Source organism: Hippoglossus stenolepis, chromosome 17, assembly GCF_022539355.2.
Source record: "Hippoglossus stenolepis isolate QCI-W04-F060 chromosome 17, HSTE1.2, whole genome shotgun sequence".
NCBI lineage: Eukaryota > Metazoa > Chordata > Actinopteri > Pleuronectiformes > Pleuronectidae > Hippoglossus > Hippoglossus stenolepis.
Genome location: NC_061499.1, coordinates 4,909,636 through 5,053,814, shown reverse-complemented (window position 1 = coordinate 5,053,814; position 144,179 = coordinate 4,909,636). Strand labels below are relative to the sequence as shown.

The following is a 144,179-nucleotide window of genomic DNA, read 5'->3' as shown; positions in this document are numbered from 1 at the left end:
CAAAGCCGACACCTTGTAACCCTGCTTCCTTCACTCCACACATCTTTATCAGAGATTTATTTATTTGTTTGTTTGTTTGTTTGTTTGTTTGTTTGGCTAATGACACGGCATCAAGGTTCATTCATTACATCGGACAAAATTAACCTTCCAACGCTTCATGGTAAATAAAAACAATGGTAGAACCAGAAGATAATTAGTTTAGCTTAGCTGAGGCAAGGACAATTATCATAACAGTATAGATCGGACAAACATAAATACATTAAAAAGGATAAAACAATAAATAAAATTGACAAATACGACCAAGGAACAAATTATAAGACAGATAATGTCTAATTAAAGTCCATAATTAAGTGAATCAGTAAAAGCACTGAAGAAAAGAGCCTTTTTTAAGGTTATGATTTTAAAGTTATGGTCGGGGCAGATTAAATATCCATTGGGAACTGGTTTCAGTGGGCACCATAAAGACAAAATGCCATTTCTCCCCGTTTACTTTTACTCCCGGCAACTCCAACTGATCAATTCACAAAAATAGTTAGTGTGAAAACAGAGAGGGGAAAGATCTGGTTAAATATAATATATCTTTTAAACCACAACAAAACCATGACAAGGATCCATTGAACATGGCCAAGAAATACACCTGCACACACAGTAACTCTCGGTAGAGCCAGGCCAGATGTTTACCTCTGTTTCCAGGCCTGGTGCTGAGCTAATCTCCAAATGTCAAACCCTTCGTTTAATATACCGTCACTGTCTGACAGAGTGACACACAGTGTATATGAAGTGTGAGATAATATGTTTGGAACAAATTTGAATTTTAAAAACGTCAGCAGCGAGATTGAGGGTAAATTTACCTGCACTATACGAGCACAGTAACAAATTCAGGGCGAGCGCTGATAAAAAACAAACTCCTGGAAGTTTGAACAACTTTCTGCACTGTATGCATTTGTAATGATGGAGCTGCCTTTGGGTGCAGCGGGGCAGAGAACATTAACAAACACCCTGATGGCCTAATCATATTTCACTTCCTCACAACAGCTCTAATCACGAGCTGAGTCGCTTTGTTTCTCGGTGACATGGCTGCCGCCTGCAAAAGCTTTGACCTTTCTAAAAGAACCCAGGAAGATTTTGATACGGGGAGACAGAAGGTGCAGGAATTTATCGATCACAGAAACACGGGACAGAGAGAAGGTAGGACGCAGGATAGGTAAGTTTAGGTCAGTCGACCTCACCGATCTGCAGCAGCACAGCATTCTGCAGACTCAGCTTCTCCCTGACCAGGAATGACTCAGCATTTTTAATGAGCTTTTGGCGGTGTCGTTTCTGTGGCAGCTGCCAGTACTTAAATCAAATGAGGGATAAAGACTTTTTCCGCCTCATGAATATTCCCTTTAAAAGACAATAACTCAAGCAATTCTCAATAAATGCATCAGGACATATAGATGGGGAGAAAAACTGTGTCTACGGCAAGACAAATGGTTTGGAATAAGAAAGTAATAATGAGAAGTAATCCGTCTCAAAGTTGTCCGTCAATAAACAAATACTTGATTATATATCGAGTGTTTGTATAATTTAATAATTCATGTATTTCTACCTTTATCGGGACTTTCTATGTACTTAATCCTCGACCTCACTGATGTTAACACGTCCTCTAATCACACACTAACCTTTATTTAACCTGAGCCCTGAAGCGAATCCAAATATCAAAGAGGTGAGGATGAAACACTTTTTTAGAAAATGTTCCTCTTTTTAAAGGATTTAAACGGAAATAATGGTTATCACAAGAATAGAACTAGAGCTGGCACAGACTGAGACACTGAACACTATCATGAGCAGAGGGGAAAGCTCATGCATTAAACTTTATCTCCCTCTTCCATACAAACAAACAAACGTGGTAAGATTTAGGATCCCTGACGTGTGTCACAGCTCAGTTTCTACACTATTTATGATCGTTCTTTCACCGCGGCGCTCCACGCTTCCCTCCCTGACTGGGACTTTTCACATCACGTCCCCCAGGAGCTGTTTAAGTTTGCAGCCGCATGTCCACCGGCTTATACACCAAAATCTATACTTGAGCAAAGGACGTATATATAGGGAAGGATGAGGTGATGCAGGACAATGGAGGAGAGACGTGCAGCTTCGTCGTCCTGTCACAGGCACGATCACGTCCAGATTTAAACCGCCTCAAATTCACAATTTCTTTTCTCTCTTTCATTCAACCTTCCTCCCTTTTACTTCATTATCTGTGATTTGCAAGATCAGGCTATTTTATTTCTATAAATTAGGTAAAGGGAGCCAGTGTTTGGAACAACGGCGACGCATTCATCATCTGTAATGAAGTTTTGAGGATGAAAAATGTTCTGTAAATTGGACCCTGTGTCAATACTACATAAATTTACATACATGAGCTGCGCCGCCTTCTTCGGTAGCTGCGTTTGTAGACGTCTTGGATGTCCTTCAAACGTGGACGACAAAACACGTCCCTGAGCGACGAAGGCTCCAACGAGCTGATCGTTCTCAGACCAGGATTTATTGATGGCAAACTAAAAGTCCCCAAAAATCCAAAGAGTGCACACAGCTTTAGAAGTAGAGGTCTGCATCTGTTGATGTATGTTTAATGCAACTGATCCCTGCAGGAATAGGATATATGGTCAATTCATTGAGTTTATACTTCAGTTTGCCGTCTGTAAGTACATTGTACTTTGGTACAAACCAATAATTACTTCGTTTGGTCGACATAAACAAGAGACATAATACAACTCGTACCACAAAAGAAACATGTGCTGCAGAGAACAGAGCCTGAACAGAACATTTAGGGGCAATGGCAGAATAAGTGTGACTATGGAAGTGTATGAGGGTAAATGACATTAATATGAAGTGTTATATATAGAAGGAGAGTAGGAGGGTGAAGAATGAAGAGCGGACAAAGAGGAGATCAAAGGAGATGGCAGCCAAAAGACACAGGCCTATATAGACAGGAAGATTTGAACCAAAAAGTTATTTGGAGTAGAAGTTAGTAAGTAAAAGTTGTTATTTGCATATGTGGCTGCAACTAAAAGTGTATTTCATTTTCAATCTATTGATTCTTTTTTTGTTTATAATGTTCCTTAAAATTGCATATAGTGCATTCCACAAGGAAAAGCAGCAAATATCAAGCTGACTTCTTTACAGCCTGTCTGACCGTGTGACGTTCTTATAGATCTTACTAATTACTTTGGCAACAACAACGTCATTGTACCCGACGGTAGTAAAAAAAATTAAATAAGCCTGCAGTTGTAATAGGCCGGAGTTTTTCTTTCATCCCTCACCTTGAACTACACTTTGTGCCCTTTTCAGAGCGATGACCTGCGAAATGAGTTTGGAGGACTTCTGGTTTTCATAATGATAAAAGGGCACGAATACTTTTACACATTTACAAGTATACTTACACACACACACACACAAACACACACATTCATCAGCACCCTAGAAAAGTCTTGTTCTAAAACGATGTAGCGGCTCTCACAACCATCTGTCCACTGACAGTATTTAACACACACACGTGCACTTACACGCACACTGGATGAGTTGCACAGAAATAAAAACCCACATTCACGCATACTTTATCTTCCTCCTTTGACACATGCACTCAAATACAAATATGCATACAAATGCTCTCTGCCTCTTTTCTCTCTGTCACATACAAACAACCTGAGCAAGTGCTCTTACTGTCTGTTTATGGGCTGAACGCAGCCATGAACACACACACAGACACATCGCACTATAGACATAATGAGATGTTTGGCCCCTTGTATAAGTGTGTGTGTTTGTGTGTGTGTGTATGTGTGTGTATGTATGGCTGGTAGGACACAGCACTTGGATGGGTGAAAAACTCTATAGTATAAACAGCCTGCAGAGAAACACACACCATTCCTCCACACGTACACACACACACACACACATCATCCGTCTCTCTCTCTGTCCTCACACAGCACACGAGGGAGAATGGGGTGAGAAGGGTGAGGAGAAGGGGAGGAGGCGGGTGAGACGCAGCAGGACAAGGAGGAAGCAGAGGTAAACTCTCATTGCTGTCTCCATATCCATCAGGAAATGTCAGGATCCTGTTATGTGGGGACTGTCAGGCTGCATGTAGTGTGAGGCAGGAGTAACCAGAGAATGCAATATGTATGAAGGAGGGTAAAATGGAGGTGAGGGAATGCAGAGGGGAGGGGGGAGGTAGAGGATGGAGAAAATGAGTCGGTGACTGTGGACAGGTCAAGGTTGCAATAGAAGATTTAAAATATACACAAATATCGCATGAAAACAGGTTTTTGAAGAGACTCAAAGATAATAACCAAGTTTTCCAAATTCTCTAACTATTGTTGCAGCTTTAAAAGTCTAAAAATACCCACTTTAATTGGTAGATTTCAAAAGGTTTCTTTAAAAGGCTTGAAACACGTTGTAAATGACGCCGTTTGGAGTTTAATTTGAATGTCGGCGCTTCTGGACTTGCAAATTTGAATTCCTAGCTACATAGGTGTTGTTCTGCCTGAAGGGGGGACCGCTCTAAACAAAGTCACCGACGTCATCTCTGGCCGACAAACACGATTACGATATAAAACACGTTCACTCTGATGTCAAGTGAACAAGTTCTCCGTCTCCGTCTCTGCTCAGAATTTAGACTTTTTGCGGCGCTTTCCTTCTTCTGTCTGCCCTTTCTATTTTTATTATCCTCAACTACCTTCCAGAGCTTTTTGGCATTTCATCTTTGTGTCTGACTGTCTGTCTTCTCTCCCGTTCCCTCTCAGCTTCTCCCTCTCTCTCTCTCTCATCTACCTGCTTCCCCTCACTTCCCTCTCCCTCGCTGCCTCTTTCCATCTTTTCCTCCATCGCAGTGGGAGCTAATGTGACCTTTACGTGCTGTCAGCTCGCTGCGTGGCCGTCAATCATCATCTGCTCCCATTAGAACGGCTCTATCAGGAGCTGTCAGCACCAAGGGGGCTGCTGCCGACGCACACCACCCACCAGTTGGGAGGTAGAAAGGCAGAAAAAAAAAAAAAAAGAGTAATTGACACGGGAAACGCGAGACAAAAAGGGAAAAGAGGAGAGAAAAGGCAAATGAAGAGAAGAGGAATGTGACACAGACAGTACGTCTCCTCTCTGCCGCACCATCCGACTCCCTCTCCTCCATTATCCCTCGTTAATGTGTGTTTACGCCAGGATAGGCTACCCCGTGTTTTAGTTGGCAGCCCAAACCAGACGGAGATAAAGAAAGAGAGACACTATCTTTCCTTTCCGACTGTCTCTCATAACCTGTGAGTCCCTCTGGAGGAGGTTTACCATCTCTTCTCCTCCCTTCCTCTCCATCACCGTGTTTACCTGCCGTGCGGAGCGCGCTATCTCTCCCTCCTGCCTGTTTCTCCCTCCCTCCATCCTCCTCGTGTGGCCCCTTGCACCCTCACATCCACCTCTGTTTGTTTATTGTGATGCAGCCTTCATCCCTCACTCCCCCCCCCCACGCTCCACTTCTCTTACGCTTGTCATCTTTTCATCCACTTTTTTTTTCTGTCTACTTTTCAATGTAGACAGAAAACTCTTTTTCGCTCCTTTGCTCCTCTTTTATCTTAAACCACCTTTTTTCTCGCCTCCTCGTCTTTTTTTCTCACTTTCTTCCGAGTGCAAACCTCATATTTTTTTTCATAGTTTGGAAATGAGACAATCCAACGCAAATCACACACACACACACACACACACACACACACACAGCAAATGTGAGTCTAAATACTTAGTTTACCCAAAACACATCATCACACAATTAAAGAGCGAGAGCTTGAGTAACAGCTGCTACGTGTGCGTGTGTGTGTGTGTGTGTGTGTGTGTGTCATTCAGTGTATTAATAAAAATCCAGCTACACCTGCTCTAATATTAAACTTCACCTCCGAGGTCTTCCCACAGCTTTCAGGTTCATCACGCTGCCTTTTTCAGTGCATGAAAACGCCTCAGCTCACCATTAAAATTGTGTTTCTACCTTCCAGTCTGTATTTTGTCAGCTGCCTTTATTTATTTACTGTGTTGATCCACACAGAATGCAATTGAATGCACATGTCACAGCCATAGTAGCTTTCCAGCCACTGTGGTGATCAGTAGTGACAGATGTTTGCCACAGGTCGAACAGGGCTGAGTGAAACTCAACAGAAACAGATTGAACGGCCTCCTGCACACAAGCCACTGTCGAAATAGTCACACCTTTAGTTTACAGGTTTGTCTCCTGACAGCTCGCAACCTGATTCAAAAAGATTTTGTAAATAATAGTTACAGCCTCTTGATTTTTTTGGGGAGGACACTGAGTTAAATGTGCCACGGCTGTGGACCGTCCCCCCCCCACAGGCGGCCATCTCTAAGGTGCAGGAAAGGAAACAGAGGCCGGCTACACAAAGAAATTCCTCTCTCCAAGAAACAGGAGCTATCCTTAATTTCAGTAACCACGGTTACCCCCAAATAAAAACTTGCCTCCATGCTCCTTTGGTGGAATTTCTAAATCATCAGAAGTCATATTCTATCATATTTTTAAGTCTGTGAAAAAATTAGAGGGTTGGAAACAGGCAACAGTTGCTTATAATCTATTCGATAACATTTTAGACCACGTCAGATGTTGATCAGGTTGGATGTCTGAATTCTCAGTGCATTGTGGGTACTGCGTGATCTTTGTTCGTGTCTAAATCCAATCTGATCCCCATGTGTGTTGTTGATACCACATTTAAGTGTGGCCTAGTACCTCAACGAAACACAACAGATATTTGGGACTAAACCAGCACATTTAAATTGGGTTTTGTTTGTAATTGAGGATTGTTGATGGCTGGTGGGTGGTTAGACATTTTTCTGGCTCAAAAACCACCACAGGCCTGGTTTCGCTCTTTCACACATGCACATAAACAAAATTTGCACTTTAATGTCTGTGGCATTGTGCAGAGAAATAAAAATGGGGGATGTTTGCCAGAATGGCAGGGAGCAGCTGTGTAATGTTTCTGTTAGCGATGTAAAATGGGCTGATCATTACGGAGAGTTAGACAGGACTGAGCAGACAGAGAGGAGATGAGACAGACACGAGATGAGACAGACAGGAGATGAGACAGACAGGTGATGAGACAGACAGGCTTTTCTTTTCATTGTTCCCAGGCTGTCTTCCTACTTAAATGAATAAAGTTTGTACAAGCGGAGAAAGTGACCCGCAGACAGGTGAGGCAGGTAAACAGGCGGACAGGAAATGAAGGTGTGAGTGACGGGCCGCTGATGGAAATGAAGGAGGGGAAACTATGACCCTGTCAGATAGATGTCCCCATCACCCCACCACCACCACCACCACCACCACCCGTCTCTCAACTCCACTTTCATCTGAGCGAAGATTCTTCATATGAAGGGAATGAAGAGCACTTCAAAGACGAGATGAATCAGCCATTAGCGCTGCTGTATCTCCCGTCTCCGTGTTCTTTGCTCTCCGAGTCCGTCAATAGGATCAACTGAGTGTCCTTGAATCTGGGCTGTAAACCAACACACACTGACTCATATACATCCCAAGGTTGCTTGGACAAACATCCTTGTTGGATGAAAGTGTGGTTAAAACTCTCATTTTCCATTACAATATACAATACATTTAGCTCAAAGAACTCCTGTATTGGCTTTTGGTGCTTGTTCCAAATCCATAATATTGGTTTAAATCAGTGTTAAGCAGGATTTGAGTTGCGCTATACTAGAAAGTGACTAAATAAAGTTTACTAAGTTGATGTTATGCATATTAAATAGTTATTTTTTGAGGATGCTGTTCTATTCTCCAATCATTCTCCCACAATGCAATGCACAATGCAAACGGAGGAGCTGCTCCATTTTCTTTCTGGGGGGAAAAAACTAAATAAATTGGTGACCCAGTTTCCGAGCAATTAATTTGAGATATTCAGCCAACTTGGGAGGTTCTTTAGCCATCGGTTAAAAATGTGATAAATTCCTGATCTAAAGTTAATGAATGGAAACAGAACCCAGCAGCAGTATGAACTGATTTTCCCGGCAGATTGTCGCTGCAATTGATATTTCACAGGGTAACGGACCTTTTCCACCCCGAACAGACACACGCCACCTGTCAACGAGCTGGGTTAGAGTTCAGGCTGAAGAAAGGGTTAGCAGGATATGTGTCCGAGTGTGTGTGTGTGTGTGTACGTGCTCAAAGTGTTGACACCAGGCAGCCGAGCAGATGGCATTTCACGAGCTTGCGTGTGTGTCGTGTCCTCAGGTGGCCGAGGGAAGTGATGTGAGGTGAGCTGATGATGATGTGTTGTTCTCATTACGCAGCCTGATGCTCATCGCTCTTATATCATTTCCCTCTGTCCTCTTTTCTCAGCAAACAAATGAGGACGCGTAAGAGGAAAAACTTGACTAAAGCCCTTTCTCGCTCGCTCGCTCTTTTCCATCTTGTCCAACATTCACCGCACCGGCCACAATCTGTCTTATTTTGATCATTACCGGCCTCTGTTTGCGAGGTGACCTTGTGTGAGGTCAGATGCTCCACGGTGAACCATTCTGTCGGTAATGATGAACATGCACATTCTCATTATATGAGAGAAACAAGGACGACTACAGAGATCGTAGCACAGGAGAACACATTAACACACTTTCTCACTACACATGTACTGTACCGACTCACAACATGTATTTCCACAGGATTAAAAGGTGTTTCAGATTTCGGATTTCGTCCTCATACCCTAATTGCTCTGCTTTGGAGAGGAAGCTTTTGGATGTTGTTCCCTTCCTGCCCACACGATACTTACCTGTGTTTTCTTACCGAGCTACGTCACCCAAAGCACCTGAGCACTCAAGCAGTTCGGCCACCGAGCTCAACGTCAGATACATGGACGGAGCCGTGCGTCCATACTTGATGTTCTTCTTCTCCGTATAAGTGCACGTCTTCTGAAAGCTTACGGATATAGATGGTCTGTGTCTCTCTGACTCTGACCTGACAGCATTTTCTGTTGTGGAAAGCTCAGACAGCTCTCGCTCATTTTGTCAGCAACTTTTTCACCATTGTTAATAAACTCCTTTCTTTAGTTTCCAACAATTCCTATAAACACAACACAAAAAAAAAGCTGTTTTCATACGAGGGACAGAAGAGCTTAATAATTTGTGATGCTTAGATTTTATGTTGACACCGGTTAAGTGCAGGATGAGGTCACCATTAAAGATTCACTGCTTTCCAACAAGTGACAGGAAGGTAAATAATGCACTTCACACAGACACACACACTTTGTCTCACAGCCAACCCACAACATTGCTTCTTTTCCTTTGACCCCTTCTACTCTTTCTTACCATTTCTTCCTCCTTTACTTCTACATCTTTTTTCTCTGCTATCCGTCTTTTTGTCCCCAACCTTCACCACAAGTTTTCTTCTTCATTTGTCAGTTTTCTGCTGATAATAGTGTAATTTGATGTTTCATTAACCAATCATAATTACTATCTACCGGAATTATTGCCAGAGTTTCCAACACTTACTTTTCTACCTTCCTTCTTCTCACACCTTTTTTAACTCGTACTTGGCTTCCCTTCATTCCTTCGCTCATCTCTTCCGTCTCTATCCTTCTCATCTCTTTATTACATTAATATTAAATATCTATATTACATTAAGTCTCTCTCTGTCTCGATTCCCTCGGCTGCCGGTCCCAAAGGGCTGCAGGTGCCTGAAGGGGATGGAGTCGAGCTCAGGTCGGTGCATTGCGTCTTTACAGCCTCTCTCGCTTCTCACACACACACACACACACACACACACACACACACACACACACACACACACACACACACACACACACACACACACACACACACACACACACACACACACACACACACACACACACACACACACACCTTGTTTCCGCATAGGCTGGTCCTATGAGTTAATGGGATGAGTTCGAATTAATTTTGCTGCATCAGGAGACACCAGTGGATAACACTAAAGGGGAGGGGGGAAGCAGGTAGATATAACGATGGAGGGAAATTGAGACATAAAGAGAGAGAGGAGGAAAAACTTCAGTCAAGAGCGAAACAGACAGAGATGTAGAAATAAGCGAGAGAAAGAAAGAGAGGAAGAACAAGCACCATTACTTCCTATTGGTATTTTTCTGACCTTGAATTTGGGTTACGACCACACAAGGTGCAGTAAAAGGTGATGCCTGCAGAAGAGGAAAAGCAAAAGGAAACACTAATGCTTCGTCAGACCTCCGTACTGCTGGAATCTGCAAAAAAAAAAATACTTTTCTTTCCACTTTGTCTGATGTTCATTTCAGATAAACATCAACAAATCCTTGGGCTCAAGTTTTGAAATTCAAATTAATGCTTTTACGCAAATCAATTCAAACAAAACCCACACGGCCTAATCCTGAATCTAGTCCCCAGCTTCCACACTTAATGCAATACTATACATGCACAGGCAAACCTGAAATAAAGTCACATAAATATAATCTCTCATTACAGCTGTGATCTTCTGAAAACAAAAGAAAACTTGTTTGGGATTTCGAATAAATTCCAAATCAGCACCATGAACATTGAGGACACGGCAAAAACTGCACAGCCGAGCTTAGTATTTTAATTTACTGTGAGCGTCTAGTTTTATTTCATAACTTGTAAAGTGGAACAATCACTCTTGTCTTTATAAGATACAAGGAGATAAGCCAGAAATCCATCAGTCAACATGACGGATCTTGTGCGGCAGCAATAATCTGTTAAAAACGTTATTAGAATATTAGAATATCATCGGTTTCTGTCTATATTGAAAGTGGGTTTTTCACAAAAAGTGTCCCCGACAATGTGTAGTTTGCTATTTCTTAATTTTGACTGGAAAAAAAAGACAAAGAGCTCACAGTTTAAATGCTTCAGGGTAATTCTACCAGCATCTCTTTGTTTTTGAGCTGTTGAAGCCTGCACCTTTTCCGCTGATGGCTACAGGACACATATGCGAGGTCCATCTGCAGCCTGTGATTTGAAAAGCAATGCACCATTACGCACAATGATCCATCGTGGTTACCTTGATTAAATCAGGCACAAACCAAACCTCAGCGCCTCTGTGCTCTCTGTCATAGTTCTGTGTTTTCCTGCTTTACGCACGACATCCTAAAACACAGTGGACGCAGTTCAGAGGGTTCATGGTAAAAAAATAAATAAAAGAAGAATAATCACACTGGTTCTGATCCTCGCTGTGAGAGGAGTGTAAAGAATTTCAACTCATTTCAACTCATGTCAAACTTCTTCACAGTTCCTGTTCTTTAGGGGAGAAAAACCAACAAATCCCACCTGAACCCAGAGATTTGCAGTAACTCAATATGCTGCGGGAACCTCAGAGGTAGAAGAAGAGAAACACATTATGAATATGATTTCAGTCTGATGTCTTTATCTAAGGTTTTAGATTCTTTATTATTGTTTAGTTATTTGCGTTGCAGATTTTAGACAAAACCAATTTACTGCCGTCAATATTATGATTCGGCAGAGCAAAAGCAAATATTTAAATGATGGACAAAAATGTATTTGTTCTATATTTATGTTGTTTTTTATTTCATGTTATTTGTGAATGCTGAGATGCATTGTTACTGTTGACATTTTTTTTTCTCCAAAACACTTTACCCGTGTGTTGGTGCAGATAATCGCCACACACACACACACACACACACACACAGGGTAATTAAGATTACTGGGTTGCATCTCCATGAATCATGATTACTTTACTATGCATATTCCCACAATGGAACAAAAACTGATCATACACAGGAGGTGAAGAAGGTGTTGTGTAGTTTTAGTGAATGAATGCACAGTTTTCTCTTTGGACAGTGTTAGCTATGTGTGTGGAAGCTTTTTTCTAATCTGCTCATAATTCACAGAGCGTTCACACACACACACACACACACACACACACACACACACACACACACACACACACACACACACACACACACACACACACACACACACACACACACACACACACACACACACACACACACGAGCACATGCATGTATACAAACACAAAAGGGAGAGACAATAACACTGTAATTACTGGGTTGTCTCCCCATGAATCATGATTACTGTAACTATGCAAACCCAAAATGGGCCAAAGGCTTAATGCCTGATGGTCCCACATGACGGGAGCAGTAATATGCTTTAATGAGCCCGGGTCCCAGGATAAGATTTCACATTTGTCATTCGGGTCCTGCACTCTCGGAAAAGTTTAACAGTCAGTGTCATTAAGTAAAACGGCTTTGAATGCCCCAGCCAATGAGAGGGTTTTCATCAAGAGATGTTCGACACCGTCTCAAATGCCAACAGCCAGGGCTCAGGCAATCTAATCACTTTTTAATATTACTGATGATATTGCCTAAGATGGTTCCAGACGGAGCCAGATTAACCCAAAGGGTCCCAGGATGAGCTGGAAATGTAAATTGCCGACTGCTCTCTGATCTTTGCTTATTTTATTTGAAATGTTGGATAAGTCCTAAGGTTGTTCATAAAGAATCAAGTAGAAATAGCTTTAAATTAAGAAATTACGAGCATAAAAGGGTTGCAAAGCACAATAATATAATCTTAATATCTGCGTTAAGCTAAGATTTAGTTAAAGGAGACGCATGTTTTTCCAGCATCATGCGTCTCCTTTGACAGAATCAGGCCTGACGACTGTTATACTCAATATTTACTAATTTTCTTACAGCTGTTGGCGAATGGCATCTCTCTTTGAGAAAACAGCCAAACTCGTCCCATTTACATCCATTACATCCAAGAGGACAGCGATCCAGCCAGCAACAGACTCCACAATCAAATCACATTAGGCCAGTCCACAAAAACTTGGAGCGCAACATGGAGCATGCTAAAGGCCACTGGGATAGTATACTGTAATGTGCTTAGCAGCCGAGGTGCCTTGGGTGTCAGGGAAGGGAAGCAAATCATCCTCCAAGGTGAACAGAAGTCGATTAATGGCCAACATTAAGGTCCTTCTCATGTAGTAACCACTTAGTAGCAGCCAGGTTTATAAATCTCTTAGTGGTCAGTTTAATGGAAAGCAGAGGAAACGGCTCACATGATGGCCGCCTCTGTGCCTAACATGTTCATTCATCTCTCTTGCTCTCGTGGGCACTACAGTTTCATACAGAATCAGTGGTTGATTCCAAATGGACACACAAGGCACTTCAGGTCGACTGCTCTGCTAAAAATACTCAGACGTTCCTGTCAGCGCAGGGATTGTTACACCGAGGGACTTTAGCAAATACAGAAAAAGTGCAAATCATAGACTGAGTATAAAGATGGACTTTCTCTGCCATTTGGATCCCGAGTCTGCAAAGTAGCAGAAGGGACGTGGAGCCGGTGTCCAGGTTCCTGCTCAACCAATCATGAGTCAGTCTCAGATATCGGTTTTGACGTTGTCCTGCATTTTTATAACATCAAATAACAAATCAAAATCAAGCTTACGGGAAAAAATTAACACTTGAAAAGACAGTTTCATTAGAACTACCTAAAATAACATCTTTAAAATGTATTTGACTTGTACTTCGACTTTTGTCTCATCGACTTATGTCCCATTCACTAACATAGAGGAGCCAGCCACCAGGGGGCACTCAACATAATTTCTCATTCATATCTATATATACCATCTATGGTGTAAATTGTATATAAAGTCCCACGTAATATTTACTCTTTGCAAGTTTAACTAAATCACCAAGAGCTCAGTGGAAAAGCACAATAACTTGTTCCCTGCCACTTGATCCAATGGTAAATGAAGCTCGACATATTTCTACATACAGTTATACAGAAGTCACACAGAGTTATTACAGCATTTATCTGATCCCCTGGGCTCTAAGAAGCTAAAAACTTTATATTCGGAGAAAAAGAAAAAAGAAATTGTGGTATGTTTTGAGCATTTTTCCAATGAGTTTATTATCTAAAACTTTCAGCAGTGAAATGTGAGGTTTCCGCAGGACGGCGATTATGATGTTTACAGCAAACACATTAAAACGCTCATTAGAATAATTTGCAGCAGGACATCAGCGCTGCTCTATATACTTAGGTAGTGCTGTTTACAAAGAGCATGCCTGAAACTACAGGACAAATTGACTTCAGGCCATCGCTCCATTAATAAAACATGGCAGCGTTGTGGCCTTGGCTTTGCAGTTGTATGCTTTTTGTTTATTTGTGTGGAATTTTATTTTAGAATAAGTGCAAGGTTATCTTTTAATTGCTTGATAGCGGTAGTTACATAAGATGAAATGTCGGGCGAGCAGGGGAATAAATTAACTTTTAATTAGGAACATCACATTCCAATTCACCCGCCTTGTTTGCTTGTTGTTGTCTTTTCATACAAGTGAGAGACAGGCAACGAGGGAAAAAAAAGGGATAGAAATTCTCACAATAGGAGGAATCTAAAGCCTTGATAGACTCAATTATACAACAATATCCGTCTGTCTGTCGAACAAGTAAACATGGCAACATGGCTAAATGGAGCAGTCAATGAGTCTGCTGTCATTTTCACTCATGCGAAACAAAAGCTAAGTGGAGTCTGTGCCGTACAATCGTAATATGGTTATAATTACAATCCGCGTCATTCAAGCGCACGGCATCTACGCCAGGTATGTTTTTTCAATATGATACAGCAAAAACAAATATTGTCACACAATTGTATACACCTCTTTTTTTTACTTCTCTATATTTTATTTGTAAATGTTTGTTTACGTCCTGATTAATTCTGTTCATCGCTGGAGCATTAACGCAACTATTAGAAACTGTAGAGGAAGAAAATTAAGCCCCATAGTAAACTCTAAAATGCATGTTATCTTTTTCTGTAATCTTAATTCCCTCTATGCTTCATTTGAGTTTAACACATCAGGTCATGCGACACACAGCTCTTTTCCTTTAAATATATAAAGCGATTAAGAGGGAATCCATCAGTCGACACTTTTTAGGCTGACCTCACGTTGATATCACCATGAATATAAAAATCAATACATCCCTACATGCTTAATCCATCATGTCTAATAGGAGTTTGATCTTAGTAGGTCAAGCACATAGTGTATGTATTGATCAGCAGCTCCCTATCCTTGGCAATATGGTTATTATTTATTTATTAAATCCCCTATATGCTATTTGATAAAGTGATTATTGGTGAAGGCAATACTGTGAATGAGTTTTTTTCAATCATCATTTCAGGTTACAAAAATCTATACAGGACACAATGTCATTCTCCAATTTTCAAAAAGCAACCGCAACAACATTAAAATATAGGATTTGCTTAATTTCATTTATTGATTAATAAGTGAAATTTCTCCCAAAGCACAACCCAAAACCAAAAGAAATCATATATGACAAAGACAAGCAGCAAATCCTCAAAAATATTCAAAAATATATTTTACAGACATAAAAATAAAGTTTACTCTTCTGCTCATGTTTAAGCAGAAGCTCCAAGCTACTAACTTTCCCCCAAAAGCGTAATTTTAGAGGTTTGATTGAAGACTTATGTCTAAATATGTGTGTGAATGGGACGGTGGTGGATTTTTGCACTGAAATTTTACTACTTACATTACTAGAATCATTTTGAAAATTTAAATAATGTGGTTTGATATCACACATGGGTTCAGTTTTGTTTGATGTAGGACCCCCCCAGGTATTTAAAAAAAAATAAAGATCATGAAGCAAAAAGGGAAATCTTGATCCCTGCTGGAAATCCTGCAGGCGGAAAATGTTTCACACAAAAGGCAGAAAGCGTTTGTGGCTTGAGGTGGATAATGAAAGGGGATATCTTAATGATGATGTCCAAACTTCAGGGCCCGACAGTAAAGTCGGCTGCAGGGCAGGAGCGTCTCGCAGGTAATGGATTTGAGTTCCCAGAGGGCATCTTTAGACAGTCTGACGAGTCTGTTCCAGTTGATGAAAGGCAGCGCTCAGATTAAAGACTTTCATCTCAAACCCAGAGTTGAAGGAGAACCGTCAAGTGTTGTCTGCGAGAGAGTGTGTGCACCTGTGTGCTTGTGCATCGGTGTATAATTCATACGTGTGCGTGTTTATTTTGAATTCTGCTCGTCTCTCCGACCGACCTGTGGTTTTTTCCTCTAAGCTCCGAGGTGAAGCACAGCGGCAGGGCGAGCACGAGCTGTGACAAAAAGGAACTCTGACACCTAACAGAGCAGCGGCTGGTTGTGTGCCACACCTTCTTATGTTCCCCACTCTGGCTTTATCAAATATTGATTGCACTGAAAGCCTCTACTGAGAGGAAAAGGTCCACGAACACAGAGTCAGTGTTTCCGTCTTCTTTCCTCGACAAACACTTTCCTCACTGATATTCCCCCTGCCATCGATTATAAACTCAAACTGCTCGAAGATATGAAGAAATGTATGAGATTCTTTGGTGTCCCTATAGGAAAAGTGTAGGAATAATGCAATATTGAATGTTTTTTCTATGTAGTTCTCGCCCTTTGTACAATATCTGATATTTAATCAAACTCTCGCAGCTCTGTGCAGCTGTAATATGTAAAGTTTGATAAAGCTGGGGTTCGAAGTTGATACTTTGCAGTAAACGTACAAATGGCAGCGTATGATTGCGCTCATTATGCTAATGCGCTCAAATCAACACATAACAAGCTGCTGTCGTATGTCATGTATTTGAATGTTGTAAAAGCAGGTATTACGATATTGGCTAAATTATAGTTTTGACATGTGGGATTATATATGTTATTAATCCAGCATTTTATAGTTCTCAAATGTGCAAGCAGGCTAACGTCAATCAACGCGCTTGCCACACATGGGAGGTGCATGCACAGTCTGTTTGCAACCCCCATGATTACCGATAACACACTTAACAGCAAAGACGTATCTCTGTAGAATCAGCAGCTTAACCCACCTGCTGACTAAACACACACAAGATTATGTAAATGCATTATAGTATAGTGCTTATTCGAAAAGAGGAAAAGAGGCATCACAACATGGTCTTTAAGTCCATGTGCATGCAGCAGGAGGCGTAGTGCTACGAGGAGGAGGGCGGAGGAGGTCCAGTAAAGGTCCCTTGAAGGTGTTCTTGCTCTCGCTTCTCAGAGGTGATTAGCCATTTCCCTTTGCTCCCATAGATTCATACATCATATGGATTGGGTCTGGGGAACTAAGTATGCACACACATGCAAGGAGAGCGGGGCACTTGTGTGAGTGTGGGTGAGGACTGTGGTGTGGTGGGGGCACTGACTTCCATCTCCAGGGTCGTTGGCTGGTAATTAGTTTTGCTCTAATGGCTGCCTGGCGAGGTCAGGGGATTCCTGTAATCCCTCCTCTATCTGTTCACCTCCTGCCCGCCTCTTACTGCTAATCTCTCTAACCTATCTCCTCCTGTCCGCCTCCTGTCCCTTTTGACAACGTGTCTCCTTCAAGAAATCACATGGTTCTCCTCACTTTCTCCTCGTCTCTCTCCCAGCACCAGTCTGTAATTATTGATAACCCCACTTAAGAAACAGTCCCATTTGCCCTTATTGTATTTCTTCTCTTTCCGTTCTTTCTTCTCCTTTTTCTCTTCTAGAAACGACCACATAAAATATCTCCCACTCACATTTCATGTTATTCCAATTCTCCATTTCTTAGTTTCCTCTTCTTCATCAACCCCCCCCCCCCCATCTCCCACTCGGCCAGCTCTTCTCTACAGATCACAGCTGAGAACCTGCAGAGTTGCTCTGAGAGTTTATTATTCAACTGGGATTTTTTAATTCACACATTCTCTCCACTGACGACTCCAACTGCGAAACATTATCAGAAAGAACAGACCATCTGTGCCTGCATCACAAGCTACTATCCTCGCTCCCTCCTCTGCTCAGAGCTGACAGATGGAACTGCACTTACACTCACACACACACACACACACACGCAGGCGGCTCACTCACAGCGCCGCTTATTTATTTCCACACGAAGCACATTCACACGCGGTGAAATATGTTTCAGTCCGGCTAATATTTAGTGATGTGGATCGCAGGGACAGGAGAGGAGATGTTTCGCTACAGGGGGTCAAAGCACCATTCTGCAGAAGGGTCATGGGTTTAGTCCTCGGTTGTAGGTTTTCTTTTGCGATGGTTTTCACAGGCTCCAGATGAAATGTGAATTGTTACATATAGCCTTGGTTAATCAGCCTTTCAGTGACAAATTAGGTTTCACATTGATTTATAGTCATTTCAACATTTTACAATTCAAAATAATAAATTGCTTTTATGCATATCAAAGTATGGTGTGTATTTAATGTATATTAGGGCCGTCACTCCTTCCAAAAATCTAGTTTGAATGAATTTTACATCGCAAAACTTCTGTGATGCCTCCTCTGCTGCCTCACTAATGATGCATCCTTGATTATAATGGTTCTGATAAACCTGGTGGAAACACAGGCTTTTTCACTGGTAAGCACCGAGACTATAACTTTAAAAGCTATCTTGGTGAAAAATAGGTATGAGAGATTGATTGTCCTCTAAAAACAAGGACAAAAAAACAAGAAGTTACTGTGCTTTGAGACCTGTTTGACATTGCAAGGTTGGTTAAGACACAGCTGTTTATTCTTGCAGCTTTTTTTTCAGCTGGGGCCAAATTACTAACTGATCTGCTGTTTGGTTGCAATGCTTACTTTGAGTTTTACTTAATTACGATGTATCTTTGGGCAGGAATGTGAAATCCTATGTCCTCGTATCACGCTGCAGCCGTTAGACGCTATAAAACATATCTAATAAAGGACACAAAAGCCCATAAGTATGGAAATTGAGAGCGAGCCAAAGAGAAGAATTTATCTCCCTCTCCTCGCTGGCACACCTGGTTCGCTAAGGAGCTCATTTGAAGCCCTGGATTAGGCCTAATTACTACTTTAATTAGCGAGTTGCCGAGGGCCGCATCCCGCCCCGCCGCCGCTGCCGGTGGCACACAGCTCCGTCAGACCGGGTGGCCGGGGAGGGAGCGAAATCAAATGAGATCTAATTGATGGCAGCTTAACATCATAAAAGCTGATGACTGGGGAGGCTCAGCTGAGTCGAAACAGAGGAGGTGGGGGAACTCATTCATATTTAAAAAGGTGCTTTCAAAGGCAAAAGTTAATATGGAATAGATAAATAATCAGGAGGTGAGTGTCAGTCAAAGGGAAGGACATCGTGTGTGTGTGTGTGTGTGTGTGTGTGTGTGTGTGTGTGTGTGTGTGTGTGTGTGTGTGATCCAGCAGCAAAAATATCAATTTCCCCTGAAGTCATTGAAACACTGATGGTCATGCCAGCTGGAATAAAGGAAAATGATCTGAGGGAATTTTCAGTCTCTCTTAATAAAAGCAAGAGTTTGTGTTTGTTGACGACATCCGTCCTGAGCAACGTTTTACACTATTCGTTATGGAAGCTTACATCCAGTGAACTTGGCACAAAATAAATCAAATCTTTGTGAAGTATTCTCCTCCAAGTTATTGAAACAAGCAAGAGTTCCAAAAAAAAAACAACTAATTTCTTTAATTCCAGACATCAAGTAATTACTGCAGCGTGAGTCAGACGACTGTGCTGGATTTTTACGGATTGAAAAATAATTAGCAGGGCACCCCCGGAGGTCTGGTCCCCCCTCCCCCTCCGCCCCAGCGTATAAAATCACTTACATGGCCATTTCCATTGGGATGAAATTCATTCTGGACTTACAGAGATAATAACTCTGTAATTATCTGGCCCTCCGGTGATACTAATGCTGACCACAGAGGGTTCACAGAGACAGACCTACAGACGGACGAACAGAGATGGGGCATCCAGGAATACGGCCGGCTGGAGTTGGTTTTATGGCCTCATCTTAAAGTCTTAATGGCTTTCAGAAGACGAGGCTGTTTGGCTGTCTGGTAGACAGAACGTCTGGATTTCCTCTCTAATAACTCCCATTGTAAAGGGTTCCCAGAACCTCGCTGGCTGTGGGAAATAATAATTGACTAATGCAAGCTTTTCTTTTATGGGTATTGACAAAGATTATAACGTATGACGATATAACCTGGAGATAAATATCACGCAAAGCTCTGGTGAAAATATGGCTCGTCATTGTAAAGCTAAAAAAACAAGAATGGTTTATGTCTTGTACTCATAGAGGAGCCGAGGTTTTATGAAAGATACAATACTCGTTAAATCTCCATAAGACTGAGGAGCTTTTTCCAACGTATCCAAGACTCTGTGCAGTTTCCATTGAATTCTGATAGTGTGTTTGCTGTTGGAGGCCTAATAGACTTTTTGACAAGTGAATCCATCATGTTATGTGATAATTGATTAGGAGCTGGGGTGTTGTCACATTTCCTAAAGAATCAATGGATGGTCATGTTTGGAAAAGAAAAAAAAAAAAACTTGATTTCACTGCTCAAGGTCACAGAGATGCAGCATCCGTTATGTGCACTGTGCTTTAAATCACCTGGAGGATAATAATGTTTAGATTCTGCAGAAACTACTTTCCCTTGGCGTTGATTTGTCACTTTGGAGGATGATGAATTGACTCTATTAAGTGTTTCTAATGTTTAGTTTATCCGTTTTGTGTTGCTGGAAGTGAGAAGTCATTGGAAGAACAGGAAAGGGTCGGACAAAGTGGGATTATTTTTTACCGAAACAACTATTATATATAATATTTAGCACTAAAACTAAAGTAGTAGTTAAATCCCAAGCTGTTCCAGTTTGCACGCTGAAGTGTCCTTGGGCAAGACACACAAAGTTGTAGTGTAAAGCGCTTTGAGTCGTATATAAGAGTAGAAAAACGCTATATAAATACAGTCCATTCACCATATTATTAGAAACCAATACATACAATTAAAACCCACTCTCATACAGTATTTCCAGTCCTAACTTTGGCTTTTTCCTTCTGAGGTTTGAGAATCAGTGGATTACCTGAGCATTTTTCATGTGTAGATTCCACAAGAAAACATTTTCCTCACTCCACAGCTATGTATTCGCATGTAAACTCACAGAAGAAAGAGAGCGATCGAGATAATTAGAGTTACTGCGTGAGAACAGTTCAAAGACAAACACAGCTTCATGAAATATCCTCACACACACACACACACACACACACACACACACACACACACACACACACACACACACACACACACACACACACACACACACACACACACACACACACACACACACACACACACACACACACACACACACACACACACACACACACACACACAGCTGAACAACCCTGAGGTCAAGTATGTGGGCTTGCACATCCCACAGAGGGCTGCAGAGAGGTTGAGGACACCCACAGCAGAGGAAGAGACCATCTATCGTTCTCGGTTCTCAATGCTGCTGTTCTTTTTTTCTTCCTTCTCTCATCCTCACCATCTGACCTCCTCCCCATCCCTCCTCTCCTCTCCTCTCCTCTATACCTCCTGACCCTCTCGAGAAAATGAGACAAAGGGAGGGAGAGACGGAGAAGAAACACAGGCACGAGACAGGAATCCCTGCAAATAATCAGGCCGCGGTGCGAGAAACGACGGAGGGAGGGGGAGGATGTGAAGGGCAGAGGGGAGAGAGGGATCCACAGGAGTCAGGGAGAATGGAGGTGGGAGGGAGGCGAGAGTCTGTTCTCTTTCTCCCCCTCTTCTCCGGCCGGGTGTGTCAGGGTAAAGCGGAGGAGGTGAAGCGAGCCCAGCAGGTTTCTGGCCTCAGATCAGTCGGGCCAAGGCCACCGGTGAGCACAAGGTCCCCCCCGCCCTGGGGCCTCACATCACACAACTGAAGGTATAGCTTGACATTTCTGTGCCTCCACGTTATGTCATTGATGTTATTCTGTCCCAAAAAAATAAGGGAACAACACAACCCTTGAATTTGACCAGGCTGCACAAACTCAGATATCAGTTCCCTTAATATCCCAGATTTGTTTTGCTTTATTTAGAGCCCTGAATTTTTTTCTGGGAAATGCTGAAAAGGTCAAAACAACACTATGTCTCGCAGTATTAAAAAAGTCAAAAAGAAGAATCCACACAGCCGCTGAGACTAGAGACTATCACAAAAATGTTCCTTTATTTAAGGTAATGTTAACCTTACCATGCCCTGGTTGAACGGCTGTATCGTATCATACACGAATAAAACAGAATGCAACTGAAACTTTACTCCTGAGTTGAGGAGCAAAAGAAAAGGAGCTTCACAAAGTTTCAAGAAAATCTGTTCTGAAAATACAAACAACTTCTTTGTCGAAAGGTAACACACAGCAGAAAAGTCCCTGTTATTGAAATTACTCACATTATTCAGTCTCTTGAATGTTTTATCATGTTTATGGTCATTTTGCTCGATGCCCTTCACTTTTGAAATAATTCAACTGCGAGCTCTGCCAGAGGAGATCCTAGTGAGCGAGTCACAGGTTCCTGCCAAAAATCAGGGAAATGGACGAATAAACTGAGGGACACCAAAGAAGAAAATAAAAATCTGGCCGCTCTTTGTGATTCAAGTCCAACAAAAATCTTTTGAAACTAAAAAAATCAAGACATGAGGCCAAAGAATTAAAACCTGCTGATGTGACCTGTGAAGGACTGTCCACTTGGTCTGGGCCCTGGTGACACTGCATGACTCCAGGGACGTGCATGAGCCCCACGTGCACACGTCCACCACAACAGTTACATACATACTGCAATATAATCATCCATCATATACTGTACGTATATGAGTCAGAAGTACCAAACCACTACTTTTACTTTAAGACTTACGTACTTTTACGCTGCTGTACTTTCTGAGTAAAGCATCTGAATGTTTCTCTCATTTTTCATGCACACACAAATACATGATTGCTGTGGTTCGCAGGCATAACCACAAGATTGAAGAAGCTGCCAATCACCCAGTGTGCAGACACATTAGATCCCTTTATGGTGAAGTGAACCAGATTTAGTCTCCAACTGAAAAAATACCAAATTCAGATACTGTTTGTTCTTGTGTGTGTGTGTGTTTTGCCTCTTTAAACCCAAGTTAAAGTCCGTTTCCTGATTGAGGCCGAGGCCGCGTAGCACTATAATCACCCTGTAGCACACAATACAAGGCAGCTGCTGTTACATTGGAATTACTGAGAGTCAGCTGAATTACAGTGGAGCCGGTCTTTGAGGGGCTTTTTGTGCATGTTCCTGTCACAGCTGTCATTCCCAGTTATTGTTAGTCATTTAAACATCGAAGCTGTGTGTGTGTGTGTGTGTGAGAAATGTAGTCAGCTAATCTCCAAATGACCACTGAGGTTTTATTACCGCTGCACAGTTAAGATCCAGGTTTACACATTAAAACCTGTGAGAAAGGAAAAACCCACGAGGGTCTGGTGCTTCTTTTCCACATCATCATCACACCCAGAGCAGCAAAATCGAACCTGTTAACAGGCTTTTACACCTTAACCCGACATCCTGACACCAAAGTAAAACCCAAAGCCGGAGCAAGACGTCCTGCTGTGCCGAGACTGCACCTCGGGCTGGTGTTCACTAAAGTCTATAACCAGCAGGGCAGAGCGACCCCGTCAACCGCCGCGGCAACTTGAAATGTCTCCTGATGAAGTTGTCTCGGCTGCGGTGGAAATGGGAAGAAACAGGTACTGTCATAACATCAGGAGAAGTTAATCTAATCAACGCTGAAGCTCTCTCCTCCCCCTCTCCGTCTCTGTCGTTTCTACTCTTCTCCGAACCCTTTCTTCGAGCACAGGGACACATCCAGCACCTCTCTCCGTTTTTTTCTTAATTCCAAATCAATGTCCATCTCCATATCAGTCCCCCTCTCAATATCACTTTGTGCCGCACGGGGTGTATGAAGATCGATGGTGCAAAAGAGATGGGAGATGAAATTAGAATTGAGCGAAGGACCCTTTCATAGTGAGATCCACAGAGGAGAATATAGGAGGTGTGGGAGTAAGTGTTGGAGGCTGGGCTAATGAGGAGTGTGTGTGGATCAATGTCCACACGTACAGCACAATGCACTATGTGTGATTAATTAACAAATTAATTGATTTGTTTAAGAGCTTGCTGATTGAAGGGCATCTGGATGTTAGCGGTGACGTCTCAGTGTGAAATTTATCATGTTGACATGTCGGCTTCTCCGGAGCGGTGAGAAAAACTGACGAGGAGGACGAGCGCCGGGGAGCGAGGAAACTGAGAGACTGAGGCGTTCACAGTTTCAATACGGTCTTTATCCGGAGATGATTGGCACTTTAAGGGAAGACAGTTAACGAGGCAACCGTGTGTGTCACATCCACAGCTCGGCAGCTCAAGGGAGCGTAAAACTTTTCTCAGTCCAATATAAGTGAGAAAATGGAAAGCGTTTTTTTCGCAAAGCGAGACACGACGCTCGTAAAAAAAAAAAAAAAAGTTTACAGCCCCTCGGACCTGAGCATTGCTGTTCGATCAGACCCGGTGCAACTTTACAGTCGCATGCATGAAGTCAATATAACCTCGTAAATATTATACAAGCCTCTGGATGTGCTTATAGCTGAAGTTGAGGTGATAATCATTCCTGTAACCACACCTGACTCACACAAAGAATATCGTATATGTCCTTATAGGTCCCGTCTAATGATTGGAGCTCCTGTCAGGTTTAAGTGGGGTGAAGCTACACGCTGGGACTGTAAACAAACCTCTATGAAGTAACTGGGATGACAGCGTACACTGACTTATCGTGACTACGGCAACAAAACTAACACCACACTGACACTGTAAATGTCGATCAAACGCAGTCTCTGCACACTCACTTTAAAAGAGGGGAGATCACAGACTGTATGTGAAGATGACGGCTCCCAAAAGTGAAGCCAAAGCATCTGGAATCGCCCCCTGGTGGCTGGCTCATCCATATATTTCTACAGAAAATCTATGACGACTTGAATTCCATGGAAAAATAACAGTTTTAGCCTCTCGTATGAAAAGTGCACTTCCCCTGTCCATTTCTGTTTGAAGGTTAAAGGTCAGTTTTTGCACTTAGCTTCTCGTGCCCTGCTCATTTCTGCCTGAATTTTCTCACAAAGTCCAAATGTAGTCATGTGGATTAAAGGCTCTTAAATCTCCCACATTACATTAAGGCTTTATCGACACTGAGAAGGATAAAAAGTGCTTAATGACGCTGAATGGCCGAATGTCCTGTGTGAACTAAGCACCATTTTATAAAAACAGAAATCGCTCTGCATAAGTTTGACACCAGTGAGCCAATTCATAACTAATTTCCATTACACAGTCAGTCACCAATAGCTTTGCATAATAGTATGGACATAGCACTGCCTGTATAATAATCCATCATTGAACGCCCTGTTACTTCTGTATAGGAGAAAAAAAATTTCATTTGTGGTACAACTTCCTGGACGGAGAGGATTTAAATGAAGGCACACAGCAGGAGGACTGGGGGAGATGCTGCAAATGAGGTTTGTAGAAATAACTTTAATACGGTTTTAAGTTTCGAAACTGCAAATTTAGTGTTGTGGGGGAGGGGGGGGCATTAAATTGTTTTGTGGCTCTAGTCTCATAACTCTTGTGTGTTTCCAGTTTTAATCAGCGCTTCTCTTTCTTTGCATAAAAAACAACAGCACAACATTGGGAGATAGTTCATCAGCATCCTCCACATTATTCAGGCGAGAGGCGGAGCAGCCGGGTGCAGCAGACAGAGGCAGGTAGTGACACATTAACTTAAAGGTTCAGTGTGTAGAATTTAGTGACATCTAGTGGTGAAGTTGCATGTTGCAGCTGAATACCCCTCACCTCACTCTCCCCTTCCAAACATGAAGGAGAACCTGTGGCAGCTTCAGTTCGTCATAAAAACTCAAAAGGTGTTTAGTTTGTCCAGTCTGGGCCACTGTAAAAAACCATGGCGGCCTCTGTAGAGAGGACCCACTCCTGATTTAAATATAAAGTATTTAAATATCAAGGGCCCATTCTAGGGTAAAGAAAACAATTTGTACAATTTAGATGAAACTAACTAGTGAAAACATCATTGGGATTATTTTATAATAAATTTTTGCCAATAGATCCTTTTCACCTGAATCTTACACACTGAACCTTGAAGAGATGAGGATGTCTCATTGTCTCTTGTAAACCATTCTGCCAATACACCTCCATTGTAGAATGACCTCTTCCCAGCTGTGTTCTCAGGTCTCACGCTCCACTGTGCAGCTACTTAACGTTCTCTGATATCAGGCCTCATGGAACAAACTCGCCTTGTGTGCTTTGTTGACCACCTCGTGTAATTTACTGGCTAAGCCACTGTTTAACACTGGCCTGCTGCCGAGCTGTCCGGCCAGGTCTGCCGGGGTTGTTGTACCGAACCACAACATTGTGTCTGACTTGTAGATTATTTATACCTTAATCCCTGCAGCTATCCCTAATGACTCTCAGCCTCTCCCTCTCTCCCCCTCTCTCTCTCTCCTTCTCCTTGGCAGCCGGTGAGGAGAGTGTCAGTCCGTCTGACTCCCTGATACCTTTTCATAACAGCCGCCTCTCTCTGTACTGCTGAGGATGACGGCACAGACAGTCAGGAAGACGATAAGGAGAATGAGGGATGGGCTGATTAAAAGAGAATGGGCCGGCACAATAGCGGAAGAAAATAATGGTAGTGTGTCTGTGACAGCAGGTGAAAGGGGGCGATGGAGAGATGGCACGGAGAAAGAGGATCATGAGCGAAAGTGAAGGCGGAGAGAGATGGACTGATGAAGAGCTGAAAGAGACAGGAAATGGATTTATATTCACCGCTCATTTCCCGCTCTCTTTGACTTTTTGGTGGGGAAGCAGATGTGCCTCGGTGCACGCGGCAGCCGCCACGGTCGCGCAGTGATTCACAGGCTCGCAGATGAATATGGAACAAGCCCAGTTCGCCACATTAGCGGGCTCATTTCCCGCAGAGAGACAGACATTCAGTCAAAGCGTCACTTCTCCACAATGAAAGACAGAGGGAGGAGGGGAGAGACGACAGAGAAAGGGAAACTGGGACGGAGGAATTGAATGAGAGACGTGGTGACAGCGACTGAGTGATAGAGGGAGAATGAAGACAACAAGAGGAGAAGAATGGGACGTCGGTGGGGACTTTGTTTTCTGATGCTCGTGTCTCGCAGGTTTAGAGAGAGACGCTGAGAATAATGTGATGATCTGCATGGAGGAGTGTGTGGGTTACATGGGTCATGCATCGTGAACAGTGGGCCCCTGTCCAAATGGAACAAGAGGGAGCGACTGGTGTTGTTGGACTTTCACTGTCATTTGTCAAATAAGCCATTAGAAACATTCACAATCAGTGCAAAGTTTTTTGAAATATACTCCAGTACTGTTATGATTACAGCCGGTAATCTGATCTAAGTGATATATATAAAAATACTTTCTTTCAAGTAGATGAGCTCTGAGTGTTTCTGGCAGCATGAGATGTTTGCACACTTCTTTGTTTGCATTAGTTTTCTACGTTAAGCTGGGTGTTACTGCCAGATAGTGCTGCATTGCACTTTGTGTATTCTGAGACCCGCTTTTTGCAATACAAGAGGGAGACGTGTGTTTTTACTGATTTCACTCATTAAAAACTCATTAGTCATGAAGGGAAAAGCCAAAGATAAAGAAGCATTTTTCATCTTTTAAAGTTTAGGAGGCTTTTTAACTCCTGCAGAAGTCTGGGCACATGCTTGTTATTGATTATTTCAGGTTTGGTTTGTTTTTACTGTTTAACTTGTAATTTCTATAGTTTAAATTCATCTGGACAGTTCATTCCAAAGACATTTACATTGGGGTTGGATCAAATGGAGATTTTATCCCTCCTCTTGCCCAATGTCGGCTGGGATTGGCTCCAGCGCCCCTTTAAATAAGGATAAGCCATATCGATAATGGATGGAAGGATACCAGTGCCCTTTTTTCCCCAAATCTTGAATTTGTCAAGTTAATACTAACACTGACCACTGTTTACAAACTGAATGAAGGAAACAAGTAGTGTAAACATTATCTTTTGACAGTTTCATACCACTTCCACCCCAACAACGACCAAAAATATCAAATCGGTGCCTCTGTAGTAGCACCTACATCATGTTTACTCCTCCTCAAATTAAGAATTCAAGTAGAAATACCTACATTTAAGTAGTTGCAGCATTAGTGAGATGCACGAGATCCCAGTTGCTGCTCACAGGATGAACACCCTGGAGCATTCTGCTATAATGCAGATACGCTGAAACAGAAGGTGGCCCCAGTGCAGAGACAGAGACGGGGCCGTATAAATACTCAATGCAGCAAAACAATAGAGCCATACAATGCGTCACATCGTGAGTAGTGTACACTTACACTACCAAAGTACCTTATGCAGCAAATGCAGAGAGCAATCGTGCTGCCTGATGCAGCAGCAAGCAACACACACACACAAGTCGCGCACACACACACACACACACACACACACACACACACTCTTGTAGGATGAGCAGCTTGCACCTGAAATGTAACTATACTGCTGACACACCAACATCAGCTGTCTGCACGAGGAAGCAGGGGAGGGAGGAGGAGGGAGGAGAGGTGTGTAGTGGAGACAGAGCGAGTGATGGAAAAGAGAAAGAGCGATGCAGACATGGTAGTTTTGTCAGTCAGCTCGACCCTTCGTCCCTAACACGTCTTTCTAATGTGTTTTTTAAATAAATTAAATGAATACCTTCTCAAATTTCTTTTTAGTTATCGAGAACTGCAAAATAAAAGGTAAATAATCCCATGGAATCTTTTGCAGAAACCTTACAGTTAACAAACTGAAGAGAAGAAGCTGCAGCTGGTGTCGTACATGATGGCTGCGGGTTTAAAAATAGAGTTTAATTTCACGATATATTTAAATCCGCTGATTTATAACACACTTGGCAGCATTAAGCGCACGGCAACAAAATGTTTCTGAAATAGGTAATATGAAAGCGCTGTAGTAATTTGCGGGGCTTTTTAATATAAAGTAATACAGTCAGGTGACAGGTTACTTATTAAAAGTAAGAGAAGTAAATTAGCCAAGAGTTTTTAAAATAACTACTAATAACAGACCGAGAGGCCTTCAGAGAACCATAATAATACTGTTGTGAAAAATGTACCTCCAAGACAAATCTCTGTAATACCACTTTGTATTAAATTATTATAAGCTCTGTGATTTTAATATTCTGGGGCGCCTGTAATGAACTTTGAATTTGCCTGGTGGATGAAATGTGCTTCATAAATAATCCTTCCTTACCCGGTCTCACCCTTATTGCTTTTAAGTGCCAAGGCCACTTTGGAGCAGCAGCACAATGCAACACATTTCATTCTCTAACATCAGCCTATATATATATACACAGCAATGTATAATATTCACCGTACCCACCGATTACATTTGATAGACTGAGCAGTGAACATGCAGCGGTGCAGGAGTGGCTTTTCTCACCATATGGCACTGATGCACAGCCAAGCACTCGCACTATTCTCCAGCACCCACACACGCACACACACACACACACACCTGACGCAGCGTGGCGTAGAACTGTATATTACTACAGACAAACAACTGCCGTTACCGAGCACCCAATGTAATAACACACATCAGTTCTTGCCTCACCATATGGCCGTGCCTCAGAGCCAGGGGGAGCTATACGCTATATGCCAACTCTGACATGTAGGACAGCGAACATCAGCAGAACATTTGTTCATGTTTAACAAGGGGGAGACGGCTGCAGCGCGGAGTGGAGGCGCGCCAGTGTTTAATATTCAGGACCAACTACGAACGTCTAGCTGAGGAAATTAAAAGGTAAAAAGCTTGTAAACAGACATTAGTGTTGTTGTGAAAGTGACAATGAAGAAGCCAAATTCTATTTTCTGGAAGGGAGGAAATGTTTCTGTCTGGAGGCAGAAAAATATTACATTTTCTCTTAAGAAAGAAAGGTTGAGCGATGCATGTACATGTGATATGTAATTATAAATGTTTATTTCTGTTAGCTTTATTGTGAAATGCTATTCAGCTTGAATGTATAGGCTCAATTATGCTGCCTTTACATCTGCAAAGATATAAGTCTGTTTATATTCTCCAATGTAGTCATTTACATTGGAGTAGTTGTTAAGCAATGTGCCCACGAGATGGTCGAGAGTTTCTGACAACAACAAACATGTCAGTGCTGGAGGACGTGATGATGATGTAGCTCTTCAGAGGCAAAAGTGCCAAAGTAGACTTTTGTAGTTTCTTTACAAATTGCAAATCTCTCACCCTCTCGCTTGAAATAATACGGATGTGATGAACGCAGGGCACGGACAGAAGGCTCCGTCTGCTTACGACAGTCAGTATGTATATCTACCATGAGATGAAACATTAGTGTTTCCATCATAAATACAAAAGAAGTAACTCAGAAGATGATGTTTTCTTCAGGCCCAAATTCAAAATGTACTCAATTACCTATTTTAATTTTCAAATCATCATTTTTTTATATCAAATAATTATAAATAAGCAGGCATGTTTGTGTAAAATAAAATAATGAATCTCTGGTGTTAACTTGTTCCCTGTCGAATTAATCCCCTGATTAAAACGCCAACGGCAACATCGCTGCCGCTCTGTGAAAATCAAGTTCACACAGAACGCCATGAAATCTTTTAGAGTCGGTTTGCGATTCCCCTGCCGTCCCCGTGAGGAACTCGGGGCAGGACTCGTATCACTTTGAGGATGATCTATATTTTCCGAAAGGAGTGTAAAAAAAAAAACAGAGAGAAAGAAAAACAAGTAGAATCTGATTTACAGAGTTTTCACTTAGCAGTGGTGTGCAGGGCGATAAGGGACACCCGGGGGAGCGGAGCTAAGCTTCCAGACATGTCAGCCAGGACAGGCTGTAACTCTATCAGTTACCTCTCCTGACACATAAAGGCCTCTTAAGTACTACCACTGCGTATACAGCTAAAGACGGTTCTGCTCCTCCTGAATGTGAGAGAGGAGACAGCGGGAAAGACAAAAGGGAAAAGAGAGAAAGTGAACAGGAGAAGATAAATGGAAGAGCGGATGAAGTGAGAGGAAGACAGGTGTCCCACGCTCCTGCTCAGTTCTGCCTTGATGCTGATGTTTATTAGGACTGTCACACACACACAGCACATACTAACATACACCTAAACGCATGCATATTGAATGTGTGAATGCATTTACACACATGTATTATATACATATACAGGACACATTAACTCTCTCGCTCGCTCGCTCTCTCACTCTCACACACACAGAATAAAAAACTGTTCATCCCATAACGGCAGTCTAATGGATGAAAACAAATGCCACTGGTCTGGAAAATAACAGTAAACACAGCAGTCAGTGTTTCATCATGGAGGAGCACAGAAGAAAGAAAGAAGAGGTTTTGGTTTATCTTTACATCTCTATTTGATAAGTTATAACCAAGAACTTGACTATTATTATAATTCTGCTCCAGTCAGATCAGTCCATGAGGTCAAGGGCAAATTGTATGTTTTAGTTTTTTTGAAAACGTCAGGAGATAAAATTAAAAGAGCATAATATTGAGCTGAGGTGGATCCAGACCTGCCTCCAAGAAGTTTGTTTACAACTAAACAGCAACACTGAACGTTTTGTAGAAAGTATTGTCTCATTGATTCACTATAATCCGATTGCAATTACATTCTATAACATAGAAATATTCCTGGACACAGTGTGGATCCTGTTTGTATTGTTCACCGGTGTAATTTATATTCAGGATGTTTGAAGGTCAAATTATGGGTAAAAGAAAAAAGCTAAATTACTCATCATCATAAATTATCGCCATAAAGAAGTTGCATTTAACATTCACAGCAACGAGCTGACGGGTAAGAAACAACATTTAGCATCGATACACCAACTCATCATTTATCCAAATGTCTCAGTATCACAACAGCAGCATTTCCTCTGATCCATCTGACAAACTGCTGCACTTTCACACTTATATTCTCAGATTTCATTCTGAATTTGTCCGATTTAATTACTATGGTGATGAACACAGTCATTTAGGGACAGAAACAGAAGCAATTATTCTCCGTGATATATAGTTTTTCACTTAGCTACTTTCAAATATAATTTTTTGACAGGTTTAATTCTAACCTGTGAAGATGAGAGAGATAATGAGGACAGATCTTTTTTGAGATGATGCACAGATGTGATTGTGGTGTTCTTACATTGTGATCTTCGCTGCAGCAATACGCCAATTTCCCCCAAAGGGATTATTAACCCAATTTGACCCTTCTGACAATAGCGGTGGGGGGGCTTTCCCGACAGGAAGGTCAGTCAGTGATGATTATCTGCACAAATAATCCTGAAGTGTGAGGGGTTAACTAAATAATCTTTATGCTACCGATTGAGTCAGAAAATAACCTCACCGGGAAGTATCACCAACTTCGGCCACATTTAGAGAAAACCTTCCCAAAGTGCTCATTCCTGATACAATCATTTGTATTAATTAAAAATTAAAAAGGGATGACAGGAAATCACATGCACCAACAGGTCCCCAGTTGGCTGCAAACTGGGGATGTTCAGCACCAACACTCCCACCTCTTTTATTGAACGCCGCTTTCTGACAGAACACCGAGCACTAGGTTCTTTTAACCTTGATCAAATTCTTTCCCCAACCATCACCAGGTAGTTTTTCACTCGCCCATAATCGACCTGAAACCTTAACTGTAGCTGTACGCAGATAGGAAGATGTTGGCATGAATCCTTGTCTGTTGGTCTGTCGGAGAAAATGTAGGTGTCAGGACTTGTTGCTCTCAGTCACATTGACGGCCCAAAAAGAAAAGAAATACACTTCACTCTCTTTCTCTTTTTATATACATCATTTTTAGACAGGAAGCCTTTTCTCCTAGATCTTTCTCACCTTGTCCACCTTTCCCTCTTTTCTATCCCTCTCTTTTTTTACTCGTTCTTGCTACTGAAAGGGAAAAAGAGAGGGTTGCATTTTAACAATCCGAGCACACGGTACAAGGGCATTTAGGGTGTGTCCTAATCCACTTTTGCTAGCTCGACTGTGATAAGAAAAGAGTTGGCTGTGTGGTTAAAATTTCCCTCTAAAAGTTAGGTGCGCTTGCATCTTGACAGATTATAACGGACGATCTATCGGTTCGTAACAGAGGATGCTTCTCTGCAAAGACAACGGATCGACTTGTGCAATAAGTGCTTATACAGGTGCATGTGCTATCTTGATAATGTACTGTTCAAATTTAAGTTGTCTGCTGCTCGAACTTGCTAACGCACATGACCACACACACACACTCCTTGATGCTCAGATGGGTGCGAGAGCATTTGAGCACTGGAAGAGAAAATGACAACTGTATCGGCCCTGAAACTAGCAACAACACTGGGGTCACGCTTGGTGCAGTCTGGCACTGGGTCGACAGGATGGCCCCCAGTGTGAAATCAGAGCACAAACTCCCATCCCACAAGCAATTCAACGTCTCTGCATGGTGCAACACTTGCCTATCTGGTCAACTGCTTCATTAGCCGGCTCGTTCCTTCCACTACGTGACCCCCACAGGAAAAAACGATATGTATATGCAAATGTTTCCATTTACTCCCAGACCCATGGTATTAAGATACACACAACATTTTGCTTGGAAATACAGTAGGGGACAATGTAGACACATATATACCTTGAGGCAAAAAACACATAATACAGTGAATACAAAAAATAAAACCACCAATAAATACACATTCAGACGATGTGCGTTATAAATCCTCACAAACACACACACACTAACATTCATGAGTATGCAGACCTTGTTTTCTAGCTCTAATCCCAGCTGCGAGACAACTGAACGTTGCATGAATAAACCAATAAACAGCAAGAGGGAGAGAGAGGGGGAGAGAGAGAGAGAGAGAGAGAGAGATGTTGAAGAGAAGAGTCCTGACATCACTCGTCTCCGCCGGTTTTCAGAGGCGAGACAGTTGGACAGACTGCTTATGCAGCAATACCCTTCTGTGTCGGACTCACTTCTCTCTCTCTCTCTCTCCCCAACACGCACACCTCTGCTGCCGCCCCCCCCCCCACACACACGTCTCATCCTCCCCTTCCTCCCCGCTTATCCACACCTCCTCCACCTCTCTAAACGTCTCTCACTTCCCTTCCGTCTATTCCCAGCTTGTCTCGTCTGTTGTTTGTCTGTCTCGCTCCTCTCCACTTCTTCTTCTATTTACTCTCGTCGTCTCCTTTTCCCCTCTTCACTCAACCTCGCCTCTCAGCATCTATTCGCTTTTTTTTTTACCCTCCCTCTCTCATATTCCCTTCTCCCCCTTGTTTTTCCTGTCTTGTTGACTCCCCCTTTCTCACCTCACCCACCCACAGTACCTCTCAATTCTCTCTTTCTCTCTCCTCATCGGCGGTAGATGTCTCTCGTCCTGCTCCCTGAGGAAAGGTTGAGGAGACGACCCCCGGTGGCCTCCGCGGCACCGCTCCTCCACCTGTAGGACGAGTGGGGAAAACATCCACTCACATTCAGAACGAGTTCACACACAAACACTCCAATCACCTCAATTCCACAGGGTTCATATGGTTATATTTAGAATACAGCACGCGTAGGAAAATGACTGTTTTGCTTGGATGAAGAAAAGTTAAACTCACAACTACTTTTTACCAGTTTTGTGTGTTTGCTGTTTAAGGAGATGGAAATAATTTGAATACATGAAACATGCATGTGTGTGTTTTAACAAAATTGATTTTTCTTTGCTAAAACCTAAAAGATATCATTGGCTCTTCCTTCCTTTACTTTGATTTTAACCTAAAGCTCAGTGGAATTGCATGAAATGTTCTGTATAAATAAAGTTAACTTTGCTTTCTTTGTCTCTCGTGCGATGTGATCTATACAACTCGAGTTCACACAGGTCACAACTACACGACCTACAACCTGTGAATTTCTGGCTCCTCTCCCAGAATGCAAATCAGTTTAACTTTGTACGCTCAACTAAACTAATGAAGTGTGGCAGGGAATTGTACTGTGCAGTAAACTTATTCAGAAAGTTTAATAAGTCAATCACCTCCCGAAAACTTTTGTTTGTCTTCAAAGCTGTTTAATGTAGATAATCGGAAACTCTTGAAAATGAACTGAAAGAAAGTCAGTGAGATGGAGACGTTTCGGGATAAAAGTGCAGCACTGACTCCTCTTATAACACAAGGAATATTTCAGGTTCACTATCAGGTTCACGTTGCCTGTGTGGCTGCATGCGAGTGGTTGTCTTTTTCTTTCCTGGGTGAACGCAGATACTAAAATAAATTGCAAATGAAGTAGGATTCCATTAGAAAGTGAGATATCAGGTGTTAGAATCAAAAGGTCACACCTTGTTCTTGCAGGAAATTAAACCATATTATAAGGTATGTTACAAACTAAGTAACCATTGTCCCCATTCCTCTTAAAAGTTATGTCTGAGATCAGAAGAATCTTATTTCTTCAGACGGTATTTTTGACTTTATGTATGCAGCTTTACCAAGGATTTAAGAATTTTGCATATATGGCAGCCACATTCATCATCCTTGGAAACATCCAGCTGCTCCTGATCCAGTGATTTTCTACAGTCAGCTAAATCTGCTGCCTCCAGCTTCTGATGTTTTTCCTCTCTGAAGATTTGGACCCTGTCAGATTTCAGGACAGGAGATGACCTTGGCTTTATCATTGAGAACTGCTGACAGAGTCAAAGTGAAATGGATTTTACTGGTGGCTACGGCTACTGCTGCTTAGCAGTTCCAGATATGACGGCGGCGTCCTTCAGAGATCTTGAGACTGTCCTCCAAAAGACAAACCCAAGCAGCAGCGCCAGCAACAACATGTGTTTAGGTTCAACCGACAAAGCTCTTTAGCTCCGATAGAAAATGGCAGCGTTGTTAGTGAAGGAGGAAAAATTATATTAAGAACCAAGGGGCATCTAAAAGAGACAAGCTGACAATCGTAAACTGATTAAGTGGCTGAAATGCTGGATATTTCTCTTTTAGGTGTTGGTGGAGCCCAAAAACAGAGCGAAAAATGTCAATATTAATAACAATAAAGTGAAATTGGGTCTGCATTGACCAGATGGACAGAAAACACAGCTTCAAATGAATCGTTATGTTGCTACTGGATGTGTAAACTGTTTATCAGTTAATGCAGCTTTAAATTAAGTCTATTGTACGGATAATATAGTAATCGTGGTTGTGCATTAAGCCGAAATCAAAAAATGATAGAAAACGTTCACCTTCCCAGCAGCTCCGTGGTGACCTCTGCACGTTAAACCTCACACATAGCGTCTCCGTGTAAATCGAGTCAGACGTGCCAATCTTTTACCCCGTGTCACCGACTGGTGCTGCGCGAGAAGCAATGCTGACATAAGAGGGGAACGCATTAACTTTACACTATGCATTGTCCAACTCTATTATGTAAATAGCTTGCTCCTCTCGCTGCTCGTGAATGACCGTGAGCATGTGTGTGTGTTTGTGTGTATGCGTGTGTGTGTGTGTTTGTGTGTGTGTGTGTGTGTTTACATGGCTGCAGGCCTCGCGGTTATATGGGCATTTACATATAATCTTGTCACGTTGGATTTGTCATAAATCTACCTGCAGAACTCATTGTTTCCGTGATGCTGGGCGTGCAAGCATGTGTGTGTGTGTGCGTGTGCGTAGCCATAGGACATTTGGAACAATTGCTGGAGACGAAGGACATCAGCAGTGCCTCAATGTATTGATGGCTCCCATTAGAGACATGTATGCCATATGTCTGGTTACTGTAGCTGATTAACCGTCCCACCGCTGATTAACGACTCCTCTCCTCTTTGTTTCGTCTTCGTTCATTTGATTGTTTTCTGTTTAAAAGTCTCAACCAGGACACAAACATCCCCACTCAGGTAAGATTGCTATTATTCCACCTCTCTCTCTCTCTCTCTCTCTTTCCGTTTTGTGCCAATCTTTCCATATCTGCCTTCTTCCCCTTCACCGCAGTGCAAAGCATCCACGCAGCTGCGGGAATTTTTAATGAAGGCAGCTTTGGATAATACGGTCTCACCCAGGGGACCGCTTGTTTGGAAATAATTATCTCTTACAGCTGGCAGAGAGAGAGAGAGAGAGGGGGGGGCAGTAAAAGGAGGAGAAAGAAAGAGAGGAGAGATGTGTGAGGGAAACAGAGAGAAAGAGAGATGCAACTCTGCTCTACTTAAATGGATTTAAATTGACAAGTACAGTTATGAATATCCCGTATTTCTTCTAAAAAACTACATCCAGTAGTAGAGCACGGCTACATTCAGCTGCATGTGATCACAGAAAAGATTTGATGACGAACAAAAACAATAACAGAACGAGGATTTGGGATTAAATAAAAAAATAAAAAATGTTGGAAGCGGAGTTGAATGGGTTTTATCTTGGTGCAGCCACTCTGTGTGGCTGCTTATTACATTTAACCCTCCTGACTTCAGTGTGTGTGATAGCGCACTACATCTGCTTTATCTACTGCTGCCAAATACACACACAGCCACACGCCGCATCAATCCCCTGCTCCCGTTCCCTAAATCATCCACACACACACACACACTGACTCGCATGTGAACGTACACTGATGCAATCTCGTGCCAACACCCAGGACATGTGCCACTCTTTGCATTTTGTTCTTTTCATATTTCTCCATTCTCTCTTTCATCTTCTTCTCCCCGTCTTTCCCGGCGGCCGCATAATGCTGACAGAGACAATGAAGAGCCGTCAGATGAGCGGGTCAACGCCACATGTTTCATGTGCGGACAAAGACGGCTTCAAACAGGACGGAGCAGAAAGGACGGGAAGGGGTCAGAGGGGGAGAGGGGATGAAGGGGAAAGGAGGAAGAGGATACCGAGAGAAAGGGACAGTGGCAAGAAGGGATGAAGCCAAGGACGAGCGGGAGAGTTCGGGTGGGCGAGACAAAATGGCAGGACAACAGGAGCAGGTGGATGAAGATGTGATTATGATAAACCAACAGCATGTGTACACGAAGCTCGTTCTCCCCCCCACCTCTCTCTCGCTCTCTCTCTCTCTCTCTCTCTCTCTTGGTGCATCATCTCTTTTCTGTGACCAGCCGTTAATTTATGACATGATAGCCTCGTCCATGTGCCTGAGAGGCAAACATAAATCTACCTCATCACTGTTAAACACAAGGGCAAGTCAAGGAGAAAGCCTTCCATTCACTGCAAGGAAAGAAAAACGGTGCCTCAATGCTTCATTTCTTCTTGTATTCAGACTTAAGTGTCAGATGACGTGAGATAATTTGTTTTATTTTCATATTTTCAGTCATTATCTTGAAACAATGCAGATTTTAAAAGGAAAAAAGGCCAATCACTGTACTAGAATAATAAAAATGACACCTGTTTAAAAGGTGTTAGAGTAAGCAATTAGTCAATCAATTGAAAACTATATATACATTTCGTTTAAAAAAAAATAAGTAAATATAAAGTTATAGTTTTAACAGAATTTTATATAAGCAAAGAGAACATCACCCAAATCAGCAAACATGAAGATTTGATTATTTTGGTGGGACCCATTATGTTTCCTGGTTTCCATCCGTCCTGTTCTTGTGAACACGATATCTCAGAAACTCCTCGAGGGAATTTCTTCAGATTTAGTACAAATGTTCACTTGAACTCAAAGATGAACTGATTAGAATTTGGTGTTCACAGGTCAAAGATCACTGGGACGTCATATGAGTAAATGTCTATGGACTGAAACTGCACTGGTTGGCGGAGGTATAAAACCGCAGGGCTTCAATAATAAATGATAATGAAAATAATCATTTTACTTGCAGCCATAGATACAAAGAACAGTTCTGTGGATTAGAGAGAAACGTTAAAAGGTAAAAAAAGAAATGATCAATAAAACAACAGAGCCAAGAGCAGAGATAACCAGAGTTACACCCAAGTTGGAAAAAACTAAATCTTTCTTTAATGCCATGATGCTTTCTGACCTGAGAGGCAATAACGGCCCAGATGAGCAGATAAATGATTGGAATGAGTAAATCCTGAAACAAAGGGGCAGAGAGGCTCTTCGACCGACAGGAATACAGCCGCGCCAAGGTTAGTCGACCCCGGGAAAAGGAGTGAGATCAGACCAAGGAGGAAAGAAAGTGGATTGTTGGTACAGGAAAAGATCAGCGGGGCCGATAAGCTCATTGTCGTCCTCTCCAGCGCAGTGAGCCCCTGCACCACAGCGGGAAACTCACAAATGGGCGAAGCCAGGGGCGCCACTTTCAAATCCACTGCATCATATCACAAGGCATTATTGATTCATCTGCATACACATATGAAGGCGTCACTCAGATACAGTATGTAATCGTGCGGCGCGCATGCACCAGCACACCCACGACCACAAAGTCATCTGCATTTCATCCCGTATGTATCTCAGCACCGCTGCAGGCATCAGTGAGACTTTATGTATATTATCAAAAACGCCTGACGTTATATAGGCCCAGGATGATTTCCAACATCAGGATGGTTAAAGGGACTCACAATCTCAAGAGGATACGCCTATATGATCCAACCTCTCTGCGCTTTCCCATGATGCCGCTGTATCTCTCGCCAGCGGCTCCCTGTCTTTACATTCTCCTCACTGCAGATAATATAAGCATGCACGTGTAATTAAATTTGCACATTAATCAAATCGCATACTTCTACACACACGTATGAACACGGCTGCACGTGTTCTTTGTCTCACACGCCATCTCTTCTCACGTCGCCCTCTTCCCATTCTCACCCCATCTACTGTCTCGGTAAGACGCTGCTTTAATTGAGGCCCCTCTAATGACACACACACACACACACACACACACACACACACACACACACACACACACACACACACACACACACACACACACACACACACACACACACACACACACACACACACACACACACAATGCTGCCACGTAAACAAATGTGAATTACACTCCGAACAATCAACCAGCTTTCGGGAGGAAAAGGCTCCCAAGGGGCTCACCTCATCCCATCTAATGCAATTTCTTAGATGTTCAAGCGATAAATAAATAAATAAACTCCTCTCGGTATGTGGCGTAATTAATTTAGAACAGGGGAAAATAGAATTAAGGCTGGATCGCGGGCAACACGGAGGGGGACGCACTTTACATCGAGATGATGAAAAAACACGGGAGGTGCTGGGTGGAGTTTCGTGTGCGGTATCAGGGAGCGAAAAGGGCAGCGTCTAATTGACAGCTCTGGAGAACGCCAGCGCTGCTCCACTGTAATTGGCTACATCACTGATGCATTACTGTAAAACAGCACTAATAGTTTACATCAGAACCACTGTAGGTACGTCAGGAGCTTTAAAACTATACTCCATGATGAGAAATACATTTTTAACTTTTAATATGAATATTTCTTTGATTATTTCCACTTTCGTTAGAGTGACATCTAATTAGAAATCTAATGTAGTTCATGAATGCTTCTTCTTTTAATTTCCCTTCTCTCCTTTCTTTTTGTGCTTTTTACTAAAAGACGCAACTGATCTGACACCATGTGGCAAAATGTTTAATTCCTTCATTAAATCTTTGTCTTTTTCTTTGTGTGGAAACTGTATAAATATGCACAATATGCACCCACATGACCTCTGACCTTATTTGTTTCCATGGATATGAATTTAAAGTTTTTGATCCTTGACATTAGTAATTTATGCAGAATATGTGCAGAGTATGTTCGTACATCTCCACCTCAACAGCAGATCTGAATATTGTAGGTGGGATTGTAGGAGGGTGTTCTGAACTGGATAACCTTTGCCTGTGTAACACTGTAGAATATACGTGCACGATATTACACTTTGCAGAAATTAAAAGGACGTCCAGGCATTTAAATCTTGTTTATTTGTTAAGCAAATCCTCATTGCCAAACTAAATAACTTGTAATCACAACGGCAAAAAAGATAAATCCATCACTATGCTGCCATGATGTGAAGCTGCCGCCTGCCTGAAAGTCTCCAAAAGTGCAGATAAATTCATTTTCAGACTAAAAGTAATAGGATTTTGGTGATTTTATGATCTGACTATGATTTAGATATTCGCATCAAACATGTTTCTTAGTTCTTGCCACAGAAGAAGTCGCCGCTGAGTGTATGAACGCAGTGATGTTGGTTGTCAGGTTTCGGTGGCAGATATTATCGCTGATTTGATTGTTCACTGTCACATTTTCATTTCCGGAGACACTCACAGCCGGCGGCCCACAAAGCTGGAGCTAAGCAAATTTTCGTTTTGCTTATTAGACTGCTTCCTTGCTGCCATTTAATAAAAGCAATAAGCTTCAAGGCCGTGTTTTACAGTGTCGTGGCTCCGCTCTTAATTCTCCGCGTGGCGTCTGCTCAGCCTTTCACACAAGAGTGTCGGCATCGTGCAGAAAAACCTCCGCCAACGATTTGCCACAGCTGATTGATGGTGTTGCCCCAAATGAGAAGAAATGAAAAAAGACATGTTTGCATTTTTTTTTTTTTCTTGCCCCAACTACCCGGTAAAGAGAGAAAATCTGCAAACGAACACGTATCTTTTGTGTGTCACACTCACTCGAGCATCCACACACATGAACACACACACACACACACGAGATCCGTCAAACACACACCTACATATGTTGCTGCTGTCTGAGCGGATGGAGCGAGCGGACGGCCTCATTTGCCAAAGTGTCGGCGCTGGACCGATTGCGGAGGGGTGATGAATGGCTGATCCAGGCTCGGCAGGGGTGCAGAGGAAACAATTAGTGCCATGTTGATCTCTCCCTCTTCTCCTCCGCGCTCCATCCATCCCTCATCCTCCCGTTCTCCCCCCTTCTGATTCTCTCCCAGTCAATCACTGTCTCTCTTCCCATCCCATCAGCCGGGCCTGCTCTCAGTCCGTCCCATCTCTCTCACCCCGTCTCCCTCTCCTTCCCCGTCTCTAGGATTATGCACCTTATCGCCATTAGTATTAATATGCATCTTGAGGGAAGAGAGGGAACAGGCATAAATGAATAAAGATGGAAATAGGGAACAGGCGCATGTGGGTTGGCGAGAGGACAATGAAGTGTCTCGTCCCCCTGATGCCAACATCATTAATGTAAGCTGCTGCTGCTGGAGTCGGAGACGGAGAGGGGAGGGAGGGGGAGAGAGAGAGCGAGGGACAGGTGAAAAATAAATGAATTTGAAATAAAGGCACAGATGAACAGGTGAGATTGTTGTAGACGGAGGTAAAGGGGTGATGCATGGACAATGCCTGCGTAATTTCCGCTGGGGATGGAAGCACATTTTTTTTAAATCCTATTTTTCTGGCCCCGGACCCACTTTCCAGTTCCAACGTGATTGCGACTCTAATATCTTCGAACCGTCTCATCTGACCGTCCAGCTGCCAACATCCATGTGAATGAGGAGCCGATCAAACATGTTGATGAGTCGCCTTTAATTTTCTACCTCGTGCTCGCAAGCAATTAACCTTTAAGATCCGCAACAAGTGATTTGTGACTCGTTTCACCCTCAGTTTTGTCTCTCAGGCAACATGGACACAGGCTGGTAATTGTTGTAATTAACAGAGAAAGGGTTTCTCTATAAATTCTTTAAAAGTCAGACTTATGATGTGATTATATGATGTTTGATTCCTTCACCTTTGACCTTACAAATGTAATCAGTTAATCTGTGAGTCCAATTGAACATTTTTGCCTAATTTTCATTTTAATTCTCTCTAGGCGTTCATTAAAAAAGGCTGGCAGTGACCTTGGCCTTTGACCTCCAATTTCGAATAAGGTCATCCTCGAGTCCAAGTGATTATTTATGTTAAAGAAAAAAAAAGTGTTTTGTAAGGTCACAGTGACCTTGACCTTTGACCACCAAATTCCAATATTCAAGTTCGACTGAACGTTTGTCCACAAAAATGGGATCTTAAGATGATAAGACAGACAGAAAGACAAAATATCTCTATAACATTAAAACGACAGTACTGAGTGCTATATTAGTAAAATGGAAATACGATCATTATCTATCACAATGTTATTGTATTGTATATTATTAAAAGCACAACAACCAATTTCCCTGCAACATTGTTTCCTATATAATTATGTATGTATTTAAATGAAGGACCTCTGACTTCATTGTGTCGGCACCACGTCTGAAACCAAACCTACATCCTTGTAGTGTGTGTGTGTGTGTGTGTGTGTGTGTGTGTGTGTGTGTGTGTGTGTGTGTGTGTGTGTGTGTGTGCGTGTGTGAGAGCCCCCCGTGCCCTGTGCAACATACACAGTACAAAGTGTGTCTGTCCCACAACGAGGTCACGCTGATGAATGGCCACTTGGTCCAAAAGTGCTCGGCAGGACCAATTTGTTTGTGTCACCGCACCACGAGGACAACAATAAGTATGTGTGTGTGTTTGTACAGTGTATCCACACACACTGTGCACTTTGTGCATACATGCATATATTCACCTTGAGTTTATCTCCATACGCATGCATGAAATATAGGTGTTTATGAATGCATTCATGTATAATAAGTGTGTCTGTCAAGTGTGTGTCGTGTTCGTGTGTGTGTGTCAAGTGTGTGTCACGTTCGTGTGTGAACTTGTGGACAACAGTCGCAGCAGGTGTCAGAGGATCCTGATGTGAATGCTGCTTTGTAGATACAGAGTTCCGGAATATGAATCGCTCCCACTGAGTCACTGATCATTACTACAAATCGGCTGTGACACAAACAGGCTAAAGAGGGAGGGAGGAAGCAGCTGAGATCATCACATAAATGAACATTTAAACGTCTGATCTCTGCAGCAGCATCGTGTCCACGAGCTCTTTTTAAAGGCAAGACCGTGCAACTTGGCTAATTTATGCTTAGTCAGCTCAATTTGTGATTGATGTTTGATGTCTGGTGTGTATTCGGTCTTATTAACACAAGATTCTGTACATAGACTGTCCCATAAGTGGATTTGCAGTTGTTAATATTTCTCTGTGTGTTCACATGACCATTAAGGTCCGGTTGAAGTGTCCTTGAGCTGAAACACTGAGTTATAAATTGCTTTAAATAACATCTTCCATCAAAGTCTGATATTTTGTGGTAAAATAAGCATGAAACTGATTTGTTTGACCTCCACACCTCTACTTCACACCCCCTCTAATTCAATGTCCGACTTGCTTTCTTTCTTTTTATAAACAGTAAGGCCTCCTCTCAGGCGACAGAGTTATGTTACTTGGTTTGTTTGTCAGTAGGATTATACATAAAACTGAAGGTTGGGACACAGGCCAAGAAAGAAGCCATTACATTTTGGTGCGGATCTGGACAAGGGAGCCAATCCAGTTATTTTTGTCTGACTTTTCACCTATTTCCAAGGGAATAATTTGTAAATCTAATTTAGGGGAATCATATTTAGGGAACTAAACAAAAACAAACAACAAAAGACCTAATTTGATGACGTTGTGACACAACATGGGAGCAAAGGAAGTGAAAATCTACCTGACGCAACTCGGATGAGTTCATATATTAAAGTTTTATTCACGTTATGCAGCAAAAAGCAGCGAACAGATCGTGATCCATTATGAGCATAACAGTGTGTTTTTCCTTTGTCATATGTTGTTTGCCCCAGAAATTACAGCAGAGACGAGCAAAGCCACGGGTAAAGTGGATATGATGCAATACAAAGACATTTCAATGGAGAGTTTTTACATAACTGATCTCAGAGGACGGAGGGACCTGAGCGGATGTTTGTGCACAGATACTAAGTTTACACTCTGACATGCTCATAATTTACAAAACTTTATTTTCACAATGATCATTATTTTCATATTTTGTACATAGTTTGGAGATAATAGTGCAAAGAGACCTGTGGATGGTGGATACTGTGTTTTTCCAGGTTATTATCAGGAGCACTCTCTAATCTTTGTTAAATGTTTTAATGCGACACGGGAGATAAAAGTGGAAGCAGGTTCAGGGAGCGAGGCAGAGACAGAGAAAGAGAGAGCGCCGCCATAATGAGAATCATGCCCTAATTCATTTCACTCAGGTAGTTAATTCAATGCAATTCACCACACTCACACACTTATCTGAAGTGCTTTAGAAGAAAATGGCAGATATCAAATCTCATTCCGCTGACAAAATGAAAACAGATGGACGAGAGACAAAGAAGACTAAAGCAAAGAAGTTTGGGGAAACTACATTTTGAATCAGTGTTTCATTTCAACACTTATTATATAAATTAGTTTTCATTCTCATTCATTCCCGTGGTGAACAGTGACTTCACCGGCTGGAGAATCACAAAAGTAAAAGCACAATATCACGCTGGACGGACACAACAACGATCAAGCAGATTTCAAACAACAAAAACAACACACTGGCCTGTTTTTGCAGCTTTAATGTGTTGAGATTAAGTCTCAAGGCTAAACACATATGGTTTTAACAGTTGTCAGTCAATACAATGACGGGACACTAACTAATCTTAGATGCTCCTAACGACAGTACCATAGAAGAACAGTGGGTGACAGGGAATAAAATTATCATTTCTTTTGAGGACGTTATGTAACAGGTCTCCTAATTTTCTCATTAATGCAATCTGACAAATTAAATTGGTGCCTATTATTGGGAAATTGGGAATAAAGTGAAATTAATTAATGGAGAGCAATTGGACGTTATCTCCGTTTTCCCTGTTATAATTACACAAAATTACATTAAAAAGTTCAGTTTCTCTTTGGAAAAGGCTTCATAAACAAGCTTTAACACTATTTTTAAAAAGCGGTGTATCCGCTCGTAATAAAATGATTGTTTAAAGTCTGTAAACAGCTGTGAACTCGACAATAAATTGTGTATTTTATTCCATTAAATAAACTTTTCACAACTAAACAAAGAGGATTCAAATCAGTCTGTTGATCTAGTTGCAAAACAAGAAAGACAGAAACTACCACACCTCTAATTGTTCTTATCGACCTTCCAACAATATCTGGATGGAATCTTGCACATTTAACTCTGCAGCTAACAGAGGACTTTTACATTGTAAAATAACTCTAGAAAAGCATGTTAAACTTTCCATCTGACAACCGCGGAGGGCTTGAAATGGATTCGGTGTAAAAAACACAGAATTTCAGCTTTTCAAACGGAGGGAGTTTGCTGTTCGTTAATGAAAGAGGCTCACGAGTGGCGGTAGAAAAGCTCTCCGGACTCCAGCAGCCGTTATGGCGAGCCCTCGTGGAAACATAGAGAGGGAGAGAGGGGGGCGTCAATGAGCTCTTGTCCAGGTAATGTGTTGTAGGAGTGTGGTGTGTGTGTCATTGTGTGGTTTTGTGTACAGGCCTGTAGCCTGAATGAGCGTAAGAGAATCACAAAGATAGGTAGACAACGGGGAAGAGGGTAATCTCTGTCAGAAGGGCTCGTGTTTCGGCTTCACGCTTGTGTGTGCGCATGTGTTGTACACGTGCTACATGTTTCCAATGTTTGTTTATGTGTGTATTTGATGCACATGCCCAGTATGGGTGCTGGGGGGGTCGCTGACAGTGACAGAGAAGCAGGACACTGGGTAATGGAGTTTGTACGAGTCGAAAGTGCATCACACTGACAGATGCTGGTCCCCTCGGACACTGTGGGGGACGGAGTGCTCATTCGCTCTCATTGCCGCCTCGTGGGAGGGCCTGGAGTGCAGCAACAGACACACAGACACACACAGAGATAGAGACAGTGATAAGTTACACACACGCACAGTCATGGGAGGGCAGAGAGGAACACATACACACTCTTACATGACAAAAACACACACGCACACACTTGAAATCTTTAAACATAAACTTCATTTTATTTATTTGAATTGCACTAACCTGCATGAAAGGTACAATAAATAAAGTTTGATTGATTGATTGATGATTGATTGACTATTGTTGACTAAAATTCAAGCTAAGGGGGGGACGCAGCACCACCCACTGGCAAACAGTGCAATAGGGAAAAAAGTTTATTTTGAAAGTTTAACTTAATTAACAGAAACATTTTGGAGAGCAGCAGAGTCAACTCTAAAATGTTCGATTGAATTTGAAGAACATCCAAAGTATTTTCTGTGTCTGATGCTCAAATGTAGAAAGTGGCTTCTTCTTGATAACGTTAAACACGACTTCTCCTGAATTTATATATGTATTTATGTTTAAGTTTTGTTTGGCTAAAAATCTGTTTTTCGAGTTCGGAGAGCAGCTCCCCAAAAAAAGAAGACATTCACAAAAAGGTGTTAAATGCACAAAGTTGTCAAATCTGTACCGTACACATCTGAACCACACACACACACACCACACACACACACACACACACACACACACACACACACACACACACACACACACACTATAACAAACAGTAACCGACAAGTATCCTCTAAGAGCCCTTTCTCTCTCATCCCGTCCGTCGCCTCGTCCTCTCTGACACACACTCTACACACACTCGTAAAAGCCATTTCATCACATTCACATAGCTCCGTGCACTCGCCCACACACGAGCACATCCACCGTTATGTCACCAAAAAGCCTGCAGACAGGTGCATTAGAGACGAGGGATGAGTGAGGCCGCCCGCAGGATTACTATCGGATAAATCTGAATGAAGGACTACGGAAAATTAATAAATATAATCCTGTATTTTACACTACAGCTGACTTTATTTCTTATTCTCTTATACTGTTGGTTTTGCCGTTTGTTTCATGAGTCACACAACTCCTCACTTTGCATTACACACACAGATTTTATTCAGATGCTGCAGAAAGTTGCTATTTAAAAGGAGGGTTTATTAAATGTGGTCATTTCTGGGGCACTTTCCCTTTTTTCATTTCAATCTCCCCAATTTTCTTGAAGAGCTGTATCGCCAAATTAATCTTACATAACCAGCTCTTATCTGGATTCAGGGCTTAAAGCTTTTATCCAATTACAAACTTATCCAGCCGAAGCTGACAGGCTACCTCGGCTCGAGGACACTACAACAAGCGCAGAGGAGAGGACACTCATTTCCCCTGCCTGCATCACACTGCTTTCTCAATTTCTTCTAATATATAGATGTTATCAATGTTTTAAACTCAGAGAGACAGAGAGAGAGCTACAGACGTCTGCTGAGCATAAACAGCAAGAGGGGACACTCGTCCTCTTCTATTCATCCGTCGCTCTGCCTCCACTTCATTCACTAAAAAGATATTATCTATTGTTTAGACAAGCAAAGAGGCAGGGGGAGCGTAGTGGTCTCATCTGGCCGATGGGGGTGAGACTAATCACAACAAGAGCAGCTCCATTCTATCCGTCCTCATTTGACTCCCTCTTCTTTCATGGCTTGTGGAGGAGAAAGACGCAGATATGCTTTAAAACGGATGAAAGGACACTTAAGAAGACGCTGCATCTTCTGAGGCCTCGGTCGACTCGGTTCTCACCATCTTTATCTGTCCCTCCTCCAGCGGAGAGATGGATCAGCGCATTACGGCCGGAAGAGTCCGGAGCCCGTGCTTCAGACAGGCTACTACATCTTATAAGTTCTCACAGCTCAACTACGTCGACAACATCAGGACACTCACTCACGTCCTTTTAACTCCCAATGCCCTCATGAAGACGAGTCTCTGTGTGTGTGTGTGTGTGTGTGTGTTAAATAACTCAACATTGCATGGACAGATTTTTGCCAAATATAGAATACGACTTGGGAGAGTCTCTCCAGATAATTAACTTCGGTAAAAAGGTCATGAACAAAGATATGGACCAAAAACACATTTTCCAAGATATTTTGAAAAGAATAGAGAGAGAATCTAAAACTTATATTAATCAGAAAACTATTGCTCATTGTACGATGTCATTTGATGAGCGACAGTCAAAATAACGTCACATCTGCACAAATTAAAGTGGCCCAGAAATAATGAATTCTAATAAACAGGGTGAAATGCATTATAGTCGCACAATAAAGTTTTTCTTTATGTGACAACTGTTGCTGTATTTTTTTGATTTGAAATCCACAAACTTCCGGGTAAAGCTCGTCAACATCAGTATCTGAGGCAAAATAAAGCTAATGGATGAATCACAAGTGGTTGTCAAACAGTCGGTGCATCGCGACAAGAACGATGCTGCCCTCCTCGTCTCCTCCTCGTCTCCTCCTCGTCTCCCTTTGAGCCGCTGCTCTGTTAATGATCCCAGCAGCTGGGCTTTTTTGTGCTTGAGCAGGAGTACGTGTCAAAAGCCTGCCCCCCCCCCACCCCCACCCTAAATGTGGCCTCAGCCAGACTGCATCCTCAGCACGTTCAGAGAGCAACAAAACACTCCTCTGGCTTCTCTTTAAATATTTATATATACACTTAGCACACACCTGCAAAGGACAAAAAGGGAGCATCACACAGGGAAACTAGCTCCTATAGGAGTTCAGGACAAATGGCTCTGACCACTATCGTACACAGACGCTTCATTTACACAAGCACATAACCAGTGTTGAGATTATTCCAGATGCAAGGAGGCCCCCCCCCAAAGAAAGAAAGTTTTAAATAGTTATAAAAATGATGAGTGCTGCAATGGGATGCCACAAATATTTTGTTCACCCTAAACATAGTTTTTTTTTAAACTTTTTAGTCGAGTCTTACTTCTGACTCGTCTAAAACCTGCTGTGAGAAGCAGTAAATGTTAAATGTGTGAAACAACAGTGAGATAACGTTTAACAAACAAATACATTAATGCATCACTGCACATCACAGTTCATTAGTTTTTAAATGAGTGTGGATGGAATCCTCTCACTTTTACACACACACACACACACACACACACACACACACACACACACACACACACACACACACACACACACACACACACACACACACACACACACACACACACACACACACACACACACACACTACCCAGCAGTCATAACACTTACATTAAACCTAATGTAACTACGTTTGCTAACAAGCGACAGGAAGATATTTAATCAAGTTGTGAATGTTAAATATGGTTTATTTAATTTTTCTTGGCAAAAAGCTGCGACTACAACATAAATCAGCACGTACAAGCATTTTCTGAACCTTCACCGCTGGCAGCAGGACAATGATCTTTATGTGTAACTTCCTTTACTGGAACATGAGTTTAAACAACTATTTATACAAGATTATATAAGATTTATATATTGAGACTGCCCCAAAGTGTATAGTGATGCATGGAGTTGATCTAATCCAGGTACTGACCTGCAGCTACAGGCTCACCTGCAGCTTTCTCCTCTGCACAACAACAACATTACATAAACCTGACAGAAAAGAGGACAGTTGTGGGAGGTTACATGAGAGACACATAAGTGGAGGAAATTAGGATTTGGCTGAGTAAAAAAGAAACAGAGGGGAGTTTCTACCTCTGATGAAATGATATTAAGTGTTTCCATCCACCTGATTTTGCACATTTTCAATTTGTGCATTAAAAAAAAGAAACCTGTGAAGAAAAATGTTGAAAAATAAATGACTTGGCTGCTGATAAAATGCAAAATTCATGCAAAGTATGAAGCAGGTGCGAGATGAAAACATGAGATCTGTGTGGGGCGGTGAGACGACTGTAACCTTCCACAGACCGATACACGAAACAGGCAGAAATACTAATTTTCCATCATGTTTTCTACCTTTTCAGGTTTAACTTGTGCCCTGTTCATTACACCATCATGCTGCAACCCCCTTCCTCTGGGAACGCATATTACTTAGCGTTTTCTTTTGCAGATTTTCTGGAAATTAGATCTTAAAATCCGTGGTACATTTTGGATGGAAACTTGGCTATTGATGTCTCCTCTCTCACAGGCAAAAGAGCGATTTGCTCCAGTGACTCATCTTTCTCTCTTTTCCCCTTTTTTCTCTTTCCAACCACCTCTTCCTCCTCTTCCCTCTGCTGCTCTGCCTGCCAAAGAATAGTGGGGGATATGGGACCAGAGACAAATAAAAAAGAAAATTCACATGCACACAAATTCACTGCGCGCGCGCGCACGCACGCACGCACACACGCACACACGCACACACACACCGTTATTGGAGCCAATCAGATACTATTCACGTTGCAGAATGTCGCTGCAGCCAAAGCTATCTCTCACAAATACAAAATGGATGACAGGTACTGTTTTCTCTTGCTATTTGAATGCTCTAATTTGCAGAACATACATTTGTTTATGTTGCCAACGCAGATGGACAAAATAATAAAAGGTACATGACAAAAATTGGTTTATATAAAGGTTTATACTCATTTATCACAAACACAAACACACTCTTGTGACCAATTAGATAAAAGGAAGACAAAAGACATTAAAAACAGGACATGTGTGCCCTACATGCAGGTAGACACACCCTGTCACAACCACAAAGATGGTGGGAAACACACAAACAGACACACACACACACACACACACACACACACACACACACACACACACACCACACACACACACACACACACACACACACACACACACACACACACAGTCAGGCCAGCAGGAACAGGAGCCCGGCGTAATGTGATTTTGTCTCGATTAAAATGGTGGGAATTGGATCTGAGGTAAAAGGCCATGTCAAGAGAGAACAAATGGGAGCGGCAGCACGCGGTGGAAGATGAACGACTGTCTGGGAGATGGAGAGATGAGAGCGGGGGGGGCAATGGAGGGAGAGATAAATGATAGGGACGGAGGGAGAAAGAAAAGGCAGAGCAGGAGTGGGGTGCTATGGGGGTCTGCATTAATCCATTATGGTGAGGGCTCCTTCCCTCATATCTGTAACCCTGCGCTCCTCCACAGGATGATGGCGCTGACCTCCAGGTGGAGCGGGGGGAAGTCACGAGTGGAGAGACGAACCCAGGCGGGTGACAAATTAAAGGAATAACCTGCAAAGTGATTGGAGGAATAGGACGGAAAAAAACCACCGTCCATCGGGCTCAAGGGTCACTGAGATGGTTTGAAGAGATGTGAATCGTGAGCGAGCAGATCTCAACCAAGGTGAACATCATGGGAGATTATGGAAAGTGATGTTAGACAATGTGCTCAACCACCATCCTCACCAAAACGCCAAATGAGGGAATATATGTTTTGGAGGAGGTGGTGATAGAGATGTTTTGGCTTCACTTATGGGGAACGGTCGTATGTGTATACACAGCTTTATCGTCTACTTGACTCTTAATGGGACCATAATATACAAAATGAATATTGATCTGTATTGAAGAAGACTTTAAACTAGCAATAGAGACGCAACCAGTAGAGTCGCCCCCTGCTGGTCATTCGAGAGAATACAGGTTTCATGAACGTCCCCATTGGCTTCACTTTCCATACCTGGACACACACACTCTCTCACACACTCTCTCTCTCTCTCTCTCTCTCTCTCTCTCTCTCTCTCTCTCTCTCTCTCTCTCTCTCTCTCTCTCTCTCTCTCTCTCTCTCTCTCTCTCTCTCTCTCTCTCTCTCTCTCTCTCACACACACACACACACACACACACACACACACACACACACACACACACACACACACACACACACACACACACACACACACACACACACACACACACACACACACACACACACACACACACACACACACACACACACACACACACACACACACACACAATTATACCATGTACCTACAAGGAGATAAACACGCCCAGCTTGTAGATTTCACGTATTCTGCAATAAACCTCTGTGATAGATTATCTACAAGCCCGGGGGCTGCTCATGGAGACACTGATAACAACAACATACCATATATCTCACGTGTGTGCGACGTTAACACAAGCGCATGCTGACCCAGAGTCCGTATGACAGTAAACATCTGTACTGTCAGGACAACGCAGGCCACTACATGCACTGCTGCCACTTCAATAATGTATTTAGTCAGTGTGGGACAGTCATATTTCACACAGCGAACAGCAGTTAAATCTATCACGAGGCTGGATGTGTCTGTATTACTCAGTTATGTCAGGTCTGCAGGAAAAGCCCATGAAAAAAAAAAAATCAGGAGGCACTGAGAAGATCACGTATTGTTGTATTTATTTTTTATCAGTCTGAACACAGCCTTTAGCTGTTTTAGACAAACATCCAATGATAAAGAATAATCAAATCTATTTTTTGTGCACTGTTATTGAAATGAATCAAATGCAACAAAAGACACAGATAACAACAGCAACTCACTGAAAATCTTCGAACTACTGACAAAAAAGATACTGCTTCCATAAACTGTGATGTGCACCCAGATATTAAAAATACATTGCAGCACAAATTACACTGAGATAAGAATAAGACCCGATCTGCCAGATATTCTGCGAGAAACCGGCTCACGCTGCGATGGGTTCTCAGCCCGTCAGCCAGGTAACAAATGCAAATCTTGCTTTTTTGCATTTTCGCCGTGTTCACATTTGTGCGAAACCACCACCCGTGCTGCAGACTCCGCTCGCACATCAAGTTCACAAGCCATCAACTCAGTGTCACAAAAGGACTCTTGCATAATCTGCTCCTTCGCCGCCCGCCCACGCAGTAATAGCGATAAATATAATAACATCATCGCTGTCACCTTCTACGAAAGAAACCCTGTGCGATTATTCCTAATAACGGTGATAACAAAACTTCTCGCTCGTGCTGTAATTTGCCAGCAAGTTATTTTAAGTCCGACGGCAAAACACAAAGTGCTTGAGAACAACACATGGGTGCAGCTTGTTCTGACGCATCTGATCCAACACTTGCATGTAGGAGTTGAAACTGCTGCTGAAATCAGGCCAGAATTTCCACCAATTATAAATTCCTCATTTCTTTTTCAGTGTAAAATGAGAAACAAAGACATCCCCCCTTCATGTTCCGGTGTCTGCTTTAATGATCAGCATTACTAAAATGGTTGCAACGTAACATTTACAGTGACAAAGTGGCTTTCATCTGATAAAGGCTAAACATGCTGTAATGACGGTGTGAGGCATGATTACAGAGGCTGCATTGCAGAGCCGCGTCCCTCGGGTGATGCCCCGGGCAGAGAAAAAGTGATCTGTGATGAATCTCTTGTTAAAAGGTCAATACAAAATATCAGCGGGCCAGATTGCTTGCATTGATTTGAAGCAGAAGGTTTTCGGGGGAGAGACATTTGGAAGCGGCCAGAGAAACGGCCCCGGTGATAAAAAGGGCTGCGTTGAAAGGCCACCCTGACAGTGACAGAGATTTCTAAAAGCAAAGCAGCAGTAAATTAATCTCCCTGAGAGAACAACGCCGCCGCCGTAACAAATGACGGCGTTGCACTTTTCCTAACATGCATGTGTTCTTTGTGACCTAATCAGTGCTTTAAATCATGGAACGTGTGTCGGTGACTCCAAACCAGAGCCATGTTTACTCAAGAGTCTGTAGTTTTCAGCAATTTCGCCAATTACTAACCTTGTATTACCAAAAAAAAAAGGAAGCAAAGATTTTTAATTCTTTCCCATTACAAGCAAATCATTGGTTGGAGGGTTTTGTGCTTGTTATAGTTGATGCTGTCTGTTCGGATGATTACACCCTTATATTTGTTGTCTGTACTTTATTGCTATTTTGGAGCTGCAGCGATTGGCCAATTAACCAATTAGTTCGACAGGCAAGTAATATTTCAATAACATAGTTTCCATGTTCTCAAATCTGTGTGTTGCTCTGTCAATTTGATTTATTATAACATTTTGTATTTTTAACGAAATTGCTATTTTGTATTTTGGTCATCTTTTAATTGCCCTAAACCAAAATACTCTGGAGCAGCAATTTGTAATAAATAAAATATGGTCTGTCCCAGATTTATATATTTATAAAACATAAATATGTGTAATTTCTGTCTGTAGAGGACATACTGTTCCTGCTAATGCTGTCAGAATACCAGCGGATAGATAAGCTCCCTCCTTTCCTAATGCACAGGTCAAAATGTGAAGTTAACCTACACACGGTAACAGTGTGTTCCATTAAAATCACTCTGCTCTTACTGGTGATGGGCTAATATTGTAATGGCTTGAGCAAGTCCCAGTAGATGTCTCCTGCCAAGTAAAAATGAAAATTACACCCTTGCATTACCATTATATATATATATATATATATATGTGTGTGCGCGCACTGGGGACATGTGGGAGGAAGACGTATAAAAGCATATGAGGGAGGGAGTGAGAGAATGAGAGCGGAGAGAGAGATGGAAAAACGGGTTTGAAACGGTGTTGACCCCTGAACCACAGAGCGACTGATGAAATTACCCTGCTGCTGAATATTGTTTTGAATAGAGCCAACTGTGAGATGGCTTCTAGACACACATGGCTGGGCCACTTGCAATCTCACACACACACGCTCAGTGCCACTTAGGAACCAAAATGCCCAATCTCACATGGGTAGAGAGCGAAAATGTGGAAAAAGAAAACACGAAGGCAGAGATGGAGAAGCTGAAAGAGGAAAATTGAGAGGGTACGGAGGGGGTAAAAGACAGGAGCAGGCACCTGAGGAGGTGAAGAGAGTGGAAAGAGATATGCATACGAAGAAGAAAAATGAAATAGACATCCGAGATGAACAGAGCGGCAAGGACAGGCGGTGAAAAGGGTGAAATCGAGTGCAGCACATCTGAACGGCTCTCAGACTCAGATCTTTGACTCTCGCTCCCCTTGTTCCGCTTTGACTTCACGCCCGAGCCTGTTAATGTATTGATGGGACAGGGACGGACAGAACAGAGAGAGGACTCATTTAAAGTTTAGTCCGACTTACTTTGGCTCTCAGAAGACAAGAGTGAGACATGACAGACTCAACTTGGTTGTTCATGTCTCTTCCGGTCTTTACTTATCCTCTTTTCTTTCCTTCTCCCATCGCTCTGTCTGTTTTCATGTCACTGCTATTTTGGAAAGCCACAGATCTCAGATCTGACATTATTAGACCACTCCGCTGGGCATCGTGGTTTGGCCTGAAAATGTCCGTTACCAGTCTCCTGTGGAGGTATTTATTTTCCACAGCACTCTTGTTTTTGTAACTTGTCGTTCTGCTTTCAAACGATGCCAAGTTTTGGTCACACATCTCCCGACATTTTCCAGAGGGGCTGTAAGTGAGAACCCAAATGTTTGAGCAATTTGCTCCAGACATTTTCATACAGGCCCCCCCCGGAGCTCGTGTGAGAATCCAACGGGAAAATATCTGGAAAATTCCCAGCAAGTGAGGAGCCATCCACGTAGGAGACGCTGACGAAGACGTCAACTTGGAAAGACAACGAGATTTGAGAGCTTTTGGTCGAAAAGGGCATCTTGACATCGTTGTAAACGCGTCTGAGCGACACAATCTCCTGCTGCATTCTGGGAAATGTCCAGATCCATTTATGTCATGGAGTTCAAGTCATGAAAACATCTTAATAGATTGAGCACTTAATCAACTGAACTAAAAATCTATATCTTATCTAGCTTGATAGATTCTAGACTGATAGAAAATCAATCAGCAGCTATATTGATAACTATTTACATAACCTGTCTGTTTTAAGTTAAAATGCCGGGTCCTTGGTTTCAGCTCCTTAAATGTTGTTAAAGTAAGTTTCAGACAAAACAAAGATGAATATTTAACCTTAGGCTTAAAGTTATAATGGGCTTTTTTTTCATCCTTTTATATTATTCGAGATGATAATCAGCATAATTTGGCCTTCAGCAGTAACAAATTCTCCATCTTTTCTATTTAAATTACTAAACACTAATCTCTAAAACACTTACAAGCATTCGATTAGTGTAATCCAATTCAACGCGTGTAAAAGTGTAGTTTAAGTATTTATATTAGTGTAATCCCGCTCAAGGTTACCTGTTAAAACGCTGGCATTTACCCTTAAGCTTCTCTGGACAAGATTTTAAAATATTCTTAAACAGGCTGAATTATAAACTAAAAGCTCAAAAACTTTGCTTTCATAGGTCACTGAGGTGATTTGTCTTTTCTCTGCAGCCACGGCTGGAAGAACTACACGTGATTTACAAGTTATGTCGTTTTTTTCCACCCATTTAAGTCACAATATTTGTAACCAGGTCAAAGTAATGGCATTAAATAATGTAACCCTCAATTTGTGCTCATGCAGTAGGAAGCTCTGCAGCCCTGCCTGGGGACGGGAAACACCCACTGTGCTGTAGGTGCATTAGGAGAACATCACAGAGACAATGGGAACCATGACAGGGAATCATCATCGTGTGTTTTGATGCTATCATGGTGAACAATGAAGCATTTCCTCCCCCGAGGCTCGGTGCTGAGACACTGTGAGAAACTGCAGGACAAATGCTGAGGACGTCCCCAGAGGATGTGGAAGATGAGGAACATGTCAGTCCGTTCATGCAGACATTTGTTTCAGGCGCACACACACAGACACACACAGACACACACGACAAGTGGGAACAACAAATGGAATCGTTCCTTTTAGACACTATCCTCACATGTACACAAACAAAACACACTCACACACCAGAACTCAACACAAACGTGTTGCTCTTGAATGTAAATCATCTAAAAAGGACTTTAAATTGTCTTGTTAAAAAGGGCTACACAAAAAAAATAACTTGCCCTTTAGATATTGAGTTTGTGATCTTTTATCCTAGAAGTAGAAAACATTACTTTTCAGACGATAATGACGCCAATTAAGTTTTTTAAAATCTTGTTCGCTTTAAAGGAATCCAACAGAAGTTTCTCCAGAAATTAGTGCATGGCCCTTGAAACATGAAAGAAGTAAAAGCACTTTGTCACTTGCTTTAAGAAAATTTTAATTTGACACAAAGTAGAGAAATTAGTTAATTTATAAAAGCATATTTTGGCAGCGTTGATAATCTCGACATTTCACCTCATTTTATTAGCATCAAAAACATGATAGAAACTATCTTTGACAAAAACCTATTTCTCAAGTATTTCGACTTTTTAGTTTGGCTTATGTCCCATCCACCTATATGGAGGAGGCAGGGGTTTACGACTTATACTGCAGCGAGCCACCAGGGGGCGATTTGAGATGCGTTGGCTTCACTTTTGGGGAGAGCCATCATGTCGTCCATCTTTATATAGTCTGTGTTTTCCCCTTGGACACTAAACACGGGCTACAATGATAAATCGTCGAGTCCAACACACATTTCATTCCTGGCGCCCGAAGTCTGTGGGACCAGGACGTTTTTCTGGCCGTTATCTCGCCGTCTTATCGCACAGTTTTTTATTACCCACGTGTAGATACATGAATCCAATATCCCTGCATCCTTTCCCCACACACAGATCCTGCGAACGCTACCACTTTCCCCAGCTCCTCTTCCTCCCCGAGTGTCTGTCGCCGGCAGGAGATAAAGTGGAAGTGACACTAGTGTGTGTAAGATGATATTTATGTAGCATGCGGAGGTCATTTATTAAAAGAAAAATGGCTTATTACTGGCCACGCATGATGACTTGATTTATTCTCCTCTGGTTCTTTTCTTTGCGGACACCCTCTCTCTCCCCCTCTCTCTCTCTCTCTGAACCTCTCTCCCCTCTTGGTGAATCTACACATTTCTCCCTCACATCCACTCTCACCCTCCTTCTTCCTCTCTTCAACTCACAGGGCTGATTAACTCGGGACAAATTACACCCGTGTATCTATTAGTGCCGTCCAGGTGCTCTGGCCTATTGAGCGTTCAGAACTAAAAAAGGTCTGCAAAATACACCCCCGGCTCGGATTCAGATGAAGCCTCTTTAAGCGGCAGAGGACAAAGGAACATGACAGTTTGGAGATTACATCATTTTGTTTTTTTGCAGCAGCTATCTGCTCTGCAGTCAGGCTGGGTGGCAGATTTATGGCCCGTCCGCATTATTCTAACTGGCTGCTCTCTCTGTCCTTCTGAAATAAATGATTGTACACAGGGAGTTGATTTAATTTGCAACATGCTGAGTCCCCAGTCAAATTAAACTGAGTGTTTACTAGGGATAAAAATGCAAAATGGCCTCTACACAAAAGACCTACAAACTGTAGGAGCCCTGGCAGGAAATGAATGTAAATGGGAACAGTGTGAACCCCGCGCTCGCTCAGTTGGGGCGTTTGTCGGGACGGAAGACAATTATTTTTTTTCCTCTGGAGACGAGCCTATGTCTGAAAACATTATTTATCAACAAAGCTACATATAGAAAAAGTAAGAAGGGCTCTCCGACTCATAGCCTGTGCAGAAAACTATGAAATATATCTCATATAGAGTATAGGAGACACAGAATGCTCATATTCAGCTTTATATAAGCTTTTTATGGGAATTTTTGTTAATCGTATAGGGGAAGACATGCAGGAAAGGGCCAGGTCAGAACTCAAGCCTCTTTATGTAGGTTCAAAATGCTAATTTGGTTTATTATTTGAATTATGTGTTGGGCACATGACAACACGATGATGCGAAAGTATCGGCCGAACTGCTGATGAGACGTTTCAGGAGTTTTAGTACAAACGTCTACTACAATAACTGCTTTTTACCTTTCTAAATACACAAACTATACATCACACTTGAGGAAAGATAAAACTGAAAAAACATCATGTCTTATTCCAAAGTATTTGAAATAATCCGTACATAAAACTGTTCATTCAAAATGTATCAACCTTCTGCAGAATTTAACTTTTCTACTTCAAGATATAACAAACCTTTTATATTTACTTTAAAATGAGTTATAGTTGACATTTTGCATGAATCTGTGCTTTTCTTAAAATAGTGTTTTATAGCCGAGATGATCCACTTCACCTTAAACCCAAAACACCTTTGCCAACATCATAAAAAAACGTATACGGTTTGATGAAGTAAAACATTAATCACGAGGTGAAAAAAAAGAGCAGAGGTGCTTTTTTCCCCCAAAACACAAACAGCACATTTATCTTGTGTCAGAGCTTTAACACCTCAAATAAAAAAAAGTTCCTGAGGAAAAACTCAAAGGACCCATTGATCAAAGTGAACGAGACGTCAGGTTCTAACATTGTGCTTTGATTTTAGACAGTGTCATGATCCTTTTGTTTACAGTCACATTATGGATTGTGGCTTTGATACCTGCAAACATGGTTTTTCGATTTTAGATTCATCTGAGAAAACTATTTTCACGAATCACACACACACACGAATCAGATTAGATATGATGCGTCACATAAACTAATGGCCACACACAATAGAGACAATTCGATTGAGGATATTTTGATCAGACAGAATCACACACATGCGTTCATCACGATACTTTCAATGTTTCAAAGTTTATGTCTCAAAACATGAGTCCACAAAGCCGGGGCCAGTGGGCGGTCATTACTTTTTAATGCTTTCAGACAACCTTCGTACATTGCCGAGGCTATTTCAGGGAACAGAATGATCTTCAAATCATCTGCTGCCGAGCCAATCTCTCCCTCCGCTCATCACTCTCCCGCCTGACTCTCATCACTTTTTTCTCCCGCCGCTCATCACTCCTTTCCTGAGAGCAGGAGGAGGGACACAGCCAGGGAACGACAGGTTGGAGGTGTGTGGCGGAGAGAGAGAGAGAGAGAGAGAGAGAGAGAGAGAGAGAGAGAGAGAGAGAGAATGAAGCATCAGTGTGTTAGATAATGTCAGGTCATGCTTGTCTGACACTGTGCAGTCAAAGGGCGCCCTCTGTAGGTCACAGACTACACCCTGACACAAAGGGTCAAAGAGGTCAGAGAGGAAATCTGCAAACAAAAAAAAAAAAGTCATGTTTGCAAATGTGCAATTCCATCAAAACTGTTTTTACTGCAGGGCTCATAATAATAAGTCAAAATAACACAGTGTACTTCCATCCCACATCCCAGTGGATGATGCCAAAAATACACTGCAGTATCTCAGCTGCTGCCTCTGCGGAGCGATAAAGATGTGCCCTGCTTGTTCTGATGTATTCTGATCCATCCTCAGTCATTATGTAATTTAATCTCTTTCATAATGGCAGAAGGAGAGATTAAGGTTGTTTTTTTTTTAAATGTTCTTGCCAGCGCTGATCATCTCTTAGATACGACCGGCAGCTGAAAATGAAACAAAACGCAGGTGGAGGAGGGAGAAGTGAAAGTGTTTGTTCAAGGTAAAAGGAGCAGGAGGAGGCGCAGACGTGCAGCAGTGATAATAACGATAAAGGACATAAGTTTAAAAAGAAAGACAATAAAGGAATCTTTTCAAATAAATGCTGCTCAGGGACAGAAATAAGAGGCTGGTAGAAAGAGTCCTGTTTAATACTGTCTTCAAGAAAACCTGTGAATCTCCTGGTGTAAATAAATATAAACATATAAGAACCACATCTAACAATCATTTTCTGATGGATAACTGATTATGTTTTACAATTAATTGGATATGAAACATCAAAAATGTAGTTTACAGTGATTAAAGCATCTGAGAAGCTGCAATCTGAGAATATTTTAATAATTTTGGCAAGTTTCAATATTTTTGCTTGAAAAAGTACAAAAACTATTGATTATTTCCTGTTGATCAACTGGATTCAAAGTATTCCTCACCTTCATTGTCAATGTTTTAGTACTGTACATAAAGATACATATTAATGATTAATTAAGAGACAAAGTACAAACCTAATGAACCATGCACAGTAACCCTTTTGTTTCCTGAATTGGATTTTCGACACGTCCTAAATTTCCTTGGATCTAAATAAAGCCCCGACACTCAGAGTCTAGCCATAAAGTGCGTGTTTGTCAGTATCAATGCATGTCTGTGTGTGTCTGTGTCGTGCACACGTGTGAAAGAACAGTTTCTGTGAAAGCTCTCTGCAGGTATCACTGCACCTACTTCAAATGCACAGTGATTCATCACACACACACACACACACACACACACACACACACACACACACACACACACACACACACACACACACACACACACACACACACACACACACACACACACACACACACACACACACACACACACACACACACACACACACACACACACACACACACACACACACACACAGCGTTCAACAATGAGAAACTCCACTGCTGCAACAAAAAAAACACAAACCAGCGTGTGATCGCATCCCCGACCTGCTTCAGTTCTTCTTTCCATCCTTTGTAACACAGACTTTACCCGGCTTTGAAAATACAGATATATAAATCTCTTTACTAAATGCAATGTCCAACTGTTTGAACTCAATATATATATATCACGAGATATCACTGCAGATATCTCACTAAGGGCTTATACGTTGGCTGATGAATGACAAAAAATGACTGAAAAGAAATTAAGAAAACATAATTTCAAGCCAATTTAGAAGTAGTGTTGTTTCTTTGTGTGTTTTTCTTCAAAAGAATTCTTTGAAAATTAATCCAGGATTTTTTTTTCACTTTCTTTAAACATGGCAAGTTACCACTTTGCAAAAAAAAAATCTAATAATGTTGTGTTCATGTGAGGAAAATATGACGTTCTACTAATATATCATCTCATTTACATTATATAAAATATGTGACAAACTTCTGTAAATGGCCGATAGCAACATTCGAGACTCAGATGTCACATGACACCGATGTGAAACAACACACAGGGTAAATGTGACATCACAGAAAACTCTACATGTGGAGAGCGTAGCAGCAGAAAAGCTTGAGAAAGTGAAAAAGACGTTTTATCACTGCCACTGGAGCTCAAGTGTCTGAACTCCCCTGAGAGAAGTAGCTCAGCTCAGTGTCCACCTGCTTCTCGCTGCACTGCAGAGATCTTGGGGATGGAAGCTGAAGTAATGATCACCCTGTCTGAATCAACCATAAAGTGGCAAGCTCACTCCTCTGTGAGGAAGATAGAAAGGCCCAACCATCTCTCTGATTGTGCCAAACCACAGGACTGGATAAAGACAACCTGCCGGTGATTTCAGAGATTAAAGTCAAGACTCTGATGACCAGTAAACTCCTTCTCCCAACTTCACTTCTACTTCCTTTTGTAGGACGAGTCGGAGAAGAGAACAACTGGATGTTGATGATGACAGAAGCACAGGTGGTCAGGCTTTTATAACAAGATGACAAGTTATTAGTAAGGTTTAATCATTTTCACTTACTTCTTTCTTTTCTTTGAAGTCTTGCAATTACACCTCGTAGAGTGAAGTCCAGCAGCTGCCGCAGGTTTGGTTTGCTGCACGTCTTCCATACTCTCTCTCCCCATTTCACGCTTACGCTGTTCGATCAATACAATAATTAAATAAAAATTCCCAAAATGCATATTTTAAGCTCCTCTTCTCAGCCTCTGTGTGAAACACTTGGTTTTTAGCTCCCATCTCTTGACGTCTGCTCTGATTGGCCAGCTGTGTCAATCAGTGGGGTCACATGACATCACAATGATGCAGAAGTATCGGCCGGACCGACGAGCTGTTCCAGGAGCTTCAGTGTTACCGGTGGACGAGAGGAGCTCCCTTCAACCAGAGGCTTTTTAACTTTTTATATTCACAACAACACTATATCACACTAGAGGAAAAGAAAAACTGAAAAAGCATCATATGTCTCCTTTAATGTCACGTATGGTTGGACTAGTCCCAATTCCGAAGCAACACATTTATATACAGTACAAAATAGACACTTCTAAAGCATTAAATGACCTGACTTTCTTCTATCTGCTGAAAAACATCCAGTACATTTTTATAAATGTCACCGCAACAGTATGCGAAGGAGGTTATTTGAATTTCTCTCTCGCTTAACTGCATTGTGCTGATTTATGTTTACCGGGATATTTATTTCCCCCCCATGCAAGCGATATGAAAACATAGCAGAATTAAAATGGAGCCGTTTATGCTCCACTGGATCACATCACATCATTCCACATTATGTTGCATTACACACAGAAACGAGGCAATATCAAATTACCGCAGCTTGAGATACATCATTTATGAATTGGATCGTTGAACATATGTTGAGATGTATGATGAGGAGTCTCGGGAAGGAAACATACTCGTCTGTAAAGTGTGAAAAAAGGCGGCAGCTCGTACGAGGGGCTGCAGATCAAAACGGGGACATAAAAACTCTCAGCATCTATATGTAAATATATAACTAGTACATTAGAATAGAAGCTGTCCTGGAAAAATGTGCAGCCTCCAATATCTGACGGCTGCTGAAACATTATGTGCGTTTAAAGTGCAGAATCTAAAGTAATTGTTGATTAGCTTAGTAACTGAGACTTATAATTGTGATTTTAAAAGAGCAATTAATTAACTACCTACACTTTGTGTGTTAATACTAAGTCAGTTTCGTGGTAATCCATCCCAGTAGTTTTTGCGTATTCTTGCTTATAAACAAACGTACAAATCAACGAACAGGTAAAAATTGGAGGAACTGGCTCAAACGTCCAGAAACAGAGGGAATCAAATTTTATTCAACAACGGGAGATATGTGCTCATGAGGCACCTTCCTAGTCATTTTAAATGTTTTTTTAAAAAAAGTTCTACTTCAGATTGGTGAAACATTTCTCATGTTTTAACCAGAATAAAGTCTGAACTTTGGTGAAGCAGGTGGAAACTGTCACCTGCCTCCGTCTCACAGTGCCACTCATGAACAGTCACAATCAATTTGCAGCCGGGGGGGCCCTCGGCAGCTCTGCTCCCTGTCAGTGTGATACAACAAGTACGAGAGCGGTGCTGGCAACCTGTCGCTTTCTTCATCTTCCCCTCTCGACTCACCACCCCCCCCACCCACCATCAAACCACATTCATAGGAAATTGCTCATTGCAGGGTTACCTGGTGAAGCCTGTGATTAGCGAGCCATTATGCCCCCAGTCAGACAGAGAGAGCAACACCAGGGCAAAGAATCTGAGAGACAAACACTACAGAGAACACTGCTGCTGCCGCCTGTAGCTCTTTCAGACAGCCTCTACTGACCGATGTTGTATATCTATACGAGGGAAAGACATCTGAGATGCGGCGTTGCTCACAACAAGGCGACTTCACAGCCAGTTTTTTTTAGAAAAAGGACACTGCAGGGCCACAATAAAACACAGCCGGAGAAAAAAGAAAGAGGGAGCTGTTCTGTGAAAGAGAGAGCACAAAATGAAAAACAACAGCGAGGCACTCGAGAGACGGGGACAAAAGAGCTTTCGCCCTGCTGCCTGTCCCTCGGACGTGACTAATAAATCACCTTCACATCATCAATCACCAGGAATCAAGCGTGAAACTCGCACGATCGATCCAGATGCCTTCACACCTGAGAGGGAAAGGCAGAGTAGATACAGAGAGGGGGCTGTCATGTATGTAGGTACACACACACACACACACACACACACACACACACACACACACACACACACACACACACACACACACACACACACACACACACACACACACACACACACACACACACACACACACACACACACACACACACACACACGTACCAGTATAAAAAGCATATAACTCCCATTACTCATCCGAATGTCTGAAATGAGAATCTACCTCTCGTGTGACCCTCCTTTCCTTTCCGTCTGTTTTCTGACTAATACCAGTTTGGCTCTCGAGAACATTTCACTCACCGTCTAAATTGGAGAGATTTGTGAACAGTGGACCGCAGAGAGAATGTCAATCAGGACAAAAAATCGATAAGAGCTCCACTGCTTTCCAAAAAAACTTCAATTAAACCAAACCATCTCAGATGCTTATCTTTGACTTTGAACAAAATACACACAGGAAGTTGCCTCCTGGGAATCCTTGTAACTGCTGTAGTGAGCAACAGCTGCAGAGGTAGATGTCTACAACTGAAGTCTGGTGGTGTAGTGGTTATAAGACTCTGTACCTGCAGTGACACAGGTTTGATTCCAGCCCAGGGACCTTGGTTGCTTGTTGTACCCAAGTGTCAAACTACCGTGACGTCACCCTCGTCAGGGCACTTCTGGAAAAGTGAGTTTACCTGCAGTAAAACTTTGTTACCCCTCATCGCTTCAGCTCTTTATGCAAGGTTCAATAACACTGCTTATGAGACAGAAGTAATTTGGCTGAAATACTTTTGCAGAAATATACAAAAATCTGTTTCTGTGATGAGTTAAAAGCCCCTTGATGGATTATATACGGCTCGTAATGGGAAAATGGTGCATTGCATCAATACAATAGAGATATTCATCAAAGTATCTTGCAGGATTGAGAGATTTGTAAATTCTGAGAGGAATGTAAATTCATAAGATGTTATTTGTCTCGTCAATATCATGGTATTGCCATTTTATGTTAGAACGACCGAACCAGACAATGTCCTCGTGACAAGACACAACAGGGTGACGAGACAAACACAGACAAAATTCAATGTCCCTGTGATGTGATCCAAATCTTTTTCCCTCAGGACAAAACATCCTCACTTCAAAACTGAACTTTCTGACCTCTCACCTCTCGTTTCTCTGAGGAAACCGACCGGCTCAGTCTCTGTGAAATGAAAGTTTCTCTTTTGAGCGCACCACTCTCCCTGCGGCGCGAGCACACGAGGACGACAGCACGGCGTTTAGTCGGCCTTCAAATGCCTCACACCCCAAATGAGGCAAAAGTCCTGAGAAACATGAGGCTTTTATTTTTAACACAGCCTTCACTAATCTAATTACCTCAGCAGTTAGACTGAGCTGGCATGAACATGAACTCGCAGGAGGCAGCGAGGAGATGTGACATGTTCTGTTTGTCTTGTCCAGCCTGGAGACGGGAGGGGGGGGGCCTGTGGCCAGTGCTTTGGTCCGTGCTTGTGTGTTTAAACAAGATTCTGCATGTGCACGCTCCTGCAAATGTGTGTGTGTTGCATCTTTTCTCCAGTGTCAGCCCCACATCAAGTCACAATCTCCATTAGGAGTCGTCTCTGAGAGCGATTTTGGACAAGCTCTCGGGGGGTGGACACCTCCTCTGCATGTTTGGATGCTCGCCTGCTTGTTGGCAAACGGTCGAGTCCCACGTACAGACGGAAAGATGAGAGGCAGCACACGGCTTGTTTAGGTGCAGAGCGGCAGCAGAAAACAAGGCTGAGCAGGGTGAGGAAACAGAAGAATAAATAGAGAGAGAGGAAAAAGGGACGACCAGGAAGACGGACGTTTAGCTGGTCGAGATGTGCCCATGAGAACGAAGCTTTTATCAGTTTGTGTGTTTGTGTGTGTCCACTCATCATTGTATGCTAATCAGCAGCAATAATGTCCCGTCAAGGGAGATACATGAATCAGATTTCGTTTGTCTTTGTAGTGAGACAGAGTGTTCGGGGAGAGACTGGGTGATGAAGAGATGAGCTGATGCAAACACACACACACACACACACACACACACACACACACACACACACACACACACACACACACACACACACACACACACACACACACACACACACACACACACACACACACACACACACACACACACACACACACACACACACACGAGAGTACAACCCATTTGTTGGGTTGAACAGATCGGTTGGTTCGCTGGACTTCACTCTGAGACAAAAACAAGATCCGCTGTTGGTTGAGCTACAGCTGCAACAATAATAATGAAATGCACGCAACTTAGTAAATACATGCATTTCGCACACGGAAGCCATGTTTTCATTCCTTATGATTTGTATAGTTTTGTTTACCTTCTTATCTTGTATAGTGTGTTTACCTTGCTGCAGTAACACAGTGCATCTATGCATCCATTAAAAAAAAAAAAAGGTACCATTGTTGTCAACTGCCACTCAACATGCACTCACAAAACAGTCTGTTCACCGTCTCAATTTTCAAGCTGTCAGTCAGAACACGGGAGCCGGAAGATTAATGGAGACGGAGAGAGAGTGTAGTTACACACGTGACCACCGAAAACATCTGCTTGCATCTGTGTTTACACAAGTGTGCAGCCACAGAATCTTCTCAACTGCAGCTGAACGATCACATTCATTTGATAAATGTCTGAACGTGTTATGGAGTGAAGGGGGCTGTCTTGATGGTAAACAAGCTGGCTGAATTCAACGTAGGGCTGTGCAATATGACTTCAAATCAATATCTAGATTATTTTAAACTTTTACCTCGATAAAGGATAACGAACGATTATTTTAAGTTACCGGTTTAAGGTTATAAATGTTGGTTATGCTTCATTTTCAGTTAATTGCAAAGCCCCAATTCAAAGGTATATTTAAATTTTAGATTAGCTTAGCTTTAGTTGCTCTACATGATTTGTACAAGATGTCTCAAAAGTATTGTCTTATTTTCACCAGTGAAAACAATTCTCTTGATTATTAGAGGATGCGGATCAATATTATTCCTTTATGTTATGTGCTTAGGGCTAAAGAACTATTTGTCAATACATTGATATCAGTACTTTTTGTATTGCTTGTAAATTCATGGGCAAAACAAATGACTTTACAAAAGATCCACAATAAAACACGCCGGCTCCGGACCGCTCATAGATCTTTGGGAAAGTTATTTCTCGACATTTAAGCTGCTAATGATGCAACAGACATCCAGTAATTACGGTAACAAATGCGACCTCATTGCTCTTTCAGCGAGAGACACATAAAAACCCAACCATGAGTAAAGTTTGACACCGGGTGAGTAAAGTCAAATTCTACCCACATCCCGGACAATCTGTTTGGAGCTGGCACATCTCCAATCTCATTCTGAACATCGGCTGTTAGGTATTGTAAATGTTTGTGGGGGTCGATTTTTCATCGGCGCGGAGATGAATTTCCTAGTGTCCGGGGCAATCGAAGGGATGTTAAACTCGGATTCTCCTTTTCTTTTTTTTTTAAGTCTCGCCCATCAAACATGTGCAGACAAAACAACAACAAAGGGATTAGAGATCAAAACTTATATCCGAGCAATGAATCAGTGAGAACAATCCCACCTGGAATACCCGAGGAAAAAACACAACACCCTCGGCCTTGATGGTGCAGCGCGCTCCGCCACATGTTGCAGCCGCCGTTTCATATTCAATGAGCCCGTTGTCAGCGGCGTGTGACATGAGGAATAGGAGGCGCAGCGCAGAGTTTTCCTTCACCTCATTCAGCGCTCCCTCCATCTATTAATTAAGTCAATTTCACCCTCCTCCTCTCTGCCTCTCTTTTATTCTCATTCCCTCCATCTCTCTCTCTCTCCATCTCTCTCTCTCTTTCAGCTTTCCTCTCAATCTCTCTCACCCACTCCCTGCCCTGTGTGACTCCCCGGCTGCAGTTTGATTGATGATGAGAGAAATCTCCCAAGGACAGGCGCCTTGTTAAAGACAGGCCAGCGTGTTCTGTCTGTGGGAGCAAACTGGTATGCAGGAGGAGGGATTAGGAATAAAGGAGCACCCTGATACCCCCGTGCTCCACTTAATCTAGTTTTTCACACCTTATTTCCCCTCTTACAACATCTCTCGTCCTGCTCTTCCATTTCTAATGTTGTGTACTTCCTCTTTTCATTGCTCTCCACCCTCCAGCCTCCGCAGCACCTTTTTTTAGCCTCTACACTGAGGGAGCGCCCTATCACCACAGGGACTGCAGCATGGGGGCGATAGCTGTCAGGAGGAGGAGGAGGTGGAGGAGGCTGGACGAGGAGGGAGATAGGAAGAGGAAAAAAAAAAAATAGGGGGGGTTCTACCGTGTCTGCCGAGCCCCCTCCGAGGCCGCTCCAGGGGGGGCCGGGGTGTCTGACGAGGGCCATCCCAGAGAGAGACAAGCAGCGGTCTGATTAATGACAGGGGAAGCCGTCGTATTCATCACTGCCCAACACCAGCCTGCGGAGAAACGCTGTTTGTTGCCAAAGCTTTCCTGCCTCTGGACGTGGTTTTCTTTGCCTCCTAGTTTCCCCAGCAATTAATTTAGTATAAAGACTGATGAAGCCGGCAGAGTCGGAATACATTAAAGTGAACATTAGATAAATTAAGAATGAGAATAGGTTGATTGAGGAGGAATATTTTGGTTTTGGCCGAGTACAAAACAAAAAGGGGGAAACTAAGGGTTGGACGAGAGGAAGAAAACGTGCAAAGGAATGAAACGTGGATCAATTAGCTTGTCGAGCAACAGAAACCAATTTGTCTCATTTGATATCAAACTGAATATTTCATTTCTCATGTTCCCGAGTATGTTTCAATATCAGAGGGCAAAACTTTCTATAAGCCAAATGATGATTTGAGAAAATAATATGCACCTTAATCAGTAACAAAAAAAAGACAACGATCAATACAGCAGCTGGAGCCCGAAATGAAAGCATTGATGTATTGAAGGGATTGTATTTGGAAGAATGGGAGGAAAAAAAACAAAAGAAGAAATGAGACTAACTGAACCTTTCACATATTGGTATCAGCGTTTATATTTGCAGATATGTAAACTTATTTTACAGAAATACAAAAATGCTGAAAATATGTACATTTGTTTACATTTCTCACATCACAAGGTATTTTCTTGGTAAAAGTTCTATATATATTTGTTTGCATTTTCGTTCTTTGTATTTATAGTTATGTATAATACAAATTATATGGTCAAACTGTAAAACATCAAGACTCAAATACATTTCTGTATCATAAGCGTTTGATAACGACACCAACAAACATATTGTCAAATATATTGGCCAATTACTCCCAACTCTACCGTGAGTTGTGATAAATGAATAAATAAATGAATTGATGCCTCCCATGGTTAAATACGCTTGTTGTGACGTCCATGAGCTGATAGCAAATGTAAATTAATGTAAATGGTTCTGTTTTCATTCACAAGCTGAACATATTTAGTGTTTAGGAGCCTGATTAAACCTAAAGCACGCACGGTACATGGTCATGCTCGGCAGATCATTACTTTGATGTCCTCTCTCACACACAAACACACACACAAACACACACAGACACACACACACACACACTACAACAGTCCATATGATAAAAAAATGAAAATCCCTTTCATTGAGGAGACGCTCTGTGACTCCCTCTCATGTTTCGATGCTTCTCAACCTTTCGGTTATGAGAGGTCTGGTATGCACTCTGGTCAAGATCCTTTATGGGTCTTTAAACCTGAAAGTAACACACACCACTGCAGTGACATCATGAATATATAAATATAGGCTATATATCTTTTTTTCCTCCTCCACATCTCATCAATCACTGTCTTACACTGCACTATATGTATATTGTTATATATGTAGATGAATGTGTGATGGATGAATGTATGATTGCTTTTTTTTTTTTTACTGCAGACACTGATGTCCAAGGCAAATGAGACGATAAAGTTTCTTATCTTATACAAACTCATGTGCACATGCACGTAAAAAAATAGACTTGCTAAAGATATTAAAAGGTGTTTTGCATTAAATTAAAAACACACTTTCTGGCCTTGAATCTTTTCCTCCTGTCCTCTTCCTCTCCTTCCTTTTCCTCTTCCTATATCTCGTCTCTACTTCCTCTCCTCCTTCCTTCTTCCCCTCCTCTCCCCTCCTCTCCCCAGGCCCTTGACAGACTCATACAACATTTACGACTGTCTGGAACACAGGCTTTCAGCAGGAAACTGAAGGGCATATATTCTGATGCTAACACCAGTAGTATTACTGTCTAACAGCTTATGGTGGTGTCTAACTCAGAAAGTCCCTATAAGTGTCTTTTGTCCTGGACAGCGTTTCACCGATTCTCTGGTGGCAGCACCCTGCTTAAAACTTCTGCTGGAGAAAATGCAGCCTGTGGAGTCCGGGACAAACTTCCCCACAGGGACGACAACCACGTACAGTCGATCTTACATCTCGTGTGAATGTAAATCAAGATCCTCCTCAGCCGCTGTGCGGTGCAGCAGCAGTGATAAGCCTGTAAAATGTGGGACCTCTGAGACGACAATATCTCCACAGATAAATACACCTCACTTGTTATTTGTTCTCTCCGGAGTTTCATGTGAAATAGAAAGTGGACTGTGCTCCGTGTGTGTGAAACTTTTACACTCATAGGATCTGGGTAGTGTAATCACAGCAGTCTCCTGTCCACCACACGCCAGCCTCACCCCCTTTGCTCAAGGGCACCCTGATGCTGGTTGCTGAGTCATTTCAGATTGAGCTTTGCAACAGCAACTTTCCTGTCACAAGCCATTTCCCTGCCCTCGTGGGTTTCTTTTCTGCTCCACTTGCATCTCTCTCGGTTGCTGCTGTCTGTCTCTGGCAGCGTTCTCACTGCTCTGAGGTTCGGTACTGAGGGTTTTTGTAAAGCAAATCAATTAAAAGCCTTCTTTAAGTTGAATAGGAGAGAGAGTTAAGCCTAAAAGTGACTTTCTGTGATTAGAGAACAGGATTATACTGAAGCACATTTGTTGGGCATGAGTGTAGGAGAGTAAAATCTCATCTAGAGTGTCGAGGGTATTGTAGACCTACTTACTGTTTTAAAACAATAGTGGTACAACACCAGGCACCCAGAACACACAGGAGACGCTGCAGGGCTGCATCACACAACGACTTCTCCTGCAATGTACCCATCATACACTGTGGGAATAAAATAAACTTGTATATGGAGGATTCTGGATTTAAATATTGTGTTTTCATGCCTCCACAGAGTTACTGGGTTGTCGTCCATTCGTCTCAGGAACACATGGAGGGAATCCCTGCAATTTTGAGGTCAAGGTGGATGTGACCTTAAGTTTTGTGAACGTGATTCATCAGTACGGCCTGGAGGGAATTTCATTACATCCGGCACAAGTGTTCGCTTACGCCGAAGGATGATCTGGTTAGAATTTGGTGGTCAAAGGTCAAAGGTAAAGGTCACTGTGACCTCACAAAAGACATTTTTAGATTCATGGATGTGATAGATTTGGAAAAAACGTTCACTTGGACTGATTAGAACTTGGCCGTCAAAGGTCGACATCACTGTGACCTCACAACACACATTTTTGGCCACAACTCCAAGAATATCTCCCCATTTTACACATCCTATCAATAAAAGCAAAAACAAATCCACTTCACAATCTCAATCTCCCTTTTCTGGTAGATCTTTAATCACCATTACTCATAGAGGGAGATTGTGAATCACAGACACAGTGGCAGTAGGCAGACTAAATCCATTTTCAGACATGACCTATACGGGTAAAATCCAGAGAGGTTTGCCTTTCACACATGCACAACGCAGCGGGAGGTTCTCTGCAGAAACACAGATCCCCTGCTGTGTCCACACGTCGACCTTTCCTGGATTTCTGCGGACGCAAATACATCAAATGTCCTAAGAAAGTGCCGTCCAGAGTGTCAGTAGCACCGAAACTCGATAGAATGAATATCTCTAATCATATGAATGATCTACTATAGCACCAGGGAACCACAGAAATCCCACATGCCGCCACTTCAGTGCTCGAGGCAGCCGTGTGAAGAGATCGAAGTATAACTACAACGAGCGGTTCTTACGACGGCCATTTTATTGGCCCTCACACTCCTTTTTATGTGCGACGGAGCAATAATAGCTCGCCACTGAAGTCCTGCGCGGGTTTAAAGAGATTCCACCAGTTCATATTTCAGAGATTCTTTGATTTCACGCTTTTGCCCTGCACATTAACTTCAATCATCTGTGTTAATAATAAAATAGGTGGTTTTCTTTTGTTGCTAATCTATCTTATTTGCTACTCAGCCACTTAAGGCCATTTTACTGGAGCTCATATTAGAACGCGGGGCCCAATGGATATTAATATTGAATGAAGTGGGATTATAATAATGCGAGTTCCCTCACTGGAGGCAAACCGCGCTCGGTGCCTTTCTCTCAGGCTCTGTAGCAATATATCTATGGAGGAATATTAATGACTGTCAAAGCACTATGGTTATTATTATGATTCCACATTATGCAGCTTCCAGGGGCAATCGGCGGTGGGATGCTAAACAGGTACGAGCCACTTAAGACGATCGGGAGAAGAAAGTAGGGCTTTTTAAAAACCAGCCATTTTTCTTCTTTGCTCCTACTCTTCTTTTCCTGCCTCAGTTTCCTTCTGTGACACATTAAAAACATGTTTTTTCCGCTCCCTACCATTTATCCTGCTTCTCGTCGCCATCTATTTCAACTCGCTCCCTCCATCCTGCTTTTTGGGCTCTTTGGTAACTTTCTCCACCTCTGCCTGCCTCCCACTCTCTATCTAAATCTCTCTCCCCCCCTCTCTCTCTCCCTCCCTCCCACAGGCACAGTGGATCAGAGGGTTTTAGGTGATAAATACCCTGGACCAAGGGCTCACCAGCCACCGATTCCTGCCACTTTACTGTGTCACATTGTGGCCGAGGCCTCATTAAAAAGGCATTAGCCTCCTCTTGGTCCCATGATGGAGGCCATGTCTGGCTCAGTCACTGCCGCAGGGATCTATTTAAAAGTGGCGGACAGAACGAATAAGGAAGGGAGAGATAGGAGGTTGAAAAAAAAAAAAGGAAGACAGAGAAAGAGAGATGGCCGTGTAATGAAAGGCTGGAGAGAGGGAGAGCGAGAGGCATCAATTGAACAAAGGTCCAGGAGTCCAAGGAGGCAAAGGAGGAGGAGATAACTAGCTGGAGTGAAGTCCACTTATACTCTCCCCCTGAGTTCCATGTGCTCTCAGAATTTAATTGATACCAGCCAATTAAAGCCCCTCAGGTTTCACCTTGAAGGGGGTCAGGAGAGGTGGAGTCAGGGGTTGGGAGCAGGACGAAGGGGGAGGGAGGGAGGTGCTGTGGGATGAGGAGGCGGAGAGGAGTGAGGTGAAGAGGGGAGGTGGAGAGGGGAGCGTGAAAACACAAGGGTAAGCATTTGCGGCACATCATTAGTAAATAAGTAGTGTGGAGGTGAAGACAGGTGAAAGGAGGAAGGAGACGAGGAAGAGGAGGATGAGGTTGACGGGTAACGAGAATGTTGTTTAGAGGTTGTGATAAAGGATGTAGAAAAAAACAACAAAAAGTGTTATAAGAAAATGCATTTCGGACCTGAAATAAAAAATAAATACAGCTGGCTATTTCCATTTTTTCCCGCAAACAACAAAAGGTCCCAACTCTTACTTTTATGGTTCTACAATGTTTTTCTATCCGTGAATTTGTCCATTATCCAGTGTGAGGTTGTGGAGCTAATATTAGAACAAGAGGAGGGGTCGACCTTAGACAGGGTCACCAGTGTGTCACAGGGTCGGGCCGACACATATAGACTGACAACCGTTCACAAACGCACCTGAGTCCCTCCTTCACTTTCCCTGCACGTCCTGGAGAAAACCCACAGGCTGGATTCAAACCCAGAAACTGGACTCAACAGCTGAAACGATCACACCACCGACCAAACACCTTGTGGCAGATCGGAAAATCTGTAAAGGAACCGACAAACAACCTACTCTGTCTTCCAGGTAACTAGTGATAGTAAAGAGAGATAAATAGAGACAATGGAAAGACAGGAATTGCATAAAAAGGTCTGAGAAACGGTCTTATAAAGTCAAAAAGGAATGAAACGTCGTGACAGACATGCAGGTAGATATATGTAGCAGCCTTCAGGTGGGCTGCAAGGGGACAGACTGACGGAGAGACAAGCTGTCTCCTTATTTACCAAAAGTGCAGATTCCAGAGCAACTGGCCTCTGCCCTCCTCACGGTGATGGAAGGATGAAGAATAAACAAGCCGATAGGTGTCACCTCCACCGCCCGTGTGTCCGTCCATCCGCTGACAAGCTGAGGAAGTGAGGTGACGAGTGTGCAGGCGGCTGAGTGGAGGAGGAAGGGGTCGGCCAAGGGGGCAGCAGGTGCAGAGGGATGTTATAGCTAATAAGGAATTAAGCAGCTGCAGACGGACAGAAGTTTGTTGAGAAACCAGGCAGAGCTCAGACAGAGGAGGGAATCACTGCTGAGGGAGACGGAGGTTTTAGTACCACCGCACCAACATGAGCTAAAATACCCCAGATACAGGTGCTGCCATGTTGCTTTAGAGCAAATCTGCACACCAGTGATCGTGCTGTGGATTCGCCGTAGCGAGGTTCCAGTCGCTCGACCAATCACGAGTCAGTCTCTGCTGCAATCAAATAACTAATTAAAACTAAACTTATCGGAAAACGTTACACTTTCAACATGTCAGTGTGATAAAAACTAGAAAAAATGTGTAACGTGTACTTTGACTTTTTTAGTTTGGCCCCATCTGCTAACATGGAGGGGGAGCGGTTTAGGACCAATGTTGGAGCCAGCCACCAGGGGGCGATCAAGATGGTTTGGCTTCACTTCTGGGGAGCTGTCATGTCATCCAGCTTTGTATACAAAATATGTATACATGTATTCCTTCCTTTTTCACCATTCCCCTTTGTTCTTATTCCTCTATGTATCGTCTTATCTTGTGTTTAGGTCACTAAATGCTTTTCCTCTGAATAGGATCATAAAATAAAAAATCAGACAGTTTGTTGTTTTGTAGACACACACACACACACACACACAGTAGAATCCCCTTGAGAAAACTATTTCTAACAAGTTGCATCTGTTGTTTACCGAGCCGCATTAGCAAAAGCTCTGTCACTGTAAAGAAATGTAACTTTAGCTATGAATCTTCACACTTTAGCTGCAAACTGTCGCACAACTCCCACAATCTGTGCAAGAAACCTCAGCTACTCATCCTCCTTACACTTTGTGCATTGTGTCTCCAACTGACTCACACTTTGTTTCGCTCTCAGGTCTTTTTTTGGGGACAGTGTTTTTGTGTGCGTCCTGATGAATCTAATGCAAAGGCAGTGGAACTCTGAGGGTGATGCTGTACATAAAAAAAATATATATATTTTAAAGTCCTGTGTATTATCATATGATAGAAAGAGATGAAAAACAGCGGTGAGTGTGAACCATTTAAAGCTCAGGGACCAGGCGTCAAAAGGTTTAACACCAACACAGAAAGACAGGTCATTTAAAATATGATGTAAAAAGTTACGTTATCTCACAATAGTTCCCATCATGCAACATCCTGACGTCTGTGCAGTTGTCTCCTCAGCAGAAAAACACCCTGATTAACACAATCATCAGTTTAACAACACAACCAGGGGCTCAGGAAACTCACAGGCCTTCACCACAGGAAACCTGTTTAATATATGATGTGATATAATACTCGAAATAACCTCAACAGGTTCGTCGACTAAAACACAGCAGCTACACACTGACACACACTGACACAATATGCATGTTAAATACACAAAGCAATGGAAGGAAGGCAGAGAGACAAATAGAAAGAAGGTGCATTACCTTTCTCTTCCTTCTCTTCCTCCTCCTCCTTCTTCCTCTTCCTCTTCCTCTTCCTCAGCCAGGTGAGTTCCCCAAGTTGAAAAATAAACTTCTCTAACTTTTGTTAAACGACCTCATCAGAGTTGAATCAGCAGCTCTCCACTCGTCATGTTTAAAACCAGACCTCAGCTCTGTCGGGACATGTCGCCATTGGAGTTTCCCGCTGTTTCCTCCTAATCAATTCACCCCCCCCGCGACAGGTGCGTGCGTCTCCTCCAGTGACCAAACAGGCTGCAGTACAGGCACCTGCCGTTATAGTCCAGAGGGGCGCTGTTTCACTCCTTTCAAGACGATACGTAACAATTATATACAGTCTATGATTTATATACTAATACATGCATAATATATATAAACAATATGTGTAAATTATTGTATAATGTGTATAATTTATATGGCAGATTTTAAACAAAGTTACAAAGTTCTTCACAAAAGGATAAAACAAAAATCTGATCGGGGGTCAGAACCGTAGGTGTGAACATGAGAGTGACTGGTTCTTCGTCTTTGACCAGTCCAGGGTGTTTCCTCGCCTCTCGGCCAAACTCAGCTGGGATCAGCTCCAGATCCCTGCGACGCTTAACGGATAAAGATAACGGATGGATGGATAATGCACAGGCTTGCTACTTTGAAGTCTATTATTAATGTCTCAGCTTTATTTTCAATAGGTTTACATCAATACAGTGTGAGATATATGACTCAGGTCTGCTGTGGCTCAGTTTTCCCACACACTGTACACACAGTCGCAGTAACAAAGCCCAGGCAAAGCTGAGCGAAGGTAAATCAACACATATATGGCAATTATGTAGGAGCCAGTGGGAGAGAACATCAACAATATGCAATATACAATACAAGAGGTAAACAAGTAAATAGGCAGTGCAAGATGTGGGAGAGTGCCAGGAGTGAAAGGAACAAATATTACAAAGTGGTTCTGTAGTGTGTGTACATATACGTACAGTTTATACAGCCTGCTTTTACTAAAAGGTTTATATATGCATGTTAATATGAATATAATTAGTTGGTTAGTGGATGTTTTAGTTGCACAGGGATCGTTCACGATATTGCATGAATAATTAGCTGTTAATCTAAAAGTACTGCGTCTAAAAACACTGGGATTTGCCTAAAATATATGTTTGTTTTTTTTAAATTACCTTATTTTCTGCATTACCTTACATCTCCATCCTCACATGGTTCTTTGTTGCTCCTTTGGAGAGATTGCAAAATCTATATTCAACTGTATGTCTGTGTTTTAATCAGCCTGAGGTCCCCCAGCGACTTCGAATGAATTGGCAGAAAAATAAAGTTGGAAAAGATCTCAGAACTTTGGCATAACGTATTCTTCTGTCGGGGAATCGATCTTTTTAATCTTCTCCACTAAACTTTAAACAATAAGAAACAGAGCAGAGCAGAAACTCCCATCGTCCGGATGAAGTTGCTGAAAATGCTGGATAATAATGAAACGACAGGAACGCAGATATTTTGCTGATGCCTGTAGAACTCGCCACTCCAATTAATAATAGAAAATTCCCCCACATCCTTCCAGAAACAATTTAAATCAGGCTCACAGAGTGGGGGGGGGGTTCCCCTGAGGATGCTGCAGCAACATCGCCCCAAAAAAAAAAGGTCAAAGAAAGTTGAAAGGTCGTCGGTGGCCGACCTTATTCTCTCACCGATGATTTACGCTCTGTGTTTGCATGCAGCCACAACTCCAGGGATTGAACTGGGACAGGAGGAGCGGCTCGGTGACAACAGGGTCAGGCTGCTTGTTTATTAAAATAATAAATGGCCCGAGGCCGGGTGAGAGGGAGTCACACATCGGGGCCAATGATATGGAGCACAAATGGAAAATCTTTGTTGTTAGTGTCGTCATGTATGTGTGATCATGTTTGTACTGTGTGCATTCGTGTATCTAAGTATCTATATGTGTGTGTGTGTGTGTATAGACATATTTCACCTTCTTTATTTAGGCATTGCAACATAAAGAAATCAATTTTATCTTAATGCATCGTGATCCCTCCAAAGGATCATTTATCAAAATCAATTCATAAAAAATACTATTTTACTACTCTATTTACTCTATTTACAACTTAATTAAACTAAGTAAACTGACTGTATTAGTTATACATATCATCGGCTCAACAGTGGACAAGGAGAAAGGCTGTGGGAGTAGATGTACAGGAGTTCAGTGAGCTGTGTGCCTGCATACATGTGTGCGGTTGTGTGTGTGTGTGTGTGTGTGTGTACAGTAGGTGTGTGTGTGTGCGTGTGATTTAGTGCACAGACATCCAGACGAACAGAGAAATCGCTGCGAGGGGAAACATTGGAGGTGAGCAGAGGTTGTGCCGCCTCGTGAGCAGTAGTTTTGAGTAATGGACAGCGAAGTGGGTTAGGTCAGAGGTGACCCGCTCTGGACAGAGTCACCTCTAACCTGTACTCTGGCAGATTTGTGGGGGTTTTGCGGAGCGGTAAAAAGCCTCATGTCACACCGTTAATACCTAATGCCTCTCGGAATCGGACGCGTGATGGATCGGGACAGTTCTTGACGTGGTCACTGCCGCCTGGGGCTGTGTGATACCGAGCCAAGTGATTGACTGGGATTTAGTGGAGAGGGGCCTGACTGTGTGGCCTGACAGGGACTGATAGCCTCACTATCATCATTCTGGGTCACAACAGGGGCGGCCTGCGCTCGGTGCGGGGGGTCAGGAGGGAAGGACGCCGGCGGGGTGGGCCACAGGTAGAAGAAGAGTTTTTAAAAGAAGAATCTTCTCTTGTCAGGGACATATAGCTCATGGTTTTGTTTCATTGAAAGTAGTTTTTAATTCACTCGTCATCTTTCTTTTCCACGAACACCAAGAGCAGACGTATGAAAGATTCGGAGTCGGAGATGCTTTAACTCACCAAAGAGGCGACCGAGACATTATGAAAGATTATTTTATTTCTATTTAATTCAGTGATGAACCACATCACCTCAAAATGATGAGTGCAATCAAACGTCATGTTAGCAGACTGATAATGTTGTACATCATAACCACATTAGTGCATTTTAAACCAATGGGCACATTGGCTTTTCCCTGCAACTGGTGTTTTTAATGCAATGACACCAGTTGCATCATCAACACTAATGTAGATTTGTGCTTTTTCTTCCGGTCTGTGACGTTCGTCCATTTGTAATAAAGCTCATCGTGTATAATGAATGAGAAGTTACTGTAGGGTGATTATTATTTCTGTAATTTCTATCTCTGTTTCATTTTACTCTCCCTCTCCCCATGGTCTTTCCCACACCTCTTTCCATCTACACCTGCGTTCCCACCTCCCACTCCTTTACTCTTTCTTTTTTTCATCCCTCTCTCCCACCCCAAACCCTGTAAAGCCTATAAATCACATTGTGATAGATTGGCCCCATAGGGAATGTCTCAACCCGAGGCTCGGAGCAAGGGTAGCTCACCAGATATGGCTCCTCTTTGTTCTGAATCCTCGTCACGGGGGGATATTTACATGAAGGGCACCGATCCCAGTCATGGAAGAGGGGAAGGAAGGGCTATATTAACAGAAACAGACCAAGGACAATAAAAAGCTACGATAACGGATATTTTCAAGGGAACAAATTGCAGGTTATATTCAGACGGAGACCTCTAGTGGGGAGTGAATACTGCAATCGTCTCTATTTATACTGCAGCCTTGTGGTTTCACCGAGAACGGGTCATCGAGGTAAAGTGTGAGTTTGAGTTCAGGAGGCGTAACCTAGAAAGCAGAAGCACGTCGCTGCCGCGCTCGTTCACTTCCTGCCGCCTGTGACTGTGAAAAGTGGTTTGTACCGCAGGTCACGGCGAGCTGAGCACGGTGACACGAGTTCAGTTAAACTCGCGTTTCACACCGCAAATTAGACACTTCAGTTTCGAACGACCTTCATCCCAACACGCTGCCTCGTCTCGTCGTCCCGCCAGCGAGCCACCATGGAAGGCCCGCGAAAAAAGGACATGCTGCGAGGGGCTCGCACCATCCATCACACCTCGCAGGAAATGCCACGGTGGCTGTCACACAATTGCAGATGCACACTTCACTTTTAATGTATTTACCGCTGTACAGCAACGCCAAAAGCAACAAGGTCACCTTGCGTCATCACGATTTGCCAAAAAGCCCCGTCTGCCGTAAGAGTTCTAACCCCGGGGTCTCTCGCTGTAGGATGAAATATTAATGCATCACAGTGAGGGCTCACAGTTATAACAGCAGGAGTTACACAGTTTAACACAACGCCAGCTGGAGTTATCACCAGATTGTTAATGAAGAAAGACACTATACACTCCCGGCTGTAGGTGCTACACACAGGATACAGGTATGTGTGCGGGGGTCATGGGGTCAAAGGTTTAACCTCTGATCCTCCTACAGAGCCCAGTGTCATCCATTACTTTCTGCCTCTTAATCTTAACGAACTATTGATAAAACTGCTGCTAAAGCCAAACGAAGGCACAATCAACATACTGGACTGAATCCTAACAAACACTAATATGTCACCTGAAAGTTTGGAGTTGGTCCGATGAGCGATTGGTGAGAAAATGAAAACACAAAACACAGACAAACAGATAGAGAGACACAGTTTCATTGTTGTTGTGAGGTCATGTTAATATATTTAGATATGAGGAGCTGAGAGATTCATAGTTACAGGTCATTATACACTAATTAAAACATAAATATAAATACTTTATTCCTACCAAGTTTGCAAACTAATAATCTGTGAGTTGAACTGTTGTGTGTCCTGATACTGTGAAAATATAAATGTTCTTTTAAAGTGAGAGACATGAATGTGAAGTGTGTCTAAGGAGAAATCAGCCGCCACTTTCTTCTTCCTCCGACAGAAGAAACAAAGACGCTTTGTGGAAAAAAAACAAACAGCTGACACTGAAGTCGGTGCTGCTCCACAACAGAAAGCATTGCTTAAAACTATCCTTGACAACATGCATTAGGCTTCCAGCGCTACCAGGCCTCGATAATAAAGAAAAAGAAAAAGCAAACTCCCTCGCTGAGCCGGCCTGTAATTGCTTTTCATTATTAAGTGGTCAAAGGCAAGACCTGATTTAGCAACCTGAGGTTTCATTCCTCCTTCCTCTGCCTGTGCCTCCCCTCCATTAGCCTCGGCAGCTCGTGGGAGAGACGATTCCCACCGAAGAAATCTGCCGCAATAATGTTCAACGCACGACGACAAGGAATAAGACTTTTTTAATAAACGGAAAATCCTGCCAGGAGACGGGACCGGGAATCTTTCTCGGGGCTGCATGTTGAAAGTCAGGTTTTCTTTGTGGGGGGGGGGGCTGCTCCAGATAAGAGTAAATAAAACATTTTTATTGCCTCGATTCCTTCAAAGATAGACTCAGCTGTGTAATATAACCACCAGGATATCATGGGGATTGGAGATAAATAAGCTGAAGGAGCAAGAAATACATCATATGAAGATTTTGTTTTACTTTTCAGGTGATGAAGCATATGCAAAGAAAAGCGTGTAAGGAATATAAAGGCCCAAAATCATAGAAATTATAAATTCCCTGCAACATGATGTGTTTTTTTAATCAGTAACGTAAAAAAGTAAAACGACAATAAGCTTGTTTTTCATCCTGTGGAAAGATTACGTATTTTCATTTAGTAAAAAATGCATTAAACGTTATAAAAAAGGCTGTTTTATAATAGTGTCTATCCTCAGCAGGCCGTGCTACAACTAATGACAAACACATGAACTCGTAACTTGCGGACGTGTTGACTCTGCAGCTTGATAATAAGGTCATATCTGACAGCTAAGGGTTTCTTTTCATTACCTCCATCTGACACTTAATGCGTCCGCACACATACAGTCGCCCTGACACGTATCGATTCAGTATTAAAGCTGCTCAGCCTCAGATCAATGCACACATACTTTACCAGCTCTCAGAAAATTCCCCCTCCTGTCACGTCAAGTCCTCGAGTGGTTTGAATAATTTCAGCGGGGCACAGCTGAATGCTCCCCGAAATTACTTTCTTTTTCTTTTTTCTCACATTTGTCTTATTAGCAGTTATATGATAATAAGACAGAGATTTATTTCTCAACTTCGCCCTTATTTCTTTTTGCTTTTTGCTTGTTTACATTTTCCCGATGCGGCTCTTTCATGCAGCAAGTGGAACGACCTGTCATTCAGGAGCAAGGTCGCAAGAAAAGTCAATGTCTGCATCAATTCCACTACTTTCTTCTTTCACGACCTTCACATCAGAGGGTGAGAGTCAGTCAGTGTCGGAGCTGTCAGTCCAATCAGAAACTCTCATGAATTGTGTTGTATATTCAGGTGTTTTCATATTTTCTGGTAGGTGGTGTTTGCATGTTCTGTTGGTTTTCTCCAGTTTCCTCCCACAGTCCAAAGAAATACACATTGAGGTTAATTGCAGACTCTCAACTGACCATAGGTGTGAATGTGGGTGTGAATGGCGGAGGTCTTGTGTCCAGGGTTTGTCCCTCAATAAAAATAGAAACATATTAAAATGTCAGTTATAAAATCACATGTTTATGTGCGTCTTGATTTGTGTGTGAAACTAAACGCTGCCTAAAGTTGGCGTTTATATTTTCCAGGATGTTCTTGAGTAGGTTTTTATTCTGTCTGTGAGACCAGTTTGTTTTTATGGTGCATTGTTTTATTGCATATTCCCTATGGACACCACAGGACCTCATATACCCGTATATTTCATGTAATGCTCTTTTATTAAGTAACAGAGAAATTCCCCCGCTCACATAAGGCTGTAACATTTTAATATCACTTATATTACATATATTTATTTACATTTTCATCTTCAAATTTTACTCCTTCTTCTAAGTAGTAACATTCTTCACACATATCTGTTCGGAGTATGTTACCTCGCATTTCATGGCACAGAATTTTACGAGCACGCGGCAAATAAGACCTTTGAATTAACGTTCTAATCTTCAATCCTGAAATTGGCCAGAGAAAAGCAGGTCCAGCGTTGGAGGTGATAAGTTGTAGTTTTAATCATTGCAAAGCAGCTGCCCAGCAAAAAAAAAAAAAGTGTGAGGGAAGAAGAGACTAAGACAGTTTGCTGCAGTGAAGCTTATTTATTGGATAATATATTTGCAGATTGGCCATATGATGCTGCGTATGGCGGCATCACTCTCCTTTGGTAAAGAGATGGAGCAACAAGCTGCTGTGAGGACGTTTGACGCTACAGTGCACGCAGCAGCAGCCATTTACATATGAAGGATAATTTAGTTTTAAAAGATTTGAGAGCACGTTGTTAAATAGATAAGAATACATAGTTTAAATTAGATGGTGTAGAATTAATTTATATTGCTGAGGGAGAAAGATTAACTGAGACTCCCGACTATGGTTCAGATTTAGTGACATCTAGTGGTGAGGGTGCAGATTGCAACCAAAAGGAATACCCCTCTCCTCACCCCTCATGTTCCAAGCATGTGAGAGAAACAATGGCAGCCAGCACATTACTCGCTACGTGTCCATTCTGGGGGTCGTCTACTTCTGAGGACTACTTCTGAAGTTTCACCCGTTGCTTCCTGGAGCCTAAATGCAGCCTCTGAACGTTGCGGTCCTTAAAATTGAGACACAGCTGTTGTGTATCTGTTCTCAGCTGCTCTCAAAACATGGCGGCACAACATGGCGTGCGTCATGGACGAGGACCAGCTCCCTATGTAGATATGAAGGGCTCGTTCAAAGCAAACAAAAACACAACTATAACATTTTATTCAATTTCTGCCTCCTAAATTCTACACACTGGCTTTAAATCCCATCATATTCAGAACCTGTCCTTCCCACAAGCTAAAATGAAAAAGAAAAATCACTCAATTTTGGCTGTTTGGCTTTTCATCCCGAACTTGTACGTGCGGCCGACTGTGTCAGCTGTCGCCTCTTGTAAGAAGAGAACACGGAGAACAGAGAAAAGAGTGTTTCAGCAGGATACCAGCAATAATCTGTGTTAAACCTGCTGAGCTGTGGCATTACCGGAGCTCTTGGCAGGTGCAGCCACACCGTCGCCCCGCTCAGTCGGTTTGAATAAGCTCCGAGTTGCTATGAGCACAGTGAAACTTTAGATTAGCACGACTTGCACTCAGACGTGTCGGGGGGGGGAGGGAGGGAGGGGGTGATTCTGCTCTCCTGCCACTGTAACGACGAGACATCAAGAAACCTGAAAAAAAAATCACTTTTAAAGACGTCGTGTAACTGTTGGAATATCGACTGGAAGCAGGTTGGAAATTGATTTTGCTGAATTCAGTGAGACTCAGTATAATCTGCTCCATCAGCAGATGGAGGCCCCACGGAAGAAGATACCTCAAATTACTGCTGATGTCATTTACACTGATTATGCAGCAGAGGGAGAAATCAGCAACTCAGCAGCTTCACAGTCCTGATGAGCTTTCTAAGGGTTTTTTGACGTCACATGTTGTTTCCAGGAAAACAGACGAGGAAATGGGGACGTGCAGGAGTTTGTCCAAAATGTTCATGTTAAGGTTTTTAAAATTCACTTCCAAACACAAATTCGACGTTTGTTCCTTCCAAAGACAAGTTGTTGCATTGTTGGTAATAAATCACTGCAGATTTAATTATCAAGAGGAATAATAATAACCAATTTTATGTTTTGTGGAGAAAGAGAAGAGGAGGGGGTGTTGTGCTGCAGCTCTGGATGCATCTAATAAAAAGAGAGTCTCCAAATGAAGACAAATAGATCCTCCAGTTTATCTGATCATGTCGGTTTGTCGCCATGAATCCAAGAGAGACAGGTGTTTGTCCAGTGATCCAAGAGTGTGTGCGTGTGTGTGTGTGTGTGTGTGTGTGTGTGTGTGTGTGTGTGTGTGTGTGTGTGTAATCACCGTCTCACAGAAACACTAATCACCACTGACTTCATCTCTGCGTTAATTTGTGACCAGAATCACAACTGGACCCCGACACACCGTGTGGGTGGAAGTTTTTTCGCAGCTAGTTTCAACAGCAGATGTTTTTGGATTGTGTTGTATATTTAACAGCGTACGGGTTATATACAGTAGACATATGGGTCGTAAGCACATCCCCTAAATTAAGATATGAGGGACCGCTCAAAGGAATACTGCAGAGCAACAGCCATATCCGATGAGAGCCCCCCCCCATACTGTCTCAGCTGTCGGCAGCATCACAATACGTCAGAGACCAGCATCACTGTCCTGTGTCGACCTCACAGAACCATGAATCATCGGTGTGATCTGTTTTGTGTTCCATCATAATCAACGTTTTTTAAATTGGAAAATTTTGATTAAGATTTTTCTCTCTCACACTTCACCCATCGGTACAACCTGTAACTCCACTTTCTATTTATAACATAATGAGTCATATGTGAATGGGCCTGGAAACGCAGCCTGTGCACGAGGTGAGCAGTCGAAGTTAAGAGTGCACAGGGATTTCTAGTTGGAGGACAGAAACACGCCCTTACTCTCCTTCCTGATGGCCTAATGAATTGGTTTTAGCCCGTTTTGGAGCAAATTATCCTTCCCTCTCCTCCTAATTTTCCAATTTGCTGTGTCATTTATACCTAATTGAGGACTGCAGTGGGCTGTATTACTCTCACAAATAGGGTGATATAGTTTATCGAAGGTCTGCTTTATACAGAGGAGCTGGTAAACCAAACATCAATTGGAGACCATACAGAAGATGGGGATTTTTCTCCCTCCCCCCCACGGAGGCTGGGGAGCATTGCAAAGAGGCTTTAATTATTTCTCAAAGGCAATCCCGGCCACAGCTCCGCCGCTTATTTTATGGTCACTTTCCCCGTTCTCTCTGTGATGGAGGTAATGAATGGGGTGAGAATTCACTTTATTTCATCCGCGCTCCGTCGCCCTTCCTGGTTTTTGTATCTCATATTCGTCTTAACCAAATAAGAAAAGCTTGTTTTCAACCTGCCCACGCCAGGTCCAGCTCAGGAATGAATAAACGCTGAAGATAGTGTCTCCACTATTAATGCTTTCCACATTAAAACCCTGTGAGTGCACAGCGTCGGTTCCTCCTGTTAGGAAGTACGAGTCTGTGCCCTTGAGTCTGAAACTGTGGAAACTGGGAGAGGGAAGAAAGTTGTATTCAGGCGATTTGTTGTGGAGCAATTAAGAGAGGAACCAAACTGAGAAATTCACTTTGGGGAAACGCTAAACAAGGATGTGCTGTTAAACTGCTGTTAATTTGAAAGATTAGCCAGAACAAGGCAACACAGAAGAAAACAAATATCAGGTGATTGCATTGGGCTCGGTGTCTGGCTTCAGATTCCACCTCAGACGGCCCCAAGTGTATTTTCGGAAAAACAAAAATCTCAAATCATCATTGCACAGAAGAAGGATCCATTCATCTATTCTCTATACCGCTTATCTATGCGAGGGTCGTGGGGGACTGGAGCCAATCCCGGCTGACATTGGGCGAGAGGCGAGAGTCGCCCCAACTTTCTCTCAAGCTCAATTTTCACAGTTCCCTCACATTTAAAATCACAGGACTTGAGTTGTAAAAATCCCAGAATTCCCCTTTAAAGCTACAAACCTTCCATTGACAAGATTTTGCCTTTTTCCTTTTGGTCGTGTTGGTTTTTCCTGTGTGGAGACGTCCGTCTGCTCTGTTTGTTCAAACGTGCCGATTACACAAGTCTGATCGGTTCATTTACACATGACCCACAAACGTTAAGGACTTCCTGGAATCACAGAACAGGTTGAATGTGCAAACAGACGCTGCCACTCGCAGACAAACGTCTGTATTTCAGAGCCACGGCAGAAGCTCCTCCAGCTAAAGTTTACCTCTGTGCAATCAGCGAATGGAATTAACCTCCCGCCGCTCCTCGGAGCTGCTCGTAATTTTCAGCGCCTGCTTTTCCGCAAGGTTTTCTTTGGCAGCAGATGTTCCTCTGCACCTCGCCCATCGTCAGGGGGGCCCGAGCGACAGAGGGGCCGCCCATCAAAACCGCCATAAGGGCCCTGCTGGCCACCAGATGAACACATGCCCAGAATGCATCATGTGGGGGCACTTCAGTCCCGTTTGCCTCTTCCTCCCCCCCCCACCCTGCCCGCCACTTCACTTTACCATCACTCTGTGTCTCCATCACCGACGCAGACGGAACAGAAGCGTTGCCACTTTTTTTTTCTTTTTAAGTTTGTGCTGACAAACCAACTTAGCAAAGGATGAGTCTCGACCCCTGGCCGCCTTGATATGAATTGAGTGAGGGACAATGGCAGACGGAGGTGTGGGTACATGAATAAATCGATTAGCGCCGCACTTGACGGATGGGATTTTTAGGAGGCCTCGACGCATCAGATAATTGATTTCGCTGGGAGGACTCGCCTCGGCCGGGTTCATTCGTCTTGGCGAAAAAAAATGTGGCAGTTTCTGGGGGTCTGGGGGCTCAATTAACCAACGGCTCCAGCAGGTGGAGGGGCGGGCGGGGGATACTGCAGGTTAGAGTCAGACACACGTGAGACTGTGAGGGAGGGTGGAGTTAGGCGGAGTTAGGGTTGTAGAGATTGCATTGGTGGTGAGGAACAAAAGACAGGTAACGAAAACTGTCATGGAAGCTAAGGCCGCTTAAACTTGCAATACTTAACTTTGGCCACAAGGGATCACTCAATCAAAACAATAACAAAGGACCCAGTTTGATGAGGTTGTGAGGCAGCGTGGCATCATGGGAGTTCTTGTCTTCACAACCATTGCTGATGAAAATTTACCTCATTGTCATTTATTACAGTTTTACCTCTATTTTCTTTATTTTAACAACATGCTTCTGCTCATGTTTTTAAATTGTAAAGCACTTTGTTGGTTGTATTGAAAAGTGCTATACAAGTAAAGTTTTTATTATTAAAATATATTACATAGGTCTAATTTTAATGAATAATTGTTCTATATTTAAAGGAGAATACATTGATTTTCTTTTGGCAACTTTCAAATCTGAACTATTATTTAACACGCCTGTTAACATTGAGACATAATGTTTGTGGTCATTTAACAACTGTACCACATTCTCTTTTCTGCTGTGGTTTGGTCTCCAACAACTTCTGGGTGAAAACAATATCCAGCTCTTCACCTTTTAAATGTTTGATTATATATTCTTGAGCTAGTTACTAGAGTTTGAAGGAGCTTCTTTCCTGAAAACTGCTTTAATTAATGAACCAAACTGTGTTTAATTATGAGTCGTAAAACCAAAACAATGAGCTGAAAGACACTGCAAAGTGATAATACAAAGACAGAAGAGTCAGTTGTGCCAAAGCATCTCTGTCCCGTGTCTCTCCCTCTCACTCCCTCGGCTTCCAGTCCCTCATCCTAAACATCTCAGCGGATGATTTATGTAGCCGTGTTGCTCTGTGACCTCAAAATCCGCCCCATCCATACCGCACCTGTCACCGTGCCACTGCCTGCGTGCTTACTGAAAACCAAGCCATCCGTGCAAAATGGCAATTTTCCACCCACCTAGAGAATAAAAAAAGAATCCAATCCATTCAGAGGCAATGCGAGGAAAACTCTGTGATATGTAGAGCAGGTGCGCGAGGGCTCGGTGCTCCGCTAACGAGGGAGCAGAGCTGCATGCACCACTGACCACAACATCTGTCGTTCGTGGGGGTGCAGGGTTTTGGGTTTTTTGCCTCTGCAACACAGTTTTACACAGCGAGAGACAGAGAAGATGATAAAGCGCTGAAGATGGATGCAGATGGAAGGTGCTAGGCCCTAGTTTCGGCTTGGGGCAAAGAGTTTCCGTGGTGCGGCTCCGTAGCATATGATGCACGAGAATCCGGCGGGAATAATGAAGAGTTATGCTCGTCTGTCTGGGCCTGAAGGTGAAGCCCGGTCTGACCCAGTTCATCATCCCAGGTGGGGACCCTAACAAGCTCATCAGGCCTAACCAACCCGAACGGACTTCTAATTGGCAGCGTTATGATGTCCCCCGAAAGTCAGAGTGCAGGTTCCCGTGCCAGGAGTGGGATAGGCTGCCACTTCCTGCCAACAGCAGGTCACGTGACTCGCTAATGTCCCTCTGTGTAAACAAAGTCGCGAAGAGGACACGAGGAACTTCCTACATAAGCAAAAGCAAGAGTTTGATAACCTATAGAGGGGAAATGACACACAGGAGAAGGTCAGAGAGCTGGTTCCTGTGCCAGGAGGCGGCCGCTCTGCTATGAGTTGATCCCTTTTTTAAAGATGATTTGAGGCTGATTTATTAATCTGTAAATCCCCAGAATCATAATTAAACCTCAGCATAGCAGTGATGTTCATCGTCTCCTGTAACTTTACATATTTTACATTAAACCAGACACACGTTACATTTAAATATTCAGCCAATAAAATGTTTCAAACTATAAAGACAGTGGTAAAGATGCAGCAAATTGACACGTCTCAATCACTATTTTTATCTTCGGCCTGAACACAATCATTTGTTTGAATACTGTAAAAAATGAGAAGCAATGACATTTAAGTAGATTTTTCATGGCAACCCCATTTCCTATAGTGAAATGCTGCCACCTACTGGTCACAATGCAACGGTACAGCCAGTATGGAAAGACGAACTGTCCATGAATCTGTGAATTTTACTAATGACTGAAACTCATGATTTCTTATGTCAAAGCTACTCGTCCACACAGTGACCTGTTGGTCTTGTTTCATGTTAAATTTGTATAATGAGAAAGAACAAAGACACATGGAGACATCACTCGGCCAAAACATTTCTCTTTTTAAAGTGCAATGAAAGATCAATTAAATGAAAGTTGATATGATTTGGATCTATTTAGGACTTCTTAAGGTTTGAATGTTATACTTTCACCCATTGGAAACCATGCACTCATTAATCCTATTGAACCATCAAGTTTGAATCCCAAAAAAACCACATCACAGAAATTCAAAACCCTTTTATCAGTTTTGCAGACAAAGATTAAAGTATTTACATGACGTATGCATTTGCCGTAACAATATAAATGCAAGGTGCTGTATAGAAAGATTGAGTGGAAACAAAAAAATGTAGAATAAGAGTCTATTTACAAAAGAATCAAGGAATAAACAGTAAAATAAATCTTATAAAAGCTGCAAAGGCAGAACTACTCAAATCTAGCCGTCCCCTTCAAACCAATGGTATCAGAAAAAAGAAAAAGTCTTATAGAATCAGAGCAGTAGACGCTTCGGTCACTCTGATTTTCCACACAGTGTTGTGAGTTGATTCTGTAAGAGAGAGAGAAAATGATGAGAAAAGAGGCTCCAGAGTGACGCTGCGGTTAAAAGTCCTGCAGACGTGATCAATACACTGTACCTTCAGCAGTCGAATGCTCCTCAGGGCAGTTTCATCTAGCAGCGACAGATCGACGGAGTCCATCTGACTGGCCAGCAGCTGAACGCTCTGGTCCAACACAACACAAGACAAAGTGTTAGTGAGTCAGTCGACAACAAAAGGTCTGGACGTACCAAAAAAGCACAAATTAAACCCATAAGTAAAACCTCAACATAAAGAACAGGATCAATCTTAATTTCATAACTGAATTCCCACAATAGTATTATGATCCAAAAACCACTGTTGTATATCATTACATTTGATTTTCTTGGCCCTTTTTTTTTTTAACCAGTCTGCCCTTTGTCGACAATTTATCACATGGTCTAGTAGGACCCAGAGCCTGACTCACCTCTCCGTTGCCGATGGGGACGTTGATGACGATGTCCTCGTTTCCTGCTGCAATGGGAGAGCCATTGACTGAAATGCTATAGACCCTCTCCTTGTGGCGAGGAACTCTCACAGCAGGGGTCTTAGGAAGCCTGAGGGGAGAGAAGAGAGCCGTGGTGAGTAACGTGAGCCCCTCGATGAGGATAATGTCTCCGGTTTAGAAAAGAACACACAAGCCACGAGAGAGTAAATTTAACAAGATGGCCCAATACAAGAGCATTTCAAATTAGCGAGATAGCCTTCTAGAACAGGTCTCCGGTGCCCATAGTATGTGAACAAATCACACTCACAACACATCTGGTCGTCCACATCAACACGTGGCTAAAAAACAATTTTTTTTCACTGAAAGTCCTGAAAGAGTCGACCACTAACGTTTACCTCGGGTCGAAGCGTGGCGTGACGAGGGGGGTGGGTCCCATCATCATTGAAGAATCCATCATGCTCCTGGCAGGCGTCACCAGAGGTTTCCTGCTCGATCTGAATCCACACACACCTTAGTGTCACACACACATGGCATAATAAAGAGGGGGGGGGGGGTTGTAAAAATCAGAGAAGGATGATGTCGTACCGTCTGATGGAGGTGCTCTGCTTGCTGACTGCCAGCGCCTTCGCTCTTTTTGATGTAGTCGGGGGCTTTCTTGTTGTTTTCCCCTGAATTAAGAACAACATCCCATATATTCAATGATCAACTTGGCTCTTAACACTCAGTTGTGTTTTCTTTCTTTTGTATGTAAACGAATGAAAACCAGACACTAACCCTCCTTGTTGTATTCGGGCTGTTTTCATCCTCTGAGCTGGATTTGGCTCCAGCTTTCTTCTTGGATGCTGCAGAAAAAATAAATAGATTTAATTATTCTGCAAAAATCATCCATCTTATCCAATTATCCTCATCAATGGAACTTTGCTTTGTTAAAGTGAACTTTATTATTATCAGAACGTACGTTTCTTGACTGATTTCATAAGGACTGCGTGATCCTCGGCCACGACGCTCTCAACAATAGCAGCTTCCTTTTCTCTCTGTGAACAGACGTGAAGGAAACACTAAAATCAGTGTTGAACTCAACACAGGATGAGCCTGACAATGTGGAGCCAAGTCTGCAGACACAATCTAAACCTTGTGTCACTGTGAATCAGGAGACGTGGTGTGAAGATCATCAACTCACCTTTGAAGCATCCACCTCCGGTGACTTTGGTTTCTCCGGCTCTACAGAGACAGAGGTGGGGTAAATACTTTGAATTACACAAGGTCAGGGGTGTTTAAGATCTTTTCAGCAAGAGAAATCCAAACCCATCTAATACTTGCAGATACCCTGAGACGATTTAACATTTCAAAACAGAAGCGTGCAATAACATTCAGGGCCATTAAAGTGTAATAAGCTTCTGTGGTTATAAAAGTCCTTTGGGTTTTCTGGGTTTACTCACTGCAGTGCTCCATCCAGGGCATCTGCCTGACGGGCCTGGGCAACTTGATCAAGGTCATGTTGTAGCTGTTGTCCACATCTTTCAGCAGCTGGTTGATCTTCTCCTTCAGTTGGCCCACTCTGGTTTTCACTAGAACAACAGCAGGTGATGTTGATGTTGAGGAAGCGTCACAGAAAACAAAACCCAGTAGTTTATAAAGTAAAATAAAGATAATAAGAACCTGCTGTACAGAAAGTTAGAGAAACAACATCAGCATCAGTTTGTGGATACCATTTGTTAACAGTACAAACTAATGCGAGGAATCCTTAATGGAATACCTATTGGTTGATATATTAATGTGCGACAACATTTAATATTCATCTCACATTGTTGCTCTTACATGTCAGGATCTGTATCGCCCTCTAAGATCTGTTTTAATACAACACCACAGATCATCACAGACTCAATAAGACCATAAATCTGCATTTCTGTCTATTGCTCTGATGGCTTATTGTACATATTTATATTTTTCTGACTTTTAGAAAAGAATTTTACTTTACAAGGACTGTACATCTGACAATACGCGCTTTGATTCTGGAAGTCACTATTCTGCATATTTATTCACCTCAACTACAAATACTTAAATACTTAAAGTGAGTATTTACACTTTGTGCCACTTTCCACATCCAGTCAATCACAGTATTTATGGTTTTCATTGATAAAAACACACCAGATATCGATGCGGATGCTTTTATAAGGTTTCAGTGTTTGTTTTTAACATCTTTAACTTTAACTATGATGACTCGTGTGACTCTTTAACGTCATTTCAGTGTCTCTGAACTTTGACATGTCTAAGTTCTCCTCCATGACCGGAGCTCCATACTCACCCTCGCTGTCGAAGTCCTCCAGGAAAGCCTCGAGCTTGGCGGACCTGGGGTTGTTCTTCCGCTGCTTGGTGGTTCTCTTCCTCGGCGCCATGTCTGCAGGAACACGGGGACACAGGAAGTCAGTTTACTCACGAGTGAACAACGACGACGACACAACCACCCGGACTCCATTGTTTATCTTTATTTAATCGCAATGGACGTTAGCGAGCTAGCCGTTGGAGCTAGCTACTTAGCATGAGCCGCGTCTTTCCCGGCAGATACACCCACTTTCCTCGGTGTATCACTTCATCCACGAGTACAAGTACTTCACAACAACTCAACCTGTTGTGTTTCACCAGCATGGTGTGTGTATTTGCGGGTATTTCGTTACCTGGTTGTGTTTTTTTGCTGCTCGGGACTCTCGGCTCTTCCTTCTTCTCGGAGCAGTTTTTCAAATCTACGCGCGGGGAGGGACCAACATCCCGAATCAGCCAATCGGGACGCGCGTTCTCTGTACGTCGCGGTAAATGCAGCTCTCGGCCAATCGTAGTGCGTTTTGACGGCGCCTACGTCAGAAGACCGGAAGTGGTGTTCAGAGCAACATGGTGGAAATGTGATGTTTTCAGCAGCAGCGTAAACACAGTGTTAAAGGCTGAAATGAGGCGAATTAACGATGTTATTTTATCTAAAACTACAGGAACATGTTTTAAATACCATGATTAGTTTATTTCATTCACGCAGGTTTCTCTTTTAAGTGGATTTATGTGTAAAATCGGCTCCTGAAATGTCCAAACCCGCGGTATCATCAGTCCATCAGGCGCTGAGGAAAAGCTTCAAGACTGTGGAGAGCAACCAGAAAGTGTGGAGGAGTGTGTTGGCGGAGTGCGGCCCCCTGATGGTGTCTCTGGGGAACCTGGCCGAGCAGAGCAGAGCCTTGTCCCGCATCCGCATCTCCGACACACCGCTGAGACACTTCCCCGACCTGGAGGAGCGTCTGGGCTTCAAGCTGTCTCTGGCCACTGACACGGTCCTGCTCCGACTCAACGAGAAGATGTGAGTGAGTGGGATGAACAGTGCAACTCAGAGTCAGAAGTTACACTTGGAAATCCATATTCATGTGCAGCTTTTTTCATTTGCATTGTTTTTATCCTGGTTTAGTTTGAGATTCTATTGTTTTATTGTTTTTATTTGCTGCTTCTGCTTAGTTTGTAGATTCTAGTGTTTATATTTCATTCCCTCTCATGTGCCTCATGTTCTGGAATGACAATAAACCTTCTTGAATCTTGAAAATAGTAATGATGTACAGACTCTCATCACTGTATAACAAACATAACTTGTGACTGAAATCACTAATTAAACCAGCAGCCACGCAGGGTCACAGTCTGACACAGGCAATATGTTCAATGGACCATTGCTGAAACCCAGTTTCACCCTGAGATCAAAACTTCCCATTTTTGTGGTGATCATGATTCAAATTTAATGTTGATTATTGGTGTTCTTTTGTAATTTTTCTGGCTTATGGCACTTTTGGCCATTGACATATTCGACAAGTCTTATTGTCCCCAAATGAAGAAATGCTGCTGTGTGTGTTGTCCCTGTTTCACTGGCAGATGCCACTGGTGTACCACTCTTGTTATAGCATCAGATACTACTGGCACACCATTGGTGCACACCAGTGAGAGCACATATATCACACATAGATACTTCATCATATTTACACACTGTTATTCTTGCATGTGTCAGGTTTTGTTATAGTTTGAACATGTGAGCAGGACATATTTTGTATCTATCCATCCATGTTTCAGCCCATGACTCCCTTCCTCCCTCTTTCCCTCAGGTCCTCGCTCCAGTCCGTCCGAGATGCCATCAGCAACCAGGTCGTTGTGGTCCTCCAACTGTACGAGCAGAACACAGACAGTCTGGATGTTCTCACTGTAACCGAGCGCTCGCCAATCACCCCGTCTATCGCCGACATGCTGGAGTGGCTGCAGGATGCCGAGCGTCACTATCGGCAACAGTATCCTTTTATGTATTTGTTTGCATTGGGTTTTGTGTTTATATTTTGGGCTTTGTTTTTCCCCTCAACTCATGTGTTCAGATTCCTGAGGAGGAAAACGCTTCTTCAGATGCTGAGAGCCGACAACCTCTCTCTTTTAGAATCTGCTCCAAACAGATGGAAATCCTTAGAGTCTCCGAGTGCAGAAGACGGCATCACAGGTAACATGTCCAAGGATTAGGTTGGGATTAATGTTGATATATCAAATCATAGATCTCATGTTCTCTTCTACTATTAAGATTTTACTTACTTTATAAACTAATATTGTTATTGTGTTTTCCTTGTTTTACTGCAAAGCATTTTTAGCACTGTTTTGTGCTCTGAAAATATAACAGAAGTATTTAGCATTTGAAAATACATGTTATTCTATTTGACAGGTTCGTTTTTATGGGTTAAATAACTTTAAACATTAAGTAACAACTATTTTATTTTCTTAAAATTACTGTTAAAGGGGGTTTGGTTTTCCTGACTTGACAAACAAATGCTGTAATATTGATCTAAAGCCACTTTGAGTAACTGTTTTAGTTCAAGCTGCACGTAGACCAATGGTAGACAGAAATCTACAAGTCATTTTCTATCGCTGTCAGTGTTAGTAGTGAGGCTGCATATTAATAAATAATGCTGAGGATTTGTAGGTGACCTAATTATTTCTCTGTCCTCTTTTAGATTCACTTTGCAAAGTGTCCTTCTTTGTGGATTCCGAGTGAGGACAGTTAAAAGGACCATAAGTGGAACTTGAGAATTTGGAAGAGAACTTACTAAATGTACGTGTTCAACTTGGATGGATGTTCGGATGCTTTTATTTAGTCTGATTAACGTCTCCAGATCAGTCCGAGGACGGGAAGTATCTGTGAGCACCAGACTGTAAACACCCTCAAGTAGTACTACAAGATGAAGGGGAGAGAAACCACGCAAGGACACTGTGGCACCACTTCATACTGAAATATGAAAATGACTTTCTATCCTCTGTGATGGCAAAAATGACCCAAAGGAAATATATTTCTCAGGGAAATCCAACACACACAATCCCACTTTACCAAACTCGTTTTATTTCACATTTCTGATGTTTGCAAACTTGGTCAAGGCTTTACGTGTGGTCTCAGATGTGGAGGTAATGACATTGTCAGAGAATAAATATACGAAATCACTGCATTCTTCACAACACAGCCATCATTAAAGCCATCTTCACATTCATACTTGTTTTGTGAAATGCTGTTGATTCGACATTCAAGGCATCGGGCTCTTTTCAGGCACTACTATAGATCACAGTGCAGTAAAAGTCAAACTTCACACAAACAGGAATGTGTTTAAATACTGAAGACAGGTTTAACCATAGAAAGAGATAAACAAACTAAACAAAATATAAATTGAATATATGATAAATATATAGATCTCGATTTGTAGCTTAAAAGTCACGGACTTCGAACCTGGGACAGGAAGTTTGGGAAAGAACCAGAGATACAGTTTTTTACCAGCGTCATCTTCCCCCTCTCTCTTCCTATACATACTCCTTCAGTGGTAGACTGTTGGATGTGATGGGTTTTGGGGGATCTGGTGCCGAAGCGGGTGAATTAGCAAAGCTCCGGCCGATGTACCCTCTGCGGTATCTGCCACTCCTCTCCATGAGGGGGCAGGTGCTGCTCAACACGGCTCCACTGATCATGAGGATGACAGCGGACGCCCAGCCCAGGTAGATGGCCTGACCCAGCTCCCTCTTGTGCATCAGGGGCACGTTGGGGTTGTAGAAATCCTGGATGACGGTGTTGGCGGTCCAGGAGATGGGAATCAAAACGCACAGGCCCGTGAGAATGAAGAGAACCCCGCCCGAGAGCGCAATGCCGGCCTTGGCCCGTCGGTCGTCCCCGGCGCAGGTGGTGCACTTCATGCCGCAGCAGGACACGGTGCAGGAGAGCCAGCCCATGAAGACGGCCAGGCACATGAGGGCGCGGGCCGCCTGGATGTCCGGCGGCAGTGCCAGCATGGAGTCGTACGTCTTGCACTGCATGTGACCAGTGGTCTGGTAGATGCAGTTCATCCAGATGCCCTCCCATTTGATCTCCGAGGTCAGGATGTTGCTGCCGATGAAGGCCGAGACCTTCCACTGGGGCAAGGCCGTGACGGCGATGGCCATGATCCAGCCGGTCACCGCGCAGGTGAAGCTGATCAGCTGCATGCCAGTGTTCACCATGACGACAACAACCTCCTTGTTGTCTCACAGCTTCTCCTGAGCAATCACCAATATCTTATCTGTTCTGTTGGTGGTGAGATTTTCTTCTTGTCCGTTTGTTCTTCCAAGTCCACTTCTTGGATTGACTCGTCTGTCTATTGTCTGGCTTGTCCTCGTCTCTTAAGGTCCTCGCCACGCTCTCACTTTGTCAGCAGCCATTTCCTTCTCTTTTCCTTTTTCTCTTCAACATCTGCTCAATTCTCTGGGTTATCCAGATGTAATCGCCGGCTTTCTCTCGAAAGTCGTCCACCTTTTCAAAAAGGATCAGAGTCTCGCACACTTTTCCCCTTTTTTCTTTCCACTGCTGAGTTTGAGTCAATGCATTATTGAGTAGCCAATAGCTGTGCAGCCACCTGTGACAGCCCGCAGGAGCAGGGATCAATCAGACATTCACTTTCCAGGCCTTGTGGGGGAAAAATGGATCTCAGCCAGGCTGGATTTTTAGTGTAAGAAGATGGTTCCTCTGCCGTCTTCTGTGCTTCGAACCCAGGAGGCCGACTGCTGAGCTGCAGTGTATTTCAATCCCACTCTCCTGGTTTGGTGTAGCCTTACCTACGTGGACGAGACAGATAAAACCTGATACTTGGGTTCAAGGCCACTGATGCTGCTGCGAGTGTCTCCTGTCACAACCAGGTTCAAAACAGTGATGCTTGATTACACAGAATAAAAATCGTCCTGGCTTTGTTACCTCGAGTCGACAGAAATCCAATGTTTTGTCCTCTCGGAATAAATAAAGGAGATAATCCACAGGAGAAGAACAATCGGCCGCACAAGTCAATCAAAAAAAAAAGGTTCTTCCGGTGATTTATTTGAGGTTTCCAGAGGGAAACAACCAGCAGATCTCATCAGCAGACGCCGCTGCCGCTGCCAGCTGAAGTGCGTCCTCAGTGACAATAAACACGCCGGGGTCCAAGCCTTGACGAGGCCACTTCAGACTTCAGCAGCCGCTCGGCTTCACCCTCCCCCCGACCGCTTCCTCTGGTATCCACGCAGCCCAAATGGGTCAATCCAGTTCCAGCAAGAGCATAAATAACAAATCAGGGCAGCGTAGAGAGACTTGTAGGTAAACGGAGCATCAGGTCACTGCCTCCCCATCTTCAGTACGGTGACAGTGACGGTCAAACCTGCGCAAGCTACACTGAACCCCAGGAAAGCAACACACAGGGACGCAGGAGGGAGGGGAGAGAGGGCAAAAAGAGGGTGAGACAACAAAAGGAGGGTGAGGTGGATGGAGCGGCGTCTGTAGGTGGATCAGTTCACACAAAGACAACACAGGGGGGCCTCGACAATGGGGATTACACCGCTTGTGTCGCTCCGTGCCGCACAAACTCACGCATATTTTAAAGAAGCTTTCACAGAAATTAGCTTTCATTTGGCCTTTTTGTCCGACGCAGCACTGACAGCTTTGCAAAGTGGGGTCAGAGTTCCTCCGACAATGAGGTCGACAAGCTGAAAATCCACAGGTTAGACCTAAAAAAAAAGTAACAGGCCATTGTGTCGTGACAAAACCCTGGATTTTGAAGCGTTTTGTGTTTAGCCATAAATATTTCAAGATTCAAGAGTTTGTCATATGCACAACGATAACATTAAGCAGTCGCTTGCAATGAAATGCTTGGGTCACAGGCTCTCTTATAACAATGCTCAATCAAAATTTAAAATTTAAAATAAAATATACATATCTAAAATATATATATACACCTAAAGAAAAAGAAAAAGAATATTTGATAGCAGAACTGGCTCATTTATTGCCGTTATCATCAATGTGTTTCCAGCAGCTGGAGGAGAAACAGACTTTGTGTAACAGGAGGTTGTGACAGCAGCTCTTTGTCTCCACATGCCGAAATTTCCTTTTTTCACCCAAGGCTGCTCCATCTGCATCACACTGAGCCGTGGTGGTGGTGTTCCATTGTGCTGATGAATTAAATATCGAGGCATCAAGATCTCTGGCTCGGGTTTCGTGTCTTCTGTAGCCTCCGCGCTCCTTGGCAACGGTGGCCATGACAACCAGCGCAGGACACAGGAAACAGGAGAGGAGAGGGGACGTTTAGAGAGGGAGGCAGAGGAAGGTGACACACAGTGGTGTCGTACTGGTACTTCTGTACTTCTGCAAAGATAAAACCCAACAATCGACCTCCTTTAATAGGAAATAAATGAAAACCTTCAATCTCTTATCAAATGAAACATGTTAATATTTTTGAATATAAATAAATTGATTTCTCTCATCAGTTTGTGTTTATTTATGTTAAACTTTGTCCATAACCCCTGGTGATGTATTGACAGTTATGTTAGTTTATGTGTGAACTTTATATTGTTTTGCTAATTTGTAATAAAGATTTATAGAAAACTTAAGAAAAACATACACAGGTATGCATGCAGAAATCCAACAGGAAAATTTCAAATAAAGGTAAATATTTGTAGTCTTGAAATTAATCAGAATATTTTGATATTCGGTTGAATCTTTTTAAACCTGTGATATTCACCGTGTATTTAAAATAACTTTGTTGAGCTTCTGAAATGTTTGTGTACATATTTATGTTTCTGTGACCAAGGGAAAGATTTGGAACATTTAAATGGATAATTACATCACTGATAATTTTTTTTAATCTTTTTCCCATAACTGTGAATCCAGTGTGCTTGTTTTCCTTGATTTGGAGTCACAACCTCTTACGATGGTTTGATGGTCTCTGATGAAACATGTGACTTCTTCCTTCAGATCTGCTCAGGCGATCAACAAGGTGAAGAACCAGTGACATACTTAATGTTTTAACAGTTCCCAGTAATCATGTGATCCAATGACCTTGGTGAAGAATGCCATCTAGTGACAAAACACAATAAACAGAGCCCTTGGTGTTGATTGGTCAATAGCGAGGACACGAAAAACTTAGTTTCAGGCATAAAATACCAATTTATTACTTTGCACATAAACACAAGAATTCCCTGCAGGCTAAAAAATTATTTGAACATGTCACATAATAGCAATAACAGTAAGTGAATGGCCCTCTGCTGGCGGGGTGGAGCTAAGACATGCCCCACCCCCCTCACAAATGGTTAGAAAGCGGTTGTGTTCATTCACAGGATCGGAACGCTCCATTCACAGAATCGGAATGTTCCAATTCTACCCCGGCTCTATTGCTATTAAACGATCACACACAGCTTCAGAGACCACTAGCAAAAAAAAAAAAAAAAGAAAAAGATACAGAGCAGAAACGATAACAAACCCCCCCCAAAAAAAAAAAAAAAAAAAAAGAAACCAAAAAGGAAACAAATAAAATAAAAATACACGATACACAATGTCAAATTACAAATCCGTTAAGATATAACAATATATCAAAGGTAGAGGAATTTAAAAAATAATTCATGCTCTCTTTCTACTGGGGCACAGAAAGAATTGTGGGTATACTTTTAAAAAGGTTAAAAAGAGGTAATCCTGCTCCGTCGATGCTATGGGGACCCCTCCACAAAGAGGAAGTGCGTTTGTAAGGGGTCTGCAGAGTTGCCATGGAGACAGGAGAGTGCCCCCCTCCCATCAAAAGGCGTGGCCACAGGTACAAACCAGGAACGAGGAGACAACACTCGCTACGGTAACCTGGCGGAGAGGAGGGGGTGGGGGGGGTTTGGCTCTTTAACGGGTCCACGATTGAAGAAAGTACCTCGTTTGAATTTGAACACCACGCAAAGAGCCAGACGCCCGCCCCCCCCCGCCTCTGAAAAAACAGCTTGTACCTCACAAATTACTGACATTTGTGTAGGAATCTTTAAAATACATCTTAGAGAGACTGGACAAATATTGCTAGCCTAAAATAGTCCCACTAAGTCGATAAAACATTTACCCAAAAAGAAAAAAGACTTTATATTTTTTCCTTTCTCATAATAAATATGATTCCAAAAAAGATTTTTTTTAGTTTTTCTTAAAAAAAAAAAAAAATTTAAAAAAAGGACAATACTCTGGCATGCAGGCGAGCAAAGTATAAATTTAGTTGCTTCAAAGAAAATGGTCTAAAGTTTACAGAACTATTCCACCAAATGCACATTCCCACTGATTGATACAAGCAAATAAAATAAACACAAATAAAAAAAATATATATAAGTACAGAGACACAATAGCGTAAAAACTAGACCAACAACCACAATGAGTAGAATTATAGCTTTGTTTTTCCACATTTGAAAACTACAACTGGGTTAATATTGCTTTGCAATGTCATGTTACAAAACTGGGAGTGATCAATTATCTGACGGGAGTTCAACGATCAAATATTGTGATTAAAAACGTCAAATCGTTCCCTATTCGAGATGCCAGATGAATATTCAGTCACAGCCCACTTGGCTCGGTAAAACTAGTGCACGTTTTTTAAAAATCTGATCTGCCAACACTTATTGCATGCAGTGCCTGGACAACACCCTCTCAACCCCCCCACAACCAACACCAGCCCAGCTTCTGTACTTCCTCTCCTCACTGGTGCCAGCGCCCACGCCTTCAACAGGCAGGTGCTCAAACTCATTCATAGTAAACCTGCTGCTTTACGGGTGGTTTATTACAAAAGAGTTTTCACTGAGCTGTGCCCCCCTGAGGAGGCGTGCGCGCCGACTATTTCTCCAAAAACCCTCCACGTCTAACATCTTCATCTGAAACAACAGGGGGCGCAACTTCTGCAGCAGTCACCGTGCCAACGTCACCATAATTCTCTCCATGGTAACAGGGGGTTCAAGGGCAGTGCTTATGCTTATTGTCAATTCATTTAATCCAGTGTTAAAAATGCATAAAAACAGGAAACAAACACTGCTAAATAGTAGAGACTTTTAAGATGGGTATACTTCAAATACACACAAGAATAATATAAACCGTTTTTTTTCTTTTAAAAAGCCTACAAATTCAACTCATTGCCTATCACAAACCGCTTTTAAACAAATCCCTTAATCTGGTTTCACTCTGATTACGATCCCCAATTGTCTCCATCCATCGGATCAAAAACCAACCGTTACCAGCCGGGTGATGCACGGGGGAGCGGCAGATCTGTTTAACCTGTCGGAGTGCTACACTTCAAAATACTTTTAAATCTGCCGCTGACCGTTACTCGCGTCAGAATCTACAGAGGAAGCTTGATTTCATCCGTCCCGGGGGCCTACGTCTTCTCGCCATTAGCCAGAATGCTAAAAAAAGAAAAGAAATTCCAACCCAAAGCTCTACTCCTTAAAAAAACCTGCAGCCCGACAACCGAAGTCTATTCCTGAAGTCGCTCTAGTAACTATATAACTGGCTTTGCTGCCATCCTTAAAATTTCATCACAATAGTAACAACATTGACAACAACGATAACAACAACAACATCAATGGTAAACTACTAATTCTAAACAGTTTTTTTTTTTTAAGATAACCACAAAACATCTTATATTAAACTTTTACAAATCTGCTTTGTTGATTCATATGTATAAATGCATAAAGGTAAGAGAGATTTGAGAGTGCCCTCTGTTGCTTGCCTAGCGTCCCGGGTCAGTGCAATGAGTTGGCCAGTATTAGCAAAGGAGACCTCGAAAAAAAATTAAATAAAAAATAAATGTTGGTTTCCGGCCCTTGAAACTACTATTTGAAAAATTTAAAATAAGAAAAGCAACGTCCAGCAATGTCCTCATATAATCTTTCAGGTAATCAGGTCCAAGGAAAAGTAAGATCCTGCTCTTCATACAGAAAGCAAGGCTGATAAAACCACACCCGCTGCGTCTGGTGCCAGTGAACTGGTCCCACTGCTGGGCCGCTCACAGGCCAGACCACAGCCACTCCTGCTACACGTCACACCTGCCCTCACTTCCTGCTCGAAATGGATTAAGCTACTTATTTTTGATCTGGGACTCAGTGATGTTTCGAGGCACAAAAAGGAGAAGCCGGCGCCCCTAAGATGCAAGAAAAAAAAGAAAAAAAACCCTGCTCGTCTGTGCAACAGCAGCAGGCGAACGCACGCAGGCGCATGATCAATAACTCAAAACATTTCAAACTAAGAAGTGACGCAGGACTTGATAGAAATTCCCGCCACCTGCCTCTGCTGAGCCAGTTTACGTCATATGTCTCAAAGTTTCTCTAGAGATGTAAATATATGCTTATTTGTACTGTATGTGTGAATATAAAAACAACAAATCTGAGGCATTTACAGCAGTTATCTCCTTGATTTCCCTTTACAATTCAGTGGCCTGCCATGAAACACATGCACACAAACACACTCTCATACAGCAGTACATGTATATATACAGAGATGCACGCACACACACAGACAGGTATACACACACACGCACACACACACACACACACACACACACACACACACACACACATACACACACCTTTGCGTATTCTTTGCCAAGATGGGAGGAAAGTAATAATGGGCATGGACACCCTGGTCACCTCGCTTGTAAAAGACCATAGAGGAGAAAAAGTTAAAACACACGCTCATAAAAAGGAAAAATATATATATATGTATATATATATATCATTCTCAAAAGGTCGACTCCCCTCCATCTCTTTTCATGTCCCTCCCCCACTACCCAATAAACCCAAGACCTTGTGACAGATTTTTGCCCAAAGGGGCTTTGAGGTAAAAGTAGATAAGAGTCCTGCTTAGCTGGGAGAGCTGAGGAGCTGCGCTGGCACAGATGGTGCCAGTCCACTCCCGTCGCTCAGTGTATCTTACAAACACAAGAGTGCAGACATTCAAATAGAAAAAACAAAAACAAACAAAAAGAAATAATGGCTCAACTTGTATGTGTGTGTATGGTTTGTTTTTGTTTTTTCTTCTTTTTTCGTTTTTTTTTCTTTCGTGCACTGTGAAGCCTCTTGGGGTGTGGGGGGGTTTCACAGTGCTGGATTGCTGGTTAGTAAGGCGACTCGGTTTTGGGAACGCTGGTTGGAGATTGTTCCGTGAAACAGGAATCTGCCGCGACGCAGCAGATTCTCCCGTCCAAGAGTCGCTTTGGTGCAGATTCGGGAAAATGTAGAGTGACAATGAAGAGAGGGAGACGGATGACACGAATAGAGAGAGATAGAGAAAGAGAGAGATATGGGAGGAGAAGAGAGAAAGACTGGCAAATAAGAGATATAAAGAGAGAGGGGAGAAAAGGGGGGGGGAATCTGCGGGTGGACTGGCTGACGTGCTCCATAGCTCAGGCGAAGTACATGGTGTGCTGGGTGTCATAGTGGATCTGAACTGCTTTGGCCAGTGCCAGGGGGTCTCGACCGTTACTCTGGCCCGACACGTGGCTGCCTTCAGCGCTGCAACACAGAGAAAAACAAAGGTTTATATTGTGACGCCTTCAGGAATTATATCACATCACAAAGAACCGCAGGAAATTGAGATTTGGAAGCTGTTGAACAACAGATTTAGTTTGTTTTTTTACCTGTCGTGGTCTTTGTCCACCAGGTGGTAGCGGGCTCGAAATGCCACCAGCCGGGCGTAGTAGGCCGGTGCTGGGATGGAGACGGAGCGGGTGCAGCGGACGTAAGTGTGGCACAGCTGGTAGGTGAGGAGCTGCAGTTCGTCGGCCGTGAAACAGTTGTCATCCCACAGGACGTGGTAGTGGGAGGGACGGCTGGTTCCCTGAGGAAGGACGGAACAAAATGTGTCAATACTGCGATGATAATTGAATGTTTGAAGATGGTGCATTGCTTCAGATAACAGTCACAACCATCTGATGGGTCAAAGAAACATCCCAATCATGCCGTTTATTCGCATTAAGCATCATTACTGCAGTAACCACGGAGCAAAATTGCCATTTAGAGGACAATTCATCGACCATAATTCACATTTTATTGCGTTTAAATGTGCCAAATCCCTGCATCATTCCAGAGCTGCAGAGGGGACTGAGAACTGCAGAGAGCTGGACACAATTTAGAAAATTCTGTTTATGTCGGGTCTTCTGTAAAAGTCACCTGAATCCCAGCATGGCTGCACAGGTAGAAGTCGAACTCGGACGGGTGTGTGATGGTACTGTCCACTGTGGTGCCGGCCGGGACATTACCACTCTTCCCAACCTGCAGGGGGGAGAGCGATCAGTGAGTTGTACAGTAGAAAAACAGGATAATCAGACGTGATGGCAGAGTAAAGTCTCACTGACCCTCTCAGCTTTGTCGGAGCAGAAGAGACGAGTGTGGTGTCGTTTCTGGACCACGATGTAGGTAATGCCCGGCCTGTAATCCTCCTCCAGACTGATGCAGGCCTTACGGATGGCTATCAGCTCGGGCCACGCCACCTGACAACACACAACAATATCGTTTTACACTTAGGCTCGACCAAACTGTCAAAAACAAGAGAAGCGTAACAAAAACAAGTGAAAACAGAAACATGCTGCCAGTGTCTCTCACCTGTTTCATCTGCCCCTCAGACACGCCGCCACGGTAATAGATGATGCGTGTGGGCTTGAAGCGCGTGGACTTGTAGAACTGGATGAGCAGCTCACGCACCATGTTGGTCAAGTCTTGAATTACCTCCTGACTGAAGAGCTGCTCCTGGAGAGACAAAGGAGGAGAGGGGGGGTTAACAAAAACACAGAAAACTGCAGTTTAAAAGCTAATGCATTCAAATTAAATGGATTTTAGAAATCTATAAATCATCAGCCTATCAGAAAGGTAACATTGCCAAACTGTGTTTTCTAAATTGATTTATTTTTGTTATAGCCCACTTAAGTAAAGATAAAAGGGACGGACCGTTGTTACTTGGGATATGTCCTGTCGAGACGTCTGGACTCGCACCGTCGCACAGTATCTGCTGGGGTGTCCGTCCATGCTGCCCACCACTGCTGCGATGGACGGCTTCTTCCCATCGCCGGCTGGAGGATGTGTCACGTCCGCACCGAGGAAGATGACGGGCTGCTGGAACACAGAGGGCCTGAACGGAGAACAGGACGCACGAGAAGAGAAAAGAGACAGTGCATTACATTTCGGATTCAGAGTCTGAACCCAAAACACAATTCTGGAGAAAATTATGTGCAGGAAAAAGATTGAAATGTCATTATACTCTCAAAAAGGAACTGCACAATTATGCAGATTTGTTTTACTTCCAACTCAGATTGCTCTTTACCACATGATTAAACCATTTGTATTCAGAAAGCATCCAACAACCAATCTCAGACATTTAAAGCCAAGACGCCTTCCAGAATCCCATCTGGAAGGAGACAAAGAAATGACTAAACCCATGCTGACCTCTGATGAGGCACCAGGACGTTGTTGATGCCTCCCAGCTTGGCGTTGATTTTGAGGCAGAGGTTGGAGAGGGTCTGGGGGGACGTCTTCACTACGTTCTTCACCTGGACGCACTGGGTGGCCATGCCGAGGAGGGTGTCCCCCACACGCTTGACCTCAGCTGCAGGTAGAGACGTAGATCACAAAGATCAATACCTCCGGAAAAAAAATTCCTCATTCACTGAAATACAAACTTGTGAGTTTTTAACTTCTTACCATAGACGGGTGTTTTGCCAGGTAGAATGACCACAATCAGCTGCAGACCAACATAAGACATTTTGAGGTGTTTGAACATGGGCTCCACGCTGTCGGCTCCTTGGGCGTATTTACAGAAACATGGCTGGCCTTGAATGGGCATCCCAGCATCCTTTGAGATCTTTCGAAGCTGGTCAGTGAAGCTCCTACAGAAAAAGCAGTAAACGCTCATCAGAAATCAGAAGTAAGAGCATAAACAGAGACCGTCAGATAGTCTACAGCCACACTATCTCATTAATTGTTAGGAAAACCAACCTATTAGATAAAAACTGAAATATTTCATGTGCTTCTACTCTTTGTAGAAGTTGTCAGAGATGTACAAACATATACAGGCTTTAGTTTTAATAGAGAATCCAGTATTTGAATGTCAAGTTTTTTCTTTTCTTACACATTAAAGACATTCAATAATGTATATTTGTCAAATACATTCAAGACGCGTTAGGACTAAAGTCCAGGACTCACTTGAGCAGGTCCTCCCGACACTGTTTCTGAGGGGCGAAGCAGGCCACAGCCCAGACCTTGATCTCGATGCCGGCGTAGAACTGCTTCCCCCTCATGTCCCACACGCCCTGGTTGGGCGTGGCCACGGTTTTATTCTGCGGAGAGAGTCCCTACTCTCTTAGTCAACCCCCCGTTTGAGTAAGCAACACAAAAGGTACAACACAGCCCAGGCCCACACTTTGATTTTCAGAGAAACACGATGCATTTAAACTCCACCGAGTCCTAATGCACGTTGTCCGACTTGGCACAAATTAAGTATTTTATACATCTTGAGAGGCTCCAGACTGGTTTGATATATTCACACCAGTTTTATTATTATTTATATATTAAACGCTGTTTTCTTCTTTCTTGTTCAAAGCACTCGATCACTTTGCACAAAACATCAATTTCCAGCCAAACATTGTGAGGCTTGTTAATGCATCTACTCAGAGAGACCTCATTAAGCGAGTGCTCCGACTTTGAGCTTGGTTGTGAATACAAATCCAAAAGGGCAGTGGCTTTCAATTACCTTAACAAGATTTGCCAAAGACCATTAGAAGCTTTCTTCCTCCAAAACAAGCGACAACAATGAACTACTTCAGAGGAGAATGCCAAGAAAAGTGAAGAGCTTCTCTGTCTTATTACAAGACACAAGAAAGATCGTCTAAAAAAAAAACAAAAAACTGTTCAACATGGTTTCAGGATTTAAAACCACGGAATAAATTATATGAAACATGTCAACACAATGCATTTTACACGTGACATGGACTGGAGCCTCTCACATGATGTGCATTCAGTCACATCAGGGAGAGTCCACCTTTGTTTTTTTGTGAATACTTTGATGCAGCTGGATGCACACAAACATCTGGCCATTGAGTAAAATGAAAAGTGTGCGTTTAATTCATACACAGTGATCACAGAAATGGGAAAAGCCTTCAGTCTACATTTAAAGGCATTACACTGGAAGCCGATTAGACTCGATATCCCAGCAGGCAAGTGGAGTAGGAAGAGAGAATGAGAGAGTTGTGAAGGGATCTTCTGTAAATTAACCAACAACCTGCTTTAATTCTGAGGAACAATTTAAAATGAAGTTCAGAGCAGCAGCCAAAGACTGAGGCAACCTGCCCACGGGGATCATTAAAGTTTCATCTCCTCAGAATCATTGAACTCCGTCACCGCACGGACACTCTTATTCCAGCCCCTGTAGTATTTATATTAACATTTTAATTTCCAGATGGGAGATAATAAACAAATGGAAGTCACTCCGCAGGCTTTGGTGAATATTTCAGACAGGTTTCACTTCCATGCTGGGCGGCTGCGAGTCTTATCTTCCTCCTATTGGCAGCACATCCAGTTTTATCTCCCGTACACACAATCCTCGAATCTCAATTCAGCCCCTCACATCTTCCAAAGACATTTAGAGTCTGTACTTTTGCACACAAAAACAAAATATGCAAATGTCTTATTACAAAATGATGTTTCCTGCTGACATGGTGGATGCAAACAATGAGGCCTTTCACAGCCACACAAAATATTTTCCCACTTCTCCTCTGCATGCACCATCCAGTTTGGATCTTGGAGAATTGGCTGATTTGAGATTCAGAGGGTGAATCTCAGCAGTCTGCAGTTAAGTGGCTCCTCATCTCATTTCCTTCAGCAATACAGACGCGACTGAATGTGACAAGTGAAAAGCCAAGCGCTCATCTCCGCGCGCCGTGGTGTCATTTACATATTTACTAGCCGAGTCAATGAAGGGAAAGAGTATTTAAAGTAAATGCACACACTGAACAGACTGCTGAGCTTCACCACAGGATTATAAACACAGTGAAAGATCCAGATCGCTGAAGTCTGCCTATTTAAAAGCTCAACACCGCATCTAGTCACCGCCTGAGCTGATTGCATCAATTTAATTTCCAGTTAAACTTGCAATTAATCTCTTTAAACTGATTCTACATGTGAATATGGAGAATGTGTAGGCGAGGGACAAGGTTTTTGGGCCGTAACCTCCTGGTTTCTGCTTCTAAACACCTAAATAAGTATGACTGTTTGTGTTTTTTGGAGAGAAACATTAATTTGTCTGACAAAAGGAACTAGTCTGCGAACAGAAGACAGAATCATATATCTGCTGCCTTCACCAGAAGCCCCAAAATACTGGCTGTTGCCCCCAACCCCTGCAAACCTGGATCTTCCCCCATGCCCCAAGCATTCACACAGTGATGCCCCCCCCCAACCCTGTGCGTCCCCAGGAAGGCTTGCGCCACCTGGAGTGCAGCCCCTGCCCAGTACTCACCCTGCCACAGTCCCGTCCCGTGTCCGTACTAACTCGGCCCCCATACTGTAGCATGGGCGCTGGGAGAACACGCCCTGTTACTTCTGTCATGTCGTTGTGCACGACGATGCCAAATTCTTTCAGGTAAGGGTCCGGGCCCCCGACCATGCTGTTGCTTTTGACCTGGGAGGAGGAGAAAAGGGATTGACCGATTGAGGACGAGAAGGACACAGTTTATTCTTCCAGGTTTTCTCAAGCTTATTCAGCATTTTACAGAAGCAGCTCAAAGTAGTTCAAAGCAGCAAGTAAAGCTTAAAATTACACCATATGTTAGCTCCTCTACTTGCTTTTTGTACTCCTACCCCAAGGGGGGGAGAGTACACTCACCAGTCTGCTGATCTCTTCCTGTCTGTCGGGGGCTGAGCGAGCTGTAGCTTTAATCATGGTGGATGTCTGGTTGTCTGTCAGTTTCTTGATACAGCGCTGGCCTGCTACGATGTTGCAGACCTACAGGAGCAGGACAAATACTTTACGTGACTTTAACAAAATCAAATGGAACAAGAGGAACAAAGGCAGGAAATTAAACAACGGGGAAAGGTCGCTGGTGCAGATGAAAAAGAAATCCCAAGTATCAAAACAGCTTGTTTCTCACCTCCAGGGGGAGATAGGTGTGCTTCTGTTCCTGCCCGACTTGCAGACAGGGTAAATGTGGATACTTGAGCTGAAGATTGTACTTCTGCTTGAAATACTGAGCTACTGTGCACTCCATGGCTTGGCCGTTCTCAAGCTGTAAGGGGAACCTGTGAATAAAGGGAATAGGTGGGTGACGACGCAAGAGGAAAATGGAAAGTTGCATTGCCTCAGTGTTGTGACTTCTTCTACACACAAAGTGTTGCCTTTGCAGACACATGAAGTTGAACAAACTGATGAGTGTGAGCGCCGCTTACGTTTGGTGGCTGGCAGGTCGGCGTGTGACATTGCACACTCGATACTTCCTCTTCATCTGACCACAATGTGTGACCTCAACTTTCAAACCTTTTTTCAAAACACACAAGAAACAAAACGAAGTCAGAAAAAAAGAAGAAGAAAAAGGGGAGCAGGACTTTTCCCTCCACACCACCAACTGACATTTTAAATATTTAAATGCATTTAAATTTAGCTGTTCTACTCTTCTTGCTCCACACTGGATTTTTAGGCCACGGTGAAGATTAATGGTGACAGGGCAACCAGATGTGAAGAGGGATTTTTAACCTAACCCATTGCACACATTAGTCGGACTTCACGCTGGTAACTGGCGCTCACCTCTAATTTCCTTGGTGAATTTGACGCGCTGCGAGTCCGTCAGTGGTTTGGTCTGTTCGTTGATGTTCTGTATATCCAGCACCTCGCACATGAACTCTATGACAGGCTGAGCACGGTAGAAAGCAGTGGCTGACACTGTCAAAAAAGAAAGAAGAGAGAGATGAGGCATTATTTATCAAGCAGTCTCATAAATTAATAAATACAACTGAGACAAAAAAAGTCCAGGATGGTTTATATCACAGGCCGAGTCTGGAGCCTTGAGGCGGGGGGGGAGGAACATTAAAAATGGGGCTTTCAAGCTCCTTCTCGGCCATAATGATGGTCCTCATCTCAACGGCTTGAGGTTTGACTCTTCAATACACAACCAAACGTTATATTTATTAACTAAATAATCACAATCCTGGGTTTGTTGAATATTTTACATGACGATAAGATCCTGTGGCAGTTTGTGATTTCTTCAAAACGCACATCTCAACAATCAATATCACTTGATCCTTCATTCCAATGATGGTGAAGTAAAACACGTCAAGGGTGCTCGTGTGTGTTCGACAGGACATTTACCAAATCACACTGCACTGAGCTGCGGCAAAGGTTGAACCAGGTTTTGACCACACGTTTGTTGTAATAATCTTTGCTACTTGAAAGCTGCTCTCATCTGAAAGCTGTTTCATCAGTGCAGCTGCACGGTGGTCAATCTTTCCAATTTAAACTCACATTACTTCATTGTGGTCACATGTTCCCCACAAACATTACATGATTAATTAACTTCTATTCATTTGACTGCTGCATTCTTTTCTAGCTTAAACTGTTGAAGAAAGATTTACAATCCTACACAAACAAATAAAAAATATTTCTTTGTATTTCAGATGTAGAAGAAATAAACTTCTACTTAACTTAACCCCTCGATGAGTTAAAAACCAGATCAAATCACTGGGTTGAGCGTCAGAACAAAGTCAAAGTTCGCCCACAGCACCGAAGCAGATCATTTCCATTCAGGTCTTACCATCGATGTTGAGCATCATGTTCCACATGGCAGGACGGACGGACTGATGGAAACCAAACCACACCTCCCTGCCTCCACCGAGAGGATGGTAATAACCCTCCGGAGGTGAGAAAAACGAACGCCCCACCGGAGTGTACCTGTGTGAACCGACACAGAAGATAAATCATAGATAAGATCATCTGACTGAACTGGGAGAGCGACACTCAAACACACTATTTCACTACTGAATTGCTAGAAAACCAATATATAGATATTTGTGTGTTGTAGGAATAAAACAATAATGGATTCCAAGTTAATAACTTATCAAAATCAATCAACACAGACTCTGACAAAGAGCTGGAGACGGACTCACATGCCCTCAGCTTAGACTATAAAATATGAATGTGGTTGAACGGCCTCAAGTAAAACATATTCTGAGTGAAATGAATTTTGAATGAAACGAACTGAATAATTTCTGTGTATGTTGACGCGTGTAGAATGTCCAATGTTTGCAAAACAACATGAAAAAGATATCAGATCTAATAAATATGTTGAGTAGTTGTTCATATACACACAAAAAGGTAAATATCAATATCAGATTAAAATAGAATATTAGATAACGCAGGAGTGTGTCGAGTAGATCTGCCGTGTAAGCTAAATTAAAGTCAAAATGTTAAATTTACAATTGGATTCAATGTGTCAGACAAGCAGTGTATTAGTTTTATAAAAGCTAAAATAACCCAGAGTCAATTCCATGAAAATATATTCATAGAAATGTAAAGAACAATGGAAAGATGAATCCTTGAATCCGACCATAGTAGATTTAGATTGTATTTGTTCGGCGAGACGCACGACGGCAGGAAATTAAAGCAATACGGTCAAATTAAAGCTGAAAAAGCAATAACTCGGCTCGTGTGTTCGTGCAGCGGCGGAGACGGATGAGCGGCGGTACCTCATGGAAGGCAGGTGCCGCGTGATGACATCCAGAGCCTGAACGGAGTCCTCGGGGACCTCGTTAAGGTGACCCGACAACGCCTCCAGCAGCATCTGAAGACTGACCACGGACACCCACTGCAGGGACACCTTGAACGTCTGATCCTTCCCCTCCCCGGGCAGGGTCACTTCCAGATCCACCTGAGGATGGAGGGAAAGAGAGAGAGAGAGGGGGGGGGAGGTGGTACAGGACAAAGGGAAGTGAGGCAAACAAAGGACGAGTGAGGGGAAATTGATTTGAGCAGTTGACGGACAGAGATAAGTAATAAATACCCGAGAGCAAAGCAGACTGGAATAAAAAGACTCCTTGCTAAATTGATTTGTCTTTGAAACGACTAACGAGGAGGCAGATTTACTGCGTTTCATTTATACACGGAGGCAACAGGTGTAAACAAGCTGAGAAAAAAATATACTTAATTCTGTTTATGAAGAAAAGTGAATAACAGATTTTCCCGGGGGGGGGTTGTTTCTTCTTTGAGAAGTCTCACATTCTGCTTATCTGGAATTCAAGCTGGCAACTTTCCACGAACAAATTTACATAAATCAAGACTGCCTGCTCCAGCTAATCCACTGAACTACTTTACAAACCTTTCACTTGCGAAACATGAACAAATCACTTGGTTTGAATCCAAACACTTTCACTCTTTGAATTCCTCCGAGCGGACAGATTTTTACTACACACAAACACAAATTAGTGGGAGGTCACGTGTTTGAGATACTAACCCTATCTCTTCCTATTGGCAGTGGATGTGCTGTGTACATGTTCCTCTTCCCATCGTAGCCAGGCTGCCGGTCTCCAAAGATCTGCATCTTGAAGTGCCGCACCATGGTGTCCACCACCTCCCTAGAAGGCAGAGACACACACACACACACCCACACGCACACACACACACACACACAGCGATGAGGAAACATTCCTGGAGACAGTGTAGACAAAAACTTTTTGCACCAGACAAACAAGTAGTCTTAGGTTATGACGGCTACAGATGCAATTGACGTTTCAAAATGATAAGCTAAGATAAGTGAGAACTCCCTTGAGGCTTTTACCTGTTGACCCTCCGAGGCCGTTTCTCAGGCTTGATGTCGATATCATAGTGATAGACATCAATCTTGGGAATCTGCACCTGGAAGTGGTTGGCAAGGAGCCGGATGGGTTTCCCCACCGTGCCGAGACCGGGACGCCGCGGAGGCTGGAACAGAGAAGGAGGGGCTGGTGGGCCTGCAGAGAACGGAGAGAAGGAAAGTGTTTTTTTATTTAACATGCAGTTACACACTAAATGATTCTCTACATGAGAAGTGATGATTGGCACTGGCTCAGGGTTAACATGGGCTTAAACTGACAGTGCAACTAATATATGTCAACAGTTTCACTTTCTTGAGTTTAAATGTTGAATACAGACAATCTTTTTTCGCATTTTTGCATCACGTTAGAAACGTCAAAGGCTGGGAATTTTCCAGCCATTTTCCTGCTGTTCTCTCACATGGACAAGTTGCAGGAAAATGTCCCGAGCGACTGAATCGAACATTTGCATTCTCACACACAGCCCCCTCTGGAAAATGCGCGGACACCCGTGCATGTCTGAAAGCAGCATTCATTTTGTGTTCTAACACGGGCGGCGGGAGCGAGGATGCATTCATCTCTTCATTAAATGTCAGACTTGAAGGATGAATGAGCGCCGCCCAACGCCAAGCTTGTTGCAAACCATCTCATCAGTGACACCTGCTTGAATGCACTGAAATAGCCTCGCATCGCACATGTACACGCTTTGACTGATGTGCCACTCTGGCGCCTGACCTACATGGGTCAACAAGGGGCTGGCGAAACAATGACAACAATTATCCTTCGGCCCGCCCCCAGCTCCACCCAAATACACAGGGCGCCCACCCCTCACGCCGAGAGACAAAGGGCGAGATCCTCTCAGACAGACAGCAGCAGGGCCATATGGAGGGGTGCCGCGCGGAGGGTCTGGGATTACCGTTAAGAAGTGCACGCCACACACACATTAAATATACTTTGTGTTCGTGCATGCACGCAGGTGTGGTACCTGTGAATCCTACACTTTTGCAGTAGTAGCTGCAGGCAATGAAGGTGCATTAGGTCTGAAAGGCTTTAAATACTTAAGACCTGAGGCCGCTGCTAGTGACAGAAACCCTGATAATGAGTCGCCAATCACACGTATTATTATTTTAACCTGTTTAAATAGTAATTGAAGGACGGAGGCCCCGATGCTGGTCAATTCTGCTAAATGCTCAAAGAGGACACAGGGTGGTTCTTTCTGCTTTTAGTTGGGACTGAAGATCAAACTCAAGACAAAAATAAAAACAGAAATACTAAGTTAAAATAATATTTTCTTGGTGGTAGTGAAGGAGGGGGGAGGAGGCGGCTCAATGCTTTTGTCAACCGACGGCTGAGAGACTGCAGGGGTCCTCCTGAACTGCATGCACCCGCACGCTCCAGTTAGCAAGTGAAGCGCAAGAACACAGACAATCGGGACCCTCCCCATCACTTCCTGAAAACACGCTTCCCAACATGCCCTCATGTAGCCTGGGCCCCAAATCACCCCCCCGCCCCTGATTACCCACGCCTCCTTCTCCCACTCCTCTTCCTCTTCCCTACAAACAAACCATCAGCTTGATTGTAACATCATACCGCTTTATTACACAGTCCCACGTAAGAAGCCGGTCGGTGCATGTTGATGCTGCTTTCTGTCACGACTTGGATTAGAATCATCTGACGGTTCGCTCGACTTGCGACTGATGGCAACACAAGTTTCTCTTCACTGTGCTGCAGCCTGGCAAAGCTTAGCGTTGCATCATGTGTCACAGGCACGCTACAACATTTCAAGTGCACTGAAGTTAAGCAGTCACTGAGGAACATTTATTCTTCCCTCCATTTTTTTTGGTGCTTTGTGTTAATGGTGTGTATGGAAACATTTTGTGGAAAGTTTTCTTTTTGCACAGGAGGTGGACAAAAGGTTTGAATTAAATGCAACACCACCATCACCAACTATGAACACAAAGACTACCATATACGTCAATACAATCTCAGAAAAACTATTACAATTTCCTGTATTTCCCTGCAGCATACAACAATAATTCCTCATGATAATTAACTAAACAGTGCATTTTTGAATGATGTGTCACAGTATTAAGTGTTTAATGATCCCACTTTATGTTTATAGGTTGGTAACGTCCCCTGATAGCAAGCAAGAGAAAATATAAAAGACTGGTAATTTAAATTTAAGACTGTGACACCCTCGTCGCTATTTTTGGAGGAGAGAACGCGCAGTGCTTTTTAAATACTTTAATATCAGTATCTACATTTCTATTTTTTCTGCTCACTGGGTGCATGCAGGTACAACAGAAAAGGCTTTAACACTGCGTGTGTGTGTGTGCGTGTGAAGCTCAGTGAGTCCGGGGTCGTCCTCTTCCACTTTCACCAAAAACAGACCTGTATCTAAATATAGCCTCCTCAGCTGCCACGCTACCACGTTTAGAAACACCAGAACCCATCCTCTGCAACTTCTCCATTTCCTTCCCACCCCCCCATCCACATCGCCACACCCAACTCTGACGTCCTCATTATCAATTGATCTGATCGGTATTTTCTTGATAAGATCAATCATCAAGTCTAGAAAACGTAACAAAATGTCCTCAGTGAAAAGCAGTTGGGAAGCTGGAGATGGTAAATGTACGATTGTTAAAAAATAAACTGAAATTATTACTTTGATTATCGAACAGTTGCTGATTAACTTTCTGTCCGTGAGTTTTTAAAATCAGCCTGCTGTTTCAGCTCTGAACCTGTTTGTAACTTGACCCGCTCTCCTTTAAAAAGGTTGTTTACGTTCACAACCAATGGCAACAATGAAAGTTAGGAAACATAAAATGTCAACCGCAACTTCCCAGAGCCCAATGTTGGCATCTTCAAATTCCACCAACAGTCCAAACTCCAACGATATCCAGTTGAGACAAATCCTCACATTTGAGGAGCTACAGACTATCTGACTAATTGATTCATCTTCTGACCAGATGATGTCAAAACTAATTCCAGCAGCAAAAACATGCAGTGCTGTGTTGGTTGGAATTACAGCAATGCTTTGGACAATAAATAGCAGAGAGCTTCTTTAGGAGAAAACATCCCATGACAATTGAGGCCATCAACCATCAAAAACTTGTTTTATGACTTAATTACAAATTTAAGCTATAAAAAGCTCAAAAGAATGTGAAAAAAGTTCTTCTACTCTGGGTAACAACTTATATTTGTACACAACTTTAGCAGCCATGTCTTTCTTACAGATCACTGAAACACTTCCTCTCCGACAGACTAACTTCTCAAGGTATAACACAAAGACGCCCTGCAGACTTTACAACTGTGGCATCTAAGTCTCAGGTTTAAAACAACACGTCAAGGAAGCTTCCTTCCTTCCAAGTATCCACTTTGAGTCACAGAGGAAGTGAAAGGAGCTTTTCCTGGTAGGGACAATAACATACGAAAGCAGCTTTGGACTCAACCTGACCACTAGCTCACACGTTCAAGGAGCGACGCGAGACAAAGATTATCACCTGCTCGTCTTCCTTCTACCTTTTATACATCTATCCGATGTTTAAATACCATCAAAGTGTGGAGCGACGTTTGCTGCTCGTGCACCAACACAGCGCGTGTCCCTGGTAACAACAGTGCGATGGAGACGTGGGACAGCTGGGTTTAAGCTGAGCATAAGCGCAATGGCTCGGCCTGGTGATGAGTCAGAGTTAACAGCACTGAGGTGGGAGCGCTGTGACGCCCACACCTACAAGTCACCTGGATTCCAAAAGGACCAATACACTGAACATGGGACAAAGAAAAGGCTTCCTAACCATTCACAGAATGTAAATATCCACCCAGCAGTGTAAATATGTCCATGTGTGGCATCTGAAATTTGAATTCTCAGGGTGTTTCTTCTATCTCGCTCCTGGCTCTTTCCTTTTTGCGACCATTTTTCATGAAAACGAGTCATGCATTTGTTTTGGGATCCTCACGAATCTCTCACTTAAGCCGAAAACGCTTCAACTTCAGTCGACTCAGCTTTGCCACAGTTCACAGCACATAAACAAAACTGTCAGTTCGCCTCCATCTATACGTTTTTCCTGCGAGTCTGTATTCAAACAGCTGGACTTCACAAATTCGGAAACAAAAGAAGAAAGAAGGCCGCCCTGTGAAATCACCGCAGCCCTGCCAATATAAATCCAGCCACAGTGAAGCGAAAGCACCGAAAAATGACATGCTCCTTAAGAAATCTGCAAAAACTGAACCATAGGAGGTTCTATTGTTGAGCCGTTGCATGACAGGACCTCCAGCTGTGGCCCAATGCAGCGTCACTCTACTATACGAGACTTGGCTGCTACTACTTGGCCAATTTCGGAGGTGAAATTTAACGATCTCATTCTAATAGTGTGCCTCTTAATACAGCTGCAACTCAAGTAGGGTTTAGAGAATATGGAACATTATTTTGAAAAGGTTGACCTTTAAAATCAATTTTTGTTCCTCAACATGCCGACAAGTTTACATAAAAGTTTACACATACAAAAGGTGTTTTCAAAACACAACTTGATGAATGACCCTCTTGTTTGTATCGTGAACCTGTTTTGCAACTGCATTTTTCCTACATTAGCCACAAACATATCACTCATTGCTCATCTATCGTTGCGTGTGTTGCTCATGGGTGTGATATGAGAATCTGCAGCCACACTCCACACAGGGACGTGGACAATCGTTAAATACTACTATTGTAAAAATAGGGAGCTCGCTGGTAAAATGGGAGAAAGTACAAGTTTAATTTTGTTGCAGCTGCTGAATTAAAACTCCCAAATCCTGCACTGATTGTGTGTGAGACAATGGAGCCACCAAGACACACACACACCACACACACACACACACCACACACACACACCTGTGGATGGTTGAACATTATTGTCGCCCACTGTCCCTCTGGCAGCTTCATTTTTGCTGCAAAACAAAATTCCCTCCTTAAATAATACATCTTGGTCCTCCTCATGCCAACAGCATCTCTCCGGGAGTCAGTGTGCGATGTGTGTGGACGAGCAACAAAAAAAAAACAACACACAAACACCTTCTTCCCTGTTGCAAGAATTGGTGGATTTATCCTGCAAGATGCATCCAATTCACACAGGAAAAAAAAGGTTTTTGCATGCGACAGTTTAAAAACGCACTGCATGGATTTTGCTGTGCATCCTCTGCAGGCTTCATGGTTAGACTGCACCGCTGCCACACACACACACAAAAACACCCAAGTGCCTTTGTTATCATATAGGAGGTGAGTAATATGGAGCTGGGCTGCAGATGTGATCGATGGAAACAGCTCCATCCATCCCTCCCTGCTGCGCTCTCACGGGCGCATGGCTGCTGCTGCTGCTACTGCTGCCCGAGGAGACGTGCGTGGAAACCAGTGACAGCAACACCACGGACATTACGAGTCTCTCACACACACACACGCACACAAAAATAAAAAATAACGCGTCTCTGCCCCTTTCAACGCCACCAACATGTGTTGTGTTGGCATTCATCTTGTATTTCCACCCACCGCTGTCATCTTGGACGCAGGCTGAGAGAGACGCGCTGTTCCAGGCGAAATCGAACGGTTTTTACGCAGGCGGAAAAAAAAAAAAACGGGATATTTTAAGAAATCTCGACGCCTCCTTTGTGGGGGTCGTGTGCCGAAGCGGGGTCGCGGTCGTGCGGCGGAGGAAACGACACGCACACGGCGGACAAACAACGTAAACACAGCACCACGACGCGGAAGGAAGGTCCCTAGTTAAATCCCCCAGTCGCACAATGCCAGCCCCGACACGACGAGTCGGGGGAATAAAACCCGCGCACACACGACTGGACGACGGGGTAAAAAAAAAAGAAACACCCGCTGTCCCCGCGTGGAGTAGAACCCCCCCCCACCACCACCCCCTTCGTGTGTGAATACGCTCCCACGCACATTTGCACACCCCGCACACGGGCTGGGCCTCGGGTTTGTTTTTCCCCGTCAGCGCGTCGAGGCCTCGCTGCAAGCCGCGGCCCCCAGTGAGGCGACGCATTGGCGCACACGCGTCCCGACCTCGGCTTCCTGCCTCCGCCGCCGCTCGGGCTCCCACGTCCCGTCTTTTCTCAGATCGCTTACCTGGTCCGAGGGCTTCCATGGCCGAGTCCTCGCTCTCCGTCTCTGTCCCCGCCTGGCGGCTCCGTACCGACGCTGAAATTGGGGGCGGTATCGCGAAGCTTAAAGGGGCTAATTTAAGAAAAGGGAATAAAATAGATGCGTGGACGACTGGACCGACGGAGCCGAACCACCGCTGCTGCTGCTTCTGACGATTTGTAACTGCGCATGCGCCACTTACAGCCCGTTTGGGCCGCAGTGCGCATGCGTAATTCCCCCCCTCCCCTCCCCTGAGCGCACTGGCTGGTCCAACTTTGCTGATCCGGGGAGGAGTGGGACAGAAACAGAAAAATATATACAAATATATATATATATATTAATACAATAAACATGTATTTTGTGTGTTTTGTATTTTTATGTCACTGTTACATGTGGGTGTGGTTTTCATTGAATACTGCACATTTAAAAACAAAACGTCTCGTCTCATATTATCATTTTTTTATGTTATCTTACTTTGTCTGATTTTATCTTATCTTATCTTATCTTATTTTATCTTATTTTATCTTATTTTAACTTATCTTATCTTATCTTATCTTATCTTGCCTAATGTACTAAAAGTAAAACTACTCATACTGAAGTCAAATGTACGAAGTACAAATACTTTGTTACTGTACTTAAGTAGATTGTTCAGGCATATGCCCTTTACTTGAGTCTTTCTTTCTTTCTTTCTTTCTCTCTCTGTCTTTTTTGTCTTTCTTTCTTTCTGTCTGTCTGTCTGTCTGTCATTATTTCTTTCTTTCTCTCTCTCTGTCTTTCTTTCTTTCTTTCTTTCTTTCTCTCTCTCTCTCTGCCTTTATCTCTCTCTTTCTTTCTCTCTGTCTGTCTGTCTGTCTGTCTGTCTGTCTGTCTCTCTCTCTCTCTCTCTCTCTCTCTCTCTCCCCCCTGTATCTCTCTCTCTTTCTTTCTTTCTTTTTGTCTTTCTGTCCCGCCCGCCTGAGCTTTCCCCGGTGCCTAAAACCAACTCCTCACCGGCGGTGTCGTCACACTGGGCGGATACAAATCTCCCCCCAAACGGACCAATGGGGAGGCGGGAGCGCGTAGAGTGACACCTCGGGGCGGAAACGCGGCGGACCAGCTGTCACGACGCGCGAAAGATCAAAACTTTCAATTCGTCTGTGTGGAAGGCGGGAGGAAGAGGAAGAGGAGCCGCTCCGGGGAAAAAAACACACTTTCTAAATGCGCGTTAAGCCGCTGAAATAACCTCTTCTCCCGCAGACATCCCGCTCCCGACGGCCGCTGTTGGTGTCGAGCTCCGTGGACGCGTTGTCTCTTCCGGCTTCTTGTATTTGGAGAGCGTGAAACTAGCCGCAGGACAAAGATGAGCACGGTCGTTTCTCAGCAGCAGGTGAGGGAAACACTCAGATACACGCTGGTCATGTGTCCAACGTGGATTTATCACGTTAGTACACATGTGGGGGGTCGTTATCAGTCGTGGGGTGAAGATAAAGAGTTTGTCACAAATTAGATAAATGCTGCTAACGTTAGCTGTAGCCGCTTTGCTAGCTCGCCAGCGTTGGGTTTAGCCAGCGTTGGCCTGGTTCTCGTCGGTTACAAGTGTGATTATCAGGCATTTTAACTTTAACTCAGTCTTAAAGTGTTATCTCTAATTACACTGGGACTATTCACGGATATTAGTCACTCGTCTGTGCACAGTTAGCTGTGAAATGTGAAAGTTTAGCCAACAACAAGCGGAAAAAGGAGGAAGCCGTGTCTCCTGCTAACTTGTGCCTTATTGTTTGGTTTGTTCCGAGGCGCCATTTGTGTAGTTTAACATCCTTTAAGCTGCTTAAAGCTACACAAGCGACCTTCGTGTTTCACGGTAACTTTACACAGACATAGACCTTTTCTCTCCTTATTTTTAATAATAACAGGAACTTGTAATACTTTGGTATCTTAGGACAACGTGTGCAGCGAGTTGCGTTGCTACGAATGGTGGAGTTCTACTGTTTTTTGCAGTTACATCAATACTAATACTCATGGCTTACATAACAGTATATGTTCAGTACATGTTGCACTAAAAGAAAACTAGTTTTTGTATTTTAGCCAGGCAGTGTGCACCATTAGAAGATTATAGATGTCACAGGGGAGCCTCCATGTTTTTTTTCCCCACTAACCAGACATGAGTACACTGCAATGCCCTCATGTGACAGGAAAAAAAACCCCATTGCATGTTGGTTGAATAACGTTTGTGTGTTATGTACCCAGGCTGTGGGGCTTCCAGCGGTGGCCCGAACAGCTGCAGAGAGTGATTCAGACAGCGGGGTGGGCTCTCCGGCAGAGGAGATGGCCAAGGAGACGATCAACAATGGAGAGAAGCCTCCAGGTGAAGAATAACAACAATAGAGGACAATTTAACCTGAGACTGGGCAGAGCCGCCCTGGCTGTGTCACTGAGAAACCCATTAAGGGTTGTTGCATTTGTTTAACACAGTTTAGGTATATAGTAGATGTAACCCCTAATCAACAGGCAAAAACTACATGTCAAAAGTATTTGAATGTCATCTCAAGATTGGCAATACTCAGCTACAGAGAAATCTGCCTGTGATATTCTTTTGCATTTTCTTAAAATATGTGAAAATTAGCCTGTAAATTGTAAAGAACTTGAGAACCTGTACTTTCATATTAAAGATCTGGTATCCTTGTTTTGTTGAGGCCTACGGTATATATCGTACATATCTATCTATTTAGGATATATCAATCAAGTCTTAAATAGTTTTAGTGTGGCCTTTGTGATATTTCTCTTATTGTAAATTGTCAATTTTCTTCCAGATTCTGATGATGATGAAGACATCACTGCTCACAGGAAGCCTCGTTGTAACGCCATCAGAGACAGTGACAGCGAGGAGGAGGAGGCGGCTGCAGAGAGCAGTGTCCACATGACTGAAGCACTGGTGTTGTCTGCTTCCAGCGGAGAGGACATGGAGACCGATGAGAGGAGAGAAAAGGTGGCACAGAAGAGCAGGAGAATAAGCCGAGCACCCGTTGATAGTGAAGACAGCGAGTCTGAGCAAGGAAGAACGGAGGAGCGACAGGAGGAGGTGAAGAAGGAAGCAAAATCCCAGAAGAGGGAGAAGAGCCAGAGGCATCGGGAGAAAAAGGAGAAACGAAGCAAAGCAGTGGAAAAACTAAAAAAGAAGGAGAGGTTCTCTGAAATGAATGAGGTAAGTGCAGCTTGGTGTTTTCTCTGTGGTTCTTGTTCCCAGGGTCAGATATTCAAGGTTTCTACTCTCGTCCAGCCGGCTCATAAACCTTGAATAAGTGTGTTATGTATTTAAAAACATGTTCCTCTACATGTCACTGTATATTCTCTACATATTTAAACACCAAACACCCAAATCATCAATCCTATATTGTACGATTTAAAGACCATTTTAACGATTTTCTCAGGACGCACCTCTCCCTCGGCCTCTGAATGACAGCGGGTGTCTGCTGGGCGACACAGACCTGTTTGACACTGGTCTGGATGATGATGAGGAGATGGAGGAAGAGTCTCTGGAGGCCATCCGAGCCGCAGTCAAACACAAGATGAAAAAACACAAGGTACAACAAAGATGCTTTGGATTCGTTCAATCAGGCTATCAACATTATTTCTCGTGACCTAATTAAGTCTTAGCTTTCTTTTGAATTGTAACAACCATTGTATTTATATATGAAATGCATACAGTGTATCATACTTAATACTTATTTTATTTAAAGTATATTGATCAGTGTTAACTATTACTGCAGGAGCCTCTCCTGAATGAAGAGGATGATGAAGAGGCACCAGAGAAACCTCAGCGTGTGGTATGTGTTTGCAAAATGCTTGAACTTTGTCTAAATGCTGTAAAAAAAAAAAAAAAACACAAAAAATATATAATTCAACTTGTGTGATGTTCTCAGGAGAGAAAAGCTGCACGAGCGAGTAAAGAGGCCATGAAACAACTCCACAGTGAAACTCAGAGGCTGGTCCGGGGTCAGTGAAACATTTCTTCTGTCTCTTTATCTGCTGTGGCCAACGTGTTAACTGAGCTATTTCTTTGTCGTTGATGCATCCTGATCTTTGACATGTTCCCTGTGTCTTTGCAGAGTCCATGTCTGGCCTGCCCTACCACATCCCCCAGCCCAAGACCATCGACCAGTTCTACAAGAAGAAAGCCAGGCCAGAGGGTCCTGCCATGGCGTTGCTGAAGTAAAGACCAACATAATAGATAACACACACATGCCAGGGCAGCAACTAACCACACAAGCGACAAAGTACCACTTGTACAAATTCTGTCAACAGTCACAAGTTAATTATAATCCTATTCTTTTCAGATCTACAAAGTATTCCGTCATGATGTCGGAGACGCCACCAGCTCCTCCTGCACCCCCTGTAAACCCACCCACCAACCCCCAGCAATCATCCGCCGAGCAGGACTCTTCTCCTTCTCTGGACCACTCATGCACTCAGATCCAGCCCGTGTCTCATCCCGACGCCACCTCGTCCCCGCAGCGGGAGAGCCACAGCCAGGCCGGAGAAGCAACCGCAAGCCTCGACTCCAACCAGGAATCTGGCCCGATGCTTTACCTCTCGGAGAGTCTGCAGGAATCGGCAGATGGAGTAGAGAAATCTGTTTCTGACTCGGGGGAAGAAACCGCTGGTGTACCCACAGATCAAAGCCAGACTGCAGTAATGCCTGACTCTGAAACCCTGCAAGTACAGCCTGTAACTGGGGTTGTACCTGTAGCCGGGAGTTCTAATTCAGCTGCACAGGAACCTTTAATGCAACAACACACTAAGCCCAAGAAGGACAAATTTGCCAGACTGAAGGAGCTGGGACTGGACCCCCCACCTATTGCTAAACTGTGTCCAGATGATGGAGCCTTTATTGAGCTTGAGGCTCCACAGCTCAACCCCGGTGAGTCATGGTTCTTTTTGTATGTCAAGAGATGTAGAACGAGAATGTGTCAAGTCTAAATGATCTCCTGTGTTCCCCCCTCTTCTTCAATCAGGTGTGGTGGCCCTTAAGGAGCGTTACCTTCGTCATGTCCAGCCTCCCGTTAGGCCCCAAGGGGAGCGCACGATGCAACTCAACATCATCCGCAAAGACAGCACCCCGTCTGGGCAGGAGGAGTTGCACACGGAGTCGCTCGCTGTCACTGTAAAGGAGGGAGCTGATGAACCAGTGCCCACCAAACCTGGTGAGGATCAATGTGTGACATGCACGTAGAGGCCAGAGTTTAAACTGGTCCTAATGTATATGAAGCACGAGAGGACTTGAACTCGTACACACGCGGGTTTGTTCAAGCTTGGGTCTTTTGCTTAGGGGAGAAGCTGCTGACCCTGAAGCAGCGTCTGCAACTCGCCATGGCCCAGCGGAGAAAAGAGGAGAGGGCACGCAAGGCCGAGCTGAATCGCCTTGACAATGAGGAGTGTGGAGAGGAAGAGGAGGAGGAAGAGCTGACAGATGAGTCAGACGAAGAGGTAACAATCGTTTTCTTTTGTTGCTGTTCTGAAACAAATTACGTGATACACATTTGTTCTTTTATCACGTTGTGCTCACGTTTAGCCTGATTTTCTCTTCTTACAGGGTGTGGAGGACTTACTGGGAGGTGACGATGGGGAGGAAGAGGAGAAGGACGAGGAGGAAGGCAGTGTAGCTCAGAGTATCAGGAGCTCTTCTCCTGTGGCACTGACTCGGCCCTCGCGGACTCCTGACCTTGTTCACACAGATGGAACACTCATGCTGTTCCCCGGCAACTCCTGCTCTCGCACTGGGTAAGTGCGTCTGGAGTCTGTGTGTGTGTCTGACTTGATAAGTGACTGTAGAGCATGCACCCTACAAATGAATGACAGAACAGCCTTAGATTAAATCATAAATAGTGAATGTGCTGTCATTACTATTGTTGGCAAAGCTTAATTTTTCTTGTTTTCCATTTTAGTGATGGTCTCAGACAGTCTGGTCCTTCTGGACAGGACAGCGGTAATAAGATGGGTGAGTAGAGCGAGGGACCCCTGTTCAGTTCGTTTATTCACGCAAAACAAACTAATGTCTAGTTATTACTGACAATTAATGACTATTGACACTTATCCTCGTTCTCCAGAAGATGATGACTCTCTGTCACTGGTGAAGGACAACAGCCACAACAGCAGCTTTGAACTCGCAGGCTCGATGATCACCTCTTACCAGCCGGTCAATTATCAGCGCTCCACAGGAAGATGTGTCCCCTCCATTTTCCGCTCCCCTTCCCCCTGCCTCTTCAGACCCAGCTTCCTCGGCTCTGCTTCTAAGGTAATAAAAAAGTTGGACATGTATACAAATATTCAGATATACTAACATTTAAAAGGACTCTGTGCACGTGAGGTAGAAAGCGTAAGATCCCTCATCTAAATAGTAGGTGAGATGAGCAGGATTACATCAAATATAAATGGATAAAAAACAACCGTAAAGGAAAGAAGAACAAAGAAAAGATTCATACCATGTTGTTTGCCTGAAATTTTGGTGTAATTTGTGTTTTCTTTCTGTCCTCAGAGTTCTGGCAAACTCTCTGAGCCCTCTCTCTGCCTCCCGGTCGAGGACTCCCAAGACCTCTATGCCCCTCCATCCCCAGGTACCGACTCGGGGCCCATGGGTGGAGCAGCTTCTGTCACCGGCCTGGGAGGAGACTCCCAAGGCCGCTTCTCCTTGGAGGACGACGGTCACTCCCAGTTGCTTGACGCAGACGGCTTCCTTAACGTGGGGCCTCGCCCCGGTGCCCCTCGCTCCCACAAGAGACAGTTGATCCTTGGCAGTATGGATGAAAACGCAATGGATGCCAACATGGGGGAGCTGTTAGGGTTTTGCTCGGGGGTTTTTGCAACGGCAAAAGGAGGCTCCGGTCCGGACGGAGGCCTCGGATCAACACAGGAGGACGAGCTGCTTGGGTTGTGCTCAGGAGCGTTTCCACCAACGCAGACGGGAACAGAGAGGCAGATGGAAAGAGACAAGAATAATGAGCGAGGACGGGATGAAGAATCTGACAACACCATGGACCAGCTCCTGGGGCTGTGCTCTGGAAAATTCCCTAGTCCAGGTAAACGAGTGTGTGTGGCCCTTTGTCACATTTTTTATTACTTTCCCTTAAGACTTAAGCGTTTAGTTGATCCACATTTCTACATTTTAGGTTTTAAAATGTTGAGATCGTCTGTTTTTAAGTTGTTTTTTCCTTCCAGTGACACAATATTTACATTTCTCTTTGCCAACAATTTCAGGTTGTGCTCACATGACTTCACCAGCAAAAGACAGGTACAGAATACAAACCGTATATAATATCATCACTTAGTAGTTTATTGTCTGTCGTGTTTTATGACCTATTATCTACCTGTAAAAGTTTCTTATCTTTTATGATTCTTTACAATTTCTGCTTTCCTTATGTTCCTCCTTTTTTATTCATACCTTCAGTCCTTTTGATAGAAGAATATTATGAGGAGATATCAAAGTAATGCAAGATTCTGATAGTTATTTCTCTATATATAAAGTGAAAAGGGGCAAGAGGAGGAAGAGCAGCAGGAGGAGGAGGAGGAAGATGAGGACTGTGAATTCCGGCTTCTGTCAGATGTAGAAAGTGAACAGGTAAGAAAAGTCTGAAAACACAAACTTCATCCATGTCCTTGTTATGATTTAGGAACAAACCTTTACTTAAATTGATGTGTGATATATATAAATTGCAAATGACAAGAAATATGGCTTTATAGGAGAATGAGGACGGAGGAGAAGAGAAAGATGATGTTGCTGAAGAGGAAGGTTACAACGATGTAGAAGAGGAAGAGATGCAAGGTGTGTTTGCACCCAACCGGGTCAAGAAGAGGAAGAAAATGTAAGATTCAAATCTAACTTCATGTGAATTGCACCTTTTTTAATGTGACATGGTAGAATAAAGTTTGGTTGTAAAAAAAGAATCAACACTGCTATAATCCACAAACGCTCTTTGCATGTCGTTCACAGGCGTATGAACGACTACCTGGAATCGGAGGCCGAGCTGTCGGGCAGCGACGCGGGTAGCGATGACGAAGACGGTGACCGAGGCAGCGAATACGAGGAAGAGGCGCTTCTCGAGGACCTTCCGTCTGATGAAGAGCTGCAGGACCAGGTCAACAAGATCCACATGTGAGTAACAGCTGCTTTTACACCATGTATGTCAACTTATTTCTGTGTAATGGGATAAACTGTGGTGATTATATCTTTCATGGTTGAAATTATGTTTCTTTTGGTAAATATGCATTAATGCAAGAACAGAGGAAGCCGGTGGGGATAAGCCGATAAGCCTGTCCCCGTTTTCTTCCTAAAGAAGGAGGAAGCCTTTTTTTAAAAGAAGCCTGTAGTCATAATGGAAGGTGGATTACTTTAAAACTTTCATCTCAGTTTAAAAGTTATGTTTTGTTGTTCTTAAAGGAAGCAGATAATGGACGATGACAAGCGCCGTCTGAGGCTCTACCAGGAGCGCTACCTGGCTGACGGCGACCTGCACTCCGATGGTCCGGGACGAGCTCGACGCTTCCGCTGGAAAAACATCGGTGAGTTTCCAGGGTGGTTGAATAACATGTCCTGGTGATTAATTTTGAATTATATTGGATTCGTGACAGTTGTTGGGCAGGGACACCAGAGATTCTTGGCTATATAAAGTTTTATAATTACTGTTGAAGTTTTGCAGGGGTTAGGGTTGATAGCAGATCCCACAAATTAACTAAAGCGTCTTACTCACAATTTCCTTTTTGAATCTTTCCTCCAGATGATGGTTTCAACCTGGACAGCATGGGAGCAGAGGGTGAGGGCGAGGAGGACGAAGATGAAGACGTCGACCCAAGTGAGGTCCAAAGGAGGAAAGAGAGACTGGAGAGAGAACAGTGGCTCAGAGAACAAGTAGGTCACAAGGTTTTCATGTATGAAGAGTCTTCACAGATACATGAGGAACCATTAATTAAAAAACATTCATTTTCAGTATGAGCTCAAGGGATCGTGTTGTTATTTCATCATCTTTAATCCTTTCTCTGTGTCTTTTTTCTCATAGTCCGAACAAAAAGCCAAGAAAGGGGACGATGTGGATGCAGACGCAGACGATGAAAGGATCGGAGACGAAGACAGTCATTTTATGAAGGTGGCCAAGAAACTGACGGCCAAGACCCTGCAGAGAAAAGGTCTGTTTGATGCAATAAAATAAATATAGATAAAACCTGGTGGTTACATATCATATTCATGAGTTTTAGATTTTGGTAGCTTCATATTTTAGAACATATACATGATAAATCGACACCAGAATGTTTTGTGAGATTTAGAAACACCTTTTTTAAATTACAAAAACATGTAGCAGCACCTTTCAAAACAAATTTTCGTTTCAAATCGTGTAAGTTGACATTTTTCATTTTTTTTAATTGTGTTTTAATTACTGTTTATCATAATAATGTGAGACGGTTAAGTTCAAGGGTTCATGGATTATTTCACGAATTTACTTTTCCATTTGTGAAACCAGAGCCCCCTGTGGCCCCTCAGCCTGAGAAGAAGACGACCCCTGCAGCTCTCAATCCCTTCCAGAGACCCTCACAGGCTCTGCAGGTACGTCACTGGAGTTTATTGGTTGTTATAATATCTGTACTTCTACGTATGAGGAATTTCTCATTCCATCATTTAACTTTACTTTTGGGTCCAGTTGCACTCGGCCTGGAGTTAGGAAGGTAGCTCTTGTGTAACTTGAGCATCTGACTTTATAAAAATAGCGTTAGATCATCACTTGTCGCCTGAAGCCGTTTCTCTGGGTTTTATTCTGGGAGGAAATCTCGTGGTTCTGTGACGATCTTTTCAAAAGAGATGTTAGATTTGATTTATCGTTTCACATTGTGTCGAATCTGATTCCGTAAATTGACAGGTTTGTTTGAAAGTCAGAATATTGTGGCTGCTGGAGTAGAACATTAGATTTTCTGTTCTGTACTTTATGTTACGAAAAACAAACCTTTGCTGAAATTATGCAGCATGAGGGGGTGAGATCGTCCTGTGTTATTTAACAAGTTCCTCACTGAATCTCTGTGATCTGTCCCATGTAAGATTTATGTTTTATTGATTTTCTTCCAGGTAAAGAGAGGCTCACTTCTGAGTCAGCCTCACTCCGTCCTCCAGAAACTGGCCTCGATCTCGGAGGGGAATCCGCTGGCGCCCAGGAACACCCGTGGCTTTCTGTTTCAGACGCTCTCTCCTGAGAAGGACAACAAGAACTCGAATGTCCCTCAGAAACAGGTGAGTGGGCGAAAAGCTGAAGCACAGGAAACAGTTTGCACTAATCGATAACTAACAACAGAGGGAGGCTGCTCCAGGTTGTGTTTATAAGAGTTTGGGGGGGGGACACATAAACCTCAAATTCTGTTTGAAACTTCTTGCCTAAGTTCAATGGATCAGGAAACTTCAAATGAAACATCTAAATCAATTTTATCAAGAGTATCGTGGAATTTTAGTCAAATATTCATTGTTTTATTCAACTACTGTGCTTTTGTCCCGTTGATTTTCCGATGCTGTCGGGTCGTGTCTCCTCCGTAAGATGTTCCTGTTCTAAAATAAGCACAAAAACAAAATACTTTCCAAAGCTCAGATCCTTGTGTGATTGTCACGTGAATGTGACGCTTGAATTCATTGTTCCTGACGTTTGCTCAATGCGACACTAGGTGGAGCCAAAGCCCACCACTCCTGTTAGTGTTTGTGTTTTAATGTTCAAATCCCAGCATGCACAGAGTCAGTGTTTTGAATGAGAGTCTCAGTGCCTGAACTGCATGTGTTTGGTCTTCAGGCGATGAAGAAGAGGGGGCAGGCGGAGGCGACGAACCCGGCAGCAAAACGGATCTGCAGAGAGAACAAACCTGCAGGACAGACGAAAGGCCCCCAGAGGAGCATCTTCACCTACCTGGACCACTGAGTTTGCAAGAACACCAAGTGTGACTGATGATGATGATGATGATTATTATTATTATTATTATTATTATTATTATTATTATTGGTAAGAACCAGAACTTTACCAGCCACGTCCAGTGTTTCCACAGCCAACGAAGGATGTGGCGAGATTATGGCTGAGGACGGGCGGAGGCATCAGACATCTTCACATCTGTGTGTCTGAAGCTACACAGATGTAGACGGTCAAGTGTGTGTTTACATTGCTTCAGGATGGCAAACGAAAGAGCAGCAGTGAGGGATCCTCTCTGTGTTTTGCTTGGTGAGCTGAATATTAATAAATTAAATGCGTAATGCCATCAGCACCATTCGTCCGTCACATCTCATCCACTTGATCTGGGCTGCGTTTACGTTTGTCCATTTAAAATGGGTTTTTTATCGTGTAAATAGGATTGATTAGTTTTTTAATAAATAGGGATGTTTTTACTTTTGTATGATGATTTTGTATGTATTTGTTTTACAGTGTAAATAAAAGTGTATTTTAAGACATTGCTGTGTTGCCTCTATTTGACTGGATGTTACCAGGGGTCATGTTATCAGCTTCTAAAGGAGTCTAAAGGGGACTTGTAACAAGGAGAATGTTTCCTCCTCCTTTCCCACTCCTCACCCTGAACCTTAACTTGTTCTATGTGACTTTGAGTTCCAGGTACGATCTCCTCTGAGAAGTGTGGAGCTGACTGTGAATATGAACTATTCAAAATGGAGTTTGGTGGCGGCTCTTCTGGTTTAGGGAGCCGGGGAACATGGGTAATATCCACAACTCAGTGAGTTCATTAACACAACTTCATCTCTCGAAGACAGAGCCCAACTGAATTTGTCTCCATGTGGCTGCAGAGGGCGCTGTTGCACAATTAAAGTTAGTGTGTGGCTCTAAATTTTAATGTATCCTTGAAATGAGGGCGAATCAAATTGCATGGTTTTGTCTAAGAAACAACTTTTAATGTCAAAGAGCTAAAGAGTTATTTTGTTGTTGAGTAACCTTTAACGTCTTTTTAAACCAACGCACTTTAATTTATTACTTTTAAGAAGGAATTTCCAACGATTTCACCAGAGCTACAAGTTTATTTACGTAAAGCACATTGAAGGAGGCTGTTTGAAAAAGCTTGAGTTATGGAGTCCGCTTATGACTGAGGATTAAATTGGGAAATCACATGGTGTCGATGCATCAGACGCAGTTCAGTGTGTCAAATCTGATAAAGAGGCGTGAATATTATAACACAACTTTATTAATAGACTTTAAAGCATTTGGGGATCTGGACCTATAAGTAGACGCGGAGGCTGTTGTGAGAAAACACTGACAAAGGGTTAATGTATAAAACTTAAAATATATATATTTTTTTAATTTTTAAAAGACCGTCAGAAACATTATCTCCAGTTAATGTTGCCTCTTGAGATTTAGAAATATTATTCACAAAGAGAAGGAAAACAAACCCCTTAAACACACAGCTTGTAGTTGTCAGGCCTCGAAAATCAACTGTGTCTCATCTTAAAAATACCAGTCAGTAAATTGTTGAGTGTCTTCTTTAATAATCCCAGTAACCACACACAACCTTGGCTGCTGGAAACCAGTTCAAAAGACATGCAGACATCAAAACACACAGAATTTAGTTTCACATCTATACCTGGTTAAAAAGTAGCAAACAATTAAATCCACTGACACAGATCCCACCTCAGAGGAAGGTGTTGAATTAAAGACTAAGCGTTCCTCTCTCTACACTCGGGGACTCGTCGTTTTCACTTTTTCTCGCAGGTTTGAGGAATAATTGCAGTTTAGGGACTAATGATTTGGCGAGCAGCTATTAATAGGCCGGCATTAAAGGGAGTTTCTTCTAACGAGTCTGTGTCTCTCCATCTCATTAGTGGCCGCGGTGATTAAGGCGAGGTCCCGGGGTTAGGAGCGGGCGCAGGAGGCCCCATTACACATCATTAGGGGCCAACGCCAGGAGGGTCTGGAATGAACCCCACGCTGGGCCCTGCCTGTAGCGAGCTGTCGTACCTGCAGGCGGACGGGGCTTAATCCTGGTGTTGTTACAGCAGCGATTACATTTTTTACCTTTGTCAGAGAGGTGTATTGTTTTGTTTGTTTGCCAGAGAGGGAAGATTCCCATGAATTCAAAAGCACCGTGATGCTTTGCACCAGCAAGATTTGAGAGATTTTGTTGTGGAGCTGCATCTATCATTACTTTTGCACCATTACGACGCAATTAACCGAGATGGAGACTTGATTTTCTGATCCTGAGGCTCTGTTTGCAGGGTCAAGACAAGAGATCAGCTCTAATTGGAATTTAATAGGAATAACGTCTTTGCAAGTTGGAGAGCAATAAAGCTTTGGCATAATTGTTCTTTCTCTCTTCCTCAGCATCATCCCCACTTCTTCCAAACTGAAATTCACAACTTTGTTTAACCTCCAAGAGGAAATTACGAGGTCGACGCACAACCACCAGCCCCCTTGATTCACCCCGCACTTGAAAGAGGAGGAAGGTTACATGTTTTGGCATCGAGGCCGCGGCTTCTAAATATCTAGAGGACACAGATCTGGCTTTATTCAGATTACGAGACGGAGAGGAGGCTGAGGGTGGAATAATTGAAGAGATACATGAGCTGCAGCACCCAGGGGTGTGCTCGCCTGTGTTTTGTGACGTACGCACTGTATGTGTGTGTCTGCTCACATCTAGGCCCTAAAATAAAAGCGACCCCAGCGCTGGATTAGTGGTTCAATTTAGCACGTCTTGGCTGATTTGGCTGATTTTGTAAGAGCGCTGGCTGTGAGCTCGGGGTCCGGCAGGCTTCTCTCTCTCTCTGCAGTCTCCGTGCATCTCGGCACCAAGGATCTGACAGAGGAGCCCACGGGGGCCGCCGGCCGCCCTCGGCCACTGTCACAGCCAAGACTGGTGCTGCAGCGGATGTGGAGCTGAACTGAGGGAAATGGGTCACGGTGCTGGAGGCTGTGTGCAATTCAGACAAGGTCTTATTATGCACAAGGTAAGTCATGCTCCTTTTTTTTTTTTTTTTTACTCTTTTCATGTGTGTGTGTTGGTGTCAACATTAGCCCACAATAATCTGCCTTCCCTCAGGAGGCCTCACAGATGACCCTCAGTCCTGCGAGTTCATTCTCTCTCTCCCCCTATCACTGTCCTCTGTAGTTGTCTTTTGTAACTTGTTTTTTTATTTTTTTTGTCTTTTTCACAGAGAGAGAGAGAGATGGAGAGAGAGATGATTTTGCGTGTGACGAGGCCTCGGGCGGACGGCTGTGTTTGATGTATTTTTTATGTGCTTAGGCTACTGATACGATGGAGAGGCAGGGAGAGGGAGGGAGGGGACGGCGCCTGGAGCTGGTGCACTTGAATGGGGATGTTGTTGGAGGAGAGAGGGAGGGGAGGATGGAGAAGTGTGTGTGTGTGAGTGGGGGAGAAGGGGGAGGTTGAGGTTTTTTATTTCTGCCTTCAGCGTCGACATGTCAGGGAGATGAGGGCAGGAAGGATAGAGACAGTGCACACTTGTTAAATCTGTCTGATGTAACCTCCCTGTACCACACACACACACACACACACACACACACACACACACACACACACACACACACACACACACACACACACACAGCAGAAGACACACACTGGAACACACACACTCAACTGCTGTGCCCTTTGATCTGAGATTGACAATCACAAAAGCAGTCAGTAACCAGTTTGGAGAAATATCACACCACGTCAAATCCTGTAGCCGTCCCGCTGCAAGAGCTGCAGATATGACGTCGCCTGTTAGCGTTGCATTGTGGGTAACAACCTGTAACTGTAGACAACTTGATTTATAAAAAAAAAAATCCATCCTCTGTTTGCCTCACACACAACTACACAATGATGTGTTCATTGCCTCACTGGCAGTTTAGGAATTTGCTGTTCTGCTTCAAATTCAGTGGACGCTTTCCTCCATTTCCCAGGATGCTTTGCAGCGACCGTCAGAGGGCACGACCTTGCTTGTTGCATCATTAAGACTAAGGTGATGAGGGAAACATGAACAGTTCTGGTCCCCTGGTTGTTAGAAACACAGGTTGAACCAAACACAAGTCTATTTTTTATTTTTAAGTTACAAAAAGAAACTCACAAAAAGTATAAAACTGTAAAAAATCACATGAATAAAGTCGATGAGATCATGAACGTTGAAGCTCCTGAGCTGTTTCTCTGTGGTTTTTATAAACTGCCACGGGTTTAACTAAAGAGAAGAAACTCGAACTGGATCCTCTCCAGTCGCTGCAGGGGATCTTTAACTTTACACTCCCCACAGGTGTGTTTCTGTTTCCAATGGTAAACCAGAGAACACACACAGACTTGAACATAAGATAAATAAAACATGAGAAAATGTATAAATCATGAAAGTAACAACATGTGAAACATTTCTCACATAAAATACAGAAATTAGATTAAGAAATGGACTAAAATCAGATCAAAACTACTGACCTGGTTGATTTCTACTCTCCCTCCCAAGAGAGAATATTATTCTAATATTAAAATGTTCAATTACAGTCGGAAAAAATTACATTTGACCCCAAATGTAAATGTGGTGTCGGGTCATGTGTGATTATATTTAAATGAAGAGGTCTCACGGACGTAGAGTCGTCTTTATGACTATGTGTCCCCTGCTCTTCTGAAGTCACGTCCACTTGTAACAGAAACACTGGAGCCTGTGTGGACACGTTAGAGAACAGTTTGTTCCCATCGGACTGAAGACACAAACATCAGGACGTCACAGAGGTTTTAAAATGATGTAAACACCAGAACATCATGTGGCTGCTGGGGTCATGATATCATACATGTGTGTGTTTCACTTTCTGACCCACCTGTAATGGACTGTTTGAGGGTTAAGACTTTAGGTTAAGGGTTAGGCATTTAGTTTTGATGGTTAAGGTTAGGGTAAGGGGCTAGGGAATATATATGTATATGTGTGCCTGTGTATATTTGTATATTTTTGTGGGTGTTTAATTATGTCTGTACTGTACATGTGTTTATTTATGTGTGTGTGTCTGTGCATGTAGACTTGTTGCTGTACCGTCATCCCAGTACCTACACCTACATCCTCCCATTGTTTCTGTTCATCCTGTTTCCTCCTGGTTCCAGCCCAGTTCAGGAAGTCTTCATCACACGGTCAGCTCGGTCTGATCGCTCCAGTGCTGGTGAGAGGAGGAGGAGGGGGGGGAGGAAGAGGAGGAGGAGAGAGAGGAAGATCAACATCACGCAGGAGGCTCGGAGGAGGAGGAGGAGGAGGAGGGGAAACACTGGGAGGGCGCAGCGTCTCCATCGAGCAGCAAAGCGACCAGAAACGGTGAGAACAAACCACTACCTCATGCAAATATATCCCCACATGTGTGTGTGTGTGTGTGTGTCTTATGCAACCGGAGCGCAGGAGATGATCGAGTGTGAGTGTGAGTCAGTTTGTACTGAGGAGGATAGAGAGGACGCAGCACCGACATGGGGTGAGCGTTACGTAACGCAGCGTTGTTGTCCAGCTGGTTTCCATCTGTCTGTGGTTCCTCCTCATCCAGAGGAGAACGCGGGGCTTCTCTCTTCTCTGCCCGGCCTCTGTGTGTGTGTGGACTCGGACGTGAGGCGGTGGTTGTGTTGACTTTCCTCGCTGGGCTGTGAACATGCAGACTTCCAGCTGCGCCATTGGCCGCTTCTTCACCGTTTTCCGTCGCCGTCCGCGCGCAAACGTGCGTCTTTTTGCGCAGATCAGACACATCCGCCCATCACGAGGACTGTCTCGGTATTATTTTTTATTTTTCACTCATCGCGTTACTGCCATTTACCATCTTTTTCTGTTATTTCTGCCAGGTTATAAACGACAAAGACAAAAATGCGCATTACTGTTCATTAAAATTGATGATGTTGCTTTAATACTGAAAGAAATATATCGATTTCTGCATTGATCAGTTTTTTTTCATCCCATCTCTTCGTCACATAAACATCAGTCTGCTGCTGCTGCTGCGTGCGCGCTCCCGCGACAGGGCCGCACGGTCGCTGTCCTTCAGCACCACGTGGACGCGCGGGCACAGGAGAGGAGGATGAGGAGGATGAGGAGGATGAGGAGGATGGAGGATGAAGGGAGGGGGCAATGATTGACAGCAGCCTGGAGTCAGGATTAGAGAGATTTCCATTCTGAGGAGACATGTAAATATTTGATGCTAATAGAAGTGGAGTGCACAGACCAGCCTGTAGTTATAGACACAAACAAGGAGTTGGGTTCGACCTGTGTGTGTGTGTGTGTGTGTGTGTGTGTGTGTGTGTGTGTGTGTGTGTGTGTGTGTGTGTGTGTGTGTGTGTGTGTGTGTGTGTGTGTGTGTGTGTGTGTGTGTGTGTGTGTGTGTGTGTGTGGTTTTATTGTCGCTTTGGCCCATCTACCTACGTCCTTCTTATATCCCGTTCTTTTAGATTCACCTCTGCGACATTCTCCCCGACTTCTTAAACCCTTCTCATATCCAGCTGCAAACAAACCATTTCCTCCGTGTTTACTTTGCTGCCAAAGTCTATTTCTGTCCCGTTCCCGGTAATGCGGCTGAAACGCCTCGCTTGTCTTTTCCGGAAAAAGTCGAGGGATTTCTTGGAAGTGGCGTGCATCCAAGCCTGGAGAGATCTGAGTGAACAAGCTGTGATTTGTCTCGGAGTCGAGCAGCTGATAAGGACGTTCTGTGCGAACGGGGGTGTTATGTCCTCGGTATCACACTTTTCCTCGTGAGTCTTCAAGTTCGATTTCTATATTTAATGCCTGACTGTGCAATTTGGAAAAGGTCGTCGTCTGTTGGTTTTTGTTCTTTGTCCTCCTCTTGTTGTTTGGACGAGTGTTTGCTTGTGTCCCTTGTTGACTGGATTGCAATTTCCTTTAAATTTAGGAATTGGGATTGTTGGCACGAGTATCCTTTCAGAAGAAGGCAAACTTCTCAAAAGTTAAAAAGTTCTGACTCAAACGTAAACTGTCAACTTTCCGTACTTGACAGTTTTCAACACCGTGGAATAATTTCCATTGGAACCAGTTTCACGTTGTGTTGATATGAACTGAAACTCTTGGTCGTCTGGAAGAGAAAGACCAATAAATATCGGAAATTAAAAAGTTTAACTGAAGGTAAATTGTGCCGTAACGTCGTCTCCTTGTCATTTCAGTGAGGCTCAGTCGAGGTCAGTGATGCTCCACCATCAGGACCAGCCTCTGAACTCAGGCTACGGAGGTCAGGGAGGCTCAAACAACAAGTCCTCCCCCTCGCTTCGAAACAGGAAGGGCGACAAAGACGGCAACTTCAACTTCCTGCCCGGGAAAGATGACGAGGGCTACACAGGCAACGGAGGAGGGGACGAGAACCGGAACCAGGTGCGTCCCCGCAGCTTGGGCCCGCTGGGTCGCGATCCACCGAGCTCCTCGCCATCGTATCACCACAACGCACAGCGGTCCCGCATGCCCTGCTGGAGCCCCCTGGAGCCCCTGCCCGAAATCGAGACCGGGGAGGACGGGTATGGACGAGTTCCCCCGGATGGAGCGGAGGAAAGGAGGATGGAGGAAGAGGAGGGAGGGATGATGATGAGTCAAAATGAGATGAAGCAGCAGATGAAGCAGCTGCAGAGGAGGAAAGGCAGCTCGGGAGTCAAAGGGAGAGAAGAGGAGAATGGATTACTGGAGCTGGAGGACGGTGACGAATGGGGCGACAGCGACTCTGGGTCCGAGTACAGCGGCCGGTCCGGCAGCAGCATGTCCCCCATCAACCCGGAGAGCGGCGGCGAGGGGGTGCTGATGGGAGGCTGGGACCGCGTTGGAGTCGGAGAACCAAAATCCAACCACAAGGACGGCGACCGGCCCTCGAACAGCAACCGAGAACCAGCTGCACGACACCACAGCCGCAAGTCGCTGACAGGAAGCATGCTGGCAAACCTTCAGGAGGAAAGAACCGAGGAGCAGGACGACGACGAGCAGTCTTCAGGGTCAGACGGCGGGCTGATGGACGCCGTGTGGACGCTGCGGGACCGCGAGCGCTTCAAGGCCCAGGAGATGGAGAAGCACCAGGTGCAGCTGACCATGTACCGCCGCCTGGCGCTGATCCGCTGGGTGCGCACGCTGCAGGGCCACGTGGAGGAGCAGCAGAACCGCCTGCAGTCCAGCTTCGACGTCATCCTCACTCACAGGAAGGAGCTGCTGCGCATGGGCGCCGCCGCCACGGTGGCCAACGCCACTCCCACCACTGCTGTGGGACAGTCATGAGAAGGGAGGGAGTGACAGGAAGTGGTTAAAAAACTGTATATCTGCTCGATTCACTTCTTTCCTGAAGGCATTTCTACGGTGGCCTAGAGGGCTCAAAGCGCTGCAAATTAAGAAAACACAAATAGAAAAAAACAAATTGAGAAAACAACATTGCAACTCTGCAAAAAGACACAACACGTGCAAATACAGAAAGAAGCTGCAAATAGCTACAACAGAAATGTTTCCAGGGGACCCAAAAAAGTGATGCACCAGCTGTAGTTCAATGTGAAGGTATTGAAGTCTGCTCCTCGTCAGTGGTGATGGAACTTCACAAAGCAGGTGCATCACGTTTCTGGGTCCCCTGGAAACATTTGACGATGTCGTTTTTGCTATTTGCACGTGTAGTGACTTTTTGCACCTTATGTGTCGTCAAATTGATTAATTGATTTATTACTTAATTGATTAATTAGCACGTTTTTTTTTTGGTTTGCACGTGTCTGTTCTGTTTGCACGTGTTTTCTTAATTCGCAGTGCGTTCTCTCTTGGCCACCGTTCATTTCCCCTATAAAAAAAAAACAATCTCCCATCTTCCTGTTTTTCATTTTAGTGACTCACACTCATGTTGCTGATTGCGATGACGCACAAACGTGTGTTTTTGTTGATTTTCTTTACCGGAGCAATAAGTGTTTGACTCATCTTCATTCAAGAAGACTTAAATGTCCCAAATTTAAACGTATGATTTTAGGATGTATTCTTTTTAGAGCAATGGAGAAAAAAAAGATTGAAATGTTTATATCTAAAAAAGATCTATGTGCATATGTTGTCATCGCTTGTATTGACTTGTGTGTAGAGAACTCTGCCTGTACCAAACAATAATTTGAGAATATAATAGATTTAAGTGTAAGAGATGATTTATAGTTGCTGTACATAGTTATAATAGAATCAAGAATAAATAAAAACGACCTTATACCTCAATGTTTTGTTTTGGTTTGTTTTGTCCCTACACGCTTAATGAAATTAAAGTTTATTTTTATCTCATTTCTAACACATTAACATGGGGGGGGGGATAATTCAGCCTTAAGAGCCCAGAGCTTTCAATTCATCCCAGATCAGCATGTTGATTTCAAGGAGCAGGTTTTTATCAAAGCTCCCTCAGTGCACACAGAACTGAAGGAGTCCACTTTCTTTTTTATCTCTTCTGTACTTGCTGCACTCGAGGCCTCGAGGGCAAATGACCTTTCAGCGCACAATTGCTTCTTTGTCAGCTGAACAAAGTTGGTTTGTATCGGGCTCATCACAAGGGGCCCGGGTGTGTGTGTGTGTGTTCTGCGGGGGGGGTGATAGCCGTGTGAGGCTCAGGCGTCAATCTTTACGGGGCACGGCTGCAGCCGCGGGCGCTGCGACATCATCTCACCTCCTTGCATGCATGCATGTGTGTGTGTGTGTCTGTGTGCGCAGAGAGATACCACTGCCACCCTGTAATCTCCAAACCATGAGCTGAGTCGTGGGGGCCCCTCACCCGAGCGGGAGGCCCCCCGGGGAGGCTGCGAGTCTGCGCCCCGGGGCCCTGCAGGTCCAATCCGGCCGCTGCGCACCAGACGCGGGTCCGGTTGCGCGCGGGGAGAGAGAGAGCCAAACCCCGGGGCGAGTTTGGGATAATCCCCGGCTATATGCCTCCAAACCATAACTCCCAGTTTATTTCCAAAGCTTATCGCCTCTGTTGGACGCAGACATGGCTGAGAAAGTCTGGGGCCATTTACATATTGATCCCTTGTTCTCTGGCTGAAGGTGGATGTGTTCGGAGGCGCCACAGCTGAGCGGATAACACGTTTACACCGGGAGAGACACTGGAAGTGACGGCGCGAGCAGCAAACCTCTATAAAGAAACACGTCTTTGATTGTGTAAACGAGCAAGACGTGATTTCAGGGTAGTTGTTTATAAACGCATCGAGGAAAAGCGCATGAAACGAGAAACGAGAAACGAGTCCAAAAAGAAGAAGAAGAAGAAGCTGCTGCTGAGCAGATCTGCCTCAGGGACACTGTCAGGACATTTACATGTGACTGTGTTGTAGGTTCCAGCATGAAAATACATAAAAATATCCTCTGGTGGTAGAAACAAAACCATTTCATCCAGTTACTGAAAGTAAAAAACACAAAACTCCAGTTCCACCCTCTGATAAGGGACAACATTTCTAAATGGTTTAGTCATAATTATTAATTGCACAGTTAATTAGATCGATTTTAAGGTTGTGAAGATAAAATATATTTATTGACTGGTGAGACCAAATCTGGGCCAGAGCAGTTTTGCTGTGTGAGGCCCGGAGCTTCTCCAGAAGGTCAGAGGTCAAACTCCTGATCAACCAAAGGGCTGAAAGGTCAAAGAAAAGAAAGTGTCCTCTCTGCAGGAGGTGTGTGTGTGTGTGTGTGTGTGTGTGTCAGTGCACAACTTCCTGGGGAGCAGGGGAGGTGAAACCAGCTGGGCCTGGTGGTGGTGGCACCCCCACGGCGACACGGAGCACCAGGAGGAGGATCTGCATGTTTCTGTGTTTTGATACACTTCACCTCCTTCACCTACCAACAGACAAACAACTGACAGAGGGGTTTTAATGCTGGTGTTCCACAGAGAAACGACCGGAACGCTTCTGCCTGTGGTTCACGTTGTGTTCAGGGCTCCTGTCACTGAGGAAGTCAGAAGACATGCTGAGCTATTTCTACTAATGGTAAAAACACATTTGCACATACACTGTTAACTTGCACAGGATTTTAACCAGAAACAGACATTTGACATTTATTCCTGGGAAACATTTACCTGCCATTATAGACGTTGTTATGTTTATATTGATGAATTAATGAATTTATTGGCTATTTGATGATTAAAAAGACAATAGTTAAGTGCAGCAGTAAAATATCAAGTGTAAAATCACATTAAAGCAAATGTCAATGTTCTTTTTCTATTGTGGACCCACAACAACAACAAATACATGAAACCGTTCATTCATTCATACTTTCTGTTTCTCTTAATCACTTCACTTCACCTCTTCAGACGTCCAATAGTTGCTGTCCAGAAATATTTAATGTTTGCTCCTAAGAACATTAAAATAGTTAATAACCTTTGCAGTTCAGGGACCCACACACACACACACAAATACACACACAGACGCAGACACATACGCACCTCTGACCTGGAGCACACGTCAGTGAATAGTGTCCACGAGGGGGAGACACTCCATCACAGACCAGCTCGGATCAGACCTTCACCTGTGCTTGCCTCCGTGCTCTGACGCCAGGGGGCAGCAGTGTGCATTGTGTGTGTGGATCAGTGTGTGTGTGTGTGTAACAGTGGTGCTCTTAACTGGGGGCCACCTGGGATCCATGAAAGGGCCCCCACTGGGAGGAGAAGACTGTTATTCACTGCGTGTTGAATAATGACAAGCAGAGCAACACGGGGTCAGGACCAAGAACATGTGATGATGAGCAGGAGAAAAGTAAACAAAACAAAATGTCTGTTTCTTCTGTACAAATAACTCGTTGATTGTTTAAAATCATTCAAATAAAGCAAGGGGGGAAAGCTCTTGATCAAACTGACTGCAGACACATGCAGTGACACTGTGAGTGAAGGGGTCAGAGGTCAAAGGGGTTGAAGAGCACTGGTGTAATGTGGCTTGATGGCTGTTTATTGATTTATAGTTTTATGGTTTTACTCAGTCTGGAAATAACCGATTATTGCAAAATGAAAGAAAGGAAAAAAGACACATGAGTGACAATTGATTTTTTTTCTACATGGTCCCCGAGATTATTTGACTTTTCTTGCATGGAAAAGTCTCATCGTGTTAAAATGACAAGGAAAGAAATAAATATTTAAACAATTTGGTAACAACTTTTATTGTCGTTCCTCATGTTCACAGATCTTCTGCTGTTTAAATGTAATTTATTGTTTTATACAACTGTGGAAAAAATAATTGTGCCAGTTCTAAAAAACAGAGCCTGAGGTTTTTGTCGAAACAATGGTTCAAACAAACGTGTTTTATTTTAAGTAAATAACCCGATGGCGTCACACCAGGATGATGGAAACAATATCCTTTGGATCACATTCAGAACATTTTGATGAAAGATAGAAACACTGACAACCAATCAAAACAGACCAATTCAATGGAAATTCAATTTAAAAAAGCATTTAGCTGATCCTTATTTCATATGGTAACTTTAAGG

General features: G+C 43.3%; 6 protein-coding genes across 8 annotated transcripts; 3 read left to right on the top strand and 3 right to left on the bottom strand.

Annotated features, from left to right (window-relative positions):
* Positions 1–90,759: 90,759 nt before the first annotated feature.
* Positions 90,760–94,352, bottom strand: cdca8 (cell division cycle associated 8). The gene is made up of 11 exons (XM_035183488.2): positions 94,233–94,352; positions 93,863–93,955; positions 92,997–93,125; positions 92,738–92,778; positions 92,516–92,591; positions 92,332–92,399; positions 92,143–92,225; positions 91,953–92,051; positions 91,537–91,666; positions 91,170–91,256; positions 90,760–91,081 (listed from the first exon to the last, which is right to left on the bottom strand). Exons 2-11 carry the CDS (start codon positions 93,951–93,953, stop codon positions 91,046–91,048), a joined length of 840 nt encoding a protein of 279 aa, XP_035039379.1. The 5' UTR covers positions 93,954–93,955; positions 94,233–94,352; the 3' UTR covers positions 90,760–91,045.
* A 44-nt stretch (positions 94,353–94,396) lies between these two features.
* c19h1orf109 (c19h1orf109 homolog (H. sapiens)) lies at positions 94,397–97,091 on the top strand. The gene is made up of 4 exons (XM_035183490.2): positions 94,397–94,894; positions 95,679–95,858; positions 95,940–96,058; positions 96,564–97,091. The coding sequence occupies exons 1-4, from the start codon at positions 94,626–94,628 to the stop codon at positions 96,602–96,604; spliced, it is 609 nt and encodes a 202-aa protein (XP_035039381.1). The 5' UTR covers positions 94,397–94,625; the 3' UTR covers positions 96,605–97,091.
* On the bottom strand, positions 96,927–99,409 carry cldn35 (claudin 35). The gene has a single exon (XM_035183489.2). The coding sequence runs from the start codon at positions 98,083–98,085 to the stop codon at positions 97,396–97,398; it is 690 nt and encodes a 229-aa protein (XP_035039380.1). The 5' UTR covers positions 98,086–99,409; the 3' UTR covers positions 96,927–97,395.
* A 1,596-nt stretch (positions 99,410–101,005) lies between these two features.
* Positions 101,006–120,980, bottom strand: ago4 (argonaute RISC component 4). Of its 2 annotated transcripts, none has more exons than XM_047344142.1 (19): positions 120,794–120,980; positions 114,672–114,843; positions 114,348–114,468; positions 113,584–113,765; positions 112,653–112,789; positions 111,650–111,784; positions 111,295–111,382; positions 111,000–111,147; positions 110,735–110,854; positions 110,369–110,530; positions 108,061–108,209; positions 107,560–107,744; positions 107,305–107,464; positions 106,810–106,990; positions 106,468–106,611; positions 106,221–106,355; positions 106,036–106,137; positions 105,504–105,703; positions 101,006–105,378 (listed from the first exon to the last, which is right to left on the bottom strand). In XM_047344142.1, the coding sequence occupies exons 1-19, from the start codon at positions 120,810–120,812 to the stop codon at positions 105,270–105,272; spliced, it is 2,649 nt and encodes an 882-aa protein (XP_047200098.1). In that variant the 5' UTR covers positions 120,813–120,980; the 3' UTR covers positions 101,006–105,269. The 2 variants fall into 2 exon arrangements, with proteins under 2 accessions (XP_047200098.1, XP_047200099.1); XM_047344143.1 differs by having other exon boundaries at positions 108,061–108,194.
* A 914-nt stretch (positions 120,981–121,894) lies between these two features.
* Positions 121,895–132,242, top strand: LOC118125211 (claspin). Its single transcript, XM_035183612.2, has 24 exons — positions 121,895–122,174; positions 123,035–123,152; positions 123,598–123,989; positions 124,216–124,368; positions 124,555–124,611; positions 124,708–124,780; positions 124,894–124,996; positions 125,122–125,705; positions 125,800–125,988; positions 126,114–126,271; positions 126,378–126,565; positions 126,730–126,782; positions 126,892–127,079; positions 127,320–127,860; positions 128,039–128,072; positions 128,306–128,399; positions 128,522–128,643; positions 128,772–128,933; positions 129,219–129,340; positions 129,556–129,686; positions 129,835–129,961; positions 130,294–130,376; positions 130,890–131,051; positions 131,596–132,242. Exons 1-24 carry the CDS (start codon positions 122,148–122,150, stop codon positions 131,719–131,721), a joined length of 3,987 nt encoding a protein of 1,328 aa, XP_035039503.2. The 5' UTR covers positions 121,895–122,147; the 3' UTR covers positions 131,722–132,242.
* Positions 132,243–137,092: 4,850 nt separating this feature from the next.
* Positions 137,093–140,945, top strand: LOC118125195 (UPF0500 protein C1orf216 homolog). Of its 2 annotated transcripts, none has more exons than XM_035183591.2 (2): positions 137,093–137,223; positions 138,905–140,945. In XM_035183591.2, exons 1-2 carry the CDS (start codon positions 137,219–137,221, stop codon positions 139,989–139,991), a joined length of 1,092 nt encoding a protein of 363 aa, XP_035039482.1. In that variant the 5' UTR covers positions 137,093–137,218; the 3' UTR covers positions 139,992–140,945. The 2 variants fall into 2 exon arrangements, with proteins under 2 accessions (XP_035039482.1, XP_035039481.1); XM_035183590.2 differs by lacking the exon at positions 137,093–137,223 and adding an exon at positions 137,269–137,513.
* Positions 140,946–144,179: the final 3,234 nt, after the last annotated feature.

Excerpts from the sequence above, each read along its gene's own strand:
- cldn35 (XM_035183489.2), bottom strand. The coding sequence starts at position 98,085 with ATGGTGAACACTGGCATGCAGCTGATCAGCTTCACCTGCGCGGTGACC.
- c19h1orf109 (XM_035183490.2), top strand. The coding sequence starts at position 94,626 with ATGTCCAAACCCGCGGTATCATCAGTCCATCAGGCGCTGAGGAAAAGC. Across the intron at positions 94,895-95,678 it reads CTCCGACTCAACGAGAAGAT|GTCCTCGCTCCAGTCCGTCC; the intron begins GTGAGTGAGTGG and ends TCTTTCCCTCAG. Across the intron at positions 96,059-96,563 it reads TGCAGAAGACGGCATCACAG|ATTCACTTTGCAAAGTGTCC; the intron begins GTAACATGTCCA and ends GTCCTCTTTTAG.
- LOC118125211 (XM_035183612.2), top strand. The coding sequence starts at position 122,148 with ATGAGCACGGTCGTTTCTCAGCAGCAG. Across the intron at positions 125,989-126,113 it reads ACCAGTGCCCACCAAACCTG|GGGAGAAGCTGCTGACCCTG; the intron begins GTGAGGATCAAT and ends TCTTTTGCTTAG. Across the intron at positions 127,080-127,319 it reads TCCTCGGCTCTGCTTCTAAG|AGTTCTGGCAAACTCTCTGA; the intron begins GTAATAAAAAAG and ends TTCTGTCCTCAG.
- LOC118125195 (XM_035183590.2), top strand. The coding sequence starts at position 137,395 with ATGCAGACTTCCAGCTGCGCCATTGGCCGCTTCTTCACCGTTTTCCGT. Across the intron at positions 137,514-138,904 it reads CCATCACGAGGACTGTCTCG|TGAGGCTCAGTCGAGGTCAG; the intron begins GTATTATTTTTT and ends TTGTCATTTCAG.
- ago4 (XM_047344142.1), bottom strand. Across the intron at positions 108,210-110,368 it reads CGGGACGGGACTGTGGCAGG|GGACTCTCTCCGCAGAATAA; the intron begins GTGAGTACTGGG and ends CTAAGAGAGTAG. Across the intron at positions 106,612-106,809 it reads ACATATCCCAAGTAACAACG|GAGCAGCTCTTCAGTCAGGA; the intron begins GTCCGTCCCTTT and ends TTGTCTCTCCAG.
- cdca8 (XM_035183488.2), bottom strand. The coding sequence starts at position 93,953 with ATGGCGCCGAGGAAGAGAACCACCAAGCAGCGGAAGAACAACCCCAGG. Across the intron at positions 92,400-92,515 it reads TATGAAATCAGTCAAGAAAC|CATCCAAGAAGAAAGCTGGA; the intron begins GTACGTTCTGAT and ends TTTTTTCTGCAG. Across the intron at positions 91,082-91,169 it reads GGAGCATTCGACTGCTGAAG|AATCAACTCACAACACTGTG; the intron begins GTACAGTGTATT and ends TCTCTCTTACAG.